This window comes from Chelon labrosus (genome assembly GCF_963514085.1).
Source record: "Chelon labrosus genome assembly, chromosome: 7".
In the NCBI taxonomy this organism is placed as follows: Eukaryota; Metazoa; Chordata; class Actinopteri; order Mugiliformes; family Mugilidae; genus Chelon; species Chelon labrosus.
Genome location: NC_140343.1, coordinates 13,845,776 through 13,987,316, shown reverse-complemented (window position 1 = coordinate 13,987,316; position 141,541 = coordinate 13,845,776). Strand labels below are relative to the sequence as shown.

Below are 141,541 nucleotides of genomic sequence, written 5' to 3'. Positions count from 1 at the left end.
GCCTTCCACATTCTCGCTTAACGGCGGTATTTAGGCTTGGGGACGCTTCCGGATTGTGGACACTTCCGACTTGTAAGGGCAGAAGTTGGAAGCCTTCAACGTTCTCGCTTAACGGCGGTATTTAGACTTGGGGCAGCTTCCGGATTCTGGACACTTCCAACTTGGAAGGGCGGTAAGTGAGAAGGCTTCCGTCTTCTCACTTACTGTCAGTGTTAGACTTGGGGCAGCTTCCGGATTCTGGATGATTCCATCCTTCCACGTTCTCGCTTAACGGCGGTATTTAGGCTTGGGGCAGCTTCCGGATTCTGGACACTTCCAACTTGGAAGGGCGGTAAGTGAGACCGTGGCATCCCCCGCGGCCAGCACGAACAGCAGCGCCGAGCAAGCCACCCGGGTGGTGCATCCCGACTCATCCGGACAGCCGGTCCAACCACCTACCCCTCTCAAGAGTACATGGCATGTCAGCCTGGAGAAAGAGGACATGGAGGAGGAAGAAGAGGAGGCCATGGTGTTGGCGAAGAAAGAAGAAGAAGAAGGCGAAGACATGGCAGTAGTGGAGGAGGAGGTGGCAGTAGTGGAGGAGGAGGAGATAGTGGAGGAAGAGGTGGAGGAGGAGGAGGCGGCCACAGCAGCGGCGGAGGAGGGGGCCACAGCAGCGGCGGAGGAGGAGCAGGAGCATGGTCCGACGACTTCGGCTCCGCCGTTCAGCCCGTCCAGTTGCCAGCTTTACAGTTCCCAGACGAAGGACAGGAATAAGAGTAACCCGTCATCCTGCTGCAACTGTAAATGTCTTGAATTGCTGAAGCGGGTGGAAGCGCTAGAAGCCGCCTTGAAGAAGATGTCAAAGGAAGCTCCAGCAGCGGCTAGGACTCCCATGTCGTCAGCTACGACATCCTCTGACATCCAGTCGACGACAGCTGAAAAGCGCATGCGGCGGGACACGCTTCAAAAGACCCCCGATTCTGCCCTCAAAGGAGAGCAAGTGCTGAAAGGCGGGGTGAAGGGGATGCTGTATAGTAAGTGTGCCTTTGATTGTTGGTCTGTCAGACTTAGGTCAGCTTCCAGATTCTGGACGATTCCACCCTTCCACCTTCTCGCTTACCGTCGGATTAGGCTTAGGGCAGCGTCCAGCCTTTGGACAGTTCCGACGTGGAAGTGCAGAATCTGGAAGCCTTCCACATTCCCGCTTATTACTACAAGAATTGGAAGTGCAAGATTTGAAAAAACGTTCTTTGTCTGTCCTGTCCTGTGCTGTGCCCCCCCCTCACAGAAAAGGCCATCGATGACCTGCGGGAGTTCAAATTGTCAGGCCAGAAGAGCCGGAAAGCAATCGACAATGCAAAGCAGGTCGCTACTCATTGCTTCCGGTTCTGTTATTACATGGTGGGTAGCCTGCCTTAAAGCGCCACAAAGCAGGACTTGCGATTTCTTGCCCGGATGGACAAGCTCAGGAAGTAAGTGTGTGTCTGTGTGTGATCAGCCAGGCAAGGGCAAAAGCCCAGCTTCACTCCCTCCGTCCAGGGTGAGGGATCCCTCCTCTTTTGGATGTTTTCATGTCATGATGCTGCATAAAGCCCTTTGAGACAAACTGTCTGTGAAAACGGGCTATACAAATAAAACTGCCTGTCGGTCGCACCTCTCTTGCGCTCTCTTCCACAGATACCCAAATTACCTGAAGAACAAGGGATATATGCCAACCACGATTCGGAACATGATGTTAAATGTCGTCAGCCTCTACAATCATGTCAAAAATGTTTTCTTGGAAGAGAGCAGACTGAAGGTGGAAGACATTGACCGTGTACTGTATGAGCTGACCAGGCTCCAAGCTGAGATTAGAAGGGATGTTGTCGTCCAGCAACAGCGGGTCAAGCGGCAAAAGACCAGTTAGTTCTTTTATCAAGTGTTGACATTCCACATTCCCTTCTCGCGGGGGGCTAACGCTCTCTCATCTCTCTTCTCTTCTCTTCTCCACAGACAACCAACTTGATTCGGAGCAGGAACTAAGCTTCCTTTATGCCGCCAAGAGACGGATCCCCAAACTGATGGGTAAGACGCCTGTCCGTCCTGGGTTAGGGATCTCTCTGTTGCTCTCGTGACAAGCTGTTTGTGAAAACGGGCTACACAAAATAAAGTTGCCTTGCCTTTTTAGATGCCATAGACAAAGATGGATTTGAAAGGAACGAACACTCTACTCTCATGGGCTACTTGATGGGTTACCTATGTATAATCAGTGGCCACCGGTCAGTGGTGCTGACAAGCATGACAAAGGAGCATGTGGCCAATGCGGATCAGTGGAATAATGGCACAAGATTCCAGGTCTTGGTGAGTAGTGCCTCTTCCTTCAGTGTTCACGCTTACTTAGCCATGGTGTTAGACTTGGGGTAGCTTCCAGATTCTGGACAGTTCTGACTTCGGTTGGAAGGGGCGGAATCTGGAAGGCTTCCGCCTTCTCACTTACCGCCAGCGTTAGACTCGGGGAAGCTTCCGGATTCTGGATGATTCTATCCTTCCACGTTCTCGCTTAATGGCGGTATTTACGCTTGGGGCAACTTCCGGATTCTGGACACTTCCAACTTGGAAGGGCGGAATCTGGAAGGCTTCCGCCTTCTCACTTACCGTCAGTGTTAGACTCGGGGCAGCTTCCAGATTCTGGAAGATTCCACATTCCATATTGTGGACAGTTCTGATATGGAAGTGCAGAATTTGGAAGTTGGAAGCATAGGCAGTTTTTGGAAGCATAGGCAGTGTTTGGAAGCATAGGCAGTATTTGGAAGTACATGATTTGGAAGTGCAGGATTTGGAAGCCTAGGTAGAATTTGGAAGCCTTCCACATTCTCGCTTACCATCAGGTTAGGGTTGGGGCAGCTTCCAGATTGTGGAAGATTCCACATTCCATATTGTGGACAGTTCTGATATGGAAGTGCAGAATTTGGAAGCCTTCCACATTCTCGCTTAACGGCGGTATTTAGGCTTGGGGCAACTTCCGGATTCTGGACACTTTCAACTTGGAAGGGCAGTAAGTCCTTCCACGTTCTCGCTTAACGGCGGTATTTAGGCTTGGGGCAGCTTCCGGATTCTGGACACTTCCAACTTGGAAGGGCGGTAAGTGAGAAGGCCTTCTGAAAGCCTTCTCACTTACCGTCAGTGTTAGACTCGGGGCAGCTTCCGGATTCTGGATGATTCCATCCTTCCACATTCTCGCTTAACGGTGGTATTTAGGCTTGGGGCAACTTCCGGATTCTGGACACTTCCAACTTGGAAGGGCGGAATCTGGAAGGCTTCCGCCTTCTCGCTTACCGTCAGTGTTAGACTCGGCCGGGGCAGCTTCCGGATTCTGGATGATTCCATCCTTCCACGTTCTCGCTTAACGGCGGTATTTAGGCTTGGGGCAACTTCCGGATTCTGGACACTTCCAACTTGGAAGGGAGGAATATGGAAGGCTTCCGCCTTCTCACTTACCGTCAGTGTTAGACTCGGGGCAGCTTCCAGATTCTGGAAGATTCCACATTCCATATTGTGGACAGTTCTGATATGGAAGTGCAGAATTTGGAAGTTGGAAGCATAGGCAGTTTTTGGAAGCATAGGCAGTGTTTGGAAGCATAGGCAGTATTTGGAAGTACATGATTTGGAAGTGCAGGATTTGGAAGCCTAGGCAGAATTTGGAAGCCTTCCACATTCTCGCTTACCATCAGGTTAGGTTAGGGTTGGGGCAGCTTCCAGATTGTGGAAGATTCCACATTCCATATTGTGGACAGTTCCGATATGGAAGTGCGGAATTTGGAAGCCTTCCACATTCTCGCTTAACAGCGGTATTTAGGCTTAGGGCAACTTCCGGATTCTGGACACTTCCAACTTGGAAGGGCGGAATCTGGAAGGCTTCCGCCTTCTCACTTACCGTCAGTGTTAGACTCGGGGCAGCTTCCAGATTCTGGAAGATTCCACATTCCATATTGTGGACAGTTCTGATATGGAAGTGCAGAATTTGGAAGTTGGAAGCATAGGCAGTTTTTGGAAGCATAGGCAGTATTTGGAAGTACATGATTTGGAAGTGCAGGATTTGGAAGCCTAGGCAGAATTTGGAAGCCTTCCACATTCTCGCTTACCATCAGGTTAGGTTAGGTTAAGAAAAAGTCGCAGTGCTCCAGATGAGCACTGCGGAGGGCACTGGCACAGGGGAATAAAATGTATAAAATACCTTATTATTGTCTCCTCTGAATAAACTTGGTTCAGTTAAAAAGTAAAATCAAATAAAATAAAGAAAAAAATAAAAAAAGATAAAATTAATAAAAGAAATAAAATTACTGTAGAAGATCGTTGTAAAACAAATAAAATGAAATAAAATAAGCTAAAGTCAATAAAAATAAAATAAATTGAAAAATTAAAATAAATTAAAATAAAGGAATACTGGATCATGCCTGCTCAAGTGCGGGCGCGGGAGCTTCAATTTTATCAACATACCTCCCGTCCCCCAGGATTAGGGTTGGGGCAGCTTCCAGATTGTGGAAGATTCCACATTCCATATTGTGGACAGTTCTGATATGGAAGTGCAGAATTTGGAAGCCTTCCACATTCTCGCTTAACAGCGGTATTTAGGCTTAGGGCAACTTCCGGATTCTGGACACTTCCAACTTCGAAGGGCGGAATCTGGAAGGCTTCCGCCTTCTCGCTTACCGTCAGTGTTAGACTCGGGGCAGCTTCCGGATTCTGGACGATTCCATCCTTCCACGTTCTCACTTAACGGCGGTATTTAGGCTTGGGGCAGCTTCCGGATTCTGGACACTTCCAACTTGGAAGGGCGGAATCTGGAAGGCTTCCGCCTTCTCACTTACCGTCAGTGTTAGACTCGGGGCAGCTTCCGGATTCTGGATGATTCCATCCTTCCACGTTCTTGCTTAACGGCGGTATTTAGGCTTGTAGCAGCTTCCAGATTCTGGACAGTTCTGACTTGGAAGGGCACAATTTGGAAGCCATCAATTTTTTCGCTCACTAGTACACAAATTTGAAACGTATCATTTGGAAGCATACCAAATTACAACTCTTTCCTCTCTCTCTCACTGACAGGTGGATGAGCACAAGTCCGTCAGGACTTTTGGACAGGCGTCACTGGTGCTCAATTGCGTGGAATCCAGCTGGCTTCGCTGGTTCCACGACGGAAAATGCTTCCCCAGAGGAAAGGACAGTGCCAATATCTTTCACACGTTCCAGGGGTGCAGATTAACCAAACCATCAAACTTCCTCCATCTTGCATGGACTGACGCCGGGCTCAAGGGCCCTGTCAGTTTTAACTTGATCCACAGCAGCGTGGCCACTCAGGCTGAGCGGCACTTGTCGGAGACGGAGAGGAGGAAGGTAGCGCGGGCAATGTGTCATGACCCCACCACTGCAGAAAAGTTTTATGTGGTGCTCCCCACCAGAGAGTCGGCTTATGAAAATCGCAGGCTACGGATGAAGGCCCTCATGTGTTTTGACCAGCTATCCAGCTATGCACTGCTGCTGATGGATGAAATCCTGTAGCATATTGTGGCCTTGACAAACCTGCATGGAGATGCTCAATCACAGACCAGCAGGATCTGGACACAGAGGAACTGCAGGCTCGCATGGGGCTGCTCACTGTGGGTGGTGTTTACAGGTCAAAAACTGGAATCAACACTCAGGCTCTGAGGTGAGCAATCAGGATGGAGCATTTTCCGGGCTATGATGTCCCACAAGAGGTTTCACCACATTTGCCGAACACTGCGGTTCGACGACAAGCTTTCCTGACCCTGACACTGTAATGACAAGCTGGCTGCCTGCTGCAAAGTCTGAGATATGTGGATGCACTCCCTGCTGATGCCGTTAAGCCCAGACGGGGACATCTACGTGGATGAACAGTTCATCCCATCCTGAGGCAGGTGAGGCTTCAGGCATTACATGCCAAAAAAGGCGGCGAAATATGGAATAAAGATTTAGGCAACCTGTAATCTCAAACTGACCTATGTCTTGAGACTGCAGGCAAATATTTTCTTTTTTATATGTGAATCAAGACTTCACTCTCCTGTTTGATGATGAGGTATCCACCAGGCTGCTTCAGAAATGGGATCCAAAGCTGGACTTGTTGTTTGCAGTTCAATGGAGGAAGACATGACAGTCTTTTGTCTTGATATACTTCTGTTTAAAGATGACTTTTTTTTTTATTGACACACAAGCTACTTACAGAGAACTGAACATCACCATGTGTTCAAAATATTACCAACCGAAGAAAGGTGTGTAATGAAAATAACTGAAATGTCACAAACTGTTTGATATTTAAAGCTCATATGGTACTGCAGATGAAAATGTATATATTCATAAAATAATGCATTTCTTCATGTTAAGATTTCATTGTGGACTACTAGCTTTCAATTAAACATTTTATAGTTATGCCAGATTGTGCTACTATTTCCTCTTTCAATGCATGCAGCTAAATCTCACACTTTTTACGATTTTCTGCAAGGGTGCCTTGCTACTGAAATGTGTGTGTGGGTGTGTGTGGGTGTGGGTGTGTGCAGACTAGAGGTGAAATTAAAGAGGGGATTGGAAGAAGAGATGGAAGGATATACAGCAAAAAAAGAAGGATAAGGTTGAGAAAGCAGAGAGATAAAGTACCCTGTTGAGGAGAGAGTGGGGCTAAGCCAGGACCTGCAGAGAGACGGGTATTAGAGTCTAATGAAAATATGCCTGCAGGTATTCATTGTATCAGGCATATCATTTCACGAGCAAGAGAGGAACGCTGAAGTGTCCGTGGCATTTGTTTTCAGCACATTAGATACCCGTGGCTGTTTTAAAGCACTTTTAAGGAAGGCAAGTTGAAGAGCTTGAATATGATATTAATCTTTTAACCACATCTGAACTGAAGACATTTCTGTTAACGCTAAGAATATGGCATACGGCGAATGCTGTGTAATACTTTTAATCATGCTTTGCTTTGCAATTCATAGTGAAGCCCTGTGAACAAGCTTGAAATTTCATAATGATCTGTTCTGAATGGAAAAACAACTATCAATGACCCACAGGCTACTTTATGAATGTTAGAAGAAGTAGTTAGATCACTACAGAGACCCAGATAGTGTTTTTGTTGCAAACAAAACCATTTCTGTCATCTTGTGTTAATAATGCACATTCATTTTAAAGTCGTTTTTTTAAACTCAACGCAACACATTCTGTTATTATGACCTCAAACTGCAGTTTGGGAAATCGGAAAGTGACCAAAGCAGCTGTAAGGCTGTGGAAAGCAAGCGGAATCTGAAGTACTGTTGTAGTAAAGAATCTCATCCTGCAGAGGGCAGTAATACGCACAGTAATGTCAAAACGGCAAAAAATCCCAAAAGACAAAGAAAAAGAAAGCAAACTGCAGAAATGGATTCTTCAGATAGTTCTCTTGACAAGACCAGAGTTATCTGCATTTACTGTTGACGTGAACTGAGTTATGAACTGAGCGGTAAGCTTTTTCAGCAGCTGAGATGTTTGATAAGAGTAATACAAACTTGGAAAATGTCCCTTCAAGGTACAATTAAAACGTATATATATCCAGCACTATCTTTATTTACTAAAAACCTGTTGCATCTGAACATAATTCTCTTAAAAATTATATTTGACATTCCTATATAACTGAAAACTATTTCTTACCTAAATTAGCTGTATCTTCCATTTTTGTTTTGTGCCTCAACCTTTATTTCATTTTACCATGTTATTTAGTTCATTTGTATTTAATCATAAAATGCTGCCTTTCACTGTATTGTATACTTCTTCTTTGGGCTATATCTTCTATACATACATTTTCAAAATATTCATAATATTATTGTTCATTACATCTTTGCACAGGGTTTCAGTGTCACAGGGTTTAATTATTTTGTATAGTGTATGCCTTTGTATTTTGTGATTAAAGTAGAAAAGAGTTCTTGGCCGAGGTTATTATGATAATTGAACTAAATTACTTTTCTCTCATCCCCATGATGATTGGGTTGGGGTCAGTTAGGGGTGCTGAACACCTCTCCACTACAGCGTTGGACTCCATTGCCAGTGGAGGCCCAGTTGTCTGCATCACTGAGATCAGACCTTGGTTCATTCTCAGTTAATGTCGACATGGACCAACATCAAGTCCACTGACAGGGAGTCACGGGCTGGATCTCACCTCTTGGTCACCTGGGATAAAACAGAACGGAATAGAAGCTGAATAACCCACAAAAGAGAAAACATACCGAACTGATGAACAAAAGCACAGGGCACAAGTCTAACACCAAGAGGAGTTGGTACATTCATACTGATGAAAAGGACTAGTAGCACACTAGACTTGAGGAATAATTCACAGACAGATGAAACATTTCAAGTTAATCGGCGCTGCAGACGGTAAATCTTTCACCGGCAGCATGGTGCTGCCATCTTCAGAGCTGCTACAATTTGTTGGTGAGCTGATCTTGATTTATATCACCTGCCATCACTTATTTGGTTGAATACTGCTGCATATTTTATCGGCCCCTGTAGCTACGGCGCTTGTTTTTCCATTTTGCAATTCACTCATATGTTACGATATGAGCAGATCCCTGAAATAGGAGTCCATTTGGACTGCCTCTAACTTCTCAGACTTTGGAGGTACTTTTAATGCCCAAATGTTTTGTGAATTGCTAGGAGAAGGAGAGACGGGGAGAGAATAACAAGAAATGTCAGTGCAGGGAGTATTAGCAAATGGCAGAAAAAAGGTAAGACAGTGCAGCCGTCAGGGTGACAAGAGGACACCATGACTATCAGACGAAATCATCTGAAATGTCAAGCAAATGAAAGCCACAGTAAAGAAGAAGTTCTCACTCTGAAGTCCAAACATAAATCCATTCAGATCAATAATAAAATATCCTAAGAAAACCCGCAGGTTTCATTATGAGATAGTGGCAGAGGAAAGTGAAGCTTAACGTTGAATATCATTGCAACAGTTTAATCATTCCTCAGTTTAGCATTTTATTTCATAAGAGAGAACAACGGGTGAATAAAATGGTGTGAAAAACATGATTATTAAAGGCAGCAGTATAAAGTGAGGCTTGCATCAACGGAGGGGAAGGAGGGGGGGTTATCTCAGATGCTGAAACACAATTTGGTAATATACTCTTAAACTAATTTTGAAGACTTGAATCAGCTTTGCGAGGGTGCCACTAAGTGTGACCTTTTAAAGCTGGTTATTGCACACCATGAAAACAATTTGGAGGAGCTGCTCCTGTTAAAAAGGAGAAAAAAAAAAAAAAGAAGAAATTAAAAATGAAAAACCCAAATGAAGTGCAGCTCATTATCTCCGTTACTTGGCTGCTGCGGTCTTTATTAATGGTACTTGTAGCTGTGGAAGACACTGCACATCACTATGTTATATATTATGCATCGCCTTTAAACCTGTGAAAAAGCTGCTGTGCTATGGCGCAGTGTGGGTGCTAAAGCAGAGTAAAAGTGACAGATTTATTATGCCAGGTTGCAAAAGAAATCCATAGTCAGTTGTGTGTCTGCCTTGTGGGAGCACATGGCCGTCAGCTCTGCAGAGAAAAGTCAAACCAAATCTGCAGCTAATCCTCTCATCGCTCTCCTAAATCTGCACCCAAAGACCATGTAGTCAGGTGAGGTGGGAGAGAGAGAGGGGGTGAGGAGAGGAGGAAAACGAGGGTATGAAGATAAAGGAGGAGGCTACTGATATGAAATCACTGGTGTCTGGACACTTTATAAATCTCAGTGTGTTGATCGTAAAGGAGCAGTTAGTTCACTTTCTAGCGAGGGGCTTGATGAAAAGATCAATGCCACTCTTGTGTCTTTAAGGTTAAATATAAATGTTATAGTCGGGAACTTGTGAGCTTAGCTTAGCATGAAGCCTGGAAACACCCCGACACACAATACATAGGTCACAACCACTGATTTATGGAGCAAACAAATGAGCCAGATAGACATTAGAGTCGTATCGAGGTCTTATTTGACCTGTACTTAACAAAATGTACATTGTAAATATTACAGTAAAACATTTCACAGTCAGCAATGATTAGAAGAACTTGCGTCATTATTTAGGCACATGGGAAGATTAACACTAATTCACCAAGTCCCGAGAAGACAGATGAACCCAGACTGTGCGGCCATTTGTCTCTGCATGTGCTCATGATTTTTGGGGCTTTTTGTGGTTTAACGCCAAACCATGTCTTCTCAAGTCGTTAAGAGGGCAATTAGGTTTCCAACTATTTCTCATGTCTCTGTGGTTCCTTCTTTCCTTTGAGCTTGCTTAACGCTGCCTGGTGTGACAAGGGCACATGGCAATTTAACAGCAACAGACAATCAGACCACCTGAGAACAGGCACTAAAACCCGGAATAAATATGTTCAGTCGGAAATAGAGACACTGAGTGATTTGCTCAGTAACTGATAAGACAGAAAGGGAAAGACCTGGAAGAACCTGGGATCGCCGGTGTCATAAAAATAAACGCAGTGTATCACAAAACATGAAACAGAGTGTTGAGCTATTGCAATCAGAAAGGAGAAATTAGACACAGTGAGCTGAAACTATTATCGCTATCACCACCATCTCATTCAATCCCCAAATGCAGCTGGAGGTCTGATTCCTATCTGTGTCTCGCACAGCTCTGTCATCGATCAATACCTTTAAGCCCCTGTGCCCGATGCGAATGAACAAATATACTCGGAGCAAGAAGGCTGCTCATTTTTCCTCCTAAAAGTCGTGAAATTGCCCCAGCTGGAAAAAGTAGACATGGTAGATTTATCTGTGTATCAGGACCCAGTCTTTTATGGGTATTCTGAACTACGGCTTGGATTCAAGTTGATTATATTCTTTAGTTCATCAAAAGACTCCAGCTAATATCCAGCAAATATGCCCCTAACACCTCTGCTTAGTGTCTTCCAGATCTTTCCTCTCACTTACACTTTAATGTCTCCAAACTCACAATGTAGTTGTTCCCTTTAGATATAGTTCCTTTTGTCTGTGTGTATGAACTCCTTACTGAATGCAAAGATATTCATCCATTTTGTATGACATTATCGGACAATTATGGATATGTAGTTGCTGAAGTTTGCATATACCGCAGATTACATCCGTAGCTAGGTGCAACAACCTGTTTTTCCTGTTAATTAGGAGGTGGGGGTTAGGGTTAGGGTTATTTATTTTTTTCCAATTCATTAACAAAAACAGTGCCTTAACTGATGCAAATAAGTTGACTAGAAGAAAGGACATGAGGGAAATGGATGGAGGGATGAGGTGGGTCAAAGGGGATGAAGGGGGATGGATGAGAAGGGTCGAGGGGGATGGGATGAACTCAGATAGAGAAGGGGTTAGGACACACCTTTATAGGTAAGCATGGGAAATAGAATGATATGGGATGGGATCTTGTATTAACTATAATTTCTTCATTATTTAAATAACTGTTTACTCTATAAAAATATTCACATGAATTATTGGCAACATTAAAACCGCTTAAGTGGATAACACTAATTATCTTGTTACAGTAGCATGGACAAAGGAGTGGGCAGCAAATGAACAATCAGTCGATGTGTTGGGAGCGGGAAAGGTGGGCTGTAAGTATGTGAATGACTTTGTCAACAGCCAAACTGTAATCGCAGTGACTACACTCAGGCCTGACTTGGTTCTTGTGTCAGAATCATCGAGGCAGGTGGTCCTGCTGGAGCTGACTGTGCCCTGGGAAGAGCGGATGGAGGAGGCTTTTGAGCGTAAACGGGCCAAGTATGAGGAGCTGGCAGGCGAGTGCCGAAGCAATGGGTGGAAGACCTGATGCAGCCCTATCGAGGTTGGATGCAGAGGGTTCGCTGGCCAGTCACTCTGCAGGGCTCTCAAGCTGTTGGGCATAAGAGGACTGCACAGCAAGAAAGCCATCAAGAACATCCCTGACGCCGCTGAGAAGGCGTCAAGATGGCTGTGGATCAAGAGGGGTGATCCGTGGACCATACAAGCTACCTAGACACAAGCCGGGGACTGATCACCCCTGGCTGGGTCACCTGGGCAAGTGGGTATGACGTTGAAAGACCCGAAACACCCGATGACCCCAGGTTACATCACTGATGATGTGTCTAGGTTGGCATCGCAAGGTGTGTATTGAACCTAATGACTACAACTGGGTTCGAGCAACTCCAAAACATCAGGCCTTGCTCCTGTTCTACAGAGTAAAAAGGTTCCAAAGAAAAAATGACTGGGGCACTTGAGTCAAGGTTCAGGGAGACAAAGCTGTTATATGTGGGGGAGTGGAGGCTGGTGTGTTTGTTCTGATCCCACAGAAGAGCTACTGTAGCGTAAATTGCTGTAATCCTTAATATTAGCAATGACAGAAAAGTGTCAGAACCAAGCAGCAACCTCAAGCATGGAAATTTTAAACCAAGGCAGAGGAGTTTAAGTCATGCATCATTTGGGTGTGGCTGCTTTGAGTGACTGGTGGTTGTGGTCCTTGTAGCTCGCTAGGTGCCGCTGCCGGTAAGTGGCGTCAGGCAGCGCGAAGATGGCGCTGGCCGGTGCCATAAACACTGAGCTTCAAAAGAATATCATCCAAATAATTCATCAATACTAACATAAACATGAAAAGCTAAACTACACTACAAGAAGCTCAATGTGAAATAAAAACTGAAAACTATACAAGTTGGTTGAAAATATAAATTCCATGTTTTTTTTTCATGAACAAAAATGGAAGCAAACTCCAGAGACAGTCCGGAAGAGCGAGCGTGTCCTCCGCTCTGTAATTTTGAAGACAAAGATGTATCAATAAAGAGCAGTCCACCCTAATCACAGCTCGCTCAGTGATTACCAGTGGCTGTAATGGGCTCAAAAGAAACTTCCTCCACTTCCTGTGAAGTTACCATGACATGCACACTTTAGGAACACCCAGACAGCGGTGGTAGTAATTGAATCCTACTGACAGAAACCACAATGAATATGGAGGAGAGACTTTCATCCTCTTGACAGGTACCCATTGTGCAATGTGAAAGGCTTTTGAAATTCCCTTCAGAAACCTACAGGTGACGTCACGGACATTACATCCGCGTTGTTGTACGAGAGTTTGAACAGCTAGACGGCAAACTCTCAAATTATGAAAGATCACTTTTAATGCATATATCTGTCCAGAACTGGTGCAACTAACGGTGCACGTTTTCTGGTAATTCAGAAAACCATGTCACAGATCTCGGGAGATGCTTCCAATGATTATCAGTGTGGTTTCAGCAGCAGTCAGGTAAAGGTGACACAAAAGACCAAAAACAGCTTAACAGATTTGAGCAAGAGTTTTGAGTTTGAAGGCTTATTTGACAGGATTGTTTGTAATACCAACAGTCAGGGTAACTAATGTGGTGTTTATGTGGTGATTAGGGGTTGTGCTGACTAGTCAACTTTACTGCTGTGGAAATTACAAACTACTTATTGAAGTCATTAAGCTTCAATAAGCAGCTGTGACGTGGTGTCTTTTGTCCCCAATGAGCTTTCACCACTTTCACTTTTACCTAACTCTTGGAAAATGTGGCCCCTACGTGGAGAATACTTTTGCAAGTCTTCTTGCATTGTTCCTCAGTTTCCTGTGAACTGTTCTCATTAAAACACTACTCTGCGTAAAAGGAACTCCTTCATAGGTAATGGGTTCCCAGTGTTAATTGAGTCAGACTTTGTTTTTTCAACCTCTGTCTGGTCACCAAAGACGGCAATAAATTTAACATCACAATGAGTCATTTGCGTCTCATGGACTGTTAATGACAAACAAATCATAAAAAGGAAAAATAGATCAATAATCCTCTGAGGGTTTACTACTGTAGATGGTATCCAAAAAGGCATCTGGACTTGTAGAGATTTGAGAAGACGTTTCATCCGAGTAGCTCCTTCAGTTCTTCAGATACTGTACCATGATCTGGATGACTGAGAACCTTCATAGACATACTGTAGATAATGTCATGTGATCTAAGGTATTTCACAGGATCATGTATGATTGTGTTACTGTGTTTGGTCCTAAACCTATTATGAGAAAGAACATTGCAGGGATTTTACTTAAGCAGCCTTTATAAGTGAATGCATGCTCCTGATACGAATAATCTGATCTGGAAGCAACTCCCATCTGTCAATAGAGGAGTGGTGTTTGGTTACCTACTGCATCCTTCTTATTACAACTCAGAGACGACATGTGTCCAGGGAAGAGACTGCCAGAAAACTGTCCCAGCTGGTTTGTTCACCCTTTGTTTCTATGTCACACGGTGCAAACTTTATCATCCCCAAACACAGTATCTCTGTACGGCCTACACTTTAAGCCTAACCAAACCAGTGATTTTAAGGACATTGACGCTTGTGTTCACTCTCATGAATGTGTCATACATCATGTGTATTAGCGGCAGATGATGGAGGTATAGCAGATTTTCTGAAGGATCTATTCACTATTGTTCCGTCCATCAGAGGCTTTGTTGTGGTAATCACGACATCGGGGCTTAGCATTATCGTCACTGGGCCTAATTCAGCTGCAACACTTCATCAGCTTTTCTTAGCTCTCTTCAGTCTCGTCCCAAGAGTACATGCACATGCTGTACCAATGCAGAGGAGCAAGGTGCGGCCTTTTTTAATCACTGTCAAATGAGATGCTGTATTATGGAATCAGACAGTTATTGTACGTTGCTGTCTCCCTCACAGTCACAGTTGATCTCTAAATGAAGAACTCACGATGTCATGTTATTTTGGTCACAAACATGCTAACTACATGGCTTGCTATACTGACTTAGATAGGAATCTGTAAATCGTGTTTACGAAAGTCCATATGAACGGCCCCTTCTTTCGGTACTTGCGACCTCTAAATCTGCTAAAATCGTGAAATAGACTGTATATATATGTAGGCTACAGACTGTAAAAAAAGGCCTGTTTCCAACCTGAAGGATTGTTGCAGAGATTTTAAGTCCAATTTAGCAGTCACACTATGTCAAAATTCTCTTGGGTTGACTAGTGGAAGTGCGGGCAGGACATTGACATCGTAACACACAAGATACCCATATTCTTGGATATGTGGTTTCAGTTTGGCCAAGAAGGGAGCTTTCTTATAAATTTTCAAATATCCATGAAAAAATTGTTGATATTGTTTCACTTCCAACATTAAACATGGCTGAATATTTTTCCGATTCTGAGGTTGTGGACGAACCTCAGAATCGGAAAAATATTCAGGGTTCTGTAGGTCAATCTACATATCCCGGATGATGATAACAGGACTCAACGGGGAACAGCACTAGCGTACGATAACAAAATATTGGTGAAAAGAACGAGTTTTGCGGCAGATAATGCGTTATTTAGAGGCTGCGTTTCGGTGCCGTAGTCACTCCCACTATATGGATATACACAGATCTAATTATCTCCGACTGACTACAAATTACACAAAAGTTATATGGCTGAGTAAACGACCGTATTTTATTCCAGAAATAAGGTCCAGGTTGTAAAAAACAGTAGTTCCCCTTTCAGTTACCCGGTCGTTGGCATACTAAACTATAATCCTCCGGCTCTTTTGTCTGGCACAGTTGTTCTCACGACTCTCAGCTGATTTTAATACTTGAACGGCAAGCATTTTCTGTACACGACTTTCTATGTTGTTCCCACAGACTCACAAGATTCATTTGATGGCAGCATTTGTTTGTTGACCTGTGTCAGGGTTTTCAGGGTGAGGTGGGACCCAATTGCAGGATACCAGGAGGTGAGGCAGGAGTTGGTAAAGATGAATTTAATCAAACAAAGAGAAACACAAAGCGCTGCTAAACGGCAGGATAATCCAGAAACGAAAACTCAAAACAAGATGAACGTCTGAACACGACAAGATCAAAACTTGACATAACACATGGCAGGGAAACCGTAACTCTAACACCTGACGAGGCAAGGAGACATGGAAACAAAAAACAACAAAAACAGTATGACGTGACAGAGGACAAAGGGAAAGGCAGGACTATATATAGAAGGGCAGAGGAGACACAGGTGAAAACAATCAGGGCGGGGCAGAGAATTACACAGGTGGGAAATCACAGGACAGGAAGAAGGCAAGATAGCGAACAAGGAAAAACTAAAAATAAAACAGGAAACTCAAAAACATTAAACATGAAGAAAACTCAAAACATGAACACAGGGAATCATAACGCAGAGCCATCTGACAATTTATGATTGGACTGGCTGGAGTATTGAAGTTTAATGGACACAAAAACAATATTAGCCAGAGACTCTAACATATTACACTCCTCACATTGTTTTACTCATGTTTTGGATTTCAGAAGGCTAAAAAATAAAAGACACAGCCCTCCAAAGCCAAGGTGCCAATAGCAGATGTACAAACAATACTTGAACGACTAACTTTTTAAGATGACCTGATCGTAGTCAGTATCGTCACTAAACGAATCCATAACTTCTGTTGCACTTTCAGTCACACTCTCTTGTGACTTAGAGTAACGTTATCACTTCATTCCATATGCAGAGTTTGTTCCTTTTTTGTTTTTAAAGAAATTTAAAATCCTCACGAGCAGCATAATCAGTTAACTCAGTCCTAAATAACAGGTTACTGTTTTGGAGATCGTAGAGCGTAGAGTGGACATACTTACTGAACTGAGCATCAGTGTGTCTTTGGATGGTAGATGTACGTACTGGAAGTGATTCATCACTGCTACCTCTACTCTTTTAAATGTTATTTAAAATTAACAATAGAATAGCAGAGTTAAAAAAACAGACATTTGTGTTTTTCCATAGTACAGTGTGTTACAGGTATGTCTATTATCTTTCCCACTCGCTCCAGTCCACAAGCTAGTTTTCACAGTCTGTATCCTTGAACTCTGCTAACGTCAATAACGTGCACAGCCACACCCGACCACACAGAACAATGACAGCACACACACAGTAAAGTCAATTAGTTAAGCGTTTCCTAGAAATGAATGTGGACACGGCGTGGAGTAGGAAAAACACACAAAGAAGGAATATATTTGTGCACCTGACGACTGCGAGGCTGCATTTACGACAGCAGATTGCATTCAGTGGGAGACTGATAAAATCGTCTTTTACACAAAGTGCTGTTTCCTGTTCCTTCCATTATAACTTGGCGGTAATAAGTGACTGAAAACACATCAGATGCCTGGCACAATGAATGCCCGTGCTTTGTTTGTCTGTTTTAATGAGTTTGTTTTGACTGCTCACTTTGAATGAACATGATTAAACTAGGGTTTAAACAAGGAGATAATGTCTACTTATAATCAAGTACAGTTTCTATTCGGATGATTTCTATTCACATAAACCCACAGAACTACAAAAATTAATGTTTGTTTTACGTGTACAAATTAAAAGGCTACTTAGCTCTGTTTGCTTTCTGCCAGTGTGTTTTTCCCACATGTTATTTTTAGAATACTCTCTCTGTGAGGTGAGCCAGGATGTAGCTCCTAAAACATCAAGATGTCACACTAACATAATCGCACGTGTGCCTTGAAACTTCTCAGATAATGAAATGCTGAATTTAAAACCACGAACATGTTTCATAAAAGCACTTCAGGTTTTTAGACGTCCACATTTACATACATAAAAAAAAAAAACGCTAGAATTAAAAAATCTCTTTTAAGATAAATCATTGCTTGCAGTTTGCAGCTATCTACTTTGACTGGAACACAGACTCTCTTAACAATAAGAACCTTTCAGAGTTTCTAAGAGAAACCTTCTCTGCAGCAGCTTTCATGTCAATTTAAAAACCCTCCGTTACTTGCTCATTAAAAGAGGTGACAGGCAGAATAAGGGGCACCAATCTGACATTTCCTGCAACCACCAGTAATTAATAAGGCAATAATGTAAAAATATAGGACAATTAGTTGTTTGCTGGCATATAAATCCAGAAACTCACTTCATATTTGCTCCCTGTTGCTTGTCAAATTTGTGAGGGTAATAAAGACACTTAGAGTTAAAGAAAAATAAACTGTTGCTGGTTTAGACCTTCCCAGAGCTCACACTGAATCAGAGGATGTTAGGTCATGTTCTGGCAAATCCACCTGTGGGCAAGGTCATTAAATGCTAACAACAATGCTGATGAATAATTTATCAGACACGGATAGTGCGGCAGACGTTGGTGTGGTATTCCGAGTCTCAGCAACGCCGCGAAGAATGGTGACAGTCACCGTTTCCTGTAGCTGCTTTGAGCAATTGAGAGCTTTAAGTGTGAGTGATGAAGGAGAGAAATTTGTAAAGCTCGGGGATCAAAGAGAGGATCAGCAGGACTGAGAATTAAATGAATAAATGAGCAATTCATGACATGAGTCATGAGGGAAAATAAGAAAGCGAAACAATGAAAGAAATTCCACAAAATGGCAATGTGCATTAACTCATCAGCGGGGACGAAACTGTGCCTCACATGAACGAGAGGGATATAAATGAGGCATTTTCAGAGGTTTAACGGCATCTCTGTTATCCTTCCTTAATAGGCGCAGTTACTCAGGAGTCAAAGGCATTATTAAAGCATCTGAAACAGAATCTTCTTGATCTAAGTCAGGATCAGGTTAAGGCGAGGTAAAGAAAGACAGCATTTTAATAAGAAAGTAAAACTTAACAAAAAAATAAATAAATGCATTCAGGAGCTGCACTGAAAATCATTTTTATGAAAACTTTTGAAAATGATTATAAAGATGCCATTATTTTCTAACCTGTATAAAAAACTGTATAAATGAATTCACATTCATCAATTTATTTAAAGGGGAATTACTGTTTTTTACAACCTGGACCTTATTTCTGGCATAAAATATGATCGTTTACTCACCCATATATCTTTTGTGTAATTTGTAATGGTTCAGGAGATATTTAGATCTGCGTATATCAATATAGTGGGAGTGACTGGGGCACCGAAACGCAGCCTCTAAATAACGCATTATCTGCTGCGAAACTCGTTCATTTCACCAATATTTTGTTATGATACGCTAGTGCTATTCCCCGTTGAGTCCGGAGTTACGTATTGTCATCATCCGGGGTTTGTAGATTGACCTACAGACCCCGGATGATGTCTTCTGACCTGGATGATGTCATCTCTGAGCACCGCACGCACCCGCGACAGTCGGCTTGTTTACCTGTAATTTGCTACTGCTATGGTTCGTCCACAACCTCAGAATCGGAAGAATATTCAGCCAAACCTAGCAGTACAGATAACAGGTAACTCCAGACTCAACAGGGAATAGCACTAGCGTACGATAACAAAATATTGGTGAAGTTTTGCGACAGATAATTTAGAGGTTGCATTTCGGTGCCCCAGTCACTCCCACTATATGGATATACGCTGATGTAAATATCGTCCGAACGACTACAAATTACACAAAAGTTATATGGGTGAGTAAACGATTGTATTTTATGCCAGAAATAAGGTCCAGGTTGTAAAAAAGAGTAGCTCCCCTTTAATGAGTATTTGCTGAATATCCTGTCTACAGATTTTTATACAATCATGCAGTGAAGTTCAACTGTTTTAAATGATTGATTAATGAATTAACAGGACATACAAAAATATTTTTAAAAAAGCACATTTTAGGCTTTTTTCAAGTTTTCTCCAAATTATGTGGAGGCTGTTCAGATGAATCGTTCTCAAAGGAGTAAATAAAGTAAGGTAGGAAGGTGGTAAGGTTAGGTATAAAATAACGTTTTGATCTGTTTGACGACACCTCTACTTCAATATAATGCAACGGAGCCCTGTCTAACACTGATGAGCGGTAGCTGAAAGCACACCAGAGATCCTGCCTCTTGTGTCGTTTGCTCTGGATCACCAGAGTGAATAAAACAGATGTGGTTTAGCCAAAAATGATCAAGATGAAAAGAAAATTAAAAACAAATCCTGCTTGGGAAGCAGCGAGGACCGCATTTCATTTAAAATCAACCTGAGACGCTAAATGTAAAACCCCCTCTCACACATTCATTCCCCTCTTCCTCACTCCCTCACTCGCAGCGTCTCTATCTGACACCTGTTCATTTGAAAGCTAATTCTCTTTGATTTTATGGAAGCAGCGCGTTGTTAAAGGGCCGGGATAACGCGCTGAATTGCTTGGCCGTCCTGCTCTTTCCCTGCGTCTCTAATTAAGATCCTGGTGCTGCAGCGCTAATGTTAATTCACAGGTGTCTGCTGCCTGGCAGTCACCATGGCAACCTCAAGGTATGCCATGTAATCCGCAACACACGCGCGCACACACACACACACACACACACACACACACACGATATTTTATTCCCCTCCTCTTATCAGAACTGATTAATCTGGACAACAAACAATGCTTGTGGCGGTGTGGGCAACCTGCCGCTGATTTCTCGTGAACAGGAAATTGAGGCTGTCTGGTAAAAGTCAGATCTTAAAGTGCATTCTGGATAGTAAACAAACTGTGAAGGTTTGTTCATGAAAGAGCACTAAAGCCTTTAAGCTGCCTAACTCCCCTGGACGTTTACTCAGGCCATGAAGAGCATACATAAATGTAAGCATCCGTGCTCAATCTCAAGATGAGCAGCTATACATATATATATATATATATATATATGTATTGCTTAAAAACTTGCTCATGTTAGACTGATGAATGCAGGGCTAAATTATGACATTCATTCATTCATTCATTTTCTGTGGCCGCTTGTCCTCTGGAGCCTATCCCAGCTGTCACTGGGCGAGAGGCGGGGTACACCCTGGACAGGTCACCAGTCTATCGCAGGGCTAACACAGAGAAACAAACAACCATTCACACTCACACCTACGGCCAATTTAGAATCACCAATTAACCTAACAAACATGTCTTTGGACGGTGGGAGGACGCTGGAGTACCTGGAGAGAACACACATAGACACAGGGAGAACATGCAAAATCCACACAGCAAGGCCCCAATTGGCCGATATATTCATCTGGCCAGACCCAAAGTCTGGCACACAACTTGGAATAGCAAAACGGCATCAAGAATAAAGGGTGAAAACTCTTAGGAGACAAGCAAGATATTACTTAGTTATCTTATATTACTACAGTCACATGTGGATGTGACCCTCTGGACAGGAGGATCAGTGTAAGTGTGTGTATTTTCCACCAGAGGCTGGTGGGAGCAGAGAGTAATGAACCTGTACCGGCGTTCATCATCACTTTCATTTGTTAACATTTGGTTTTGTTTAAGACTTTCACTGTGATTCAGATGCTTAACTCAGCCCATGAAAACATTTATACTTGTACGCTGGTGTGTCAGCATCGTTCTCTAATTACGCCGCTAAAAGGTTTTTGTGTTGAAATTCATTCATGTCCAGTTTCGCCGGATCAGGCGATTTCATGCCCTGCTGGGCGGTGTTGAAAATTTATATTGTATTTAGTCTTTCCCAGATTGTGCATGTCTGAACACGGCCTTTGCTGCTTTTTAAAGAGTAAGGGAGCTCCGTCGGACTGCAGGAGATGCATGTCAGGCTACAGGGCAGGGTACAAAGCCACACTGTACCTAAGGCTTCAAGTCTACTAGCATAGCCAACACTCATTTATATTTTAATTAGTTTAATTAGTCTTCCTGGCCAGAATCTGTGGTTTGCTGTACTGACAGGTTAGTGGTAAAGCAAATAAACATAGTTCCCAAAATGCTGAACACTTCTTTGAAATTATTATTCAGTTTTCTACATGTTTTATGAAATTTGTTGAAGATATTCATACTTTTTCCTTAAAAATGTAAACTTGTGCAATGAGGTGAAGTCAGTGTGCTCTGTCAGATACATTTTTATGCTGATTGAACCATTTGGTCTGTGCAGCAGCTATTGTCTTTGAGCATCCTGTGCAATCAAACCCGCACAAAGAACCTCTTTCATCTTAGCTTGTACGGAAATGCAGACGGCCCCTAGTCAAGACAAAGTGTCAATCACAAAGCCATACGTGATGTTGATTTATACCTTCGAAGCTCTGACAAGGAGAGATGGGCGTTTAAAGAGGGACACGCAGGTAGATGGTGAGAACAAGGGATCCTTGCACAGACGAAATCCATGTCATGTGCTTTTGTTGATAAGGACATCATGTCAGGATGTTGTCACCTTGTTGGACGACATGAATAATTTGCCGCCTTGTGAGAGAACAAACAGTACGGTACTTCCCCCAATATCATCCTAATGCGACGAGAGACTGGGGAGGGAAATAGTCCTCGCCTCGTCTGCAGGGTGTTGATGACTAGTTAATGTAAGTGCTTTCATTTCCTTTCAGTCAGTTTATTGTTTTTGTCTTTGGAAAAGAGAAAGGAGTGGCAATTTTATTTCCATAATAAAAATCAACCTGGGTGCGACAGAGGTAGACGTTTCCTGTCTTTTATTTCCCAGCGACAAATAAAGGAGGACACGTGCGTTCATGGTTTTCCATTACTGCACCTCTTCTATCACTGTGGCATGTTTTGGTAAATAAACGGTCATAGATCAGCGCTTAGTCTTCACCGACAAAACTGATTAAATCTTAAAATTTTGTGAGTCAACACTTCAGCGTGAACAGTAAATATCTGTTTATTTAAGCTCTTCTAGAGGAGCAACGGTTCCTCAATTAACTTAGTTATTCAACAGGAAATGTATTGAATAATAACGTTGAAAATGCCATCGCTGAAGTCTCTTAAATCTGATTTTTACATTGGTATATTCAGTCCCCCGCGACCCTTAACAGGAATAAGCGGGTACAGAAGATGAATGAATGAATGAATGAATATTCAGTCCCTTGTCAGTTCATAGGTACACTAGTGAAAATGAATACATTCTAATATAACAGTCCTGCACTAAGTCTTAGCTTCATGAAGGTTATGACAATCAGTATTAGTTTAAAATAACTCGGTTGATTCAGCTGTGTTGTCACGTTAGAGGCTGTGGGTTGTAGTACTACTGACATGTGTTGTGTTGTACTGACATATTTTTACAGCCCTATTTTACTCAGTGAGCGAGACTAGATAATATTATTTATTTATTTGTTATTATACATTTAAAAAATGTTAGTTATAATAATACACTAATATAAATTCATACACTTTTGTATTTACTTCAGTACAGTTTAACAGCAGCACAAACTACATCCTCCAAAATTATCATACAGCTGAAACAAACACCGTTTTCTCTTCTGTTTCACCTTAAACTGAACATTGTAACTGTCATGAAGCTAAGCTTTAGTGCAGCGGGTTCTGTTAAAATGATACAGATCACATAGTTCAATCAATAGTCAAGTTATTCATGATTAGTCGTAGTTTCAAGAAGCAAATAAGATGGCTTAATTACTCAAATTTCAGCATGCCCCATCTGACACTGACCACGTGACATTAAAAAAAAAAAAAAGACTTTCGTTTCCCCCTCACCTGTGACAAATGTCCTCTGGGTTGTTATGGTAACACTGACACGGTGGGCTGGTGCGACAGCGCAGCTGGCTCCGGTTTTCACACACCGTCACAGAGTTTAGAGCTGAAGTGTCTCCTGTGATCACGGCGATTGAGCCACAGCGCTGGTGCACGAGGGTCTTCCATCTCGCAGGTCAGGGTCAGCGTGGAGAGGATGTTGACCGGGTCACCGGAGGCCTCGGCAGCATGGGAGCAGCAGCTGATCATTAATGGTGCTGGCTGCCGGGGGATAAACACAGCAGGAGTGCTCCTCGGGGATACCCTGCATTTGACTTTGATAAGATAGATAATCTGAAAATTGATGACAAACCCCAGGTGACCTAAGACTTAGTTAAAATTATATTTTGGGGGATTTTAAAACATATTCAGTGCGGCACAGAGAGATCATATGATGCCAAAAACATCCTCACCACTATGGATATACAGGGGCATCCATAGTGGTGTAAACTTTAAGTCAAACCAAAAACATTTTTACAAATTTATGTCTAAAATTACACGAACAATACTTCTATTAAACATTCCTGAAAGCCAGGTCAGTTTTCCAACACATAATTAATTACAATTGTGCTTTCAGTGTTTTGACATTTGACATTGACAAAATGTTGATTTAAAAAAAATTCCTCCTCTAATAAGGAGAGCGTCACTCTGAACCGTATGGTAGCGCTGTCACCCTCACTTCCCAGTGGGTGTGCCAGGCCTTCACTTAATGGTAAGTCTCCAGTGTCAGCTCCTCAGCATGATTGACCCGACGTGTCTGGTTACGGTTGCTAAGCTGTAACTGGACAATCAGTGATGAGTAAAGGGTCATTGAAGAAGACAGACTGTCCACATACCTCCAAACATTACAGCTAATCAGAACAAACCAGGGTTGTGCAATTGACTCGAGGCACGGTTATATTTATCATACAGTTTAACGTGAGTTTAGCCACAATGAAGGCGGCACGTCTAGAGCGATGTAAAGGCCATTAGCAACTGACAGCCTGTCGGCTATATTTGTAGACAAGAGTCAGCGCCAGCTCAGACAAAGGTGAGCACAATCAAGGTGAACTTATAAGATATTCGGAGCAACAATCAGTAACACTTCATAAAGACTGTGATTTACAGTGTGATTTCATAGCATGAATCAGTAGGCTACTCACAGCTTCCTCCTGGCACTTAAATGTAGGTTTAGAGGAAGAAAACAAGAGTTTTGATGAAGAAGGAAAAACAAATGGGCAGTTGAGAGAAAATTAGGACATAAATTACTGTAATTTAACAGAGCGTATGGTAATGGAAACAATACAGATGTTTGGGTGAAACAGTTACTGACACTGACGTTCTACAGAAACTGGAAGTATAATATCGGCTAAAAGTAGAAACAGTATGTTGGAGCTAATATAAAGTTATGACTGTTCCCTTCTTTTTACTCTTTAATTACACTTTGAGGACTCCATGTCCGTGGCTGTTGTTGTATATGTGTACATACGTACAAGGAACAAATAAATAAAGCTGATTTGATTGGAGAATCTGTCTCTCGTCTGTTAGATTATAGACGGTTGTGCAATAACCTCCATATTTATTCCCTGGTCCACCGAAATGCAATAGGCACATTTGCATTATAGTTTAATGTATGTCGTCTTAAAATGCTGCTACCAATTACATTCATTTGTGTGCTACTGTGTTAAGAGGCGAGTTGTCCTTGGTCTGGGTTCTTTCCTTCAAGTTGTCCACAACACTACTGTGTACTTTTATTATATATATATATTATTGTGTATAGCTGCTATAGTTTTTTATCTCTATGCTGCTATAGAGCTTCGGGCGTCACGTGACTTTTTTTGTTGATACTGCCATATTGGCAGGAAAACTGAATGGCGCCAGCTCTGATTTTAGGCCGTCAGAGTTTACTGCACACTTTAAACAGATAGAAATTGACCAGTACAAGGCAAAACCCAACAGATTATATATCACGGACCCCAGGTGTGCTTTCCTCTTGAGCATTGAAACAGCCGGCGCAGACATTGATCCTGACCTGCAGTATCCAGATTATCCGTATCCGTATAAATTCTTGAGTATTTATTGCAGTAATCCACATCTGTCGTCTTGCGGGATCTTTGGGAATTCTATAAAACGATTTTACCCTTTTGCTTGTCCCTGACTATTCTGGCGTCCTGAGGCACAATAGCTGTCAACCATTTCTGGATGTAACTGGTACAAGGACAAGTTATTCAGTTGCTCGCAGTTGTCAACCGAGTAGTAATTCAAAAAGCGTGCTTTCTGCCAATATGGCCGTGTGGTGATTGCCGGTGCAGGATGACTACAGAACCAAAGAGATGTATTTCGTTGTTTTTCACTGGACAGTGACAATAAAACGTCTTATTTTTCTTAATTACAGATGTATATGTTTTTATTTATTATCTTGTAAATAAATGTTTTTGAATATAAAAGGTGGTGTGAATATAATTTGTTGCTGCTCATTGCGGAATAGCGTAGAACCGTGAATAATCAAGGTTTAATACTCCTGCCATCAGTTTGACCTTAGAAGGCTCTGTATGTTGTACCGGGAAAAAGAACACGGCCTACTGAGAGGATGCAGCTTGTTGCTCATCATTATATGAAACTGCACACACTCGCACAATTACTGCAAACATTTTTGATTATAACTGCACTCGAGAAGAACCTGCTGCCAAGGCAAGGGCAGAAGAAGATAATAACTGGTGGCCCAGCCCGTGCACGTATCTGAGTGAAGAGGACTACTCCTGATGATGAAAACAGAGAAATATGTTGGAGGGCCCGAAGGTCGGGGATCTTCTCTGATGCACAGGGTTAGAGACCACAGTTGTGTGGCTACTTCTCATGCAACACATTGTTTAACTTGAGACCGTCCAAACTACTTACTATTGATTGGTAATTTTGATTATAGTTATAATTTAACCAGATTTCCAAATGAATAGTTAAGAATATACTTTGAGACTGAACTTGCTGTTACTGGTCTCTGTTGCCGGGGTGGTGACCAACGATTATTAGGATATTAATAATATAATAACAGGATTTACTCTTATAAAGCCCAAAAAATACTGATACTCCCAATGACCTCATCCTTTCATTATGCCTTTACATTTCCGAAGTTATGTTACCTGATTGTTAGTGTTAGCCTCGTGTCTTGTAGATGCCAACAGTTGCCTAGCAGCTATGTCATGACTTACAGCCCATTGTTAGATTAAAATTAGAATAATAAGAGTTAATTGTAAGCGTTTACAGTTCCTACAATCCTTAGCAAAAAGCATGTAGGCCAGTAAGGCTCGACGGTGAACCAGCACGCATCATTAATATTCCCGAGCTTTTCTTACAAGTCAAAATATCAGCAGTGAAAGTAGTCGGTCTATGTAACTTAATTAAACACCCGTAGAAACAACATCTGCTCTCTCTGTGAATATGTTGACCTTCATGGCACAAGGAGCGCGAGAGTAACAAACGACATTAATCATTGCTTTGTTCCAGCTTTCTGCAGCAGTGGAGCGCGGCCATTAGTTACACCTGTGTTTGATTGATTGAGTGAAAATGCTCACGGTGCAACAGGTCTATAAACAGAACAGCTAACATACACTATATTACCAAAAGTATTCGCTCACCTGCCTTTACTCATTCTATGAACTGAAGTGCCATCCCATTCCTAACTCATAGAATTCAATATGATGTCGGTCCACCTTTTGCAGCTATTACAGCTTCAACTCTTCTGGGAAGACTGTCCACAAGGTTGAGGAGAGTGTTTATAGGAATTTTTGACCATTCTTCCAAAAGCGCATTGGTGAGGTCACACACTGATGTTGGTCGAGAAGGCCTGGCTCTCAGTCTCCGCTCTAATTCATCCCAAAGGTGTTCTATCGGGTTCAGGTCAGGACTCTGTGCAGGCCAGTCAAGTTCATCCACACCAGACTCTGTCATCCACGTCTTTATGGACCTTGCTTTGTGCACTGGTGCACAGTCATGTTGGAAGAGGAAGGGGCCCGCTCCAAACTGTTCCCACAAGGTTGGGAGCATGGAATTGTCCAAAATGTTTTGGTATCCTGAAGCATTCAATGTTCCTTTCACTGGAACTAAGGGGCCAAGCCCAGCTCCTGAAAAACAACCCCATACCATAATTCCTCCTCCACCAAATTTCACAGTTGGCACAATGCAATCTGAAATGTACCGTTCTCCTGGCAACCTCCAAACCCAGACTCGTCCATCAGATTGCCAGATGGAAAAGCGTGATTCATCACTCCAGAGAACGCGTCTCCACTGCTCTAGAGGCCAGTGGCGGCGTGCTTTACACCATTGCATCCGACGCCTTGCATTGCACTTGGTGATGTGTGGCTTGGCTGCAGCTGCTCGGCCATGGAAACCCATTCCATGAAGCTCTCTGCGTACTGTACTTGGGCTAATCTGAAGGTCACATGAAGTTTGTAGCTCTGTAGCAATTGACTGTGCAGAAAGTCGGCGACCTCTTTGCACTATGCGCTTCAGCATCCGCTGACCCCTCTCCGTCACTTTACGTGGCCTACCACTTCGTGGCTGAGTTGCTGTTTTTCCCAAACGCTTCCATTTTGTTATAATAGAGCTGACAGTTGACTGTGGAATATTTAGGAGCGAGGAAATTTCACGACTGGATTTGTTGCACAAGTGGCATCCTATGACAGTTCCACGCTGGAATTCACTGAGCTCCTGAGAGCGGCCCATTCTTTCACAAATGTCTTGTTTCACAGTCTGCATGCCTGAGTGCTTGAATTTATACACCTGGGGCCAGGCCAAGTGATTAGAACACCTGATTCTGATCATTTGAATGGGTGAGCGAATACTTTTGGTAATATAGTGTACTAGGGAGGACTACACCACTGCATGCATACTTTGGTCTGTGCTGTTTGGATCTACGTTTGTAATGATTGGTATAGTGGCACTGACAGTGTGCTGTAACGTGACTGGACCGCATGCACCGCAAACATTGTGAGGCATTGCGAGTAGTCCTCAACCCCCCACACGCTATCTCTCTCCCCCCCGTCTCGTGTCATTCCTTCACTCGGAGAGCACTCTCCTCTTTGGTTGCCATAGTAATCCCAAAGCCAATAACAGCCCTAAACCCTTTCTCCCTCAAGTCAAGGAAGCCGGGGATGCGACTTCCCCGAATCAAATTTGCCCCAGTGTTGTATGGTTTTATTGCTGCCACCACATTTCACCCAGAAGCCCGCGCCCATTCCCAAACCCCCAGCCTCCACTCTGTTTCTACCGTCCTCCCCAACTCGGGAGAAGAGAGCATTATAAATCAATTTACAAGCTGCGAGAGACATTCGGCACAGGATGGAAATGAACAATGGCAGATGAAGGATATTGGAAAACATTTTCTTTCCCGTCACAGCGAGCGGGTGAATGCAGCGGCCCCGGCATCTCGTGTGCAGCTGGCAAAGGGAACCTAATAGTGATTTTGCGTGTGCATAAGCGCGTGGGTGATAAATTAGAGACGGTGGGGATAAGGAGTGAGGAAGGTTTGTGGATTGTGCAACTCTTGTTTGTTGTTGGCATCCTGAAAAACAAAACCTGATAGGTGAAGATGTTTGGTGTAACTCGGGTGTCAGAAAACCTGCCTCAATTATGTGATAATTAATCTCACTCTTAATTAATTCTCAAAGATGACTGTGGCATCTACTGGGCAGCGATTAGGCAGCACAGCTTGTACGGTTGGCAGTGATGCCAGATACAGCTGATGGTTTCCAGCCCAAAATCTATTCAAAAACTGCCAAAATGCACATAAAACCACCCAAAATATAAGACTGATACTTTGTTTAGTGCATCTGGATTGGTTCCTCGACAGCAGCCTATCATAAAAAACAGTGCAGTTGAAGCTCTACTCACATTTGGCTACCTCAAAGCAGTTTGATGTCACTGAAAGTAGTGGAGCACTTCTCTACTTTTAGGAAATGGCAGCACAAACAACTGTAGCAAACACTGCAGTGTGTGGTGTTTCAAATCAGCATCAAAAAGCAATTAGAAAAAAACCCTATTATTTATCCACAAAATGAAATTTAAAACCAAACAGTCTGTCAGCACTGATCGCTGGATGCATCATGTAACCCGCATGTCCTGAAAACTGAGGTTAGTACAGCCTTTGATGAGAAACTGACATCGTTAACACTAAACGCAACAATAAGCACACAGTACAACATGTATATTCTGTATTACCAGTGAGATTGAAGAATATGACTGCACATCAAAAAATGCACACTATAGCCAACTCATTTTATTTGGAAATGAATGGAGTTTCATTTTTGAAAAACACTGAGTCGCTTTCAGAGTTACTTTCAACCAGACATTAAACGTTTCCTATTAGGAGAGCCATCAAAGGTAGAGGGAGGAGGAGGAGGAGGAGGGTCAGAGGCACCAAATCTGCCGCTTCCTCTGCTGAAATATATATTTACTCTGGGTGACATTAACTTGGCCCGCAGTGCTAAAATGAGGAACTTTTTTAAGACCAGGATATGTCCCTTACCTCACACCTAACAGACGTCTCCAGGGCTGCCTTCTTTGACCTTCTCTGTGCTCTATTGTCAGAGTAAGAAAGGCTGTGCCTCAAAGTGATGCTGAAACTCTGGTTGCATGCATTTGCTATTTCTATGCCAGCTGCAACTGAACAGGTCCTTCCATATGAGCTGGGTTCTTCTAGTTAAAGGGGAGTTTTTTCTCATTGTTTTAGGCTTAAGGCACTGTAAAATGTGAAAAAACAAGACTTTATTACTCATGATGATATACATATACACTGAATTGAATTTGCAAAGGATATGTCAAACCTCAGCGTCACCTTTAGTGTCTCAGATATTGTTTCATATGAGATCTACAGACAGAGATGACTAAAATAGCAGCTACCTAGGATGAGGTTCTCACTGGCTGTGTTTTGTTGACCCAAGGTTGGACTCTGTTGACTCAGCAGAGCTGCAAATGTTAGTAGTCTCTGCTCTTTTACAGAGATTGCTTATAACAGGTAACGTTAGCGTGTGAAAAGTGAAGCACCGAGTGCAGAACGTCAGTCCACACACAACGAGGTCAAGAACACTGATTTGTTTTTCCACAGTAATAACCAAGAAATGTCACTGGACCAATACACTGGTTTAAATCCTGAGATGAAGACTGGCCACTGGTGCTGGTTAACATTTATCAGTAGATCGATGGCAGTCAATAAGGCAAATATCAGCCGATTCCATCCCTAATATTTCACAGAAATCACAGCAGTGGTCTTACCGTGGTGGTTAGTTGCTCAAACTAAAACTTAGAATAAACTAGTAACACATCTTTGAGCCCTGACATGCAGGATATATTTCTGTCTGCTTCAAAGACACTGTTAGATAATTACTTTGGAGACGCCTTTTCACAAATAAAATAGGTTAATTTAGCAAAGACAAGAGACCAGTTTAAGAAACAATGACACCTGTTAGATGATGAGTCCTTGTTTTAAATAAATGAATTATATGGTTTTCATTACTGTGTTTGGGTTTAGACCATTCATTCATTCATCTTCTGTAACCGCTTGTCCTGTGAAGGGTTGTGGAGTCTGCTGGAGCCTATCCCAGCTGTCATTGGGCGAGAGGCGGGGTACACGACAGCTCGCCAGCCTATCGCAGGGCTAACACAGAGACAGACAACCATTCACACTCACATTCACACCTACGGCCAATTTAAAATCTGGGTTTAGACCAGTGATTTGCATTATATTTTCTTTTTTTCTTCCTTGATCACGTTCATATTTTAACAACTTCTGGAAGAATTTCAATGAGATTCAGTCATTTATAGTCCCCGGAGAATAAATCTTACTTTTTGTCTACAGCTTTCAAGTGTTAAAGCTTCCATCCACAAAACAGTGAGGATCTAAGCTTTAAAATTTCAATACAAAACATTAAACTGAAAGGCAGAGATGAAGGGAACTGAAGATTTGTGTGATAATTACCTTTGGGCCAGGGCCAACCTCAAAAAGCGTCCATTTAACTGAATAAATCTGAGCTTGTTAATTTAAAATCCTTTCTTAATGCTCTAAACTTGTTTTTTTTAAAAAAAATAAAGTAAAAAATAAGGATGCACAGGAAGAGAAATATGACAGTGGCAGCAGTCATTACCGGTGTGCGTAACAGCTCTTGTCTCCTCCCGCCTCCCACACACTTCCTCTCCACACAGGCAGCTCCGAGACGGACTCCTCCCCGAGGCTAATGGAGATGGTGCAGTATTTTTACCCTGCCAATTACAGACAGCGTGGCAGAGATGAGACGTTTAATGTCTCTATTTGTGTGTACTGTTAATGCTCGTTCTGGGGAGAAGGGGGACATGGGGCTGAGACGGACAACTCCTTCGAATGTGAGATTTTAAGTGGAAGAACGTCGTTAACAAGATCTGGGTTCAGTCAGAGGGAGCAAGAGCGTCACACTACTGCTGCGCATCAAGTAATTAGAAAGGATCGCGCAGGCAGACGTGAGGGAAGGATGGAGGGTGTTATGGAGATGGAGATGCTCTCCTGCTTAGCAATGTTGAGAATTAACTCAAAGTCAAGCTTTGAGGGCCATTTTGAATATCTTTTATTCAAAGTCACAAAGCATGGAGATGAAATGTCTATATAAAAATGCTAGACCTCTAAAAAATGTCTTTACCTTTTAGTAAAAGTGTGTTTTTATTGGTCAGGACCCAAAGCCCATATAAAATCTTGTAATACCGCTTAACACCTAAAATAACAATAACAATAAATGGCAAATCAATAACAACATAGCCAGATATTCCATTGAATATTACCTTTAATGAAATTATTTCACACCCATCAACACAGAAACCAGAAGACAGCTGTCAGCGGTCGAAGCATCACAGTATAAATTTATCTACCTCCACAGGCCGGAAACACAACAAGAACAGCAAACACAGATGGAAACCAGCTTCCATCGTCTACCTGGAGAGAAACTTAAGAATCGGTGTCAAGTAACGGACCGACACTTTTTTTTAGCTTTTCAGAGCGAACCTGTCGAGACAGGAAGACTTGAGAAAACACCAGCATATTTATATACAGGATATTTAAAGACAGGTATTTACGAAATAAAGTCGGTGTCAGTAAAACACAATATCCGACTAACAGACTGTCTCCGTCTCTCGCACAGACACACACACAAACACTCGCAGGTATTGACGCTTCCCTCGGTTCTCGTTTTAAACGCTATCAGTCAAGCCTCTCTGCTCCGTATCTAATTAAAGAGCTATTGAGTGCAGGAATATACAGACTGATTTCGACCACAACAGCAGACCGGATAATGGGAAAGTTAATTGTGGCGAGTTAATTCTGGTAATTCCTCTGCGGATCGAATAAAGGTTAGCCTTCAAAATCGCCGGCCTTGTTTTTGGCCTCGCAAGTGCACTGACTCTGGGGATTCAAAATGAGTGTCATTAAATGAAATGACATCTCCTGCATACTATACAATCACTGTCCTCAGAGGGAGTGTGGCTGCGGTTTAAAGGAATAGCTGGAGGTCTTTGGAGATAACTTTCACTGCACAGGTCACACAGAATCAGTGACCCGTCATCCTGAGCCACACTTTATTATAGATCATACTGTACCATAGCATGCTAACATGCTAGAGGTTGCAACACACTGAGCCCCAGTATAAATTTCATCTAACTGTGCATAGGCTATCCCGAAATGTCTACTACACACGCTACGCTGTTTCTGTGGTTGTACCTGGATGTTGTGCATTTTCTCATAGTTAAAAATAACCAGCAGGCAGGAAGAGACAGTCTCAGTTGTTTTCAAGAGGGCTTTATTCATCACCACTGACTACGTTTGGCCAGTATATTTTTGTTATAGAGAAGCAGTAAACCTCCAGCTTAGCACAGAATCTACCACGACAGCAGCAACAAGTGAACAAAACAATCGAATAAATCCCTTTGGTATTGCAGTGAAAGCTGATGCAACCTCTTGCCTACGATGAAGCCACCCAGCAGGATAAACTGTTTCAGATATCTCCTTCCCTAAATTGTGACTTTGATATTATCTCCTATCGAGATGAAAGTAAAAACATTAACTGGTTTGGGGTTTTCCACCATTTGTGGAATGTGAACTTGTGAAGGGGCTGCAGGCTGACTGAGGACAGCGTTGTCTGTCCAGACAGGAGCAGTTGTTTTTGCAACTGAACGCTATTAAATGATAAGCCACGTGAAAACAGTCAGAACAATTAGTCATGACAGTCGCATTATTATAAACATTTGAGTCTGCAGCAAATCCTCATGTACAATCAGAGCACAGGGGGACCGACGACTGCACGATAAGAATCCACTGAAGTTTAGTACTGACACTGCTGAAATATATTAGCCATGCAAGAAGAGCCCCCCTGAACGGGGTTCGGTAACAACTGGGGGTTGAGTACAATTTAGGAAGTTTGAGTAAAAAATACAATACAAGCAGGCACTGATATGTTTGCACACGGGTATGCAGAAGGTTTACAATAGATCAGCAACTCTCACACCAAAACAAACTGTATATAAATGATATAGAACACATCAATAACGGTGCTACAAGTGAGCTACGAACACCAGGTGAGAGTAATTCTTGCAGGATCAAGCTCACGCTTTGAGGCATCGTGTTAGGAAACCTCAGTAATTTGCATCGCTCTGATGTCTCTGACTTCTTTTTCTGTCTGAACTTCTCCCGCGCAGGGCACTCGAACCTGCAATCACACGCAGCTTTCTTCTAATCCCTCAGACGAACAGAAATGTACACCGAAAGAGGAGAGGGCATAAGATCGTTTTCCTCCTTGTGGTCGCATGTTTTCCATATTTCTCTTCTTGGCATCTTCCTCCCTTGTAAAGTTGAAACGACACAACTGAAACGTCTCTCATCGGCGAGTGTCCCTCGCTGGTGCATATTTAACGTTTCACTGACAAATGTAGAAACCACTACATACATCTATGTAGTTATATATATATATATATATACAGTACAAATCTAACATCATTTCAATCCATTTTTTTACAAAATACGACAGGTTGTACATAGAAAACTAAACACTCTGAACAAAATCATGCTAATCAAAACCCACTCACACTCTTTGACTCACTCTCTCACACGCACAAAGTAAGGCTTTAGGGTTTCATAAAATTTGGAGCATGTCATGCAAACACCAGTGCTGTGTTCATGCCATGCTACTGGTAGTCACAACGAATCTCGTCATGTGAGACATTTAATACATGTACATGCACACAACAGTTTGTCTACGGCCAATACTGTGACTAAGGCGAAAGCCAGGTTGCATAAACTGACAGTTAAATTCCGCTTATGTGTGTTTGATTTGAAAAGTGTGACCTGTAATGACTCTGTTTGTCGTCACCCTGCAAACAACATAACTAAAAGGTAATTAAATCAGCAGTTAAAATTGTCAGGTGCAGAGCTTCTGCAGAGACGGCGCCGTGAAATGATATCCTTCTGGTGCCACTTTGAGAAAAAAAAAAAAAAAAAAAGGATTTTATAAGTTTGACTGAGGTGTCTTTTTTTTTTTTTTCTTTTAAAATTTCTGTTGGGATTTGAGGTTCATAACATGTCCTCTAGAAGGCTCCAACGTAATTCTCGTTGTGGAGGATCTGTGCAGAAAAAGGTATCACCAACTGGCCTGAATACAGAGCCAAGCTATACGTATCTGGTGAGAGCCTGTTGCTTAGCTGCGCAAGATTTAATCAAGGTGCCCAGACTGGATGAGGTAAGGTGACAAGCGGCAGTTCTAGCGTCTGCACAGTTCCTTCACGAGGCTGAAGAGATTTCATCAACCGAATAAATATGTATATTGAATATATGAAGGAATATGTTCTCATCTGCACCGCAAACATTTTCCCCCTGTAGCTCCGCATTCATTAACTCCGAGCTGGGTTTTCTTGCCGGCAAACTGGAGGCTATTAAAGACACTAAAATCGAAAATGTACCCCATGCTGCATAAAATCTCATCTTATCAAGTAATTTCTGTCTATAAATGAGCCCTCGGAACCTTTTTAAGTGAAGAAATCTGCAGTGCAGTAGGAACATTCAAGATTACCAGAAATGCACTTTCTCTCAGAGTAATTCACTTCCGCACTCGAATAAGTGTAGAATATTTTTGTTTTTGAAAATGTGTTTAAAGGAAAATAAAACTTAAAGGAGCCCTGTGGATGTTTTGACCACTAGTAGTGCTATAGAGCAATGTTTTTACTGTCCATGATTAAATTTACTGGTGGTTTACTGACACCAGCAAACTTAATAATGCACCAAAAAGGCATGGATGAAGAGATGTGTGTAAATGCTAAATACAGTGGAGCTTGGTGACATTCAACACCCAGCATGCAGATAAGTTTTGGTGCTTTAGAATAAAGTTCCTTGGAGCAACCTTAAGTATTAAATACCAAACAGGAAACTTTTTTGCCATACATACCAGATATGTTCTATTAATTGTCATCGTGAATCAGATTATGGCAATCACGTTACTCCTACTTACATTATCAATCAAATTATTGTTGTTTTTTGTTTGATGTGCATGTAAATGTGGCAAACATGTAAATGTTTGTCCCTCCCTGTAGGAGGTGGGCCATGGCAACTGGGATCAAAGGGTCTTTGCACATCAGGATGTAGTGCCACTTCAAAGCTCACACTGATTCACAAAAGCATCTCTGTGCCCGGCACATGGTGGAGCTGACTTAGAATCACATCCTGCACTGCCGTGGACTTCTCTCACGTTAAAAAATAATAATAATAATAACGCCTGCACGGTGCAGGCAAGGACACGGAGACAGGCTGAAGCACAGGTGTCATCCAACCTTTGAACCAGACCTGGCTGAGGAAGCTGGCTGGAAGAGAAAAACCTTTCATCTGTCAAATTCATCTGTTGCTGTCAAGCCCAGCTTGGTTTAATGAGCATTCATTATTGGGAGAAGGGTCCAGGCAAACCTTGACCACCATAAATCCTTCATCTGTCCATAACACTTTCTAATCTTGGTGTTTATTCAGATCCCAGATGAAAGGGATTTACTCTTTGAAATTTTTCCTCTCCCTTTGCCTTCATATTAACTGTTTTGGGTGAGCAGAATTAATAGAGTAGTGCAAACATCTAATTTAAGTTTCAGTGAGTATCCTTGGATTTGGCCTCCTTTAACCTCCACGTCCCGCGGCTTTAAAGCCCTGCGAGCAGCTTTGTCAGAGGCACCTCTCGCTCTCCCAGCAGCGTGTCTCTCTTAAGACTGGTGCCTTTATTTACCACCTTGAACTTCACAGACAGGCTCTTTACTTGAGTCGAGCTTATCGAGTCAAAGAAGAAGTCCTCGTTGAAGACCGGATTGCGGCTGTTCTTGATGATGTTGCTCCTTTGCTTCTGCAGCTTGCCGGGATTCAGGTAGACGGACACGCAGCAGTTGATGCTCTTGATGTCGAAGTGCTTGTCATAAAGACTCTCCGCTGCCAGGACGCGGATGAGCAGGCGGGAGGTGCTGGAGTCGTAGTTGGCGCTGATCCTCACCGTCCCGCCCTTGTGCAGGTTGATGGTGTGCTCCCGATGGAGGCTGTGCTCAGACGCTCCGGCGCTGCCGTGGAAGGAGGGGACGTTGAGCCGCCGCTGGATGTTAGGGCTGGGCTCGGCGGAGCTGCATTCGTCGGTGGAGAGGGAGCTGTGGCGAGCGAACGTCCGCTTGGCCTTCACGACTTTGGCCTGTGTCTCATTTGTGAAGATCTTGAGCAGGGATGCAGAGCGGGAGAGCAGAGGGGAGCTGAAGGGAGAGGACTCGGCTGAGGAGCAGGTGTCACTTTCTCCACCGCTGAAGTATCGGTAAGGATTAATGTGGGAGGTGTTGTAGTCAGCTGGATTCAAGTGGTTTCCCCCGTCGCTGCTTTTACCTGGAGTCTTCCTCTGCGTGTTTGGGGAAGTGATGGGACTTGTAAGCTCGCAGTGGAACAGCGACTCCTTACGGCGAGTGTGGGGGCTCTCCTTCAAGGTGGCAAAGCCATAAGACGTCTGGGTCTTGGGAACATAAGGCAAGGACATTGCTGTCTGCGATTGTGGGTCTGCATTGGTGTCTCCGGTCACAACATCATCTGCACTTTCTATCTGTATGATGTGGCGGTTTGCTGCTCTCAGCAAGTTCTTTGTGTCTCCTGCAATCTTGGCTACCAGACGTGGGCTTCTTGGGCTGCTGATCTTCCTCCCGCTGCCAATGATCTGCTCAGAAGTGGATGGCTGCAGCGTCTCTTTGGGTTTCACATTAGGAATTTCAGGCTCCGCCGGGCAGCTGACCAGCTTTGGAGGAATGAAAAAGTCTGGAATCTTGTCAGGGGTGAGGACGTTGCTGTAAGCCGGGGCAGCACCTTTCTTGTCTCCATTCTCCCCCTGCCGCAGCACATTGGTCTCCACAGAGCCGCGGATCTTATCCAGAACCCACATGGTCCCGCCAGACGGTATGATGTGTGGAGTCGGTGCAGTCAGGTGTGTCTGCAATTAATAACACACATGGGTGAGGAGGGTGGGTGAATGATCAGAGGAGAGTCACTCCACGGGGAGAAGTGCGATAAAAATACCACCTGAGAGCTGCAGCGTTGAAACGGTCTGTGATTAAACCTCAGGTATTTACAGGATTAAGACTGAGTACACAGGAAATATTACAGTTCTGAACTGTCTGAATCGGAGCTTAACTTTCAGAGCTACAGACGACAGATAAAAGGAACAAAATCTCTCACAGCTCTCTTCAGCGTCTTCAAAATGGCTTTCTTTGAAGAGCTACAGTTCATTTAAGGCAACTTAGTAAGCGGCCATATGAAACCAAATGACAAATGACTCTAAATCAATCAGAATCAGAAACTACATTAAATTAAATACAGTCCTAATTGTTTTTTAATGAGTAGCTTCATTGATTTTTAAATGCAGAGTCAATCTGGGAGTAGATAAACAACCACAAAGGCTCGGCTTCTTTGTTTCATCTTCATTCTTTCATTATTAAAGTGCTTAATTTGAATTTTTTGTGTTACCTTTATTCAACAAAGATACAAAATAGTCTTGAGATTACAAGAGATCTGTTTTACTTTCTGCTTGACATTCACCAGAAGCATGATTAGCAGTTGATGTGCATTTTATTTTTAAGACATAAATATAAATCAAATTATTTTCTGGCTGTTAGCTCCAATAAGATGGGGCTAAAAAGATATGCTACAGGGTATATATTGTACAGTTGTTTTCACTCTAATAATGTTCCCCAAATACATTACTGCATATTTTTAGTTTAGTTTTTTGTTTCTTAAAAACATGTCAATTTTATTTGAAGCGAAAAAGTTACAAACGACATTTCCGTTCAACGGGTTCGAGACAGTTTTCCTCCTTTTACGCACGAGTCCGTCCCCAAAAACCTCCACAATTTAATTTCGCCTTGAAATCTGCGACAACACGTTTCTTCAAACAGATATATATTAATAACATACTCACAGAACTAAAGAGAAACGGACGCAGTGCTCGGTTTTCACTCCTTCACATCTGCTCCGTCAGTAACAGGTGTTTGGTCGGATGAGTCTGTGCGCTCCGCGGCGCTGCTCTGCGCCCTCAGACGGTCTCAGCTCCACACAGACGCTGCTGTACGTTATATAGACAGAACAGAGCTGCAGCTGACCAATAAGATCGAACTGTGCGTTTCCGTGTTTCCCAGCAGAACCAGTTAGACCACACTGGTTGTATCTGAGAGACAGAGGAATCTTTCTGGTTGGTTTGACATGTCTCCTCAGCAGACACTGGCATTAGGCTACTTGCAAATCTTGTTTTTGGGGAATATTTGTGCTGTTTTCAATACAAGAGCTTGGAAAAACAGTTTTACACGTTGCAAATACAGTTTTATTCTTTTTATTTCCCCCGAGAACAATAAATGTGTTTTCACTCAGTTGCATCTTGATCATTCAGTACAAGACTATCTATAAACTGTCTATAAACAACTAAGGACATGAACATCATTAAAATCAGAGAGAGATGCAACACTTTGTTCATCAGCTCAAGCCCCATTGGTCCAAATTCTTGTCTTGGCACACAGTACAGAGGTGTTTTGTGCCAGCGAATTATTACATATAAAACTGAGCCTATTTGGCCAGGAAAAGCACATGCAGTTGAGAAGACAATGCACTGTGGAGCATATGCACCTGTGTGCTGCATGATCCAATTCAGTCTGCAGACAGAACCTTTTCATTATTCCTCTTCCCTTGTTTTTGTCTGTCTGTCTGTCTGTCTTCGGGTTTAAACCAACTGACTGGTTTCCCTGGAAACTTTGCTATGGCAACAAATACATTTGTCTAAAATAGGATGGGCCCCACTGACTTCATTGATCTGCAGGACAAAAAAGCACTTTATTTGTCCAAATTGCCTGGTTTTGAGTCAAGTGCTGTGTAACCCGTGGACTGAGAGGGGTGCGGTCAGTGCTCTATCGGAGATCAGTCACATAAAGCCAGGAAAAGCACTGCATTGACTTGGCAGGGAGGAACATTAGCAGTTTTTCAGCTGCTGGGAATATCTCTTGACAGGGACAAACAGCTTTGCAACAAGTGATTACCCTTCGTAGAGTATACTGTGAATAGTCCTGGAATAGGTGTCAGCCCTGCCTGTCTCAGCCTCACTCAAGACAGAAAACAAGCTTAACTCTTGTGGATTGTGTTGCCCTTTTTGTCACAGCTAAAGATCGAATCGCCTTTACAGTAAATGAGCAGCTGGGTTTAACTTCAATTATCAGATTGGGGCTCAGTTTGCAGGATTAATGGGGATATATTAGCAGAAATGGAATATAAAAGCCACAATTACGTTTTCATTGCCTGTAGCTATAAATCACTTTGTTTTCATCAGCTTAGCTTTAATATCTAAACAGGGAGCAGGTCCCCTTCCACAAAGCCTGCCATGTTTGTACAGTAGCACAGAGCAGACACACACTGAATAAAACATGCTAAAATTTCTAAATATATATAAAAAATAAACGTGTCATTTTACATTATAATCAACCTGATGACCACCGTAGGGTCTCCTTTATGCCTGGAAAGGGAGGGGGCATTCATTTGGTTGCAACCTGCAACATCACCACTAGATGTCACTAATTTCCACACACTGGTCCTTTAATGTATCTCAAGTAACGTTAACCAGGTTTACCATCAGTTTACTGACTTAGCACGCTAATATTTACAGAATAGTTGAGGATGTTGAGCATGACATTAGTTCAGTATCAATATTAGAACTTACAATGAAACTCCCTAAAAGTTATGGGATCAAATATATTTAAATACGCCCTGATGCAGACATCGACATCCAAGCCAAATCTTGTGCAAGCACATTAAATATTTCGTCCTCAAATATTAAACTAATGGTGCTGACATGGCTGGAAATCCACTTTAGTACTTTGCACTACTTACACAACATACTGTCTGTATTCATTTTTTCACATACTTAGTATTAGCATCCCAAATCTTATCAAATCTGTGTCATCAGGAGTGTGTGGGTTCTGTAGGGTGGACTCTTCTGGACTCGGGCAGCATAAACTGAGTCCAGATCAAATTTGACTGACTGTGGCCTGGCTCTGTGTAGGTCTTTTTTATTCAAATGTTTCTAAATGCCTTTAGTCACCTTTTCTACCTGGGCCCTTCACACTTTAAACCAGCATAAAAGCAGTCATGTGAAATAAACAAAACTTTTCAAACATTACAAACTTGTATTTGTGGGGAAACTCTTATATCACAATGAAGGAATATTTGAAAGTTAAGTTTGTAGCAATGTACCATAGAAATATGAACATACATTCAAATGTCTGGATACATGCCCTGAAATAAAATATCTATAATATATAAGGAGCTTGTGAGTATACAGTCCATGTCTGTTTAAGCCTGTGTGTGAACATGTGCTTCCAGAGAGGAAGATAACGTTGTCACGTACCCGGACGTCTGTCATCTGAAGCCGGCAGTCAGAGCTTTCAGCACCCCACAGACACTCAACATGTTCCACTCTTTAAGCAAAACAAGAGACAGACTGACCAGACTTGTCAGTTTAGTAACTGTACAACATTATTTCCTTGTATTTGACAAAGAGTTATTGTTCTTTTACTCACAAGGTTCCAAGAAATAGGGAGTGTAAGTTGACATCTTCTGTTTTAGTTTGGTCTAAACTAAAAATAACATTGATATTAAACTGAAAAGTATATCGGCGGATACGAACATTGTATGTCTCTGAGATGTCCTTCCTATTTTGACTCAGCTTATAATGAATATGAAAATAGGTATTTAATTAATCAGTCTGCGTATGGTAACCAAAAGTATATTAAAAAAAAATATTCACAAAACAATGCTGGAGAAAAGAAGCTGAAACCAATAAGTGTTTTAATCATATTGTTAAGCTATTTAAATTATTAAACGGAAATTTCATCAACTACATTTTTTAACATTAGTTTACAAATAATAATAATTAAAAAAAACTGAAAAATGCAGCACAAATCCTATGAAATGAAACAGTATATTAACATTAAAGCCACATACTTGACTGGAAAATACTTGAATGTCACATCGCTCCGTGCACAACTCCTGACTCGCACTGTTAACAGCTCCTTCTACAAAATAATGAGATCAATACAAAATCTTCTGAGAAAAGGTTAATGTGTCTGTTCTGCTCTCATTAAGGGGCCGGACCCTACACTCTGTCTCCCCGAAGCTGTTACAGACCTGAGAGAGCGCCTCCTCATTGAATCATACAGATCTGAGTCAATGTGCTTCTCTGCGTGTACAAACCGATGTCAGCTGCACACAGGTGGCGAGTGGTGCAATGGCATGTGGGGTTAAAATTAAATTTAAAAAAAAAAAAAAAAATCACTATAAGGACAAAGGTTTCAACAATGTGACGCAGACTCTTCCCCGCTGGCTTCTTCTTCTAAGAAAGGCGCCGCACAAAAGGTGAGCAGGAGGTCCAGCGTACCATCAGGTGTGCTCACTTGCTTCCTTTGTGTACGTGCGCGTTTATTCTTATGTTATGTATGGTCAGTGATAAAAAAAATAAATAAAACGAGGCCTGACACGTCATAAGGTCCATTTATACCTCAGTCCGTCCTTATTGTTGCCATCCATCTTTCTTCTTTCCTGCTAACCCTTCCCACAACTTCTGTTGCCGTGGAGACATCTCATACGCTGACATATGGATCAATCCCCCCCCCCCGGCTCTCTACCCCCCCCCCCCCACTCATCTCACATTTCTTCACCTCTCCGGTCTGTTACAGTTCACCCAGCTCGCTCCTTCCTAGGTGCCGTCCAGCTTTCGACAGGTCGCAGAGGTCCCTGACTCAGTTGCCTTCCTGTCACTGGGAGCCTGCAGATTGCCGCCAAGCTGACAGTTGCAAGCGGAGGGACGAAGCAGCACATGGTCACAGAGTTGATACCACAGAGAGAGGAGGACCCAGGTTGTAACATCTGGCTCCGATCCAGCAGCCGGCTTTACGGGCTGCAGTTAAAGCGGCAGCGCGATATCCTTTCAGACAAAGAACACTGTGCAAAGTATGAAGGAAACCACAGAGGGAGAAGACATTCTGTAAATGCCAGAACCATTTGTGTGTGTCTTGGTTTTTCTAGTCCACTGAACTGGCACTTGGATTGCACACACGCAGGGCAAAAGGTCAGACTTGTCGCCATAGGAAACGAATTTGATGGATTCCACAGCGAAGATGGGTTGATTGGATCGCACAGGAGCTTGGGAGAATTGATAAAAGGATGAAACATAAACATGAAAGAGTGATCTAAGGAACAGTGGACACAGGAGAGAACATCTCCTGTGTGCACTCAAAGCTGGCCTCAAACACCAGCATATGGTATACTGATCTACATTTATTCCACCAGCATATCAGATGGATGTTTTTCATTACCAAGTGTCAACTTCACAACAACTTCACACTGCATATAGGGGCTGCATATAAAGGCTCAGCATGTGTGCTGTGTATACATTTCTATATTACAGGAGGACAGCAACCCCAACAAAGACATGAGAAACATTATGTTGATTGGAGAATCACAGAGTTCAGAAAACAAGAGACACTTTAGTAGATAATTGAAAATACAAATTACAAATTATATTTATGCGAGTTGTTTTTATACTCTCTACTCTGCTGAATTTGTGGCTGCTCTGGTTTAACCCGACCACTGGCAAAGAAAACAGGCAGTTGCTGCCATCTAGAGGCATAAAGCAGAATTAAACTGAATGAATTCATGAAGGGAAAATGCCTGGCCAAAAAAAATGTCGCCACCAAAAACAAAAAAATGCTTGATGCATGCCAATGATTTGACCCTTCTCAAACAGACTAACGTCTTTTCCACGACCACAGGATGTGTCTTTAGACATGGTTGTTTAAGAAATGAGAAGCTACTCATTGCATCAGTTGGGGTTAAATAACTTGTTACCAGCTGAAAGATAATCACCCATGCAGTAATTATCCAATAGGAGGCTTGTACCTATTTGCTTAGTTAAATCCAGGTGGTGACTTTTTTTTTTTTTTTTTTTGGCCAGGCAGTGGTGAAGACACACAAATCTCATCGCATACCCTCCTCATTCAGTTTGAACACACCAAACCATGAAAGAAAACCTATGCAGGCTTAAAAAGTTCCTGACGATTATTTGTTAGGTCAAACAATTAATAGGACTGTATTTTACCCTGAGGGCAGACATATCACATATCACAGCTAATTTGTCTCAGAAACTAAACGTTATCGTGCTCATTATTCATACTTGTTCCTGAATACACCTGCTAAAAAATAATATCTGGGACCCATTTATACTGTTTTGAAAATGGCCATTAACCAGGATTTACCACAAATAACTGTCTACAAATGAAACTAACCCTTCTTTTCCATCTCCTGTAAAGCTTCACAGACAGAGACAGTGTCTCTCATGCATCTAACAAACATCTCATTTTGTTTGTATCAGTGATTTGGTTTTGGTTCTACCCACTGACTGTCTTATGTTTTCCCTTTTCTTAGATAAAAGAACATGTTCACCAGCGGCCGAGGGCACTCTCACCAGTGTAAGGGAAAGAACATCTCATGTTCCCGGCCTTCACGGCAGACATCTTGACATTTTGCAGCAGGGAAAGGCACAGGTGTTTTAATGATGGCTGCATTCCACCTGCTTTTGTGCGTTCTGCCTCACTGTCATGGGAAACTTGATGGGATGGAGACTTGGTTAATACACCTGTGCTGCTGTCCCTGCTACTATGACAGGTCAAGATGTCTGCCATTGAAAATGTTCTATTCAATGCAATGTTTTAAATTCATTTGACATTTTCAAAAGCTTCTTTTTGCTGCATTTTGTTGATGTCGTTTCTTCAGTCATTGTGCTAGGATTATGTTATGTTTGTTAACCAAACACACACTTGTCCCCAGTTTAGGATACAATTGGATATACACTATATTGACAAAAGTATTCACTCACCCATCCAAATAACTGAATTCAGGCCAGGAGCTGGGCTTGGCCCCTTAGTTCCAGTGAAAGGAACTTTGAATGCTTCAGCATAACAAGAGATTTTGGACAAGTCCATGCTCCCAACTTTGTCGGAGCAGTTTGGGGATGGCCCCTTCCTGTTCCAACATGACTGAGCACCAGTGCACAAAGCAAGGTCCATTAAGACATGGATGAGCGAGTTTGGTGTTGAAGAACTTGACTGTCCTGACCTCAACCCGATAGAACACCTTTGGGATGAATTAGAGCAAAGACTGCGAGCCCATAAACACACTCCTAAACCTTGTAGAAAGCCTTCCCAGAAGAGTTGAAGCTCTTGTAGCTGCAAAGGGCAGGCCGACGTCATATTAAACCCTATGGATTAAGAATGGGATGTCACTTAAGTTCATATGCGTGTAAAGGCAGATACGTGAATACTTTTGGCAATACAGTGCACCGTTCATCACACCTGAATCTCTTTCTCTTAACAGAAAATTAACCGCTACAATTCACTCATCAGCGATAACACATGGCCACCTGCCAAACATTGGACAGATCTTATCTGCAAAAATAGCCCTGACCCATTGAGGAACAGACTGTGAAGGTGTGCTGTGGTATCTGATCTCCAATTTCTATCGAGCCCTGAGACGATAAGGTAGATGTAGAGACGGTTCTTTTGGATAAGAAGTTGCTAATAAAAAAAAGATTATGTTGTCTAGTTGAAATGAAAGTGGAGGTAAGCAGATATGAGGAAATTACTCCAGGAAAGGTATAAAAGGTATAAGTCTGGGTTGTATCTTTATCCTAAATAAAAGCTGAAACAAAGGCAAGTGGACATGTTAAAGGCCAGAAACTCTGGACTCGAGGTATAAACCGGGGTGAGACCTTTTGGGGACAGATGTTACAGGGACTGTGTTTTGGCTGGTAAGTGGTGTCCACGTCCACCTCCCCTGTGCAAAGAGGGATTTTCCAATTTTCACAGATGGCTTTGTTCACTCCTCTATCAAACCGTGTCTTCTTCTCTGGCTCAAATGTTTCATCAAAAGTGTGCCACTCGTCCTGCAGGTGTAGGTGGCCAGCTGAGCCATAATGCAGTTGCTGTAGATCCTAATCAGTGTGAGTTTCATGTGGGCATCATCCACATAAGTTCTCAATAAAAAAAACTAAACTCCCCACCAGTCATTTAAAGTTACTTGGCGAGTGGGGAAACGTCTTCACAGACCTTGTGTCTTTAATTAAACCCCCTCTTGTCTGGTAAACAGCCAAATCTACGAGACTTTTTACGCTGAGAAACATTGAGAAAAGCAGATGGTGAAGACAGAACTAGAAAGTGCCCATCACATTTGCTTGATAAAACACCCAAAGAACTGTTTAATCATTACCAATCATAAATTCAAGCTTTTAAAATCATTTGTGCAGTCCTGTTTCATGTGATGCATTAAAGCTTAACGTCATTTGTGCCATTTTTGAAGAAAATGCAGCAGAGAAATGATTTGCATTAATTTCATGCAAAGCAGAGCTAACTTAGTGGAGACCAGTCTTACCTCTGTTCCCTCCGAGAGTCATCGTTCCTGGAGTGCAGAAGGAAACAGAAGACAAGAAAAAACAAACAAACAAAAAAGAAAACATGTCCATTTAGAACAAGTTTTTCCTTGAACTCTGCACTTCAACAGATAAAACATAGAAAGCATCAGGAAATCCTTTAAAGTCTCCACCACCCCGAGTCTCGCAGGGTGACTGCAGTGTACAGATCTCATCTCATGCTTTCCTCACACCGTTAAAATGTTTTTTTAAAAAAAACATAAGGTGAAAAAGGAAGGACACAAGTCTTACCTCTCAGAGCAAACCCTGAGTCCCATTCAAATGTCATTCACTCATCCCATGTCTGTAAGAGAACAGAGAATGCAAAAACCAATGAGACCTCTGAATCTCAGCAACAGAGCAAATAAACTACCAATAAAAGCACAAGTGAAAACCAACCGATATCTAATAAAGAGCTTTATTTCAGATTTTAAATAGATTTACAAACCATAAGAAAAAAGAAAATATAAACAAGGAAAAAAAAACATCAAGTGATCGTCAAAATATCCACATGTGCATATCAAGGTAGAGATTGTAAACAGTCCTTTGAAGCCGAAAAGCGAGACTCCCCAGGGTCAGGTTCACTCAGTTGAAAAATGTTTTGTTTGTTTGTTGGTTGTTGTTGTTGTTGTTTTTTTCTTTTTTCCTGAGGTTCTTGTTGTTTTGCTGGGTTTTTTCCCCTCAGTGATGCTGCCACCAATCAGAGCTCAGAGAACTGATGGGGGGAGGAGACGATAAAACAGTAGTCTGATAAAAAGATGAAATCCCATTCTTCCAAAACATTAAAACATAGAAGGGGGAGGATCATTCAGAGGTCATGTAATAGATATCAGTCAGTTACTCAGTATTGATAAGTCGCTGTGGACCAGTCGGAGCTAATTAATATTTACTGTGTGGTGTAACGTCAATTTCTTTACAACTTTTCTGGTGTTTTAGTTTTGTGTAACTGGTTGGTACACTTATTTGTTAATCCGTGAACCCAGGGCTTTTAACAATCAATATTCTTAATACATATAAGATAGAAAGCTTCGCAGCTCACACCACATTTTGGAAAGGAAAATCTTACATCAAAACAGTAAAGAAGCCCGGAAAAAAAAAAACCCCTCAGCCCATTCACAATGCAACAGTTTTAGATAAAATTGAGGACCTTTTTCCTTGGACATAATCCCAACCCTTATAGCAGATCTAAAACCACAAACACGTCATAACAGCATGCTAGTGAAGAACCACATTCTCCTGTTCATGCTCAAAGATAAACCCTATCCCAGTACCTTCCCACTTTGCGCTTCTTCTCCACACTTTCCAGCACATCTCATGAACGATCGGCGAAATATTCACACACACAACGGAAACATGGTTACAGCAATGTTGAGGATTTCATTGCAAAATACTGTTGGATGGTGGTCACGTGTGCTACAGAGCACTCCAGGCAGTTAGGATAGGGTCATTTTCATTGTTCCGAGTCACTCACGCCGCTACTTGATCTCCAGGTAGCAGGGTTCATTGATTCAGGTGAGTCAAGATGGCTGCAGCTCAGTTGAGGGTCTCAAAAAAACAAAAAACAAAAAGAAGAAGCCTGTACACACAGCCACCAGTAGGGGGCGAGCTCTGTGAAGGCTTGAGTACAACGCAACTCTTCTGCTCTGGAGACTTGTGCTACTCTGAATATGAACCGAAAGCCTCAGACAAAATCAAATACAGACACAACTACACATGCCCACCTCTAACCAAGGACGCAGTCACTCACAGATACATAGCTGGCTTGTGAAACTCAAGCTTGAGTTCAGGTCAGACTGTTGCAAGGCTCAGCTTTACTGCCACATTAAAGCACTGCATATTAAGTAAGTTCAAGCACTGACTGCATAGGTATTTTTTTTTTCGAATACAGTACATTGGATTTCATGAGCAGCAGTGGGCTCAGCTAGCTGTTTCTTAATGCATCCAGGCCACTAGTAGCACGTGCTTGTACGATGAAGGCTGTGTGGCAGTCGCTAGAGGACGTCTGTGGGATTCTGGTCTACATTCCATTCTTTAGTTCAGCTGTTGGATCTTACCTTTCTCACTCACACCCGAGTCAAATCTGACAGGTGCTGCCATAAATAGGTTAAAACTTGTTCCATCAGCAGGGTGCAGCTTGCCCAGTGTTTCCACCTGAGACGTGAAGGTGGAAGTGGAACTGTGAGCCTAAATCTCTCCCTCTGCCACCTTCGTTTGTCTGGCTGGTAGGGGTTTGCCTCGACCGGGTGGCCCTGTGTGAGTCATTCATATTTGGATTATCAGGAAGTGAGGGAAGGCACAAGGGAGTGTGAACGTTTTTTTTAAGAAACGGATAACTTCCCTGTTTGGAGCAGCACAAGCCCTGGGGCTTAAAAGGTCAGAGGTGAAGCATGGCAGGGCCAACTAACTGGAGGTCACACACATGGCTCAGAGGTGGAAATGACTCAGCTTTCTGAAACACACACACAGTATGCCAGTTTTCCTAAATTAGCTTCCTTTGCAAGCGCGCTTCCTTGTCTTCCTTCGATCTGATCTGACGTGTGACGTTTCATTCCTGCCTGCTGATGAAGTCAAGAAAATACTTGACCTTTCTTGATCTAAAGTTCTTCCAAAGAAACTTGGCTGTCACATACACGAGGAAGTCAAAACTCAAACTTTAAATTATCCTGCTGCGTGTGTGTGTAACCTCTACTCAGACGACAAATGGAAAAATAAAAAACAAACAAAAGCAACTCTGTAGCTTCTTTTCTTCAATGCAACAAGTGTGCATACTGTGACTGCACATGTGAACAGGGGGTCCGTGCTAAATGAGGACTCGAGGGGAAGGGAGGAGGGGAAAGGAATTAAAGTTCAGTCCATGACAGAAGAGGGAGGCAAGTGTGTGTGCGTGTGTGTGTGTGTGTGTGTGTGTGTAGGAGGGGTGAGAACTAGTCGGTGGTCGGGGAGAGGAGGTGGTGGTGGTGGTGGTGGTGGTGGTGGTGGGCGAGGTCAGGAGTCCTCTGTGCCCGAGTCATCCTCGTCATAGCAACAGTCTTCGTTGTCGTCCTCGTCGTCGTCCTCCAGCTCCTCGTCGTCGTAGTAGTCATCATATAAGAGGTTTGAGCCGTCGTCTGTGGGTGGGACTTGGGTGCGGACACAGTATTCATCCAACGTAATGGGGACCTTCACACCGTCCCGATCAGCGTCAGCTTTGGTAGCCAGCACCTGTTTTCTGTGAGAAGAACAGAAGATAGAAAATACATAAAAAGCTGGAAGTCTGTGTCTGTGCTCTACCGACAAGCTCACGTTTAAAATATGAAGAGTGCTTGTTTGTGCGTTTATCCGCTCTGTACCTGATGATCTCGATGTATTCTCTGTCTTTGCCCTTGCTGTCTCTCCACTTGCGGTACATGACGGATGCGTCCACATTGGCTGGGGAGAATGTGTTGGGTTCGTTCAGCAGCGAGATCACACTGAGCAAGATGGTCCTGAGGGAAAGAGGAGGGGAGATTAAAATAGAGGCAAGCAATACAGGATGAGGAGAAGCGAATGGAGAGAGAGGGAAGCAAAGATGGAGGTAAGATGAGACAGGAGACATTGAGAGTGTAGGACAAAGAGGTCTACGCATGGACAAAGGGACAGAAGGTGGAAGGGAGGTGAACATTAGGGTCACCAGTACAAATCAGGATGAGGATGAACTCCTTCGTACTTGAGAGAATTGAGCAGCAGGACTGACCAAGAGATTGATCATCATACAGAGGGAGAGTGTTGTACAGTACATGCTGTCCCTTGCAAGTTTTACAAGCCCTGTCCTCTTGAGGGTTTTTTTTTTTTTTTTCATCTGTTGCTGCCGTCGTTATCAGCTCGAGGGCTACAGAGGCCCCATTATTGAGGCCACACTTTTATTCAGCTATGGGAGATTCTGTCTAAGCTAAGGAGACAGACAGGCAGACAGAGAGACAGACAGAGAGACAGAGTGAGAGAATGGGAAAGCAGGAGGGGTGGAATAATTCAATCTGTGTCAAGTAACTATCTGAAATAAAGGAGTATGAATTATGCATCATGTTTGCAAGACTGCTCTGTTTAAACTGCAGCAAGTTGGCTGCCAGTTGAGAAAAGGGCCCCAAACAAACAATTGTCTTGTTTTCGTAGTATGTGATCTCCCACCAGCTCTCTCAACAGCACTTCTCTTCCCCTGGGCCGAAATGTGGGACTGTTTTTGTTTTTGTGATAATCAGCTCGAGGGCTACAGAGGGCCCATTATTGTGGACACACTTATATCCAGCTATCAGTTTGTGTGTGTGTGTGTGTGCGCATAACGCATAAAAGGGAAAGCTAAGGAGAGGGAGGGGGAGAGAGAGAGGTGGGGGGGGGTGGAAAGCTGCAGAGGTTGGATATAAGAAGGTCCCGATATAACACGATGATCCCAAACACACCAGGTTTTGCTGGAAAGTCAGTCACCAGTCCAAAAACGAGAATGTAATCTAAAAATATCTGTTGAGCTGCATAAAACCTTGCAGGTTATGTTAAGCTGTTTGCTTCTTTTGACTGGTGGAAGCCGTGGGGAAAATGGAGACAGTGGAAAGTCTGAAGTCATGTGCACACTCAGGAGCAAAGCATCAATGGAGAGTAAACAGACCAGTCAAAGATTTATTTTGTTTTGTTTCAGCTCGTTGTCAGGTCAAAATACTGATATATGGACGATGACAAAAGGGGAAAAATATATATTATTTTACAACGTGACAGATTGTTTGACAGATTATTCAAGGACCTGACACGTACCTGACGTTCTGCGTGGGGTTCCACCTCTCTGAAGGCAGCTCACCGCTCTGTGGGTCATCCACTGGTGGGTGCAGGATAGAGATACACACATCCCCATTCTAGAGACACGAGAGAATACAACACAATGTTCAGACAAAGTTACTACGGTGAGTCAGACCTGGTCCTAAACAGGCTTCTAAAAATATTTCAATACACAAGTTCCTCCTCACACATATCACATGAACATTCACGCATTTATTTTGGTCAGAATTACCTCATAGATGTTGGGGTGCCACATCTTGGTGAGGAAGCGGAAAGCAGGTGGAGAGTACGGATAGTCGACGGGAAACTTGATCCGAGCCTGAGGACGGAGAGAAGACGCATATTAACGACACGGCAGGAAGTTTACGACCGCACCTCCTAACTCTACCAAGAACCATTTCCAGACCAACAGAGAAAAGATGATTTCTTGAGTCACACTTAGGCAGATGCATTTAATTAAAGCCCACTCTTTCTGTCATTTCTTCACAGTGTGTAGTGGATCTTCACGTAGCTTAAACTGCTAAGCTGGCGGGCACGGTACAATGCTGCAGTGGAAACACACACAAACATGCGCCTGTATGGTTATTCATGGGTTTCATCAGGTCCCTTTCCACAGGTGTTTTAATCAAGCACCATGCAGTCTACATTCATAATCTAGGTGCTTGATTTTAAACACCTGTGGAAAGGGACCTGGTGAAACCCATGAATATACGCTGGACGACGCACACACAGCTTACTCCAACTATAACCACTGCAATTAAAATGCTTAACCCCAACATCTGCCCCAACTTAAACCTGATTCTCAGTCTAAAGGGCAATGTAGCGACAAGAGACCATCTAAAGTCAATGGCTGTGGTGATTAACAGGACGCAAGGTGAGAGTTTTTGCAAGAATTTAGCGTAAAGTAACAACATCGAAGGCTGTGGTTTCTATCAACCAAATTCTCCGTGCTGATGGTGGGTGGACCCAGCTAGAGCAGCACTGATGTTACTTCCTTTTCTACTAGACAGCGGTGACAGCAAGAAGACCGAGCTCAGTCTGTGCACCAGCAACATTTGGGGTTTCAAATGTACACAATACTTAGAAACCAGAGTTTGAACCAACTAGTGACCAGCTACAAAACAAAGGGTGCTGAACAAGTGTTCCCCGTTAACAGTCCTGTTGAGTAGAAGCCAAACTCTCAAGGTCTACAGCTCAAACCGATCCCCACAAAGACAACCACACAAGTACACACATGAAGAGAGAGACAGCTTCACTCCGAGAGCTTCCTTACCTACTGAATGAAGCCCTCCACAATAAACACTTATCAGCTTCAACAGTGATTGAAAGAAAACCTATAAATAGAAGCTGTAGAGTCACTGCAGACCCTACTGAGGTGGCTGAACATGGAGGAACTAATGACGGTGTAATGTAATATGGTGTGGAGGAAGGGAGGGATGGAAGCTTTGCAGTGCGTTCAGCTGCAGAGTGTGTGTGTGTGTGTGTGTGTGGAGCTTTCAGACACACCGGTGGCTGCAGGGGAGGGTGCTAGCATAAAGACATTGTGTTTGTCCTCTCCAGCTGTCACTGCAACCAAGACAATCCACCACTCACACCCGTGCTCTGCTGTTATACGTCCTCGCACACTGAAAACCACACCCACACCCGTTGCATTGTGTAAATCCTGCATGTGGAGGACCCCTCCTCGTTTTCCACAAGGCGTGCCATGGGAGAGAGCGCACACACACACACCGACTGGACTGATTACACACACACGCACATCACTCACAGCATGAAACCTTCTGCTGATCCCCCTGTCAAACACAAACACACACACACACACGCACTTGCTCGCATTTGCTGATTCGGCATGGTCAGCTGGTCCTCGCCACGGTGAACCCACGAGCGGGAGGGAGGTGGTGGAGGGTGTAGAGGGCCTTCTCTTGGAATAAAGGAGGCTGGGCTCTATACAATATCATAAGCTTTAAGCCCTCTTTGACTTAAACCGAGCGCATGCGACCCGAAACATCAACGCTGAGAACATTAAACACACAACCCACTAATAGTCACGTGATCTGTTGTCGTGTGAATTCCACATCTGTCGTATAAATGAATCCAGATCTGCCATCAACCAAACCTGCTCTCGCCATAAACCCGAGCAGAAGGGAAACACTGACACAACACTGGGAAACCAGGGGAAAAACTAAATCCCTGGAATGACCGTCGCTGCCAGAAAAGCTGGCAACGCGTCAGAGTGCAGGGTTCAGGCCGATGGTGAACATATTACAGGCTGGCAACGGTGCAACACACAGCAGCCAGCCAGGTGGGGTTGGGGAGGCCAAGCAGCGGCGAGGGCTTGGTTTTGCCGTCATAGCAATTTGAAGATTGAAGATTTTGGCCCCTAGATCTGCCCTTCCTTCCACATCATGTCCACAGACTTGTTAAATGTCTGTTTTAATTCACAGCGCCCTGCTTTCTATAGAGGGCAATAAATGAGATGAACTTCTAACATTTGCCAGAGAGTGCGTATCATGTAACCAAACTAGCGCTCATGAGCAGCCGTTCATCCTTGCTTTCAGAGAACATCTGGCCCAAGACGAAAGAGCATGAAAGTGTTTCAACACGTCCAGTGGGTAAAGTGGTTTCAGTCCGTTTGTTCTGGTGGACAATCAGACAAAAGTCTTCAACAAGCTTCGCAAAGCTCTGTATGTCTTTACTTCACAGGACAGGTCATGGATTAAAAGACGTCTAACGCCCAAAATCTGAAAGCACCATCTAATTTCACCACTCCTTTTGCTCTTTGTCCAACAACTTTCATCCAAATCTATTCCCAATTATTAACAATAACTGAGAAATTATGGCTGGGAAAAAAAAAAGGAAAACTTTCTGAAATCAACCTTCATTTCAAAGATCTGATAATGATTCATAAAATCATTGCATTTGCATTTCCTGCACCTCCTCGTTAGAAATCTCGCTGAAACCTTGCGAGACTCATTTCGCATGAGCAGTTGAGCAAGACTGCGTAACGAGATTAGTCCACATGTGAGAGAGATCCGAAACGTGGCCGAAAGCTACGACGCTGAAACCCCCCGTGACCCCAGAGAGCTGAGGAGGGGCAGCGTTTTGGATTCAAAAAGTATTGAGACAGAAAAGAGCTGGACAAAAGCAAGATGCTCCAACTAGAGGTCAAATATTATGTAAATATCACGAATGTATGAAACCAGTGACGCCATCAGATTTGCAAAAATTCAAGTTGTGAATCGGAATCGAATCAATTCAGGACATTTGTAGTGATATCCTAGCCTGGCTCCGCCTGCCTACCTACTTCCGCTGATTTACATTCCCTACAGTACTCCGTCTGGAATAGCTTGATCCGCTTACGTTTACTCCGGCCAACTGGTTGGCGAACCAATCAGCGAACAGAGGGCGGGTCTGAGAGCGATTACGTTTCAGTTGCGCGCCGAGTTTGAAATGTTTACACGACGAACATTTGCGACAGAGCCGTGTCGACCGAAGCGGCGTTGTTGTCCAAAACTAATCCTAATTTTGCAAGTTGACTGAAGGTATTCAGCTCTTTGTCCTTACTGTCGAATATTTGTTTGGAATGACCCATTACACCATGGACGCGAAGGTTTGATGCACATAATCGACATAAGTCATTAACAGCCATCGTGACTCTTGCTATTCCAATTTCGCGTCCTGAATTGTAACGGGGGATGGTAGAGGAGCGATTTGTTTACTTGTTGCGTTCTTGAAAGCCGAAGTACGAGGCAGCAGAGCCCGAAGGCTCCGGCGCATAACATACGTCATTACCAAACGTTAGTGATTGGTTAAAGGAACTCCGATGATTTTAAACCTCAAACTGTGCCCTCCCACCAGGAAATAAACGTTTGCCAATGGATCTAGGCCAGACTCTATGCGAAGTCAGAGAGTCTGGTATCCAGGCTAGTGATATCCAGCCCTACAAGAGATTATAAAACACTTTGTCCAACTGTGGAAGGTTAACCGGAGCTGCCCAACACAATGGTGATAAAACTGGTGAAAAACTTCTCCCATATTTAATTTTTAGCCTATTGCCGGGAACCTGCTTTAATACGTATCATAAAACAGCTTCATTCATCACAATGTTGTCACTAAAGCAGGAAGGTGGACAAACGCATTAAGGGTGAGCATGAGCACTGATCCTCACGAGAAGGTAAGAGCACGATTTCACAATACAGCTGACCAGACGGCCTCAAACCGTTCTCCTGTGGTAACCCTGTTTCATATTTCAGTAGCAGCCCCCAACAGCAATTTTAAAAAGCAGGAGGAGCACCGAGGCCGTTGACCACTCACAAAAATGTGGATGGAGAGATGGACGGAGGACGGAGGAGGGAGAGGATGAATGAATCGGGTAAATGAGTGGGACAGAGTTGGTCGGCTCATTTGCTCTGGAGCAGTGAGCAGCTTGTTTTACTAGCTCATTAGCATCAAGCTGACAGAAGATGAGAAACAGAAGAAGGAGAAGGTTGAACCAGTGGAGTCTTAGAAGACCAGCATATTTCTTTTTTTGAGTTTCTTGTATACGGTAAGTATTTGACCCTCAATCTCTCTCTCCATCTCTTCAGCTCAAACACGATCTCTGGCCGCCACAAAGTGCTAGCCTTAGTGCGTTTGTAGCAACGTGCAGCTGCTGGCTTGCACGTCATTCGTCATAATAAGTGAATTGAGCATAGAATTAACTGCATCTGTGGTCAAAAGGTGATTCTCTCTGAAAACCTGAGCAGCAGATATGAAGTGCAGCCAATCTCCTGCCAAGCATGATGCCAAAAAACCTCTTCTGAGAGACTTCTCTCGTTACAGTGAACACAGAATGCAGGATTACTTTCCTCTTTCTATGAAAACGGCTCTTGGATTGTGACCTAAAAAGCTGCCTTGAAGAGAGAGCACATGCCCACCCTGTAGAAAATGACAGCAAGGCGAAGTAAACCAGGTCAATGCAATGACCCTGAACAGAACAAATCATTCTGTTCTCCCCGAGCACCTCTTGTCTCTACGGACCTTGTCCTCACGCGCACATCCCCACACCAGACGTACACACTTACTTGGAGAGATCCTTGTGTGGAGGAAATGCCACAGCCTACAGCACACACACAGGTGGGCCTTGATAATCACGTTAATAACGTTGCCTCATTCTCTTGGCTCGCCCACCAACCACCAGGAGGACACGGAGGAGAAAGAGAAGGATCAAAAACTGAGTCATGTCTCTAACCCGATTCTCAGGTGATTGCACCACATGGACACTTCAAACAAACAGCCCACAGAGCCGCGTCTCAGAGGTTTGATTGCCACACTAGTAGCCAAAACAGGAAAAGGGAAAACAACACTCTGCCAGGGCTTCAGGGGACGGTCATAACAGCCTAGTTGGGCCTCGCATTCACTAGGATCTGCTTTCAAAGGGGTGCCACAGCAAGGAAGGGCTCTGCCGGCTCTTGATCTGGTCGTTTCAGTATTCCCTCTTTTTTTTTTTTCCTCTGGCCTGCTCTGGTTTCTCTAAGACACAGCCAGAGGGGGAAACATGATTCCGGCAGCTCAGCGAGGCCCGGCCCAGCCCCTGTGCAGCCGGGTTGGGTCCTCTTGCCTGTACCCTCCCCTCCCCTCCACTGCAACTGCAAGACTAACACAGAGCCTGTATAAAAATTTGCATAAAACCCAAGAAGGAGGGAAGGCAGGCACAAATACAGAGTCAGCTTCTTAACAGAACAGTGTGTGTGTCGACTGGTTGTCAAAAGCTAAAATAGATCGACGGGGCCCAGGCTGAAACCTAGAGGCAGCACCCCTCTCTCACACCGGCTGTGAAAACGTGGTCCGTCAGTTAACTTGCCGAGGATATGCACGGTATTTTATTTCATTGTCTGTGTTGCATAAACTGCGCTTCACATTACAACTTCATGCAACAAATACGACACAGCTGTCCATCCAAAGTCCTTCCACAGCAGTGCAGGCCGCCGTCACTAAACACACAGCGTAATTCCTGCTGTACGTCAACACGAGAACTCTCTCCGCGAAGCACAACACATGACCTCAGGACTGTGGATGTATAGTCCTGACAGAAAAACATAGCAGCAGGAGGAGTTCATATCTTGCAAACGTGAACTGACAGGCTCTGGGGGTCACAGAGAAAGCAAGGCCACAGTTCACCCGGTCGAGTTCATGGACGAAGCACAAGACGTTATGGACGTCCTTGTTGTTTATTAGCAGAGATTAGCTAATTAGAGAAAAGTGGTGCTTGGTGTAGTTATTCCACCGTACAATAACAGCAATATATCCACTAAATACACTGATTAAAAAAAGCAGAAACACACAAATGGCATGAATACTGAGAAACTAAAGATTATTGTCGGTGTCGCTAGTGTTTATGGAGTTTTGTATAGAATTAATTCACACAAGAGCAGCAGGAACAACCTAATCTCAGCGTCAAACACACTAATAGAAGTACATTTGTACACTTTAGCCTATTAGTTGCATCTGTTGGGGTAGGGACACTTGCTGGGTCTATGTGGAGAGAACAGAAATTACTTATGGCTTATTGAGGAGTGACTTGATCTGAACTGGGGTTACAACACAACAGTTCTTGATTACATTGTTATGAGCAGAAAATTTGACTGTGATTCACTATTATTCTTCCATGTTGATTATTTTAATTTTAGATAATTCTGTGACAAACTGTGAAAGCAGTTTCTTGACTGTCAAATCCATGAAGGGACTGACTGGAGATCCAGGGCTCCACAGCAAATTAATTTATGAGAGTACCCAAATAATAAAAAAAATCTAACTATATTGTAGCAAGGGATTACGGTTCTAATAGTTGTCTTCATGTGAAATGTTAAATGCTGACAAGTAAGCCATTAGAGCTGTAGAGTGTTGTCAGCTGGAGCGTGTCACTTCAGGCACAAAGACAAATGTAGAGGTACACGTAAAAAAATACACAATAAAATGTCCACAGCAACGTTTTCATATTAAAGACAGACTAATTTATATTCAATAACACCAATGTAAGATGTTGTTGAAACGATTTAAGTCTCTATTTCCGTAGCCAACTCAGCTGCTCTGCTTCCCCACACATGTCCCCGAGACTATAGCCGGCTATGGAACGAACGGGACCCCTGCCAGTAATCACCAGACACTCAGAGCCTGGAACGACACTTCACATGACAAAGCAGAAGACCTACGCAGCGTGGAAATGAAATGAAATGAATGAATATCACCACCAGGGAGCACATGGAAAACCCACAGGTCAAAGGTCAGTGTTTGTGGAGATAAAGTACGCACTGTGGATTTAGGGCTGTTATCAGTCTCATATGAATAACATTTTAATATCTTTCAGTCCAGCGTGAGCCTGAAGCCATGACGACATGACAAGTTCATCACGGTGTGACTCTTCGAATACAACACCCATGTGACGATAATAGCTGACTCAGCCAGGGTTTTTTTTTTTACATGTGACGTCTGCATGCGTCTTGTTTCAGGTGAATAGGGAGCTGCAACAGTCATAGATGCTTGTTTGTTTAGGCAAGGTGGTCAAAAAGGTGTGTGGTTTTTCCTTCTTTTTTTTGTTGGAATATGAAAACTGGTTGGATGGAAACCCGGCACAGAACAATGAGTCACAACCATGCGGTGGATTTCACAGGCAGGCTGTGCATTCCTGGCCCGACAAAGGAATCCTGAACACAGCACCCACACGGATACTCGTGAAATCTACGGTAGCACTGGTCGGGGTCCTTTGCTTGCGTTCGTGGGCTTGAAAAACTGTACAGTGAAAATGAACATACGCCTGAACATAACGGGAATTATAAAAACACCCTATAGCTCAACTTGTGGTATACAAACAGGATACAATGCAAGATTTAGATTCATGAGTCCACGAAAACAAGCTGTTCCGGTTGTTATTTTTGCTCACTACTACTTTAAATCTTATTTTATGGCCTTGACCTATATACTTGTTGTTTTTTTTTTTCCTTCCCCCCAGACAGGGCCTATTATGTCAGTAAAGTTTCATTATCTTTTATTTGATAGTCAAGTTTGAATCTGAGCTACTGAGGTTTCTCAGACTTTGCCAGACAAAGCAATTAATCAAAGTGCTCTACGGGATGAATAACCACATGAGCACAGCACTTCAAAAACAATCCCCCCCTCCTAGTGTTTTGCAACATCTAAAAGTTGATGTATCTAGGTTAGAGACTAAACAATAGTTGGCCGTCTGCTATGACAACAAATGCAAGACTCCTCTATATTTGCACTGTAGGTGTGTAGCTTCTAAAGTGAGTCAGATACTGTAGGGCAAGAACAGCACTGACAATCAGCAATTAGCAGGTCAAGGGCCGGAGCTTTAGTAAAATTTACAATGAGGTCTACAGTAAAAAAATTGGGAAGTTATTAAGTTGCAGGAGGTTGCGGAAACTTGTCAGCCCCCATTTGGAAAGCAAAAATAGTCATAAACAGGAACAACCCATCTGTGAAAGTAACCAGCTTTGCTCTCAAGGGAGGAAGTACGAGAGAAAACAAATTAACAAGATCATGGGGGTTTACTGAAACTGACAAGCCAAGAACTGGGTCCATCTACATTTAAAAAAAAAGCAGAGCTAGCATGCATTTATGGATCGGCTCCCTTTTGAGTATAATTCTGAATATACAAACAAAAACGCCTATTCAGCACGGCGGGCTGTTGATGTGTAATGACGAGCACAAAAGGAAATGATTGAATTAGTTAGCTAGATGATGAGCTTGTCTGTTCAGAGTGGTGCTAGTAGAGAGGGAGTCGTGCTAACAACCTTTTGTTTCGTGTTAACATTAAAGTAACTCTGTCAAAGGCGGTCATGCGCTGGCTGACACTGCGAGGGGCCTCAATGTATGAGCATTATAAAGAAAAATACGCCATAGCTTTAAAAAAAAAAAAAGAAAAAGAAAGTGTCGGTTTTTACTAGCTTGTAACACTGAGACTGGTTAAATTCAGACTAAGTATTTAAAGTTGAACAAAGAGCTGTAGCTGAGCAACGTTAAACAGGGAACAACTGCCAATTAGCCAAGTTAACGTTGTTAACTGTCACACACTGTTGTTGAAAACGGTTACACGAAGGCTGAGGCTAACCGCTGCTCTGCCTTTTACGAGTAAATTACTGAAATGTAGGCTAAACTAACCAGCTAAAGAACAATAGGTCGACTGCTAGCTAACATTAGCCACTCACCTTAAAATAACCACCCTCGTAGTGTGTGTTAGGGGGTCCGAATATCGCTACTTCCCAGTTGTACATGTCCGACTCGTCCACCAAAGTTATTTTGAATCCTTCCACCGGCTCGTCTTGGAGACTTTTCATCTCCAGCATTAGTGCTTTTTGGGAACTGGCTACATGATGTCCATGCTGAGCCATATTCCACAACGATTTGTGTAAATATATATGTCGGCAAACCCACCACAGCTGAGACTGCGAAGGACAAAGCTAGCTTCGGCACAAACAACAGCTTTCAGCGGACGAACGGAGCCCTTCGCACAGGAACGCGTTAACGTTGGTTTCCGTTTGTCTGGTTCCAAAACAGGATCTCAAATCTGGGCTTTATTTAGTCAGAGCTGGTGCGCCTTCCTCTGTTGTTGTGAGCAATCCCGGGGAGCCCCAGTTATTAACCATCATGTAAACCCACTGTTATCAAGAAAAGCCTTAATTTTTCTATATTTCCGGTTACAACCTTCGAAATAGAGGTCCGGCTTATCTGTGTGAACTCTCATTTTCATCCCATATTCAACAGCTCCTAAACTTTACGGTATATTTATTTAATTGTTTCTAGTGCTTTATTCACTGTAATTGAGGCAGTTTTTTCTTTTTTGTCCGTTAGCTCTGAACTAACCGCATATATTGACCGTTTGATCCAACTGCAGCCTCCTACCCCAGTTAATACAGCTACAGTAATCCTGTTTTCAATATATATGAAATTCCTAAATTAATGTTATTTATTTGAGCAGATTAGAGCAAAATGTCGCGTCTTAAACCCTTTAACCGCGACTTTGAGGAGAAAATACATTTAATTTTTCGAGTGGGTATTTTATTTTGAAAACCCACACCGGAAAATGACCTTCGTTCAAGTTGGCTTGGCAACAAAAGCTTAGCCTGGTTTTTGTGTGTTGCTATCAAACATACAGCGGCGTCGGCCGAGCGACATTTCTGTTCAGACTAAGTACTAACAAACAAACTGAAATAATACAATTAACGAATGAAAATAAACTTTTCTCGACTCAGCTGCTCGCTGTCAGTCAGTAGAGGTCTCCATTACTTTTACAGCCAAGCAAAGCTTTCTGGGAGTTGAAGTTCAGAGCTGCATCGTTCAAATGTCCATTTTATTTTATTTTGTTTTAGTTATTAACGTCCTCTGCATACACCAATCACTCAGTTAATTGTCACCTTATTCATAAACACAGAAAATATAACAATTTGGCATATGTGGGTGTTTATTGGTTCAATGTAACACACACACACACAAAAAAAAGACTACACCTGCTTCTTACAGCCTTTATTTTTTATATTTTGGGTGGATTTTTTTTTTCTTTTTAAAGGGAATGTAGATCATTTATATTGTCCCCTTTAAAACATGACATTGTACAGCTTGATAACTGAATGCGGAGAAATAAAAAGACAGGACCTTTGGAAAAATCTGTCACAAGAGTATATTTAAATGTCACAAGCCAAACCGGGTAAAATAACTCACTACAACTGAACCGACAGAATTAAGACAGAGCCAGTTGCCTCTCAGTACGCTGCTTCAAGTGACCTGTTCTGCTCAACTTATTACACCGAGCCCCACGTCCTCAAGAGTCATGACACCAAACAGAACCCCCCCACCCCCACACACACTCACTCCCCTTTCCTTCCAGTTGTGTTTAATAATTTAAAACATTCAATGATATCACTTCTTTTAATTGTCTGAACTTATAGAACAGATAAAAACACAATACCATCAAAAGCAGAGAATGATCAAGTAAAGTCTCATAAAAAAAAAAAAATAATAATAATCATAAAGAAAGGACAAAATGGAATGACAAGTTTTTGTGTAAGCATGTCCATGGAACAGAAAGAAATGGAAATAAAAAGTGTACATTCCTAATCATGCAATATACAAATTTTTATCTAATATTATGCACATAATGATCCGAATTAGGACAAAGTGGGATGAGGGGAGGCGTATCTCTCATATCGGTTATTTTCAGGAACAGGAAATACATATATTATTATTATTATTATTATTATTTTCTATTGAGATTCCTGAAAGACAGCTGATCACCTCTGTACTTTACTACCGGACTGAGAGACATAGTGGAATGGCTGACCTGACATTCAAGTCACAGACATCATTATCATAAATTGTTATTTACAATAGCAGACAAATATGAAAGGGGCCTTACCAGTATATATGAACAGAGACGCTACCAAGTCAGTTTTTATCTTGCTACTACAAGGTTAAAGTTGTGCTGGACGGGGTAGTGACGTAAAACATGAATGAAAAACATCAAGTACCTCTGAGAGATTTCTAATAGGAGGCATTTATTTAAAAAAAACAAAAAAAAAAATGTTTCTGTTCCTCTTAACACATTAATGCACAAAAAAGTGGCAAGGCAGTTTCTGAAGGGAAAATCAGGGATTTATCTGGGTACACGATGGCTGCAGCATGGGTGGAACTACTGTGATGCAAACGCCAAAGTGGCACAGGCGCTTCGCATGATTTTCACATGATTTCACACCAAGACAGACAAAACTGCATTCTGCCCTTTGACGGAGCGGATGCTTCCTTAGCCACGTCAACTAATACTGATTCAGAGAGAGTCTGAAGCCACTGACCAGCTCACAGTGTCTGCTTACGGAGAAAACAATTTTAGCGACCTGATATGCAGACCAGCTGGTTTTAAAAATGGAGACAGGTTGGTAGTGTAACTATGGTGTCGGTTAGCTTCACACGGGATGTCCTTTTTTTTTTTTTTTTTTCTTTCCCTAGAGAAAGCAGGCAGAACAGTGACATAGCATAGGTAGCTCCTTTTGTGCCACATTATACGTCATTATTCTGCAGTGACATAAATGAGGGCTTTCAGTACCACAGTGGCTTCATAGAAAATAATCCTTCTGTGTATTACAACAATACAGCATCTTCTGTACAACGAACAAAACCCTCTGAGAGCTGAAGATGAGGTGAATAAAGGGGATTTCTGACAAATCTGTCCTCTGGTTAAATAAAAATTTCATATTACACTATACACTTCTACTCTGCTGCCAGATTTTCATTCGTTCTATTACTCATAAATTCTCCTATGATTCCAGATATGTCCGAGGGGAGTAAATCTGCAGCTTAACACAGTTAGATCAGATATGCTAAGGAGAAAAGGGTGATCTACAGCTCCTATGAAGTGCTAGAGTAGGTCAGACTGCAGGGCTAAGGCACAGAGCACAACCACTGTACAAATCACCCGTAGTGTCACACGAAGGATTCTGTTAAACTAAAACCAGCAGATCTGCTCTGAGCCTCGCAAAAAGCAAGTAGGGCAACGGCCCCCCCGATACAAGTTTAAAATTCATGCCTTATATGTAGCTTTGGTTTCATCTCTGCTCTGTTATCACTGCAGTCGCCCAGTGTCGTATGGCCTTCTCCAGGCCGACGGGTCAGCTGAGATCAGTCTACAAAGAGTCACGTGGTTTGTCCAGTACTACACACACGAGCAGCACACTGATGTTTAGTGCGCTGAAAGACGGAGGGGTGGGGGGGGTGGGATGAAGGCGCAGACAGGCTTCAGACAAGAAGAAAAAAAAGAGAGACAAAACGACAAACAAAAACAAACCAAAGACAAAAACGTAAAACTTCAAAAACATTAAAAATACAATTCGACCATCAACAGCAAAAAGTCCAGTTGTCAACATTACATTACATGACTGTCATAGACTGAATTGCCGACAGAGCGGAGGGCGGAAAGGTACGCAGGAAAGAGCAGAGAACGCCGGGCATCCAGAAACAGGAGCTCAGTACGAAGTCAAGAGACAGTGAGGCTGTTCAAAAACCAAAAAAGCAAAAAATGAAAAGAGCACTGCAGAGAAGATGGAGAATGTACACGGTGAGTCTGTAAAACAACATCAAGTGTGAAGGAGTGACCACAGAGCTCAGAGTGCAGAGGGACAACAGAGTACGGGGGGCGCTGAAGTAGAAGGTAAAGAAATCTTGCGAATCTGAGGACTAATAAATAGGGCAATACTGGAAGTACCAGCCGCAGTGTTTCATAACATGATTATGTTGCGTTTCAGTGAGGGAAGGGGGTGGCTGGAGGGGTCGTGGGCACCCTGGGGTCATCGTACACAATCAGCACTGAGAGAAGGTCTGCTTGATCTCATCCAGCACATTCCCAAGCAGCGTCGGCTCGTCACATTTAGCGTCAATGGACACCGTCTGAGCCGACTGGGAGGGAGAAGAGAGGGACAAAGTTACTATCTGAAAACACATAGTTTAATATCTCAACCCACTGGAGGAAGAAAAGAGAAGGAATTTCAGCGGTACACTTACAGTTTTGACCAACAGACAGACATGGTGACCCTGGATAGACCTGCTGTACATAGAGGCACAGGAGTCGATCCTCTCCACAACTATGACACAAAAAACACAAGCAAAGTCAGATGAATGCATGAGATATTATGATTCAGGTCTTTCCCTGTAAATTAGTATATGTATAACTATTAGATGAATGTAGGAACTGTGTGTCCTGACGTACCGGAGAAGTGGTGGTGGAAGCAGATCCTGGCCAGTAGGTGGTGGAAGGGCATGTTGACTCCCTCCAGTCTGACAGAGCTGCACTTCAGGTCTCCCGACTCCAGCAGCTTTGCAAACGCATCACTGAGAGAGAACACACAAACAAACAAAATCAGTTTGCACTAGTTAAAACAGCATGAAAACAAACACCACTTCAGCAATGTGGAACTTTTTATTGTTTCCAGAGGGTGATTTGTAATATCTGCAGTCATTTTGATGATCCTCTGGCTTCTCTTCTCCTCTCATCCCAACATCACATTGCAAATTTTACACAAAATAGCCAATGAATGCTCAAACTACCATTTAAGTCACTGGGTATATCTATGCTCCCAGGAGGATAAACCATTTTCTTTTGGATGTTTCTACAAACTAGAGCCATCCATAAGCCAAAAAGTCAAAAACTCATGACTCAGGGTCAACAAAAAATAAATAAATACATAAATAAGACTCACTGATACTTGGAGAGAAAATAAAATCACCAACCTGTAACAAGGGGTAGTGATTAAGTAGGAGGTGCAGGTAAAGTGCAGTTTGAAGTCCAGTTTTTCATGAGTGGAGGAGTCCTCATTCTGTGGGAACGCAGCACAATGCCACATGAACAAGAAAGAAAGATGACATCTAACCAATACTGTGTTAGCCACTAACCCACAAAAAGGTTTGATCAAATGTTAACTTATCAAACAGTATCCAGACGTAGTAAAAATCTGACGACCACTCTGCTATCTCACAGACAGGCAAGTTTTGTTTTACACAAAAGAAATTGACACAAAAAGTCAAGGAGCCCTCTTCTGACCACGTCTGACCCAGACTTATTATCAGCCTGTGACATTTATCATGCGCTATCTGACACAGTGGACGGGGAAGCAGCAAATAAATGAGAGGAAAACATTTCACGAGCCGTTTGGTTTGAACTATAGTAATGAAACACCCAGAATCAGCTGTAGATTATTGCTCGTCATTTTCATTTTCCCACAAACATACCTGTACCTCAGTTTCATTCGTAGTATAAATGTTTTTGTGTGTTTTCCTACTAACCTTAACTATGAAGGTGAGGGTTCCTTTCAGTTTCTGTGGCATTACAATGCTCTGCACAGTGAAGACAAACCGTGCCTCATTGGACACTCCTACACACAAGAAAGAAGATCACTGGTAATCAGTAATCAGACAATTTCCAATGTCAGCATCAGTAATAAATAAATGTGTATGTTATCACTGTTTTGATAACAACCTACGAAATTAAAATCCTGCATTCTGCAGATAATCACTGACCAGGAGGAAGTTGGAAGGGGACAGTGAGGCCGTCGTGTGGCCCCGAGCCTTCTGGCCTCTGCAGCTTGGAGTTCAGAGAGTCCAGCACGTTGAACTCCATTGATTTGAGGAAGCTGTCACACTTGTTTTCAAATATTACAGACACCACCACCTGACTGCCATCCTGCAGGTTTCCCTGGATGTCGTACACCTTATTGGGGGAGGGGATAAAAAAAAAAAAGGGTTAAATAAATAATTTAGCACTGGGATTTACTGTTCAAATTAAAGCAGTCTTTTCTGTAAAGACGGAGCAACAATTATTTAAAGAAGGCACACAGTAAACACAGCAGATCTGATTGATTACCCAAGCATCAAAGCACACATGATTGTTTCCAAAAACCACTCGGAGCACAAGAAGATTATCACGAGAGATTAACAGAATTGTTCTCAGAAACTGAAGCAACACTACAGAAACACCAAGTCTGTGAAGAGCAACAAGAGCACAGGGAAACAAGTCTAGGAAAGAGGCTGTCACAGAATCTTAACCAATACCTCATCAGCATCCTCCTTCATCTTCGAAAAGAGGGAGAGAGAAGGAGAAATATATGTATGTTGTTCTTTTTACGTCTACGGATTACCAAGAGCTGGATTTAGATAACAGAGGCGATTAAGAGCAAACATCATGTCATCAAGGTGATCACAATGTTCATTAACCAAATAAAAGTGTGTGCCGTCATCTAGCATCTAACTCTTTGATGATATTATAAAGCAAATGAGAAAACGTAACACGATTAAATCAGACAGAAGAAGAACACGACCTGATTATATTTGACTAATTCATCTGGTGCTTTGTCATTATAGTGAGAGTGGTCCTTTTGGAGAAGCAGGCTTTAGATATCAGAAAATAAATGAGGGAATTAAAATTATATTAAACCAAAATGAGACCAAATCATTGACAAAACCATCTGTGAAAAACTGAATTGAGCCTCGTTGCTCTCTCCTTTGGCAGCATCGCCATCACCCTAACTCACCATCTTGATGTAGGAGTTCTCAGCCAGCAGGCAGTAATTGGACATGGGCTGAAAGGAGAGAAGAGCTCAGGTCAGATTAGGCGTTCTCTGTCACTCAGTATGCTAACTAGGCAACAGGAGCTCCTTCTACCAAGCTGATGCAGAATGAGCAAGGCTGTGTGTGTGTGTGTGTGTTGGTAGCAGTCAGTGGGTTTAAACAATGGGGCTAGGAAGAATGATTAAATGATACCGTCTGCAAACAGCATTGAGGTATTTGTGGCTTTGAGAGGAAAGCTCAGAATGATGCCAGGATGCCACGTTTTACTACTTATGAAACCCATTAGACAGTCAGAAAACAAACGCATCTTTATGTGTTATTAATGTACAACATTAAAATAATGAAAGGCTACACTCTCTGTTTCTGCTGGACGCTTACCGGCAGAGGCTCTTCTTCCTCGACAGTGCCGTTCTGCACAGACTCTTCTCCACCTCCATCACTGTGGTGGCGATGGTGATGATGCTTCTTCTTCTTTTTCTTTTCCTTCTCTTCCTTCTCCTTTTTCTGCTTCTTCTTCTTGTGTTTAGAAGACTTCTTACCATAGAAAACCCGCAAAGGAAAACGGATGCAAACTATTAGAAAGTCTTGTGCAACGAATGTTATGAAATTAGACAATCACGGACGGATTCAAAACTGAAGTTGTACAGCAAAATGGCAGCTGGTGGAAATATTCCCCCAGAGACTACAGAAACTGGCGTGTCTACGGTACATCATTTACACAAACTTGTGAGAATGAGAGCTGCCAGTGTGGCGCATGCTGCAGGGCATTGTGAACTGGAACAGTGAGAACTGCTGCCAAACTTTGTGCTTCGCAATAATGGCATCATCATCATCAGTGGTGACTCACAGTCTCCTCCATCTCCGTGTCTTTGGGCTCATCAGGTTCAGAGTCTGGCGCCGCGCCAGAAGGTGCCTCGGTGACAGGGGCGGCTTCTGCTGCTGCTGCTGCTGCTGCTGCTACTGTTGCTGCTTCCTGTTCAAACACACACACACACACACACCAAATAACACATTAGCACAAGGAACCACAGCTTACTTCACAACCAGTGGTGTTTGCCACTTCTCTTCGATAGAGGTAAGTGAAATTAGTTTCCCCCAGCTATCATTAAAAAAAAAAAAAAAAAGTCCAATGATTGGTCCAAAAGTCCAATCATTAAAAAAAAAGTCCATTAATGATCAGCTGTAAGTAACGGAGCTCTGTGGCAGCACAAACATTAATGAGATTTTGTTAAACCAAGCTGTCCGTATGTACCTGCACATATGTAGTAACTCTGTTCTGGGATTGCTGCCTCCACTGCACTAACCTAACTACAACAGCTGTTGCTTTAAAATAAAAATAGCTGATTTACAGGATCCTACTGACAGCCGACATATACATACATTTGTTTCTATAAGAGCCGTGATGCTAGTGTGACAGCCAATTCAAAAACAAGTCTTCCACATAAACATGTTGAGGCATGTTTCTAGGTCAGCTTTGACTCTGGGGCTGACAGCTGAAATGATTAAACACAGAAAAGCCACAAAACCAAAGTTAAAGTGCGTGACAGAGCTGGTTTTACAGAACATTTCTACAGATAAGAGGGTACAAAAGGTGCAAAACAAAGTCTAACATCTGCTTTCAAAGTCAAAAGCTCTTATAGTTAAAGGAAAACTGACTTCATTTCCCCCCCACTAATTGCTGACAGTTTAGATGAGGAGATTGAATATCTGGCTGGGCTCAGACCACAGGAGTTTTAAAATCCAACTTGACTTTGAAACTTCAGATATTCTTCTCTCAAATCTCACACTTACACACATTACATGATTTAAAAATAACACAAAACATGACATTATTTAAATTGGTGTGTCAGATCAGAGAGCATTTAATACACCACCCCATTTGATCTGATGAGGAAGTGGATGTAAATAAAGCAGGGACAGGAAGTTACAACTTAATGATTCACTGAGTAAACGAGTCTGGTGGTCAACACAAGTTGACTACTATTCAGCGAGAACTCATTTTTAAGCTACGTTACCTACAAAGGCTAGAATGTTTACCGCTGCTGGAAATCACTGTCAGCTTGTGTAGACTCATTTATCTTAATAATTGTTGCGACAGTACTGACATAACTGTGTTTATTTAAAATCCTAAATATCAAACTATCTTGATATTCATCCGACAGCCCAGATGAGACCTCACATTACCAGATGATCTAAAGGCCAGCTTTCTCCAGCGACTGAGGAGGAAACAAAGGCCCCGTTTACACGAAGGGAAGATTTTCCATGCGGTTTGGCCTCTCATTTACACGAAAACCCCGTTTTTATCACAGAAAACGATTATTTCTAAAAACTCCGGCCAAAGTGGAGATTTCTGATAACGCCGGTTATGTGTTGCCGTGTCAACTGGGAGAAACGGAGTTTTAGGTTCTCAAACGTCACATTATGCGCCAGAAAATGCTTAACGTCATGTGACCTCGCGCCACGTTTGCTGTTTTGAAAGGAACAGGAAGTCGCTCGTGTTATTCGTTGGTGTCGATTCTGAGGATTTTGATTGGCTTGCATGGCTTTATTCTTTTCCCTATACCGTCGCCCATAGGTTTGGCATAGTTATTAAGGCGCTCGACGGCGTATTTATGCGGGTTGATGTAAATGACAAGTTTTTTGATATTATTATTGATGTTATTATTGAAAACGGAGGGGAGGAAATATTCGTTTCTCTAAATACCCGGTTATGTGTAAATGTGGCCTAAATCTGGCAATAAACCAACCCAAACCTTTAACCTTGTAGCATCAAGCATCAAATATTTGATCTCAAACAATCAACATAGGGAATTTATTAATTTTAATGGCCATTTTATATTTTCATAATTATGTCCTTTTGTATTATTATCACAGGAATAAGAGATACGAGGAAAGACTCCTGGCTATTGATATACATGTTTGTATTCATCTCCAGCAGCTAGCATTCTTATCCTGTATGTATGCATGCACAGGACCCACTTATATAGACATTGCCCCAGAGCTGCCAAAAACACCATTACAAATCTTTCACTAGAAGCTACCTCTAGGAACTGCTTTTAGAGTTTTTGAACACAGTCGAGGAGCCAGACAGAGTCAACATGTGCTGGTGAGGTGGTGACTGGAAGCAGAGGAACGGACTCCAGGGACCTGGTGACCTCTGCTCACTTGTCACCACCTCCAACATAAACAACAACATTCACTTTGACCTCGACACCAACCACTGGCACAGTGAGACATACATATCGTGTATACACACACACATGCTAGAGAACAGACGGGGCTTGATAATGGGAGAGCATAGAGTTATGTGACCTGTGAGACAGAGGAAAGGCGTGTGAAGACGAGGATAAAGTAACTGACACAAACTGAGGAGCAAGAGACAGACTGTTTAGGCAAACCAACGTAAATCAACGAAAGAGGAAACGGAGGAAATGAAGGGGTAGGATCGAGAGAGAGAGAGAGGGGGACGACTCAACCTTGGTGTTAGTGGGCACTGGAGCGTTTGAGAGCCAGAAATCCAGGTCCGAAACCTAGAAGAGGAAGGGAGGGAGAGGAGTTCGAGGAGGTGAGAGGGTTGAGGGGCAAACAGGTTCTGTACCTTAGTACTATTCATGAAAACGGATACAGAGATTACACTGTTCTATTTCATGAATAAATCAAGTATTTGGCAAGAGACTGCACGGTCAGCTACAAGGAAACTGATACTTGATCACTATAGCTGATTGAAAGAGAGGTTGGGAAGAAGCAATGGAAGTGCTGAGTCAATGAAAATGATCAAACATATCCATTTGCATGTAACATTTTAACATAAATTATAGACTAGGTGTAATGGTGTTCTTAATGCATTTTTGATCCCGAATCTGATATAATTTGATCATGTTTAGGAGTCAAACAGAATCTGTGTTGCAAGGTAGGAAAAAGCTTTGCTTCAACATGTTATAAATGCATACCTCAGCACTGGTGGAAGTGGGCGGTGCTGCCACCTCACTGGTTTCCTGTGATTGGACCACAGGCTCATCCTCCTGACCACCGAGAAGATCCTCCTCCTTTTCTTCATGTTTGTGTTTTTTCTTCTTCTTCTCGTCTTTGCTCTTCTGCAAAAACAGAATGAATTCAGTTCTGTGTCTGTCGGGCTGAAAAGCACAACCACTCATCACAGTGTTTCAGAGCTTGTTGTTCTTCTTCTTTCACTCAAACCGCATCATAAATCTGATTTAGTGGTTGTAATGAGCAGTTTCTTTAGTTAGACAGTAAGAAGCACAAACAGAATGGGCATTTTTATCTCACCTTCCTCTCTCTTTCTTTATCCTTCTTCTTCTCCTTCTTTTCTTTGCTGCCCTTCTTCTTGGGCTCCTGTGGGGCAGCGTTCTCCATCTCTCCATCTTCTGCTGGGCTTTTTGGAGCCTCTGCTGCACGGTGTGACCTGACTGGTAGCTTCTCACTGTCTGCAAGTGGCCTGGGATGAATAAAAATGTTCACATTTAGACTTTGCTTAGACGAGGACTCAGGAGGTGGTTCTGGTCCACCTGGACTTGGTGCCATCATTTGAAAAATGGTTCCAATATTCCTGCATTCTTTAATTGACTATCAGTTTATTAAAACAGGAGAACAAGGCACAAAAGGTGCAGCAACCCACCACACTCAAGCACATATTCTGCACTGTTCAGCAGCTTTCATTCAAAGCACTGAGCGAAATCATTTCTCCGACAGAGCACAAAGCATTAGATGTTCCCAGGCAGCTAGAAACTACTCCAATAAATTTCTCCATATTGAACTAATTGAGCTGTGGGGTGTTTTTCCTTAAAGCCTGGGCCTCTGAAGTGGTGACGTGCACTAATGCCCCCTGCTGGTTATTATCCATAATGAGAAATATGCTTATTGAACCATTTTTCCAGTTTAACTTTAGTTGGTTTTCAAGATGCGTTGGATTTTTGCGTCTCATTCTAGTTTAGAATTATAAGCCATATGAATTAAAGACTTAAAAATGTGTTTTTGTACTGTAGGAAGAATGGTGATTTGCTATTTTTGAACTTCATGTCAATGAAAAAAGGGACTTTCTCAACGTGTATCCTTACATAAATTATAATGGCGTCTAACAAACATCAATTTCGGGCAGTGTTTTAAGTTTGATTGTCTATTCACAATACGTCAGACGCCGTCTCATCCTATGCTATTAAAATGATCTACACTCAAGAATTGTTTTCTTTTCTTTTCCCACCGAGGGCAGACAATGCGAGAATCTGGAGGCATGCCACGTCACCAAACTTAGCTGAGGAGAACCTGGTAAGCATGAGCAAAAAATAATTATAGTATCTAACCCCTGGGATAAGTTCACTAAAAGCCTGTTGATGCTGATAATCTTTTTTGAAGAAAAACAAGTGCCAAAATGCTTTTAGGAGCCTATTCCGGGAGGACAGGTGGGGTAAGATTAAGTCCCGAGAATATCAGCATGAGGCTGTTAAAAAGGGATTTTTCTTTTGAATTTTGTTTGAAGGAAAGCCTTCTTCTTTTTAAAATGACAGATGAATCATAGAACAGCCTGCTCAGAAACAGATGCAGATATTGTCAAGCTTAGGAAAAAAGGGGAAGCAGGGTAAGAGAAAGGGGATACGAAAGCTGTAGTAAGTCAAAAGCTACAATAACAGATCAGATACTGAAGAAACAAAGGAACAAGAGCAAAAAGAGGAAGCACTGCAAGCTCCAAATGAGTAAAGAAAAGAGTTATACTAGTGAAAGGTGCAAGGCGGGCTCTTTAGAGAGAGACAAAGAGAAACACACATAGGCAACCCAAGTAGGTAAGGCCAGAGCCCAGGTCCTGCGGCTGGGGTGCTACTCACCTACGCCCAGCCATCTCCATCAAGCTGCCCACACAAAGAGGCAGTGATGGGTGTGTGTAAGCAGAGAAAAGGGGAAGCAGAAAGCACAATGCCATGAAAATGAGTGAAAGGAGGGAAATTTTTAAGTCTCATTGACTCAAGATACAATCAGGTATAAACGCTGAACAATGTCAAATCAAAAGCCACTGAGATTAAAGACAAGCTTCAGTGTCCCTCCGCCCAGACTGTGAGCTCAACATTTAAATCACTGGTAGATTGGTTTAGTTGGATGAGTTTAGCAACTTTCAAAGTGTGGACTCACTTGTCCAGGTCGATGTCCAGGGCTTTGTGGGGGTCATTGGGGTCTTTGTCATCATCATCACTGGGTAAGGCATTCTGAAACAATCGACACAGAGACTGAATAATATGCTCAATAAAGCTTTTAACACAACAAGACATTTGTATAGGTATTGAGTTCCAGTCTTGGTTTCCCCAAAGCTGAGAAACTAATGAACTGAGCAATGATTGCGGTATTTAATTTTGACAGGGATACATGTTCACAGGCAAATAGTGAAACAGTGAGGGGGATTTTTTTTTTGCTTGGACAAACCCTCAGGTCAAAGTAACCGTCGATCAAAACTCAACTTGCCAATAACAAGAAAAACAGAACTGGGTGGAGGATTGCAATGTCATTTTTTCTCTGTCTCAATAAACCATGTAATGATGCATCACAATACCACAAATGTATATTAGTGTGTTTCAGTTAGTTGTAAAGCCTAGTCTGTAGCGTACATGTTGAGTTATTCAGTGCAGTGAAGGGCACTTAACTAGACTCAAACCAAGTATATTCTACATATGGGCCATGATGCCAGTCAGTCAGTCAGTCAGGCAGTCCTACCTCTGGCATTTCCTCTGTTACAATGTCAACCATGTGCGCAGGCGTGATGTCCTCCTCACTCTCTGGGCCCGAATCATGTTTCTTCCCTCGTCCACTACGCTTTTCTTTCCTCTTCTTCTTCTCCTTCTTCTTCTTCTCTGCTCTCTCTTTCTGTCGACGCTCCTCCTCCAACTTCACGTACTGGTCAGACATAGGCAGACCTGTGGGACAATGATTTAAAAAGAAAGGTTTTGTATCACAGTTTAGTATTTAGTTAAATATAAAAAAGTAAGGAAAGATAATTGAGTTGTTTGTGGTAAAGACAGTGTGTCCCACCTGGGACTTTAAGAGGCACACTGAGGTCAATCTGAACGACGGGAATGTGCTCCACTCCAGTAGATTCCTGATACACCTGCAAGGAAAAGACAGTTCATCTAAAACATGAACAGCACCCAAAATAGACTGTTCTCCATATATCTGTATACATGAGCATAACTAAATGTATTCAACAGAAAAAAAAATAACTAATATGAAATGTGAAATCAGGTAGACATGCCTTCTGCGAGGACGGCGAGGCCTTGATGTAGAATGGGTTGTTGGCTTGCTCTTGCTTTCTAGCTTCTCTCCTCTGGGGTGAAGAAAAACAGCAACATGAATTAATCAATGAGGATCATCCTACCTCAGTTATAGCATGAACAGGAATCCACACGGGAAGTCAGATTCACTCACAGCAGAACTCTGAGAAGGTCAACATTGCTTGTTGAAACAATAACTACATGATTGTGACATAGTCTTGTCTTCTGTTATACCTGTTTGTTTATATCTTTACTATTTACCCTGAAAGTGGCATTAGGTGCTCATATTTATTTCCACATACAGTGTAAAGTGTAAACCATTGTTCTGTTCACTTTGTGTTACAATCATCGAGCAGCGTACCCTTGCCAGTTCTTTTTCGTCCACCTCTGTGTGACGGGGGCGGGAGTGTTTGGGCTCCTCCTTGGCAAAAATAGCCTTAGGCTGCTCATCCTCAGACTCGCTTTCAGATGGAGGCTCATTGATCCAAGCATCCAGATCCAGGCTACACAAACAAACATGGTTGCAGACGTAGGGTGTGAATGCTGTGTCAGTTACTCCTGCCGGTACACCAGAATGGTAAAAACAAATACTTTTCTACAACAAACGTTCCCTCTTGCACTGAGCAAACTCACCCTTCAGGAACAGGCACTTTCTTCTGTGCCTTGGGGGCTACAGGGTTGAGTTCACCAGCAAACAGAGCACTGACTTCTTCTGCTACTTCTATGTCCTTCTGCTGCAGTTTCTGAATATACTTGACCAGCTGAAGAATGCAAGATGCCTGAGCACAGAAGAAAAGGCAGTGTGTTATTTATTGGATTTGTATGTAGGGGATAAACTTGTGATCTGCAAGTTAAAGGTCAACATCTCAACTGGGAGGGCTTCGGGGGGGGAGTAAAAAAAAGAAAAACGACGACTCCATTGCTCATCCTCATGTATCTTACCCTCTCCTGCACCTCAAGGTTGGCGCTCTGGACAAACAAGGGCAGCCTGTCTATCATCAGCTGGCTGGTTTCCTGTGCTGCCGTGGTGTCCGTGTTCCCCTCCTGGCTCTTCAGCACAGTGGCAAACAGCTTGGCTGCGTTCTGCACATAAACCGCCTGGATGTGGCCTGGCAAGGTGGCCACCTTGGGCCGCAGCATGGCCTCCAGCGTCTGCATCGGGTTCTCCAGGTGTCTGAGAAGACAAGGAGTGGTTTTTATCATCACTGGTTGGTTACACTTTCCTCTCAGGAAGGTCACAAACGTGTACAGTATTCGGGCAACACTTTTGGATTGCTGTAGATGAAAGCTAAAAGTGGCAATGGTACAATCTAATGTAGCAAGTGTTACACACAGGGTGGAAAATGTCTCATCAACTAAAAGCAGCGTGACATACAGTATTTTATCACGACCCACAATCCTACTATTGTTTATGATTTTTAACAGGTAAAAAAAATTATTTATAAGACACAATGAGTCTATTTGGGCTAGGCTGCCAGGTCTGGGCTAACAGAGTATTTGAATTCATTCCTCTGTGGATTTAATGTTAAGCAGCTCAGGACAAAGGAAATTAAATGAAGGATTATCTTATCTTAATACACTCTGTCTTTATATTTAACTTTTATACCAGATCTTTTCAAGTACTTCGAAATTATTTTTTTTTTACTACCGGTCTACACTCGGTCTACACTTAGATCAAAAACGGTTATAAAAAAAATATATATAACTTAATGTTTTATTAATTGGACATCTGCTAATTTAAAATGTGGTTTAGGGGCTGATACTCAGACTGAACCGTCCTGCAAACAAAAAGTAGTATAACTGACTTTAAAACGCAAACCATTCTCCTCTGCTGAAGGGTTGTAGGGCTTTGACCACATCTTTTCACTGCATTTACCCAGCCCTGCCTTATTTGATGCTCACCGAGAGACTTGTGCTAAAGTTACAGAAGTTAGAGAAACTAACAACACAAGAGAAAATTCTCACATTTCAATTGTGTTGTCGACTTTCAAACTTTTAACAACAGAGTGTCTAGAGTATTAGAAAGAGAAGCAAAAGAGTAAACAGACCACGTGAATAACTCAGTAAGGGATCATTGCATAATGAACCAATGTATTTTAACAAAATGGATCCAGCTATCAGAACCCCTCCCTAATTGATAAACCACAATGGGAAAAATCTGCGTACTCTGAGAACTCTCCACAGATCCAGGCTGCAGCATACAACACTTCACAGATGCCGTTTCGCTGCATGTTGCCTGTCAGCAGGTGGGCATTGTCCAGCAGAGTGGCCATCTGGGCGACGGCAAAGACTCGGATGGCTTTGACCCGAATGGCCACATCAAGCATCTGAGAGGCAATGAGGTGGCCGTGCCGTGTGCCCTCTAGTCGGGTCAGCTCCACCAGGATACTGATGTACCTGTCGGGGCAGGTATGGAGAGGAGTAGTTCAAAGAGTGAGAAATGTCATCGCAAACATATTTCAGAGTGAACTCAAAGTGGACTCAAACAGACCATTCAAAGTTGGTGATGTACTGGTAGTTGCTCTGGCTGCAGATGTCGATGATCTTGGTGAGCAGTTCATCTCTGTAGGTGGTTCCTTCTGCTTTGTCTACGTGTAGCATTAGCTTCTTTACAATCTCCATCAAGTTCTTCTTGGATACCTGGAGAAAGCAGAGACCAGTTCCAAAGTATGAACGAAAACTGCACAATTTAGTTTAGACAATTCGTAATCATATTCATACATACATAGTAGATTTCATAACTTATTTAATGTACTACGGAATGATCCCTGTCACACAACTTCTGATGTGTTATGGTAAAAACACATGTATTCTGGGTGGCAGTGACTGGTTGGGTTCAACTATTTTACTTGGCTGCCCGGCAATTTATTTTACAGAACAGAACGAATCAACATCGAATCAAAGATAATCTAACTCTAAAAAGCGTGAACAGTGCTTTCACTGAACAGTAACTAAAACACATCTGTAGTGATGTTAAAGTCAACATTGTTTTGCTCCATACCATGCCATAGAGCAGGTCCAGGGCTCTGAGACGGATGGATTCATCCTTGTCATCCAGACATTGGAGGATGAGGTCCTTATGAGACTGCACTGACTTGGGGTGGGTCTTCAGGATCTTTGACATGGCCAGCAGGCCCAGGTACTTCACTACACAAATTAATAAACACACATGGCTTCAGCGTACTTAACAACAGAGTTACAAGCAGCCCCTCGATCTCCAAACCTGAGATTCTAATCCTGAGATTAATTCATAAACCTGACTGTGCTTACTTGATTGTGACTTCACTTAAAACAACTGGCACAATTAATTTGTTTTTAAACCAAGAGCTTTTTAGATATCAGTGGTTTCCAGTGGACACAGAAAATATGTCACCACACCTAGTCGAGTGTATATAAAAAATGTTCATGACTAAATAATAATAATAATATAAATTTATTAATCGTATTCTAATCTTCACTGCACTAGCCTCTATAACTCTCTCAAATCTCTAATACACAAACTAAATATCAAGAAGGAAAGAAACACAAAACACAGAACGATGGAAAGGACACACAAACACATACACGGGACAACACATAATGGATTTTGTTTTGCTTTATCCTTTGTCTCTGGCAGCTCACCAAAACGTTTTAAAAAAAGAATTTAAAAATCTGCTGAATCACTGTGCTCTGTCCATCATCTAATCTGGCAAAGACTAATGCCTCTCAGGTTCCTGAATCAATGAAGGTGTGTGGTAGTGACCTTGGGGTGAGGCGTGCTGATCGTTGCAGTGAAAACAGAAATACTTTCCTGGGATGTGGCCTCAGTGCAACCGCAGAAGATGTTGACGGACACTACCAACTTGTTTTCCTTTGGTCTTTTGTGCATTTATTGGATAGTCAGCCATATGTAGAAAGGGGAAGTTTAGCAGTGGAGAAGTAAGAATGGCTGTTCAGTGGTATGTTGTGGAAAAAGACTGGACTGTGTGCAACAAGCATGCGTATCAACAATTGTTTTCTACATGCTGCCTTCAACTAAAGTCTTCCCAGCATCTAGTGTTTCCATTCACACACATAACCCGTCTAAACCACTGACACAAGGTTCCTATCTTAGCAACGTGCCGTACATCTAATACCTTATATATATGATACTACAAGTCTGTCACTGATTTTATTCAACAATTTCAATTCATTTTTAATGAGTGAAATTAATTTATGTGGGGGAGAGCGTAAACTATGTTTAAACAATGATGGACTTCAAGCGTGGGTTCCTCCTGTGACCTTTTGCTCCCAAAGGTGCTTATCTAACCACTGCACCACAGCTCCCCCTCACTGAACGTGTTCTTCACATTTTAAACACCAAAAAAAAAACAAAAAAAAAAAACGACTCTTAGCTGGAATGATGGCTCAAGAGTAGCTGTCTGGCTGCAGTGAGGTACTAGACAGAAGATCAGAATAAACTAGCAGGAGCTTCAATGACAAAACCAGTGTTCAAACAGGAGAGAGGAAAGTGGAGACGAATACAAATGTACGTATACCGTTACATTATCCCGGGGCTATATGCTGACTCTCTAACCGCTGGACAAGAAAGAAGTTTGAACCAACTCTGAACCGGCAAGTTGATGAAAAAGGAGTATTTATCCATCTGTCTATCTATCTAGACAGCGAACAAGAGGAGCTGTGAAAGGATAAACAAAACCTTAAACCACAGATTCACAAACTGCTCTATTAAGACCAGACATCTACATTCTACTCAACAGACACAGCTATCTATGTATGGAGGTCCAGATAACTCGAATTGCTGGATGTAGACACCTAAATTCCAACTGAGTGTGTGGGAGATTGTATTTACAGAGCCAAGCTCTGTAAGCCTGCTGGCTAAGTGGAGCAACAAAGTGGAATATCCACTGTGTAGGTTGTGAGTTTTCTCAGTCATGCATGATTTGTTTTTTTGTGGTAATGGTGGATATGACTTAAGTGCAATGGTATTCCAAGCAGGCCATCGGCTTGAGGATGAAAAGGTAATAATGTTCGAGTTATCCAGAGTCAGGGGCTCTAAATTATTGTCGTCTAAAAGGGTGGACTGTTCCACAGTCAGAAACACGCAGACAATGAGAAAATGACACACTGCAGGCATTGACAGAGGGCTCACAGTTCTGGTCCGAGTCTTCTATCAGGATTCGCAGTTTCTGCACACAGAGCTGTGGGAGAGGGACAGAGAGAGAGAGCAGGACAGAGACAGAGCTGTTAACATCATTGTAAACCTTTCCACACCAGTTTCAGCCTTGTCATACAAGCACATTTCAAGGAACATGAATGAGGCAAACTGAAATGACATTAGATGGTGAAAATATCTTTTTCATGCATTACTGACGGTCACTAGGACTGAAAGCTTTTCTTTTCTTTGCAGCCCATCTCAAAATTGATGCGTTTCTACTGAACATATGTTTGATCAGACAGACTAGTGAAAGCATGCACTGCAATTAAACTGGAGTGGAAAGGGTTAAAATGTGCTTCTAACCACATGAAAGAACAGATGGAGGATGGGACATTAGAGGCTTACCTGGATACTAGCACTGTGGTTAGGCATCCCGGAGGACAAAGAAATCAACACTGCAGGGAAGGACAAAGAGGCAGTTAGATGTGAATGTGAACGTAATATTTTGAGATAGGAAAAAACTAAGAGAGACAACTAGGATTTGTACACAAGGAGAAAGACTTATTAAACATCCAAACAAATCTGCAAGAGGTTTAATGATCAGCTAAAAATTTAACTAATTCTATTTAACTGAGTAAAGCAATGGTTCTCGCATTTAGCAGGACTGATTAAGTATTTTGCTATATACTCCTGCTTTTATGTGTAGGAGCAATATTATTATTATTTCTTGATGTGGAGACAATAAAATGCACAATGAAAAAGTATACATGCCATAAAAGTATAAAATAAAATACATAAGAGCTTTTATGCAAACTTTAAATCATTAGTAACCTTCATAATTTCGGTGTTAACTACAATACCAAACGCAGGCTATGCCGAGTGGGACCTCAGCGCTGCCCACAGAACACCAGTACTGACCTGCAATTACAGTGTTGACACATTCATACAGCAGAGACATGGCAGAGGTACTGTGTGAGAGAAAGAGAGAGAGCGAGAGAGAGGAGGACAGGGGAAGAAATGGAGAGGAAGTTTAAATTATTGATGTATTCATGACTTTTTTTACCATCTACAGACGAGATTATAATTTGATTTTACCTGTGGATTAGGTTAGTCAAAGGTTCGATCAGCTTCTTCCCCAGCCGTGGTTCCAGAGGTGTGAGAGCGCCGAACTGCGAAAGAAAAAGACAGAAAAAAAGGCAGTTATTGTTTTTTTTCTAAAAGTCAACTACTATAAATACTGTTCTACCTTTTAAACATTATAGAAGTTCCTCAATGTATCACATTAGTAATTTAGAGATGCTGTGTGATAATTTACTAAGTAATTCTCCTTGTGACGACTGCAAGACGGAGAACATGATCAATGAAATAAGGAGAGATTTCTATACAATGCAGCTGGTTTTAAGTTCTATTTCATGAAGGATTCATCCCTTTATGTTTGGTCCAGTGCTGTCAAACAAGTTCAGTACCTCAATATATTTGTATTTATTTATGCTCAGAGAAGATACATATAAATAACAGAACAACTAGAACAATATATACACGAGAATAAAATCAGGGATTACATTAGTAAATGAATTTGGCCCCTTTTTAAGGTAGTTCCTTGCTGACTTACCAGCTTGATGATCTTAATGAGAACCCAGTTGTTAGTAGAGGAGGTCATGAGTTTGAAGAAAAGTGGGGCCAGAGACAGGTAGTTCTTGGGATTTCTCCGAGCCAGCTCACAGATAACATTTACTGCTGCTGACTGGACGCCTAAAGGAGGAGGAAATGGGTTAGACAGCAACAAACAGTACCGGGAAACAACAAGTAATGTGAAAATAAAAGGGCAAAACATAATTTACTTATATAAAATTGAAAAATGTATGCATGTCAACGTGCAATGACGGAATATAAAACAGACAAAAATTGCATGTTATCATAAATAAAGTTGAGAAAGAGTATATTTATTTTAACTTATATCACACTGGAACTAGTAAAAGATATCTTACTGACATAAATTAGTATGAGATCACTGGCACAGTCCAAGTCACATGTACCGCAAGATAATTTTGTCCGTGCAACAATATTGCCACACAGCCCTATCAGTATCACAACTCAGCCTCCCTTAATCTCATATTCTTCGTTGCTGAATAATTCATGGGGTTCAGGTGACAGAGAACGCTTGTCCCCAGTAGTTCCAGCTCTGTTCATGATTTAACTTGAATTAGAAAAAGTACACATGGCCAAAAATAAAGCCACAAGAAAAAAACAAAAAAAAATATTTTTCTCTTTTCATGACAGTAAATTGAGGGGCTGTGTTACAAACTGGATGTAGCGTGTTTCCTGATACCTGGATCTGGGTCTTCCAGTTTCTCCTTGAGCCTGGGAAAAGCTGGGCGCAGGGACTCTGGGTACTTTAGAAACACCTTGTACATGATCAACACAGCTTTCTTCCTGATGTAAGGTTTAGTGTGGGACATCTAAGGAGAAAAATTTTTAACTGTTAAAATGAAAAACACATTTTTTTTTGACTGTAAGATTCAGTATATATTATGAAGAGCAAAAGAGGATCTGAAGCGCAAAAGAGGATAAGTTCTGCCGGAAAAGCTCTCCATGACTCACCAGTGTCATGATGTCATTGGCCAGGTCCCGGGCAAGATCAGGGGTTACAAAACAAGACAGCCCAGTGAGGGCAACGCCTGTGTCGTACTGGTTGGGACTGCTGAGATCCTGGAAGAGAAAGGGTAAAATATAGAAAGAAAAAAGTTAATAAGATGGAAAAGGTTGTCTGGTAAAAGTTGATACTCACAGGGTGAACAAAACAAGCGCATCACTGACCTTTCGAATCTGATTGGTTGTCAGCATGATGACATCTGTGCTCTCGTGAAAGCACTGCGAGGCCGCCAGGTAGCCAATCCTCTGTAGAGGGGGAAGCAAACAAAAATAAAAAAAAACATATTCTGATTACTTTACATTATTACAGGAATTCATCAGCTCCACGGGAATTTACAGCACCGTCTGTACTATTTTTGAATAAATATCTATGTGGATACCTAACATAAGCTTGTTACATACTCTGCGAGAAGCAAGAAATTTGTTCTCTCGCTAAGGCCTGCGAGAAGTTTGTTTTGGCCAGGTAATTTATACTTCACGAGAAACTCTAGTGCCGAACTCCGGGGGAAGTCCACACATGCTAAGCATTGTGGGAGATGCGGGAGATGGATGATGAGAGGCACTTTTCTTATCGTTATTGGAAGTCGGCCAGTCGTTTTGACGGCCGTGTCCGTCGGATCACGCTGTTCATTCAGCATGCACCCACCCACACACAGTATGCCGATCTCTATCCAGGAGGTATTAGCGGTCACACTGTGAATATTAGCACCTGGTAACCACGCCCACTCCCACTTCTGACCAATCACAGAATTGTTGCCGGACATGACACGAGAAAAAAGTTCTTCCTGGATTATGTGTTGAGAACAAGCTGCGAGAACTCCCAAACGAAGACTACGAGAACAAAATGACGTAATTTTGTTCTCGCAGGCCAAGGAGCAAGAACAAACTTCTCGCCGAGTATGTAACAGCCAGAATTAAACTTCTTCAGAAGAACAACTCAGGCATCTCAACAACGTCTCTGGCCCGTCTATACTTTCCAAGATATTCCAGTTGTACCTTGTATGTGAACTTGGAGGAACTCATGACTTCAACGATGTTGAAAGCGGCCCAGCTGACATCGTAGCCCAGCATCTGAAGCTGTTACACAGAGGAAACAAGAGATAGATGGTGAATAAAAGCAGGAGCTGTTCCTTTGGCGCACAGAGAGACAAACTGAATTGTGCTGGAAGCTCTCAAAGTGAGCGCAGATGCCAAGTAAATCAAGACATATAAACCTAAATGTGTACGTCAACTAAAAATAGAAAGAGCGATGCCATTTAAAACAGGAATTGTGTACAGCGTTGGTTGCTAGATATCTGGCTGTATAGTGACTAATCTCTGGCTATAGCACATGCAGCCTTGTAGCCGTTACGTAAAACGTAATCATGTACCTAACAGGTTACTTCTATTTGACCCTGATGAAGGCTTTGATTCAGCGTGATCCTCTCTTATCTTTGATAAAACATAAAGACTGATGTCGATGTGTAGTTTTCTTTTTCAATAATCGCTGCCAGACAAATTTTTCCATTGTGTGCATGTTAATATAATATGCCACACGAGTTTATGATAGTAGATGGTTCCCTACTGGCCTAAATTTCTTAAATTACTTATTCTGAAGACAATATATGAAATATTTAGTGTATATATATATTGGGACATGTTTCAAACCGCATTATTATGTGTTGCTTACAGATAAAGTCAATCTTGGGTGTGGAATATTAAATTGACGGCCATGCTTTGTATTAATACACTGGCATCATGAACAAAATCTAAACCTTTCCACATCTACACTAAGAAACAGAGCTGAGCTTATATTGACAGTGAAACACACTGCGCCATCTGTAAGTGCATCAGGGTCTATGTATAGAGCAGATGTAACAGACAGGAGGCCGTCAGCGTATCCATGGAGAGTGCGAGATCTTACGTAGGTGAGCTTGCACACGGCATTGGCTTTGACGGCGATGTTGTCCTGCTTGAGCTCCTGCTTGATCTCGTCGATGCACGTGGAGATGTACTTGGCCTGAGGGCAGACAAAGGAGGAGGACAAACAATTGACACCAGATCAGATTAGGTGGAGTGACATCCAGAGAGGGATGCTGCCTGCTAAACAGCCACCGGGAAACCGTGGTCCTTTTGTTGTTGCCATCTAAGATGCTCGTTAACACAGCAGGGGTGGAGCTCGAGGATTTCTTTTCCAAAGCAACGACTCCTCTTCTTCCTCGCCTCTCTATAGCTTAGTGGTTCCAGCATTAGCCACTTTTCTTACACTCAGAGAGGGCATTACATCTTTCAGGTCAGAAAATATAGTTGTCTAAACAGTAGGCTTGGGTATCGAGTATCGAGAATCGATTGGAACCGGGACTAGCTTTGCGATTTTCCCGGAATCTTTCAAAAGTTTAATGTTTGATTCCTAGTTTCGATTCCCAGTCCGCCGACCGGAAGAAGGAACCGCTGAACACCAACGAAGAAGCGTCCACCGGAAGTGTTGGCTTAACCGAATGTCTATGGTCGAACATGGTCGTCGGAGGTCGAAAGTGTGGATTCACTTTTCTAAACAGAACGAAATCTCGGCAAAATGCAACATTTGCGACAAGATTGTTTCGTGCATAGGAGGGTGCACGTCGAACATGATAAAACACCTCCGAATTCATGGAGTAGAAATAAATGTGTGCCCCGTCTTTGACGTGCTGCGCCGACCGTCCTCCGCTGCATCCGGCAGCGGACTGCATCCACTGCGGGCTGCCGGCTGCCGGCAGCGGATGCAGTCCGAATCCGGTAAGTAAAACAATACATATACATTAAATAATATGTCTTGCGCCAACATTGAGGCAGCTAACAAATTAGCCCACGTATAGAGTTCATAAAAAGGAAAAAGTTCATAGAATTAAAATTGATGGAGAAGGTCAGACTATTTCCTTCAGAAAGACCGTTGGCTAGCTAGCTCATTTAAAATATCCTCAACTTTTTTTTGACCCTGCCTCTTAAAAGAATCGGAATCGAGAATCGTTAGGAACCGGAATCGAAACAAGGAATCGAAATCGGAATCGGAATCGTTCAAATTCAAACGATACCCAACCCTACTAAACAGTCCATCCACTGATGGTCATTAGTGACACATAATGAATGGCACCACTCAATTGTGAGATCATAGTACACGGCCTGATAGCTGGAACGCACTTGAATACATGAACTGACCATGCTCTTAGACCAAAACATACAAATCAAGATCATAAGCAAAGGAGTGCATTAGTCCAACTGCACAGTCGTGAAATACAAGTTGTTTAATGCAAGGTTATGGGTGACTTAGCGGCTCTCCAGTCCATGAAAAACATCTAACAAATTAGTGTACCGAGGAATATCATGCCTGACTGAATGAGCTTTTATGAGCAAGGCTTTAATTCAACAGATTTCCTAAAATAGTGAGAGCAGTGTACATTTCATTCAACGGTGGAGAAACAAACAGAGCTAGACGTTTAAATGCAAGCAATCAGCAAACCATTGTTGAGAGGGGCAACCTTGCAAAACAAACACATATAGCTCTGTAGAGCGGTAGAGTGTGTGCCAGTCATGTGTGTGCGGTCATGAGACAGCACAGTGACAGGAGGAGGAGGAGGAGGAGGAGGAGGAGGAGGTGGTGGCGGGTGGGGGGGGATTTCTGCTGCTCCTGGAGAAACTATGGCTAGCAGAGCTGGAGGGCAGACAGGGAGGGTTTAACACACCATCACCAGACACACAGTGCTTCTCCGTCAACCTCTTCTACAATCACCAATTCTGACCTCAGTGAAATAACTGGAATAGTTGACACGAAGCTAACCCACGGTCAACATTTCCCCATACACTGGAGATTAACCGGAAGGCCTTCACTTTCCAAGCAAAAGAAGGCACAGTGTTAGCCGATGCTAACTGGTGTCACAGCTTTCTTTTTTTTTTTTTTTTTTTATCATTAAACAACAACAAATATGCCCAAAAAATAAATTCACACTGGCAACCTCCACTGAGTTACACTGAAGGCACCCTAACACCTTTCCTCGGTATGTCTGCTGTTCCAGTGGCGCGGGAGGGAGAGCGAATGAATGAAGAACGCAAAGACTCGGCACACACATGTGAAAAACAAACATGGGGAAACTGTGGGCTGGCCAGGAAAATGTTGACACAGACTCAGGAGTACACACACACACACACACACACACAGACAGAGTATTAATATTTCAGCAAACCGTCCACTGTTGACTGGGCAACCACCACCTTATCTCGACTGCACGGGGTTAGGTTACCACCGGCCAACAGGTAAGACCATACACTGAATCAAGGGATCAAGCCCTGATGGGTAACACTGATCTACATGCTCGACTCCCAACGCAGATGACTGGATTTAGGCCTTAACAGAGGTGACAAAAAACACCCAAGTAAAATGTGTTTATAGCCGACAAGTTCATGGTTGCAAACTGTTTTCCTGATGATGTGGTAAGCAAGTGTCACTCTCAGGTTAGACACGCTACCTCGACATTTCACACTTCACCTACAGCTTGTGGCAGGTGTACAGCATCCCTGCACACCTTTCCAGCTACCTGAAAAGACCCTTTACTGCATCATAAAGATTAGACACCAAAAACACGGGACAGGTTGATGTGAGAGAGGACTGCCCCCCCCAAAACAGTGCTCCCTAAAGGCCCCTAACACCCACCCCACTCAGGTCTGAAGCCGAGACCATCACCCACAGAGCTATCACGGGGATGACATCACCAACCACGGGTGGGATATTCATCACGAGCTGCTAACTGACTTAATCCAAGTTTAATATAATACGCATCCAGGATGATTATAACCCAAATTTATCTATTAAAGCATCCCACCGCCCATTCAGAGCCACGTTATTGTTGGTGTACTCTTCTCAAACAGCATCGCTGGACAGCAAAATAAATCAGCCACGAAGGCCACTATGTGACAAATTTAGCATTAGTGTCCTAGGCCATTATCCTCTAGTTTGATGTCAGTTGTCCGAAGACTAATCTCCTGATATATTGCGATAATCTAGCGGTCAGCTTCCTCTTAACTATTAGCTGTTAGCTAGGTTAGCTAAGTTAGCTAGCTGTCAGTTGCAACCCTAAAACGCACACTGTTGCTTAAAACGTGACAGGCAATGTTTTTTACAAAATTAGTAACGATATGCATTTAATAAAAACGTCAAAATGATGTCCTGTCAGCTGCATTTGTCTCTATAAACGAGTGTTTTGCTAAGAGCTAGCTAGCGGCTGAAATGACTGAGCTGACGCTAATGTTAGCTGACCAGCCAACCCAGCGTTAACTTAACCAGCGTTAGCTTTTAACGTTTGCTAGCTAGTAAGCGATAACGGTACCGACACTGTGTGTGTGTGTGGACTTAAAAAACATTAAAGAACAAGCGCTTTAAAATGCGCCAGGTGACAGCGTTTGCTTTGTTGGTGGTTTTACCTCATCTTCCTTGTGATTCCTAATGCCACGTACTAAATCCTGGAGGTTTTTATCGAACATCCGATCGATGCTCCCTTTGACAATCTTCAAAGCCATGTCTGGTCCGTGACTTGCGCCGCTTCCGTCCCGCGGGTCCGAGCTCCGTGCCGAGGTCTAGTGGGTGCCGACCGACCCGCTAAGACTGTCTCTCATCCACCCGGGTACCGGGTAGTGTGCTGCAGGGTCCGCCGCTGTTTACCGAGCCCGGGCAGGGGAAGCTGAGGCCAGACGGGGCGTCCTGTGCTGTGCAGAGACGCTGGCAATGGATCAGTGTAGGAAATGGCTGACAAAATGGCGTCTGAAGTCAGCTGACTGGAGTATTATGCGAGATTCTCATATGGGAACCAGTGGAATTAAAGGTCTAGTCCCCCAGTTACTGTTTGACACTCTTTGCTTGATGATAGCACACTTGTTAAATTACACAAACATAACACAGTCACACTCACGGCTTCTTCTATAATTGCTCTAAATCCTGACATTTAAAAGAAATGTTAATCAGCCAACAGAAGCATTCACAGTTACTAATGAAGTATGTAAGAGCAACGCTGCTTTGATTACTGTGCCACTTTCAAATGCAGTTTAAAACACCAAAAAACACCAGAAAAGAATAGAAACAAAACCATGCTGAGATTTTTATTCAAGTCTCAACTAAACGATAGAAATGCTTTACCAATTTACATAGCACTAAAAACACCTGTATGCACATGACAGGAAAAATGTCCAAATAGGCTGCAGCTACAGGAGATCTCAATAGCTTTTGAGGGCAGTTTTCGATCTGTATGGTTATACACCACTTATTATGCATGTTACTGAAAGCAGACACTAGGGGAGAGGAGAGTGCATGTTGTTTAACTCCACATCAATTGTTATTTTAGACAAAACTGGAACTATATGAAAAGAAGGTTATAAAAAAAGTAGGTGGACCGCAGTGAAAAAACAGTTTTAAGTGACATTTCATACTAGAGTAACTGGATCAAGACCTCATAATTAAAAAAAGTACGTAACATAAGACTCACAAATAGTACTTTACCACTCTCACAGTGCCATACACACAGACAAGAGGCATTTGTGATGTTTTGCAGGCTTTATAAAATGAAACCAACAGATGTTAGGGCTGCACAAAATCTTCAAAGCAAGAAATTAACAGCATTGCTTCCGTGATTCCCTGCAAGAATCGTTAAAGTTTCATCTCACACTACCCCAGGATAACGTCCAGTTGGAGGTGCTAAAAACATATCATTCAATGTGCATTAGGTATGAACAAACAAAATAAGAGTTCATATTGTACAAACGAACGAAGTAGCCATGAGCAGGGGTGTTTGTTGGAGGTGACGATCCAGGACGGGCCAAGTGTCGTATAAAAGGAACATTTCAGAAATAAAAAAAGAGGTCTGCGCAGTGCCACAAACTATAACACTAGTAAGCTTTCCTTTTTGCTGTGATAAATAATGGACCAAAAGGTGTGAACAAAAAAGGACTATCTGGTTTGATATCATCGTAGTACCAAATGTCCAGAACATCTACATTGACAGTTACTGTAGGAAATGCTGGGCGAGTGTTTCCATGTTGTAGGGCCAGGAGCACTGTATGACGTCAAACAGAGGCCACCATCTTTTAGCACTTGGTCCACTCCAGTGGTCGTTAAGGGTCCTTTAGCTTTCTATGGCAGGTGGTTCCATCTCTGCGGCGATGGAGTTGTCTGCTTCTTCATACGCGTGTGTCGGTTGATCAGCTGGGCTGTCAGGGCTCCGTCTGAAGAGGAAGCACACGATCAGTAACAGTGACGGCTTGGCTTAAAATCACACTTACATGTGTGTTTAAACAGAAAAGATGTTTTATAATGTTTTAAAATGGGTTGGTTCTTTCACATGGGCTCTCAATCAACATGTATTAGGTCTCTAAATAAAAACCTGAATGAAAAAAATCCCTGTCTTGTTCGTTTACCACATGTCATAACCGAAAGCTGAGCAAAGGCGCTATACATTGCTTTACTTCACCTGTTTGGACTTGAAGAAGCGTCGTCATTGTTCTCCTCCAGTGCAGGTGATTTTGGTTTTTCCTCAACCTCAGTATCATTTTTTTTCTGCTCTGATTCCCCATTCACTGGAGTGGAATCTGCAAAAGCCAACGTAGTTTTACATAAGAAACTACAACAAGTACACCAAGCTACAACACAGACCGCATAAAACTAAGGAATACAAAATGTGTTCTTTTACCTGTGTCATGTGTCTCCTTCTCGCCATCCTCCTCATCCTCCTCTTTGCCCTCTGTTTTAGGTTTAGCTGCCATCTCTGCCTTGCCCACGAAGCGAAGTTTCAACTTGTTGTAGACATCAGTAGCTTTCTCCATGACAGCAACGCTGGCTTTATACCGCCGAATCTAAAAAGTCAATGACAAGAATGATGAACTTCCACATTTGAGTGACTAAATAAAACTTATAAAGTAAAATATCTACATTTCTACATGGAACAGCATTAAGCAGCAGATCATCCAACAATCATAAAAACTCTGGGTCTAATTTTCCTTACATGCAACCTTTGGAAAGTGACTAGATTAAAAACACAGTAGGAACTTTACCCAGGAACTAGGATCCTTCAGATCTACTTCAGCACATTTCTACCGCAGGAAGGAGGGACTAAGTTAAGTTTCAAGGAAAATAATTTACCACCCAAAAAGTCCCTCCTTGGAAGATTGTAACTTTCAGATGTACAACTTGCAGCTTTTAAGTCAATAACCCTCAGCAATCACTTTGAGTCTCACATTTCATGCTCTTTGAATATATTTTGCTACTACTGCCCTGTTTTCCAGCATTGACTCGATGAAACAATTTGCAAAGCAGTAAATTACAATCAACAGCAGCGTGGCTTAATTGCTTACTGTTGCTGCAGTGTTGCAGCTTTATACATCATCGTTTGAGTTGAGAAGGTTGTTTTGTAGTTGCACGCGAATATGAATTTTACAAAACAACTGCTTTTTCACATGCAGTTTCTGAATCTTTGCCGAACTTTAAACCGCGGTGGAAATGCAAACAACTAGCAATGTGAAGGAACCCTCCAGTTCTTTGAAAAACAATAAGTTACTGTGGCAAAAGGCTGGGTGTTCTAGGTGTAAATGTGTCTTTATGTGATACATAATATAACAAAATTATATATTAAAAGAAAACTGTGTCCATTATGTTAACTAACTGATATCTTAACTCTTCCAGTCATGCAATAAACAAAAGAAAAAGCACCTTTTTTAGTGTGGCAATAACTTCAGCATTTTTATGGAGGATCTGGCTGGTGACGGGTACAGCCTCGAGCTCTGCCAGTGCTTGTAAACATCGTTCTATGTCCTAAAAAACACAATAATTTTAATTTACACTGCTGGCAGAATAACACAGAATTAAAGAAAACCATATGAAACTCAAATTATAAATTTAACTTACAGGGTTGTCCACTTTAAGTGCAAACTTTATATCTGTATGGAGTTTCTGTAGCCTTTCTTCTGGTGATGGCTCTGTTTATGGACAGACAAAGAACAGAATTAGAGCTTTCCTCCTTATAAAAACAGTTCAGCGGACTTGTTTAGGTGTTGCACAGTTTCAATTTGTTTACATCTGATGCAATGCATGTGAAGCAATGCATACGTTTAATCAGAATAATAGAACAAAACAAAACAATGCCTCGTGTGACCATCTCCAACCGAATATATTTAGAAAGGTGGTGCGAACCAAGACGATCAGAATAAATACATCCTTCCTGCGCATGTTTCCTGCACGTGGGGTAAACATCCAGTGACATGAGGAACAGAAACATGTGGGTAGCATGAAGGTGAGATGTGCTACCGCCAAATGTAGAAAATGAAGCTAGAATCTGTGAGGGCAGTTCTGATAATTATGTTTGTCTGTCTTTATCGTGTTACCCTTACAATATATTCAATGTTGTCGATAAAGTTGGAAGAAAATTCTTCTTCAGTTTTGAGGCATGTTAGACATCGTTTTGGATCATTTTATTTAGTGTCCAAACAGTTGAAACTTGTGATTAAATAAGACAGAAATATTGTCAATGCAAATGTAGCCATCGAGTGTGACTGACCCTTTTTCTTTTCCACTTTCTTCTCTGGCACCCTCTCTGGTTTGCGTCTGGGTTTTTCAGGCTTAGACCTAAGAGAAAGGGGACTCACAGGTGATCTGTGCGTATCAATGTTTAATGAAGTTCTTCTAATGAGGTCTACATACTGACGTCTGTTCCCATTGTGCACTCACCTCGCTCTGGACCTCTCCTCTGACTGTCTAGCTTTCTTCTCTTTCAGCTCTTTCTCCTTTCTTTCTTTTCTCTCCTTCTCTTTCTTTCCTCTGGCCTTCTTCTGGTTGTCTAACTTCTTGGATGGTTTCTTCACCTTTAATTGGACAAGTGTTGACGGGACATGTGTCAACTTGATCAACTTGCAAACCTGTACTTTTAAACAAAGCAAAAATGTTTTCTTTTAAAAATGAAAAGTTTACCTCAGTTGGTGCAGGAGAATCAGAGTCTGAGGGTGCAGGAATTGGGGGTGGAGGCGGCTTCTTGGACTTCTTCAAAGGGTGATCGTCTATACCTTCATCCGAGCTACTGCTGCTGTCACTGTCGCTCCCTTTTTTGGCCTTATCCTTTTCCTTATCTTTGTCTTTTTTCTTTTTCTCGTCCTCCTCCTTCTCTCTCTCGCGTAGCTGGCGGAGCTCCTCTGCCTCCTCCTTTTTCCGGCGCTCCTCCAGCTCTCGCCTGCGTTCCTCGTCTCGTTTCTTCCATTCGCTGATGCGGTCGGGTTCACTGTCACTGTGTCAAAAAAACAGGGCAGCTGTCATGTTAAGTCAATGTGTACAGCAGAATTAACCTGTGCTGCATGAATGAGAAAAAAGAAAGCTTTAGAGCAACCTGACCTGTCACTGTCGGAGGATGATGAAGGTGCTCGCTTTGCCGGGGCAGGTTTGGGTTTTCGTGCGCGAGGCTTTGGGGCCGGCTTCTCTGTAAATGGGGGAAAAAACAAGCACAAAGCATGAAAACTGACCACTGCAGTGCCATTAGCAAAGACGTTCTCCAGAAGAATCTCTTTTTGGTTAAAGCTGTAATTAATAAAAAGACTCAACCTGCACCTTTCTTGCGAGCCTGTGGGCCCTTCCGAGGAGGTGGATCTGAATCTGACTCCGACTTTGAGCCGGACTGGGATTCTGAGCCGGAAAGAGCTGGTCGAGGTTTCTCATCCTCAGAGTCGCTGTCTACTACTTTCTTCTCTGACCCCGATCTCGAGTCTGAATCCGAGTCAGACGAGGCCTTCTGTAACATTTCAGAGTAAGAGGGATGAAGCTGACCTTGCAGGGAGAAGTTTTAAAAGAAATACCCAAATCACACAACATGTGAGAGAACTGATCATTCACCTTTTTCTTCCCTCTGCCTCCTGCTTTCTTTCCACCTCCTCGTCCACCAGCTTTCTTCTCTGGAGTAAAATCCTGTGGGAAAAAAAGAGATAAATGTCAAACATACAGCATATGATTCACAGGCATCATGCGATCACGATATGCTCCTGAGTGTTATTACCTGGTCGCTGTTTTTGCCGGAGTCAGACTCTGAAGGCGTGGGTTCTGATTCAGACGGGGATCCGCTCTCCTCTTCGTTGCGGTCACTGGATGAGCCTCGAGCTTTTTTGGGAGGAGGAGGCCGCTAAAACAGAAAAAGGATGCAAAAAACACAAATTATTTGAGATACTCAAAGCTCACGGATGAGTTCCATTAATGATTGCACATTACGCTTTTGTCAATGGTATGACAAGTATGGATGAAAAGAAAGAAGGTGCTGGGAATTATGTCCTGTAGTCATTCTTATATAAGCAGACAAATTCTCTGTAAGCATTCGTGCATGATAAGTGCTTAGGGTAACATTGGCTCTCCTGATAGACGTGGATTGTGGTAAGAGTATCCTCATTGCAGCCATAGCTGTAAACATGGCTCCCATTTTTCATTTGACTCAATAACATAATGACAGGAGTCAGTTGTAATCTTAATCACTGAGCAGTTTCATAAGTGATATATCTGCAGTGACAATGAAACTGAACGTCTGTATAATTACCTTAGGAGCCTGTGGCTTTCGCTTCACGCCTCCTCCTCCTCCTCCTCCTCCTCCCCCTCCCCTGCCTCGGTCTTCACTCCCAGAATCTGAATCAACCTCACTTCCTGAGTCGGCTTTCTGAGGAATGGGAGCTTCCTCATCTTCATCCTCCTCATCGCTGCCTCCTCCGGCATTGTTGCCCTCACTGTCTGATGAGCTCGCCGGCTGCAGACAATGCGCAACAACAAGATTAATATGCACTCTCTCCAAAATGCACAACAGTCTACAAAGCCTTTCAAGAAAAAAAACTGATAATAGTAAATAATTTAGATTTCACACTGAATTACGGATGCTTCAGGATTTTCGATATCAAAGGGGGACTTACTACAGGTGGAGCGCTGTAGGAGGCATGTGGATTGTTCTGGATCTCCCATAAACCTTCATTGAATCCCTTTCGTTTGTTGGGCTTCCCGTAGCGTTCTCTGTACTTCTCATATGCAAAAAGGTCCTTTGGTGCGAGGAATGCTCTGTGAAATATAAAAGTAAGAAAAAAAATGTCCACTGAAAATAAAACTATGACATAAGTTTCCATTAAGTAACAGGACGTTTCCACTGGTGCTAGTGTAGGTTTAACTGTTGGGGCTTCAGGACAGTACATCATCCCACCTAGTGGTGGGATGATGTACTGCACGTGCTATCTTGTCACACAGATGGTGTGTTGTCGGATCAAACATGTCAACAAATCTCTGAGAAACATACTGAACGCTGAAACCAGAAGGAGTTAACAGTGAATTGTCAGTGAATTCAGAGGCTGAGAGGGAGATCCATCTCCCATCGTTCCTCTAGCAAAGAGGACATCAGGCCTGAAACAGGTGAGCCAATTCAACCATGCGTGATACGAATGCAAATGCACCATTTAATGAATTACCGCCAGTGTTATGATCCGATTCACTCCTTTCAAACAGATAAACACAAACAACTGCAGTAATCCAAACTTAAACATATCTACAATTACATTTTATGACTGAGTGACTGATGTACTCACGTCTCATGTGTCCCGAAGAAGAAAATGGGGATTTTATTGGGAGGTGGTTTCACTGCTCCATCAGCCACGTCTTCAATCTGTTAACAAGCAGGATTTTCAAACGGACAAATAGAAAACACGTCACACATTAAGAAGGACATTTGTGCCGCATTATCTTTGTACAACATTCTTTAAAGTTTTATAAATATATTTTGCACTACAGGGATCTGAAATATTGCCGCCAGGCATTGCACAACCATTATACAATTAAATTTTTTCTTCTTACAGATCCTGTACATTAACAGCGGTCACTCATTACACGGTTAAATCTTGTAATTATAACTGTACGCTTCAATAACAGTGTGCATTCACTATAACGTTTAAGTTTCCACTTCCCTGGTATACCTCCCGTTTATACATTCTTCTAAGTATTCAGTGCTATAATATATTTTAGTAGCAGTAGTTAGAGTAGTAAAAGTAGCTTTAAAGCAGCTGTATAAGTAGTTACTGTCTGCGTCATGTCGGCATACATACTGACTTGCCGCTTCATTAGGTACACTAGTGAAAACAATTACAGTCTACTGTTCAATTGTGTTTTCTTTTTGGGGGCTGTGGTTTCTATTATTTTGACAAACCCAGGCATAACAACAGAAACTCTTTTGTGTTTAATACAACAGCACCACAAACTACTTCCTCCAACATGACCATACAGTCGAATTGCCACCTTTCCGACACCGCTGTTAACCGTTTTCCGTCCACGAAGTGCAAGGCCGTTATATTAAAATGCATTTGTTTTAACCAGTGTACCTAATGAACTGGCAAGTGAGCGTATGCAGCACTCAGAGAAAGGTATGGTTATGACCTCAACCTCGGCTCTCAGATTACCACGAGTAAGTGTCAATATAATAAACAACAGGCTGACATGAGGAGCTGTCATTCAAGGCTAGATGAAACTTTAACCTATGGGCTTTTAACTCACTGTGACTGTATTGTGTACTGATGTCTTAAAAACAAGGCCTTTAGAGCTATTTTAACTGGTTTAAGGCGAGACGTAGCAGGCAATAACACTGCTTTTTAATGCACTGGTCAATTTTGCTTACATATTGTGTATTTTTTTAATTCAGACTAGAGGTAAGCCAATGTCCAAAATACATAGTTAGGCGTTCATTTCACTTTGCTTTGTCAAATGGGAATGCATGCAAAAATAATAGACAGTTAAATATATCATTTTAGGAAACGTGTGCCCTTAAAAATATCCTAACTGGGAAAGTTTTGTGGTATTTCTTAGTGAAAATGTTCCATTACTCTCTTAAAAATACTTGGAACATACAGATATGTGGATCAAAATAGATAAGGTGTGAAGAGTTTCTTCATCTGAAGCAAAAAATAAATAATAAAAAAAAAAATCTCAAACGTCATTTCCAAAATAACAACGTTAGCTTCCCTGCTGCAGGTCTCCATGTAGATAAGGCCAAAAGCATCTCATGCAAATTATGCCGCTCTTACACTGACTGCAGGGCCCATAACGCCGCCTGCCATCTCCGCTAAAGTGAAGTTATGTATGTGTTCATTGGTATCTATTAGTTAGTGGCGGAGATACACAGAGAACCTTCTACAGAGTCCCATGCAGAGCAGCCCACCCCCTCCGCACCTCCGCCTGCTGCTGCTGCCGCTGCTGCCGCTGCTGCTGCTAACGTTACTTGCTTACCCTGGCTGGCCAGTGGGGGTATCCCTTCATTTTAGCGAAGACCAGGTCTCCGGGCTGGAAGTTGTGTGGCATTGTCCCGCTCCTCTGTGCAGCCTGGATTTTAAAAGTATTCGGATGCGTAGTCTGCCTGTGTCTCTCTTGGTTTGATGTTTTCAGGTCGACACGAAACCTGGAAACGATGGGGTTAGCTAGCAAGCTAACAGTGTACTAACGTTACCGCGAGAACAGGCAGCAACGTGAAGATAGACGGAACACACCAAACGCTTCCGGTCTGGGGTTATTGCTGTACTTCAAAATAAAAGACTTCCAACTTGATACCAAAACATTAAAATACTATCAAGGTAATTACACAATAAAGTACAGTTTGTTTTATCTAATGTCAGGTAAAACGTTGTTAAAAGCTTCAGCAATTTGTTTATCATTCTACCTCCGCTATAACTTGTAAATACATATTCCCTGTGACTACTGTTTACTGTTTACATTTGCACTTTACTTATACAGTCTGTTTACATTCTCCATGGATATTTTGGATAGTCATAACATTTATGGCATGGTAACTTGTATATACTTTGTATTTTGTATCTTGTTCTGTTTCTGTTTTTCTGCACCTTAAAATGTCTGTACTTGCACGTTAAGCTAATCACTTGTGCCTTAAATTGCCCCCCGGGGACAAATAAAGTTTTCTGAATCTGAATTTAATGTTTAGTCACAGGCCGCTGGACTTCTATATATATATATATTTAATTAAAGGTAAAGTAGTTGTCCAATTCCTTTGTTAAATCATACGAGTCAACATTTAAACCCACTCCTGGCTCAGTTTGTGTCTTACATACCTACTTCACTTAGATGCTGTAAAACTAGATCCAGATTGATAATCAATTATAACAATAAGTTGGGTCTTAATTGCCAAAAATCACATGACTAAACATTTATTTCTGAGGCATATCAGTTTCCACATGTTCCAGTTTTATTACACGCTTTACACAAATCTTGTCCGCTTAAAAAGGCATCATTTATCTTCTCGACATCTTTATTTAGTTTGTAAGAATTAACAGAAATAAATAGTTTGCACAGTTCCCCGAAAGTTACGGACATAACTTGCCATTCAAAATAAAAATGTGGCATTTGATATTCATTTTTCATTAAAAAATATATATATTTCAGTAAATACATCTGTCCCACACTATGACATATCAGTGACATGAATATAATATTTCTTGTGCGAAAGGATTGTTAAATGTATTTTTTATTTCCAAATTAAGTAAAACCGGAAACGCAGTCGTGCAATGTTGTGAAAATCTTCACTGATCCGGATGAAGCAGCTTGATCTTTTCCATTTGATACGACGACTATAGCGGAAGTCCCGCCTCCCCTACCTCACGATTGGCTGGCTTGTGATCAGTTTCCTCTTGTCCAATGACAGGTTACAATGTGGAAGGCTGCATTGACCTCCCACCGGATTCACCTCTAATGCGGAGCCATGTTTCGGTCTTTGAGAAGCGTTCGGCAGTTTAACTGCAACCTCCTGGCTTTACAAAGACTCAGCGTCAACTCCAAACTCCTCGTCTGCACCTCCAGAATGGCCAGTTCGGAGTACAGGGTTGAACGGGACACTTTTGGTGAGCTCAAGGTCCCAGCTGACAAGTACTACGGTGCGCAGACTGTCAGATCCACCATGAACTTCAAGATAGGGGGACCCAGTGAAAGAATGCCGATCCAAGTCATCAAGGCGTTTGGTATCCTGAAGAAAGCAGCTGCCGAGGTGAACAAGGAGTACGGCCTGAACCCAAAGATAGCAGATGCAATCATTCAGGCTGCAGATGAGGTTTCAGCTGGTAAGTTGGACGATCATTTCCCTCTGGTGGTGTGGCAGACTGGATCTGGAACTCAAACCAACATGAACGTCAATGAAGTGATCAGCAACAGAGCTATTGAGATCATGGGTGGTAAACTGGGCTCCAAGGATCCCGTTCACCCCAACGACCATGTCAACAAGAGCCAGAGCTCCAACGACACCTTCCCCACTGCCATGCACATCGCTGCAGCCACCGAGGTCCACCATGTCCTGCTGCCCGGCCTGCAGACGCTGCACGACGCCCTCGCTGCTAAGGCCGAAGAGTTCAAAGACATCATCAAGATCGGGCGCACACACACTCAGGATGCCGTGCCGCTCTCGCTGGGACAGGAGTTCAGCGGTTATGTGCAGCAGGTGAAGTACAGCATAGAGAGAGTGAAGGCTGCCATGCCCAGAGTGTATGAGCTGGCAGCAGGAGGCACGGCGGTAGGGACTGGACTCAACACCCGCATTGGCTTTGCCGAGAAAGTAGCTTCTACTGTTGCTTCTCTCACAGGCCTGCCATTTGTGACGGCCCCCAACAAGTTTGAAGCCCTGGCAGCACATGACGCCTTAGTAGAGCTGAGCGGGGCCCTGAACACCGTGGCTGTCAGCATGATGAAGATCGCCAACGACATTCGCTTCTTGGGGTCAGGACCCCGCTCCGGCCTGGGAGAGCTCATCTTACCAGAGAACGAACCAGGAAGCAGCATCATGCCGGGGAAAGTCAACCCCACCCAGTGTGAGGCCATGACCATGGTCGCGGCTCAGGTGATGGGAAACCACGTGGCTGTCACCATCGGAGGCAGCAACGGGCACTTTGAGCTCAACGTCTTCAAACCCATGATGGTCAAGAATGTGCTCAACTCCGCGCAGCTGATCGGCGACGCCTCCGTCTCCTTCACCAAGAACTGTGTGGTGGGCATCGAGGCCAACACGGAGAGGATCAACAAGCTAATGAACGAGTCCCTCATGCTGGTCACTGCGCTCAACCCTCACATCGGTTACGACAAGGCTGCCACCATCGCCAAGACGGCTCACAAGAAAGGATCTACGCTGAAGGCTGTGGCCGTGGAGCTGGGCTACCTGACCGAGGAGCAGTTCGACCAGTGGGTGAAGCCCAGTGAGATGCTGGGGCCCAAGTGAACTCTGACAATCGGACAAACACTACAAAACAAAGAGAATACTCCTTTCTAGTGTGAGGAGTATTTCTAATTAAAGCCGTTAAACTGTAAAAAAAAAAATGAAATCTTTTTCTGAATCCTGAACATCTGTTAATAAAATGTGTTTGAATAGTCTACTGCTGTTCAAAGCAAATTCTTATTTGTCAAACTGACATTGTGTTGTGGTGTTAAACAGCTATTATCCAACACCACATTGAACCGTGTCATTTGGGCAGGCAAGTTCTGATACTCCAACAACACCTGTATGTCTTATATTAGCTTGTTTTATTACACATGTAAGCTCAGAGGTTAAGGCTGTTGCTCAATTTCACAGTTATCTTCCATCATCAATGGATGTTTTTGTATTTGTACTTTCTGACTCCTCCGTTATTAGTCCAGATGTCAGACGTGCCATCCCAGCTGTTTCAACATGGACTACTGCACCTTGTTCGTTCTGGTTTACGGTTATGTGCCATTTACGCAATGTTCCAGCTTAATTAAATATTAAAAGAAATTCACTCTTGACTTTTTTCCTCACATTATTTACACCCACTACTATGAGGGGCCAAACTGACAAAAGAACGTAAGAAGTGGAAGACAAACAAAAAATTGTGTACTTATTTTTATTGTACACACCAGGAACTTTGACAAAAAAAGAAATTAGTTGAGAACCAATTTTTAATTGTAGATATATAAAACATCAAACATAATTCAAAAACACAAGGCATAGCAATTTTGTACAAGTGGGAAAACGGTAAAGAAAAGACTTCCTCTTCTATTTGGTCCAGCTGACTTTCGGAATATCATAATGTTCTGTCAGGTTGTCCAGATGGCGATTGAAATCCTGGTAACAGACAAAACAAATTTTTATTTTTTTATTTTTTGCTACTGCAGTGTAAATTTTAGTAGACATCAATGCATTTTTCACTTTTAAGATGACATTTACATACAAAACTCTGTATACTGAAAATTAATATATGCAAGATCTGACATGTCCTACCTCAACTCTGTGTTTGTGTGTCTTTGATGCCTTATTCAAAATCCGCTCCATTTGCTGTAAAAGGGAAGAAAACAATTAAAATATATATACATATATTTCCTGCACACTAAACTAGTGTAATACTAAACAAAGACTATGTCCAAACAAATGCTAATTTACCTGCTGTAGCTAGAAATATACTATACTGCATTAATTTATTTGGTCAGTAAAAATGCTGGTCAGTTTAGTGGAATAAAACTGTTGTTCTGGCGTTTTGGTTTGTGTTGACCTTTTTCTGTAAAGTGTAAAAACTCCAATTGGGTTAGGATTTAAACACAAACTGGGACTGCAAGTCTGCATTTGCTGAATGCATACTTTAACCAGATGCATGCAAAAATGTATCTGCTGTTCTCTTCTCTTCTGTCTCTTATCACCCTGTGTCTAGCAGATGGGTTCACCCATATAAGCTGGGTTCTTCTTTAACGTTTCCTCCTGTTAAAAGGAAGGCTTCAGGTTTTGTGGCAATTTAGATGATCACTGACGACGTGTAAATAAAACTGAATATCAGGTTGGGATTACTCTGCTGTGCTAAGATTACTGGGAACCTGTCTTGGAGGTAATACAAGCTGTGCTTTAGAGGAGTAAAGTTCAAAATACACATCAGTTAATAATCTGCTACCCAGATATTGACAATCTTGTGTTTCTGTTCTATTGTAGCCTTGCTGGTAATGGAGCAAACACTACACCGGAGTATAGAGGGGCAGAGCTCACACTCTGACAGACTAACTCAGCTCCGCTCCCACAGTGAACGCTTCAGGACTTACTATTATTTCTATGTATATAATATATATTATTCTGTCTCTATTTCTTGTACATTTGTTCATATGCTAATTCTGTAAAATTTTTGTTTATACTATTTTTATTTTACTTTTACTCTATTTTAATCTAATTTTTTATGTCTTTTTACTTGTGGTCCTTTATTATGTGCAACTAAACTACTGTGACCAAGAAATTTCCCATGTGGGTGATGAATCTAAGTCTAAACCGCGCAACCTTCATTGAACACATCCCAGTAAAGTTTCATACCCAACTGTGGCATCAAATCCAGAACAACAACTCACCCGCTTCTCTTGCATCTTGTCAAAGGCAAACTGCGCTGGTGTCCTTTTGTCAACATATGTCTTCTTTGTTTTCACCTCTTCGTCGTTTTGGCTGCTCTCGACCTGCTCCAGGCGATGTTTACTCTCTTTATTCTTCTTCTTCTTCCTACAAACAGAAGACATATACTGACCCATTCGTTCCTCTTGGCTTGCTCAGCTAAGAAGTCACGTCAACACACACAATAAGGGAAATATGCAGCTGCAGAGACTGAAGTAATCTGGATAGATGAACTAACTATCGCTTTAGTACAGACATACAGGAGTGTGAGCAGAGTCCAAAGCTGTACTACTGAATAGTTTTTATATTTGTTGTGATATATATCTTCTGTGTTTGGTTTAGTTAACTGTGCTATTGTAGCTAATGCTAACTAGCAAACAAACGTTTACTAGAACTTTCTGTAACCCCCCAGTTGCTGCTGAGGCCAGAAACGGGACCCGAGGTTTTCTGTTATACAACAATTTGTTCACAGTGAGTTTTTCCTAAATATTACATTATTACATAATCGTTTTGACATAAACATAACACGATCATCACTCTACTCATCCACACTTGCCCACAAGCTAGCAGGCTAATGTTAGCCTCGTATGCTATTATCAGCTGCGACTGGCTGTTGGACGTGTCACTTTAAACAAACTGTTTTCTATTTAAATTCTTAACAAATTCAAACGTTAAGTCTTACTTTTTCCCAGCTGACATGTCGCCGACACCCTTGAATTTCAGGGCACTCTTTTGGACGATGGCGTACTCGGACATTTTCGAGAAGCTCCTCCGACGTCTTCTTCTGTGTTGTTTTTGTGGTAACGCACAGAGATACATCGGTGCTGCCCCCTACTGGACTAAATGGAAACGACGACGTTTCCATTCAATCAAATTGCAGTGTCTCCTCCAGTCCACATGGGGGCAGTGCATTAACTCAACGCCAAACACAAGGCACATAATACGGAAGTTGAAGGAACTGTGAATGTCAAACTGTAGCATGGTGGGCAGCGTTTTTTAAGTAACCCAGAGGAAAAATGTCAGCATACAGCTTATTTCGATTAGCGCCGTTAGCAAAATGCGCAACAAACGCTACGACATTGCTGTGCAGGACGAACACGTTAAACAGAGTCCTGGCGTGTGGATATGCTAAGAAAGTTGGTGAGTAAAGAGCACATCTACCATGTACTGTAGCCTAGATGATAAATTAAGTTTGTGTACTGACTGAATATGCCAAAGGATCTTAATCTCTTGTTTAATATGTTGTTGGGTTACTTTTCTGTTTCCTGTTAAAAGCCAGTCTCTTCCAGCAGATAGTCATATTGATGCTGCTATGACTAATCTGTGTCCCTGTCTTTCAGCGGCCAAAGGAAAAGGTAAAGGTATGGTAAAAGAGGAGCTGAAAGGTCCAGAGGTGTGTAAAGACCCGGCCAAACTTACAACTTATGCAGTAGGGGCCAACATCTTTAAGCAAGGGGACGACCCCAAACTGAAGCCTCCTGAGGAATATCCCGAGTGGTGAGGGTTCATTTATTACATTAGTATCTTCCTGCTGCTGTCTACAGCCTTGTCAAAAAACATAAGTATAGCCCATGAAGCAAACATTTGACGCTCTTGTGGACAGCTACGAGGATAATAATCTCTTTATTACATTACCATTTCATCAGTAGTATCAAAAATGAAAACACCAGAAGCTTCAGAAGCCATTACTGCCATCCAGTAATCTAGTATTTATGTGTGAGCGTGCGTATCTCAAGTATATTTATTTATACACCACACCTGCCATCCACTACCAACTCTTGTATTCTTATGACCCATCATTCTAGGGTATTACAATGTGGTTATCAACATATTCAGTACAATGATCACAGTATTTATGACGGATTATGATTATGTTGCTTAAACGTATTTGCACCCCTCAGAAATCTCTACATTTCTGCATTAAAGTGACTCCAAACATCAGCAGACTTTCCCATAAGTATTAACTCAACTCAACTTTATTTATAGAGCACTTTAAAAACGACCACAGCCGAAAGTGCTGTACATGGGTAAGAATAAGAACATTCATTCATTCATTCATCTTCTGTAACCGTTTGTTCCTGTGAAGGGTCGCGGGGCGGCTGGAGCCTATCCCAGCTGTCATTGGGCGAGAGGCGGGGTACACCCTCGACACGTTGCCAGTCTATGGCAGGGCTAACACAGAGAGACAGACAACCGTTCACACTCACACGCCAATTTAGAATCACCAATTAACCTAACGAGCATGTTTTTGGACACTGGGAGGAAGCTGGAGTACCCGGAGAGAAAGAATAAGAACATAAGACAAACAATTAAAAACAATAAAACAATAATAAAAACACTGAAAGCACTAAACAAGAGCAGGGTCTCATGTTGGGTTGAAAGCCAAAGAATAAAAACAAGTTTTAAAAATGGACAGTGAGGGGGCTCGTCTGATGTGCAGTGGTAGACAAAGGGAACCCTATCAGACAAATGAAACTCAAATATTATAATCTGTTTATTCAGGAAAATACATAGCCAATATTACGTATCTGTGAGCAAATTCTAAAAGACAGGACATTGTCCATGAGCTGAACCTTAAGAGAAACTGGGGGATGCAGCAAGCAACAACTCCAAAAACACAAGTCGTTCTGCAACAGAATGGTTAAAGAAGAACAAAATGAATGTTTAGCCAAGTCAAAGTCTTGATATTAATGCAGCAGAATTGTAGTGAAAGGACCTGAAGCAAGCAGTTCATGTGAGGAAACCCTCCAACATCTCAGAATTTAAGTGGTTCTGTACCGAGGAATGGGATAAAATTGCTCCAAGCCGCTGCAGACGACTGATCAGAAGTCACCAGAGACGTTTAGTTGCCGTTATTGCTGCACAAGGGGATCACACCAGATACTGAAAACAAGGGCTCACTTACTTTCTACCCCTCACAGATACGCACAAAGAATACATTTTCTTGAATATCAAACATCAAGGCATGATTTTTCTGTTTCATATGTTTGACTGGCTCCCCGTCATCTACTTTCAGGACTTGCATGAAAATCCGCTTTGAGTCATTTTTGTGCAGAAATGTAGGAAATTCTGAGGGTGCAAATACTGCACTGCACCCACTAAATTGTAAACAGTTTTATACACCCCCACAGCACATCCTCACACAAAGAACTCACATTTGCATGTAAAACCTCCTGAAAATCCCAGTTTAGTATTATTCACATAGTGAATATACTAATAAAATTAGTATGTAGATCTGTATTCACTTGTTTTGTTTCCATGTTCTGTTGTGTTTGTGTGGATGCGCCCCAAGACATTAGAATAAGATACAAATCCAGGCTTTGTCTTTGCAATTCCCACATTTTTTGAGCCATTTGTTGGTGAATTTGTTCGTGAACTTTGGCTAATTACAATGTGAGGCAATGTGAGCCGTTAGAAGGTCCTCTTGATATGATTTAGAGCAGAATTAATAGTTGAAACCCCGAGGCAGTGAAGCAACCCTGTGTGCAATATGTGCAATCTCTTTTTAGAAACCAACAGTTACGGAGTTACCTGCAGATCCTGTGATGAAACTCTGCGGTTCTTTCCTTTAGCTGAATTTGCTGCAGGGGCCAGTCTTGGACAAAGCGTCGGTTATTTTAAAACCTACCTGTAGATGGATTTTCCTTGCAACAGAATTTTAAATGATCCGATATCCATAGCATCCACACAGTTTAATAGCAAAGGACCAGCAGACCATACATGACAGAGGTTTAAATAAGAGAGGCTCCACTTGTAACTCCCTAATGATGTTCCACACATAATCTGGATCTCTTGATTCTCCCTGAATACATTTGAAGGCGTAATAAATATAAAGATGAACTCAAAATTGCTTTTAAATTCTGGAAATGGCTACAAAATATACATTTGACATCTGTTTGAGTTCATAAATGCCCTATTTAAGTCAGTTCAAGTCAACAGTTTCTATGGTTTCTACTTACTTTTTCATGTTTTTGCCTGATGCCCATATGGCTTCCTGTGACAGAAAAAACGGATGTTCTCATCATTTGAGCCTTTTAGTTGTCAAATGCTTTGTCTTTCACTCTTACTGCTATGTTCACCTGCACGTAAACGCAGTCCATGTTTCAGTAAATGGTAGCTATTCGTGCAGGAAACGGTTAGAAGAAGGAGGCTAGAGAAACATGTTCAGTAGAGAAGAAATATCCCACAGCTTCTGGTTTTATTTCACTTGAGAATGTGACGGAGACAAATTGAGCCAGAGTTTAACAGAGGTACTACAGAGTTTTAATATTTTCAGCGCATATCACGTGTCTTCAACTTCCTGACTCCTGCTTTCTTTCATCCCTCGCTAAGGTTGTTCCAGTTGAACCTGGGAGAGCCCCAGAAGCTGCACGAGCTGGAATCAGACACCTGGGAGTACTGGAAGCGCCTGAGGAAGGAAAACATTTGGCGTCACAACAGGCTACATAAAGGGAAGAAGTTCTAGGCCTTCTCTGGATTCACAGAAGGCTTCTTCCTGCACTTTGGGGACTGACTCTCTGGACTGAATTGATGTGACATGATGCAGAGCTGGCGTCAACAGACTTTTAGTTCAGCTCTTTCTCACTTGCCATTCTTCCTTTTGGTTATCTGAAATCATACAGCATGTTGAGCGGCAGTGCTCCATGGTAACTTTCCAATACAGTATATGTTTTCAGGAAACTCAACACTGATTGGACAGATGGCCCTTTGTGTTCGACATGTGAGGTGGAATCCAGTGTGTCACCAGGAAGCCAATCGAAATAATACAACTGAGGCATCTTAATGGAACTTCAGGCTGAGCCTCGGAAACAGGAACTGACAAAACCATAGTAGCCTACTAAATTTAGTCTGTTTAGTAGTTTTTCTTGAGCTTTATACATATTACACAATCTTCCTGAGGAAATCAAGTTAGCCAGAGTTAGCTCTAGAGCAGTTTCTAAAATAGACTTTGTGGTCAGAGAAAATGTTTAACCACGTTACAATGGATTTTTCACACTTTGATTGTTTGTTTCTCTGTTGACTTCTTATAAATAAATATGAATCAACATCCAAGTGTTTCCTCTGTGTGACAACTTAAATGCCTATAATGAGTATACACTGCCTTGCCAGTTCATTAGGTGCACTAGTAGTTTAAACCTAATGAACTGGTCAGTGAGTGTAAGCCTGGCGTGACTTAATAATGCATTTATGAACTGTTACTATAGTAGCTTTATTAATGCTTAATAAATGACATTTAGATCAGTCCAAATCACACATTTAAAGTTTGGCTGCTTTTTTTAGCCTTCCAATTGGTGCACCGATCAGTCATAACATTATGGCCACCTTCCTAATATTGTGTAGGTCTCCCTTGTGCCTCCAAAACAGTTGTGACTCATCAGAGAATGGACATGGGTCTTCTGAGGGTGTCCTGTGGTGTCTGGTAAAAAGATGTTGTTAGTGGGGGCCTTTGGGTCCTATGGGTTGAAGGGAGGGGCCTCTGTGGATCATCCCACAGATACCTGATCAGTTTGGGATCTAGTGAATTTGGAGGCCAGGTCAACACCTTGTGCTGTTTTTTAAGTTGTTCCTAAACTGTTTTTGTGGGGGTCTGTGTCAGGCTGCATCCTGCTGGGGATGGCTGCTGCCATCAAGGAGTGTCATTGCTATGGGGTGGGGGTACCTGGTCTGGTCTAGGTGGGTGGTACATGTCTAAGTAACATCCACATGAATGCCAGGTCCAAACGTTTCCCAGCAGCAACATTCAGAAGATGGTCAATGTCATCTACTTCACCTGTCAGTGGTTTTAATGTTGTGGCGGATCGGTTTATCTTTACATTTAGTTTTCAGCAGTGAATCATGTTGCCACGACAACGCTTTATGCAAATGATAGTGCGTACTGGGGATGCCAAAAGAAAAATGAGGAACCGAAATGTGAAGAAAATCAGGTGGGGACAAAATCATGTAAGATTGGAAGAATGATTGGGTAAAAAAAAAAAAAAAAAAAAAGCATCTCTTAAAAGTAAAAGGCACTCGTTCCTCTTTCTCCGGTATAGCTGAGATTTGATCACCGGCTCGCACTTTGTATAAACTCGGTAAGTCCAACTTTGTTTTTTCTTTGTAGTAAATTATTCACGTTGATGGCGGAAGCGACAAGTGGAAGCGCAGCTATCAATCGACGTCGTGATGTTTAGTTTTGGTCTCAAATCAAGGGATTGTTTCATTTTCTGTTTTCGCTGTTGGGTGACTTCTTTTGTTCGGCAGGGTTAAGTGTCCTCTGCTGTGCGTGTCTGTGTACAGTTGCAGGCGGATTTTTTATTTTTTTTATTTTCCCACTGCGCATTTTCATAAAAACTAAACGCGAGGCTGCGTTTACAACCTGTGGTTCAGTGGTCGACCAGCCAGCCCAGCAGGCGAAACCGTGTGCCATTCATTCAGCAATCAAACATCTGTTGTAGGTCGCCGCTGTCAGTCAGTCAGTCACACGCTGGGGAAAATCATTTAGGCTACTGACTCAGTGCTGCGTGGTGGTGGAGTCTCCTGCCAGTTTTTGGCGTAAAGTTTCACTTGATCTACCCAGGGGACCTCCCGATTTGTTCTTGGTTACAAATACGAAGATGGAGGAGTTGAAAGTGAGCGTCGCTACTCTCGGTGAAGACGTCTTAATCAGACTGTCAAAGATGTTGGACAACTCCACCTGCGGATGGAGGCAGTTGGCCAGCGCGACGTCCGAGCATCCGAATTTCCGCTGCAGGTGAGACATTGAAGGCGTCACGTGAGCTCTGCACTTTAATCAAGTAAATTCAAGCTGTTTCCAAAACTTTTTTCCACACATACACCAACAGAATAGGATGTTTGAAGTCTTGCACGAGTATTAAACAGGTTTGATCCTTTATAATACTGAACATTCCTGCAGGTAAAGCCAACACCTTGTTCTGTCAACTGTCCTCACACACTCTAACTCCAGCCTATTGATGCCTGCAGTGAAAAGGACCTGACCAGCTGCTCGCTCCAGGTGCTGAGCGCCGCAGGCAGCCCGGGACGCACCCTCCTGGCTCGGCTAGCTGATCGCTCCTGCTCCCTGGAGTTTCTTCTCCACTGCCTGAGGAAGATTGACCACCAGGAAGCTCTGCAATTCCTCACCACCACACGTAAATAACAAGGGACTTGGGTGTCACCTTCGTGCAAATGTATCAAATATGTATTTTCAGGAAATAACTCTATAACCATAGAAACTGAGAAGGCTGCATGAGGTAAGATTTGTCTGTCTCTGCAGGGTTTACCGCTGCTATGAATGGCAATAGCTATTTGAGACTTCACAATCTAAGCCCATGGATGTAGCTGAATGTGTCTCAATGGAAACGTCACATTTTATGAACATTTCCTGGTCCCCTTTTCATACTCTGAATGAAAAAGGGAATGGATCTGCTGAGTATATAAGCGCTAATGTTCACAAAACAGGTTTCAGTAGTGTATTTTTGGAAAGACCGTGGCCTGTGCAGACGCAGTCTACACATGTTTCAGCCGCTGCTGCATTCCGTTTAACACAAAAGATTCAAGATGTCACTTCTGAGAAACATCATTCCAGTGCAACCAATCAGAAAACCAAGGACAGGGTTTGCAATTTGTAGGTTGGTGAGGTTTATCTGACTTGAGCTGGGAATCCAGCTGAAATCTGTCTATTCCTGTTCAAATAGACCGCACTGCCGAAACTGGCAGAGAAAAGGGGCAGGAAAATTCAAGAAGGCGTTTCACTGGAAGCAACATTAGTATCCTCCCATGAGTCATCAACATTTTAAGATCATTTTCGCATTAAAATACCGTCACTTTTTTTTCAATGTTTTAAAAACAATTGAACATCTCATTTGATTTCATTGGGACTTTAAGTGGATTAGTGTAGCGGAAAGGAATGCGTTCTAATATAGTCTCCCTCTAAATCTTAGCTTCATGAAGATTATGGTAATCAACCTTTGGTTAAAATAACAGAGAGAGCTGTTGATTCAACTGTGTTTTCATTTAGGAGGATGTACATTTTAACAGTGTAACATCACCACAAACTTCTTTCCAAACTCATATACCCATTTCATTGTGTGTGTGTGATTGTGTTTGTTTGTTTGGTAGTAACCGAGCGGATCCAGATCAAAATGCAGCCGCAGTCCCAGCAGGCCACGTTAGGGAGCAGGGTGGTGCTGACCTGCAGAGCCTCTGGTCCGCCTGGACTCAGCTACCAGTGGTTCAGAGGCAAAGAAGAGGTCATTTCAACATCTTATGATTATGTGATTATGAAAAGGGACTATAATATTTCAGGTTAAACCCTGAGGGCGTTCTGTACTTACATTACTTTTTGTTTAAATCTGTCACTGTTACTTACTGATGGCTGCGAGGTAATCTACTGATTATTTTCTTGTTTTAGATTTTGGATGAGGCAGGCAGATCGCCAGAGTTGGTTCTGTGTCCTTTAGGTCCAGCCCACCAGGGTCACTATATCTGCAGGATCAACCACGGAGAAAACTGCATCTTCTCCCAATGGGCTCATGTTCGCTTGACTCACTCTACAGGCTCTAGTCCAGGTATCCTTCCTCCTTCTATTCCCTAGTTTTTGTTTAATCCAGTGTCACGTGATGTTAATGTCTTGGTAAATTTTTTCACCTCAGGCTGCAGCAGCACTCTGTTTCCAGGCTCGGTGAGTGGGCTGAAGATCATCCGTCAGCCTCAGTCTCAGACGGCGTCTGAGGGTGACACTCTGGTCCTCCAGTGCAGTGCAGACGCCAACCCCCCCGCCCAGTATGAATGGTTCCACAACTCAGTGCCCATGCCACAACACAAGACGTGTTCGCTCAAAGTAAGTGCATTCGCAAATACCTCTAACGCTTATCTATAGTGTTGAAAACAATCTTGGATTAAAGCAGAGAACAGAGGAAAAAGCATTACAATCAAGACAATAAACATAAAACCCCGGGGAAAACGGCATCAGGAACAAATCTGAAATGTTAAAAGCAAATAAGCAGGTTTAATTTAGATTCAAAGGGGGACTCGGTCACTTTGTCAGTCTCCGAGCAGTTTAAATTTTCGACTGTAGACCGGTAAATAAAAAATTGTGTAAAGATGATCAAAGTTGACCAAAACATTTGAACGTCATCGTCCCGTTTAGTTTGGTCCCAATCTACAGTCTCACCACTGTGCTACGAAACCATGCATGCAGCTCCTTTAAGTTTTTGTGAATCATTGCATTACCATAAGTACCTCAGGATAAACCCATTCAAATGTCAGGACTTTTAAATCAGATTTGCAGTTCCTTAATAATTCTCGTTTATGGTCTAAATATCAGTATGATTTATGATGATGTTCTGTGTTCTTGTGTACCCTGTAGATCCCGTGTGTGACCACAGCACACAGAGGAGAGTACAGATGCAAGGTGTTCAATTTGTATCATGAGGTGTGGAGCGACACTGCCACAGTCTATATTGGTGAGACCCATTGATATTATATTTGTCTATAAAGAAAGAAGAACATGTTAGAATATAGACAAAGATATGAGAATTCTTTAATACACAGGATTAGATGTTACAATCCCTTGGGCCAAGATCGCAGGCAAAACACATTTAGAGGCCCTGTCCGACTGAGAAACCCTGACAAACCTACAGTCAGTCATGAGATATGACGATTAGACCTACAATCAAATTAGGCCCACAGAGCAGAAGAACATCCTGGCAGTAACAATGTTAAAGTGCTAACAACAATGTCAGGTAACTGTTATGTAGTACAACATTACTGTAAATCTGACACTGCATGTTTATATTTCCTTTTTCACACTTTTATGCAGGCCCCAGTTCCATCACGGAAGCCTCCTGGGTAGAACTTGATCGTGGTCTAGGTATTCTTTAACTTCTGGTTTACTATTTAGCAGTGCAAAAGAGGAACCACAGCAGCGTTGTGGTTCCTCTATTTTTACTTGTTAATTCCTGATTTTACATGCACATTAGTGAAAGAGTATTGCGCAGGTTTTCTTCTTCAGCTAATCTGAGGGTGGCATTGGTAGGTCGTGTGTCAAAGTGAAAGCATCAATTTGTACGGCAGTGTTGTGCCACTTCACACTAAACAAGAACTAGTTCAAAGTTCAGTTCACACAGATGAAGGTGAGCTAGTTCAAGTTCATAGTTCACATTTTTTAATTCTAAAGTTCATAGACTCCAAAATGAACAGTTCACGTTCATTTATTTATGGCTTCAAGCTATTCTTGTTCGATAGAATCTCTGACCGACCTGCCCATCCATCCCCAGCCAGTGATATTTTTCCACCAGCATCTGTACTGCTTTTTTGAATAACCATTGACTGTATATACTAGGAAATAACTCAAATGTTTTGTGTAGATCAGCTGCTTCTGCGGTGCTGGAGGCAGCTTCTTTTTCAACTGACAGCTGTCATAAAACGCCGTTCATGTACAACACTTATGTACTGTATGTGTGGTTGCCAATCTCTACTGAAATAAAAATGACACATTTTTTATGTAATCCTTCAATGTTGGTGTTGCCAGATTCACGGGAAGTCCGGAGGCCAACCTATAGATCAGGGATGCACCCGCTGCAACAGATGGCCGGTCCGCCCCCATCAGCCAAAGATTTCTATGGTGAGCTTCATGCAAGGAAATAGACACAATACAGTATTTGCATTATTACCGTATTATTTCACATTAGAGCGTCTTTCCTAATCTTCCTATCTGCAGCCACAGACAAAGTTGCTCTCCTGATTGGCAACATGAACTACCTCTACCATACTCAGCTGTCGGCTCCCATTGCCGACGTCCATGAGTTGGCCAACCTTCTTCGGCAAATGGACTTCAAGGTGGTTTCCCTGCTGGACCTCAACTGGCAGGAGATGCACAGTGCAGTCACTGAATTCCTGTTGCTACTTGACGAGGGAGTCTATGGTTGGTCTTTTGTCAACCACTGATCTTTATTACATATTCATAATTTTATATTATAGCAAGCTGTATATGTCTGTATCGTTTTATTGACCACCCTACAAGCTATTCTTCCTCTACAAAAAATATAACACTAAAAAAAAGAATAAAATAAGCTACAAACATTAAGTATCCTACAGAGTATCCATGCCACATTTTGGTTTTAATGTAATGGCCCAGTCAGATTTGTCAGCACCTCTTTGTCTTTGCTTCTGCAGGGCTGCTATATTTTGCTGGTCATGGCTATGAGAACTATGGCAACAGTTTCATGGTTCCCATTGACGCGCCATTGTCCTACACATCCGAGCACTGCGTGTGTGTTCAGAATATACTTACTAGGATGCAGGAGAAAAAGACTGGTCTCAATGTATTCCTCCTGGACATGTGCCGGAAAAGGTATGGACGTTACACTGAAATCAGCGTTGTTGAGTTTAGGTCATTCGTTCTGCATTTTGTGCTTCCCCCTTTTTTTTTTTCTTCCCTTAGGAATCTAAATGATGATATCATTGTACAACCTGGATTGCTGAAGGTGACGGCAAATATAGTGTTTGGTTATGCCACGTAAGTTGTAGATCCTCAACATTTTCAGCAGTTTTATGATTCACACTGTGTTTTTTTTTTTTTTTTTTGCTTTAAAGGGGAACTACTGTTTTTTACAACCTGGACCTTATTTCTGGCATAAAATACGATTGTTTACTCAGCCATATAACTTTGGTGTCATTTGGAGTCGTTCGGACGATATTTAGATCCGCGTATATCCATATAGTGGGAGTGACTGGGGCACCGAAACGCAGCCTCTAAATAACGCATTATCTGCCACGAAACTCGTTCGTTTCACCAATATTTAGTTATGATACGCTAGAGCTATTCCTCGTTGAGTTTGGAGTTACCTGTTATCTGCAGCGGTTTGTTGTTCTTTGGCCAGCTGTTCCTCTCTCTGCCTCTGCATCCTCCTTTCAACGAGCTCCTCATCCGCATACATCCATCATAAACAAAGTCGTCGTCCACAACCTCAGAATCGGAAAAATATTCAGCCATGTTGCAAAAAACTAGCAGTAGCAACTTACAGGTAAATAAGCCGTGCGGCGTGCGCGTGGCACTCAGAGATGACATCATCCAGGTCAGAGGTTAGTAGGTCAATCTACAGACCCCAGATGATGATAACAGGTAACTCTGGACTCAACAGGGAATAGCACGAGAGTATCATAACCAAATATTGGTGAAATGAACGAATTTTGCGGCAGATAATGTGTTATTTAGAGGCTACGTTTCGGTGCCCCAGTCACTCCCACTATATGGATATACGCGGATCTAAATATCGTCCGATCGACTCCAAATGACACCAAAGTTATATGGCTGAGTAAACAATCGTATTTTATGCCAGAAATAAGGTCCAGGTTGTAAAAAACAGTAGTTCTCCTTTAAACTCCCGTGTTATGAATGTCAATTATAGAAGAATCTTCCTAATTTAGGCTACAGTGTGTCACTCACACCTAACTTGCTGTGTTTAGATGCGTTGACGCTGAAGCATATGAGGTGAAGAGGGAAGATGTATCAAATGGCATCTTCATAAACTTTCTCAAACGGCGAGTTTGTGTGGACGAGAAGGTCACCGTCATGCTGGACAAAGTTGCTGAAGGTAGAGCACATGATACATGATGGTCTCCTCATTATCTGCTAATCTTTTGACACAAATTTTAAGACTAACTTGCTCTGACATGCATCAGCACACCTTAACCTAATTGTAATGTGTGGTTTTCTATTCTGAACGCTAGCCCGTTGACAGGGGTTGCTGACACACCTAGGCAGTACAAAGCCATCCTCAGGATCAATTCAGCCTTGTTTACCTTGCAGCGAAAAGTTTCTTCTACCAGTGTTCAACCAGTGTTTACAAGTTTAATACACCCCAGATACTTCTGCTTTGGGAGGGGGGAAATTGGACACCGAGTAAAATTTGTTAACACGCAAAAGACTATTTAAAAAAGGGCAAAAGACTCAGGTCCTGTTCAAATATTTAATTAAGTTGAGTAAGTTGAGTAGGTGGTTTGTCAGTGTGGCCAGGACACATTGCGTGTTCACACTGCTATAAGAATGTGGTCACATGCAGCTCAACCCCCTTCCAAATGTGGTCTCAGCAGCTGGATCTTAATAAATCCTCAGTGCATCATGAGTGCATCCACACCGATACCTAAAGTCATCCACTTGTGAGTGAATCACAGAAGACAGGGCCTTAGGTTCTAGCCAGATGTGCAGCTCGTTAACAGCTGGTTACTGCATACTGTATACTAAAGACTCTTTATTCTTCCCAGACATGGGTCGTTGTCAGATCACACGAGGCAGGCAGGCTCTGGAGCTCCGCAGCAACCTGTCCGAACGACGCTCTCTCACTGATCGGATACAGACCGCAGACTGCTCTGCTTCCTACTCAGCTCGAAACCTGCAGTGGGCGGTTGCTCACGGTATTACTTTGTTTGGCGTTGGTGCAAATGACAAAACATTTTCATCTTAATTCAACCTAATTCAGATGTTTTCCTTCATAGTCCTACCTGTGAGCCATTACCTCCAGTTTGACTGCGGAGTCAAGGTTCAGCTTGGGTTTGCTGCTGAATTCTCCAACATCATGGTCATCTACAGTCGCATACTAGACAAACCCAAAGAAATCGTCTCCTGTTCTGCTCAGCTTACTGATTTCCCTGCGGTGTGTTACCCACTATTTACATATTACATATATGTTTTGCTATTGTGGAGCCTCATCGCTAACACACACACAATAATAACTGAATTCAAAATGTTGCTGGGATTTATGCTGTCTTCGCGCTCCTTTGGCAGGATGTGGACATTGATCTGAAGAAGAGCAATCAGGAGACGCTGCTTGAAGCCGGCAGTTTGTTATTGATCCAGGACACTCTTCCTTCACCGGAGGAACCCAGTCTTTACACACGCATCCGCAGCCTGCAGAGACTCAGGGTCAGAGAATAGACATTGGATTAAGAAATAAGTTTTATTTATGTTCTCTGAGAAGCTAGAAGTGACATGTGCCATCTGGAAACAGTTGACTGGTGGTAGAGTCAGGAAAAGGCTGAAAGCACCATTTAGATTAATTTAAAGTTTATGTTGATATTTTACTTATATAAAAGTATTTTATTGGCTGTTACGGACAAGCTTAAAAATGCATCCCACTCTTCACTGTCTTTACAGAGCGAGCTCACTTTCACCGTCTGTCTTCATTACACCTATTCCAACATGGATGACGAAATACAAGAGAGGAAAGAAGTGAGCGTCGGCAAGCCACTGGTCTCCAAACTCAATCTCCATGAACCGCGGTCGTCTCGAGCCTGCTCTGCCTCCTCGTCATCCTTCAGTCTCGACTCCTTCAACGTTCCGGGGTGCTCCTCGTTTGCTGAGGGATGCACATCCGTGGGTTCGGCCTCAAGTACCTGGCCTTACTACGGACAAACTGGCGGCGCATTTTCCACCGTCGACTCTTCGACGGTGGAAACCAGGAGCGCCAATGTGCCAGAGGAGACTGACAGCCTGGAGTTTTTTGACACCCCTCAGCCTCTTGTTGCCAGCAAAAGCTTGCCCCACAGCCGAGTAAATGACACACAGTACAAGTTTAGTGACATGCACAATTTCAGTTCTTACTGAGCAGCATGGACATGGAGCCCACGATTCACTCTGATAAATGAGCAAATAAGAGAGCATGTAATCATGAAAGTGTCAGAACCATTTCTGTGATGCTGGCCCAGAGCCCAGTTCATTGCATAAAGTTAATCTAGCTGTTATATTTATCTTAACTATGCATTTGGGTTTGTAAGAATCTGTAATATTAACTGCACTGAAAAGTAATCACACTGCAGATTAACAAAGAGGTAAAAAAAAAAAATGTAACATGTATGTTTTTGTTGTTTTTTTGTAATGTGTGCTGTCAGATTTTTTTTAAATAATTTTTAATACAACTAGAAAACATTTGAATGTGTCTTTTCAATGTGTTTTATCAGCGCTTATAAATAATGCAGCTCTCTCCTATGCGGGTCTCTGCACTGTCACCGGACTGCGCTTGCGCGGTGACGTCAACTTGCCTCACGTCGTCCGCCATTTTGTAGTCGTTTTGCAAGCCTTGTTGCTTCCATCCGTGGTGCAGCATCAGTAAATAAAGATCTGAAAGGGACTGTTTCACGCTGAAGGGGTGTATTTGCGGACTAAAGCGATGGCTGACCCATCAGCAGACCTGGAAGTTCCGGAGGGCGCAGAGGTTCGCAAACTGTCGGAGCTGAGAGTCATCGATCTGAAGGCCGAGCTGAAGAAACGAAACCTGGACACCACGGGCGTTAAGAGCGTGCTGTCGGAGCGTCTGAAAAAGGTCCCTGTCTGCTTGTCTTGTAAATCGCTTGTGCATTGAATGTTCCGGAGTATGAAGCTAATCTTGGCCTCACAGATGCCTGAAGTCCTAGTTTTGCGAATGCATAATTTCAGTCTAACCGCCGAAGCTAACTATGCTAAGCTAACGAGGCCCGTTGATCTGAATTGACCTGTGCTAACCCCACAGCTAGCATAGCGATATCGTTTACAGCTTTTACATAATTGACCCAGAGTTTGTTTTAAACTGCTGTTGAGTTGTACAGTGGAAGTGTGCGTAGTTATGTTCGTCTCTCTTCAAACAGGCAATCGAGGACGAGGGTGGAAATCCAGACGAGATTGTTGTCGCCTCGGAGTCTACCCCTAAAAAGGCTAATGCTACAGCTAAACGAGCTGCCAAAGGTGAGCTTTGCATGGGATTTGACACCAGGTAACCCCAAACTGTAGACACGGGGTTTGTTGCGTTTTATTCTGATGTGGCTTTTAAATTTAAAGTGTTTATAAAACAGAAGGACATGTTTTATCCTCAAAAGACTGTCACCTAGTGTCACCATAGCATGTTAACGTTCAAACTGGTTGGAGACGTTAAGACATAACATTTTGGACGTGCTACTTTGAGAGTGGTCAATATCCCTCTGGTGATTATGGGTTTCCTGAGTAATATGTTTCAGATAATAATGTGTTCATTGTCCACTTGCAATAAAACAAAACAAAAAAAAGTCCTATGTTTAAAGGTTTTTCTGAGCAAGAGGGATTAAAATATGAGTTTAGATGGTTGGTAGTTAACAGCTGCATGTCAAACATTAGCTATTCTACTTTTGTTTAAGGAAAAAATGCTAACTTTTGCTCTAAATCCTCGCTCATGATGTTCAGTTTATGTTGAATGAGCGTAACAAAGATGGTAACTCGGCTGTACGACTCAGAGGATGTAGCTTGTGGTGCTGTTAAACTGGGTTGAATTAAACAAGTGTTTTTGTTGTGTAGCCCTGGATTGTGGAGGGTGGCACGGGAATCAATTGTCGCTCCCATCCCATCCCGAGCCCACAAAAATACTCCCATCATATCCCGATCACGCGACTGCCCCCCTGTCAGTCCTGTCCCTCCAAATCCCGAGAGAAAGACTCCCAAATCCGGTCCCGCTCCCTATGTTGTTGTCTAAGTTATCAGACTCTGTTGCCCAACTTGCCCCCCTGTAGTATGTTTGGTTAATCGCGGTCAAATCACTGAGGTTGCCTCGGAAATTTAGGCTACACTTAGACTATACATGCGTCATTTTTTTTAATTTAATCTCCGTCCCGCTCCCGTTGATTATTTGCTCTAACCCGTCCCTATCACGAAAAATTGTCACCCTCTACTGGATTGTCAAAATAATGAAAACACGTGTCAGTACAACCCAGTATAATTCAATAGTACTACAAACCACAACCTGAAAAATTAAAAAGAAAAATACACAGTTAAATCAACAGCTCTCTGTTATGTTAAACCAATGCTGAATACCAGAATCCATTGCAGTGGATTATTTGTGATACTCGTCTCAAATGAATACTTGGTCTAAACTAAAGCGTGTTTTCTGTAGATTCCAAGCAGGAGAATGATGGACCAGAGGACAACACTATGGAGGAAGATTCCCAAGAAGGACAGGTGAGTTTGTTGAAAAAAATGCACCGCTGCCGCAACGCAAAGCTTTTGCACAGCTCCTCTTGACGCCCTTGCTCTCTGCCTCCAGGAGGATCTGCAGGACGATCATGACGACATGCAGGACGAGCATGAGAACATGCAGGAGATGGACATCCTCGAGATGAACGTCCTGGACGACACGGAGAATGACAACGGGGTTCCGGTTGAGCACTACGAGAACGACGCGGAGAACTTTTACGCCGAGGACGATGCATTGTTAAACGAAGAGGACGATGCATTGTTAAACGAAGAGGACGACTGCAGGGCCTTTGACTCAGAAGATCGCACAAGAGGTCCAGAGGTGAGACAAAGTTGATACGAACTTTTAAGAAGATCCTCTCTGTTTACATATCAAGATTTAATGTTATGTCTGTTTGTATTTATCCCAACAGATGGACGAGTCTGAGAGGTTGGATAAGGATGAAGATGTGGCGTGTACGGTAGGTTCACTCATAAATATTTTTGATGTACGTAAAGTTTTGTAATCAATGCTAAAAGTACGTTGCTCAAACATTTTCATAAAAATCCAATTTTCTTTGTTCAAGGCTCAGGATCCAGATGTGGGTGATGTGAAAGAAGAAACAGGTACTGTAGAAAACGGCTTATCGAACTCCGTTAGCAGTGTTGAGCTTGGAAATGCAAACACTTAATCCAGTTTAGTTTCAACTAGGAGGGGAGACTGGAAGACCAAAGGGAATTGCTGGCTTTGTGTTGAAGGTTGCTTAACCACAATTAATAGTTGTTCATATGTAAATATTGGTCAAGTTACCGTCTGCTGAAACAGCTGTGGTTAACAATTTGATGCACACTGACAGCAATTGCATTTAAAAGTAAGGGAGGTTTGGTTTGAGCTGTTGCAGGTGATTGCAGTGTTTCTAGGTTCGCCACATGAAGATCAAGACAACGAAGATACCTCAAGAATTATCGTCTGTTACAACTTTTTAAAGACACTGACTCAGAAATCAGCTGGACATGAAACTGCTGGACTTGAGCTGACGATCCGGTCGATATAAATGGACACTGTAAACGTGAAGGCTAAAAGAAGATGGACTGCAGCGAGCCTTTGCTGCTACACTGCTGGTCTTGTGGCACTCTTCAGCACTGAACTCTTTGTCTGCTTTGGATCAGGTGAACAGAGTGAAGTGGTTCAGCTCGATGGCGAGCCACAGTTTCAGCCCCATTAGTTGCTTGGTTGTCCTCCAGCCTTTGGACTCTCTTCCAGTCTCTCGCTAGGGTCTAGTTCATCGCTGTAATACATAATTCTAAAAGCACAGGCCAGTGGTTCATGACGTTCCTAATCCAGGCCTTGCCAGTTCCTCGTTAACCATTGATGTGTTTCAGAAGTGATTAAACTCTGTGCCATTCTATTCCTGTTAAATCCGTAGAAAATGACAAAGTAGCCGGGTCTTGTTTATCTGAGCCACTTAACGAAGACCGCCACGAGACGAGCCCTGAAGACGAGCAAGGTGCCACCGCCGGAGGGGAAAACAATATGTCCAACAAGGCCGCCCTTGGAGATACGGACACCGACAGGGATGTTGTGGAGACTGATGCCAAAGAGGTTGGGGACACGCAGAATGTCCCAGAAGAGACATTTGACTCTGAAAACAAAAGCTCGCAGGCTGTTAGTGTAAGCGAACAAGGCGGCACGGGTGAAACTGTTGATTCAGAAATGGGGTCTAAGAAGGGGGAGGAGGATAAGAAGACAGAAGAGGAAGCTGCTGCCGATTCAGCCTCCACAGTGAAAGAGTCCTCTTCTGTAGAGGGCGATGATCAGAAAAAGAGGTTTGTTGCTTTCTGTATACTAGAAACCAAAATGGTTATCTCTGTTGCATTGGCCCCCTTTGTGCTAGCAAAATTTGGATGCTCTTTTGGAGGTAAAATCGATCTGTGCATTTGTCTGTTTTCATTTGTCATTCCTTGCACTCACGTATCCCACTTTATTATCCATTAATGAGTAATGTACTGGGATTGTCAGAAGGCATTGTTCCGTTTATTCACCGTTAAATCACTGCACTACGGTACATGATGGGTTGATCGCTGTAAGTAATGTGTTATACCAAACAACAAGCAAAACGTGTGTGCCATGAGATCGCAGATGTCCCTTACTGTTGTGTATTTAGGGTGTTTTTTTTCTTTGTCTCTAGCCCTGAGGAAAAAGATGACAAGACAGAGTCAAAAGATGAAAAGGGTGAGTGAACAAAGTGATTTGTTTTCCGGCTGTGGTCTCAGTTTCGCTGCATATATGCTCATTAACGTGTTACGAAACATGTGTGCAGCCACTGGAGGTGCTGCAGCAAGCACTAGCAGGAATCTGTGGGTCAGTGGTCTCTCCTCCACTACCAGAGCGACTGATCTGAAGGCCCTTTTCAGCAAATATGGCAAGGTACGTGTGTGGAAAACAGTCTCTCGCCAATGTCGCGTGTTATTTTTGCCCCGCCAGTTTCATATAAAAAGTAATAATGTATGGTTTTACACGATTTCGCGTTCCCTGCAGGTTGTCGGAGCTAAGGTGGTGACCAACGCCAAGAGCCCCGGGGCTCGCTGCTATGGCTTCGTCACCATGTCGAACATAGAGGAGGCCACCAAGTGTGTCAGCCACCTTCACAGGACTGAGCTGCACGGCAAGATGATCTCGGTGGAGCGGGTAAGTGTTGTAAAAAGATTTGTGCTTTGTGTGCATTCATGTGTCCTGCAGTAATTAAAGGTTTCACACAGACAGTTACAAAAGTGTGAGTTCAGTCATGTGTGATAAAATATTAGTTTTCTGTAGTTTCTTGTGGTGATGGAGTTTATTTTTAACAATTGTCATTTGATTAGATTGGATAGATACTTTATTTATCGAAATTTAGTGTCCAGTAGCTTTATCACATAAAACAGATATAAAGATATTATGCTGTTTGAAATAATATACAGTATTGGCAGCAATGACCAAAGTCCAGTTGTTTCCTCACAGGATGACCAATGAATCTTTAACATGCATGAGATTAGACTATCACCAACGAGAGAGCTTCTAACTTTTGAAATTTGAAATGTGTTTCTGTTTTACACATTGTAGGCAAAAAACGAGCCTGCAGGGAAGAAGCCAGCAGACAAGAATGACACCAAGAAGTCTGGCAGCGACAGGAGACACTCCTCTGACTCCAAGTAAGTCTGCAGGTTGCTACATGTTTGATTAAAGTCTCTCTAAAACTTACAGCCCCGTCAGGTTATCTTGGTTTGGTGTGTGTGTATGTTTTTAGCACAGATCTGCCCTGTGATAGTTGGTGTTAGAGTAAAAACCCTTCACGCTCATGTGAATGAAGAGAGGATAAGCTATCAACTCCACTATTGATGTTTAGATATTGATCTCAGACGTCTCACCGTTTTAAAACATTTTTTTTACAGATCTGATGGAAAAGATGAGAAATCTGAAGGAGAAGGAAAAGATGGCAAAGGTAAGAAATGTGGGATAATTTCCAGTTTGTACACAACCAGCTTAATAAATCTCAAACATATTCTTACATGCTTAACTTTTTGCCATTCGGCAGGACGAAATGAGAGGACTGTAGTTATGGACAAGTCCAAGGGAGAGCCTGTCATCAGCGTCAAAGCCAAAAGCAAGGACAGGGTAAGTAAATATTCCCCCTGAAACCGGGGTCTCTCTAATTTTTTAGCCATATTGTCGACTCAGATTGGCCGTTTACATCCAAGTGTCCTGACAGTATCCAGATTAGAGCCATTGCATGTAGATTGGTCGAAGATGGATTTGTATTTTATCTTCCTAAATGCTTTTCTTCTCTGCAGAGCACAAAGAGTCGCGACCGCAAGTCGTCCAGCAAAGAGGCGAAAGACATCCTGTCGTTTGACCAGATCAAGGAGCAGAGGGAGAGGGAGAGGCAGAGGCAACGAGAGAGGGAGATCAGGGAGGTCGAGAGACGCAGATTCACGTAAGGATCATGCCAACTACAATGGGCATTAATAATACACCAGTTCTTAATAAAGAGTTGTTGAGATTAATCACTCGTTTTCCTTCAGTGGCCGTGATCGTGACAACCGTCCAGACCGTGAGCGCGAGCGAATCCGTCTGTTCCGCGAGAGCGAGGAGAGGAAGCACTTAATGCGAAAGAGACATTGGCTGGAGGTACCGATGCATGAAGTAATTTTAGTGAGGACGAGCTTTCTTCCTCGCTGTCATTTTTTTCTTCCCACATTCACTCATCTTTGTTCTGTTATCAGTTCATGCTATATGCTTATGTATATGATTTATTTGCCAGTCTGAGAGGCAGCGCCTGGATGCAGACCGCATGGAGCGTCAGTTCCTGGAGCGTGAAAGGCTACGCATAGAGTACGAGAGGCGGCGCGAACAGGAAAGGATTCTCAGGGAGCGTGAGGAGCTGAGACGGCAGCAGGAGCAGTTGCGCTATGAGCAGGACCGACGCCCTCTCAAGAGGCCTTTTGACGTGGACAGCAGGTATTCAATAACGCAGCGCAGTGACATAATGATGGATCCTTAGCCAGAGGTACATTGCTGTTAAAAATTTACCAGTGACTGTGAGAGCAGTACTTCTCCGAATACCGTAGATATCAACTGTGATTGTTAATGCTCTTGTCAGGAAAGACGAGTGGCCTGAGAAACGCATGGCCATGGATGACCGATACAGCCGCTCAGACTTTGGTCGGCAGGAACGTTATCAGGACTTTGATCACAGAGATCGGGGGCGTTACCAGGACGATGTATTGATTGACCGACGGGACAACACTCGTAGTATGGGAGCTGACAGAGATGGCCAGGTAAGAGTTGTGAATCCTCCCCTGATGTATTTTAAATAAAACAAAAACTTGTCACGTGATGTTTTCATTGCTGTCACTGTGATTCTGTAATTCACAATCTTAAGTATCACAGAAGTCTAAAATGCATTACAGTAAACCCACTTAACGGGGAATTACTGTTTTTTTATAACCTGGACCTTATTTCTGGCATAAAATACGATCGTTTACTCACCCAAATAACTTTGGTATGGGTGAAATAAACGAGTTTTACGGCAGATAATGCGTTATTTAAAGGCTGCGTTTGGGTGCCCCAGTCACTCCCACTAAATGGAAATACGCGGCACTCCGCTGGATCTAAATATCTTCCGAACGACTTCAAATGACACCAATGTTATATGGGTGAGTAAACGGTCCTATTTTATGCCAGAAATAAGGTCCAGGTTGTAAAAAACGGTTATTCCTTTAAGTTAAATAGCTTCTTTTTGTTTCGACAACAGTCATTGGTGTGTGAATACCATAGATAAGCACCCATGTTTGTTGTGGTGCACAGCTCCCTAAAGAAAGTAAAATATCAATATTTGAAGCCTAACGTTTGTTGCACTTGCATGGAAACATAATGTGAGTTTTATTCATCTTGTCTTCTCTCGCAGCACTTCTCAGACAGACACGGAAGAGACTCCTGGGGCGGAGGCTACGACAAGCGTATGAATCCCAGGTAACACGCTGGCTTCAGTTCACGTCATAAAAACACTCAAAACTCTTTTTCATCGAGGAGGAAAAAGTGTGAACAATATTTTCATCTTTTTTTTTTGTTTTGTTTTTTTAAGGGAGGGTGGTCGTGACTGGGACTCTGGGAGGAAGATCGATGGAGACAGGACATGGCAAAGTAAGCCATACACCTTGAAACCACCCTCTTAATATTAATGTTAATAGAGCTGAAAGTATGGTGGTCTTAATCTGTGTGTCTGATGTTCCCTTTTCACTTCCAGGTAGAGATGGTGCTATCCCAGGCCAGAGCCACATAGCACGTGGAGGAATGGCAGGGTCAGTAGATTATGGATTACGTCTCCTCTGATGGTATATACATTTTTAACAGCATAGTTGATCATGGTGTGTATTCCTTCACCAGGCGTGGAGGCTACATGAACACGGGGACGTCGCAGTCTCTCTCAGGAGCTCTTAACAGGCAGAACCAGCTGATGCAGGGCGGTGGGCTGCAGGGAGGAGCTTTTGGTCGACGATACTGATGTCTGTCCGTTTCAAAGGGTCATTTCTTCAAGGATGTGACCATCCTTTTGTACATTTTTAAAAAAAAATCTTTTTTTTTGCCCACAATTACCATTGATACTTGATGTAAACAGTTTTTTTTTTTTTTTTGTGATTTAGTGATCTGCCATCTATTCTACCATTCACTTCTACCTTGTCTGTATAAATCAAAGGTCTTGTATGTACGAGCTGACTCGTGTGTCAGAGTCAGATCTGTGTGTAATAAATTCAGATGTTTATTAGACACCTAGGTTGATGGACCTAACCTCACAAGTCTCCTCTTTGAATCCCCTGTCGTGTTAAATAAATTTTGGTTGCAGGTTATTCTTTCAGAGCTTCAGGTTTCGTGCCGACATCGTACTTTTTAAAAACACAGATGCTTGGTGACATTTTGCTGCGGATGAAGATGTTTTTAAACTAATCTAGATAGTCTGTTCATTTCAAGAATGTCTGGTCTTGGTATTTTTTTAATTGTGTGCTTTATAAAACGTTTTGTTTTTCTTGTCCTTCAGTTGACGGTGTTTATTTTAAGACCATGCTCAGTGGAAGCTGGAGTCTTGTAAAAAAAAATTCACAGTTCAAGTACAATAAAAGGATTTTTCATCAATTTGCAGTGGTGCTACTAAAACAAACTCTCCCAGCTCATATTTTCAGCATTTTCCGAGACTCACCCTGAAAGCCCCTAAAGTTAAAATAATTATTTTACAGTTCATACTCTATTTTGTAATTAAGTCTACAAGATGGACGAAGAAATTTGGTAGTATGATTTAAATTTAGAGTTAAAAATGTGGATTGAGATTTGGAAATGCATTTGGTCTTTTAATTGAGTTGTTTTTTTGTTTTGTTTTTTTCGTATTTAGAAGCCAGTCTTCTAGATAATTACTAGGCAATATCTAAGGACGGGATGAAGTGCAGCAAAAGAAGAAATCACTTATAGCTAAAGATCTATTCATTCTGATCAGCCAAAGTGGATCAAACACATTACAGGGAATCTTCTGTTTTTTACAACCTGGACCTTATTTCCGCCATAAAATACAATAGCAATATAACTTGTGTATTTGTAGTCGTTCGGGAGATAATTAGATCTGTGTATATCCACATAGTGGGAGTGACTGGGGCACCCAAACGCAGCCTCTAAATAACGCATTATCTGCCTCAAAACTCGTTCATTTCACCAATATTTTGTTATCGGATGCTAGTGCTATTCCCCGTTGAGTCCGGATTTACCAGTTATCATCTGGGATCTGTAGGTCAATTTACAGATTTACGGAGTAGCAAATTACAGGTAAACAAGCTGACTGTCGCGGGTGCGTGCTGCACTCAGAGATGACATCATCCAGGTCAGAAGACATCATACGGGGTCTGTAGGTCAATCAACAGACCCCAGATGATGATAACAGCTAACATCGGACTCAATGGAGAATAGTATTAGCGTACAATAACAAAATATTGGTGAAATGAACGAGATTCGCAGCAGATAATGCGTTATTTCGAGGCTGCGTTTGGGTGCCCCAGTCACTCCCACTATATGGATATACGCGGCGATCCGCTGGATCTAAATATCTTCTGAACGACTCCAAATGACACCAAAGTTATATGAGTGAGTAAATGATCGTATTTTATGCCAGAAATAAGGTCCAGGTTGTATAAAACAGTAATTCCCCTTTAACATGCTACCAGTTGAAGGACATACTGTACACCTTACATTGTTCAATGTATGTAATGACATTAAAGTTTGGGACGAGTTAGTTTGTAGATGTTTTAAAGGCAGTAGAGTCAAATCTTTCCATTGATAAATGTGTTCTGCGACTCAGATTAGCGCAGGAAAAGATAAAGTAGAGTTGATGGAAGTTTGGTTACTGACCAACTGGATTCATCCACAGGATTTAAATACAAATCAAACTATCGCATGTCTGTTATGTCATCCACTACATGGCCTGATCCGTGATCTGTGCTATACATACTCATGTTGTGTCCTCTTCCCAGACTTGGCACTGCATACACTTTAACCTCTGTACTTCACACTCATAGGAGATGAGTACAGCAGCTGTCAGTGCTGGCTTAGAGATGACTTCCAGATGCAGCTCCTTCCTTCTCCAAAAGTGAAGCGGGGGAGAAAGGGAACTCTGACTTCATTTATCTATTACTAGCTCCAAAATGAAACGTGGTTCCTGTTTTTCAGCAGATACTTTCCTCTCTCAAGACTCTGCTGATCATGTGTCATTGAGGTAAATGTCAACCAGGGTGAAGGGTGATGCCATTGTACGAATATAGCGGGGAAAGAACCTGGCATCAGGCTGTTTATGGCCTCAAAGTTGAAAAACAATGTACAATACCAGCGTGAATAACATGATAGAGGTCACTGAAGTTAAGAGTTTATAGCGTACAATATTAAACCACACAATAAATGAAGTCAGAGCATTTAAAAGTTCCATTTAATTAAAACAAACACATTCTCCACGTCATGTTGCCTCCTTTACTGTCCACCACATTTGTTGGATAAATAAATTTTTCGTTTCATTTACCTGTATCCTTTTTATTTTCGCCCACTAGAGGGCAGCACATAGTTGTAAACTGAACCTCCTCCTTGTCATTTTCATTTATTGTGCATTAGGTAAACCTTATTATGGTCTTTATATGGCTGTTAGAACAACTGTAAAAATAAAAACAGCCTGAATACAGACAGATTATTTAATTTATTTGCATTTGTGCATCAGAAGTGCCCGGAAACTCCTGCGTACATGTGGATATGAGCGACAACAGGACAGGGGCATAGAGGACATAATGAGGACATGCACCTTTCAGGGCCTCCTTTACGCCCTTACTGACCACTCCTCAACTGCAAATAACCCACCAGATGTGGAGCAAACAGCTTAAATCGACACGATGTGTGCTGAGAAGAAGAAAACACCAGCTAGACCTTTGAGATGGATGAATTATGTCTAGGCAAACACCCGCTCAAACACTAGCAAGAATGCACTCACAAGTGCACGCCGCTGATCCTCAGTGTCACCCCCTCGCTGTGAGACATCATTTACCCAGATTCCTGGCCTCTGGAAAATGTTTATTTTCTGTGATGTCTGCCCTTACAAGTTTTCTAAGTGGAGTGCCCTTGGAGTCTATGTGCCTGTTGTGTCTCTCTCCTGCGTTTCCTTGTATATTTCTTTTGTACAGAAGCGAACAGGTCACTGCCTGCAGCTGCAATTATCTGAATCAGATGTTTTAGTGACTCAGCAGGATATGTAATTCAAGGTGATTAATGAAATGTTTGCTGGCCTTGATCTTTTTCACTGCAACATGAAATATTTTAGTCAGCTTGGAAATTTAGTAGATTTATTTCCTCTAAAAGTCTTACGATCACATGTCACAGAGGGGTTCCATGGCAAACTTTGGACTTTATTAAGACCAGATGGTAAAGGGCAACTTAACCGATGGATCTGATATTTGGGTCTTATCTCTTAAAACTACCCATTAGCTGCACACAGTCTTTTTTCATGCCCATAAATGGAGTTTTAATAGGTTATCTGAGATGTACAGTCGGAGCCAGAGACACGCCTCTGTCCCTACACATGAGAGAGAGTCCAACATGTTGGAATTAACATCATACCACACAGCAGGTACTCAGGGAGATCTCTTATTGCGTTGATCGGTTCTTGTCTCTGAGAAAGAATTAGTGCATGTGAGATGCTGGGGCAGGAAGGATGAAGCAGGGTTGAAGTGTAATCTAATGCCCCTCTGAAAGGCTCCAGACCTGAGACCACCACAGGTGGATCCATGAGGAGCTTCCTTGGACAACTGAGGGAAAACAAAGCTGAGACAACATGCATGTTATGTTTCAGCTGAAGTTCAGAGTGAAAGCTTAGCCTGAAAGAAAGACAGCAAGCTCTGCCGAGGCTTAGCAATCTGGGATGTAGAGAGCAGTAAAGAACAGGTAGAAACAAATTACTAGTTGCAATATACAAAAAATGTCAAGCTAAATATTACACATAGACAACAGAGCTCAAAATGAAAACACCCATTAGTTACTTTATTAAACATTGTTAGTCTCCAGTAGTTTGACACTATTCTAAGAGTATTTAAATATTTTAGAAAATAAAAATCACTGCAGCAAAACAACATAGATCTGTTTGATAAGATGGATGAACCGTCCATGACAGCACCCACAGGATTCCTGAAAATGGTTTTGAAGGTGTGGCATTGTGGTATTTCCTGACTCCTGGCTAACACAAAAAGGTTGAAAAGATGCTAGTAACCTGTGAGGGCTCCCACCTTTCATTCAGTGCAGCCATGGCCATCATGTATACATGTAAACACGTCATTTAGATGAAAAACCCCAATCATTTTCATGAATGTGTAGATTTGATAAAGAGACCAAAACCACAGAGGTTTATTGGAGCTTTTGGAGCTAGCCTCAAGTGAAGTACTGCAGTTTTTGGCACTTCCCCATTCATGTTCTCATCCTCAGATGTTGCTGCTTGGTCAAACCCATATTTACCCCTTAGTTGGACAGCTGAAAGTTCAGCCTACGTGCTTCTCAACACAAAGTGCGGGAACTTAGGACTTGTGTACTTGGTAGTACCTGCTTGACAAGTTAGACCCTGAAGTACGAACTCCATATGCTCATCTGGGACGTCTGGCTGTGCCAAGAACATGCAAGTTACCTTCCGCGTCTTTAATAAAATGGGCTGGGCAAGAACACATCTGGGCGTCGGGACTGTGTTTGGTCAGATGCAATGAATTGGAGCGTTACCAGGACAGCGACTGATGATGTTTCTGCAAGTCCACAAGAACACAAGTACAAACAAGAATGTGTATTGAGAAATGCTTTTTTCAGATTCACACATGCTGCGCCAGTGGTGGCTACATGTAGCCTCGAGGCCTTAGCAGAGATGAAGTGGCCTACAGATGCCTGAGTATACTTCAAGGCCTGTTAACTGATTGTAATGCAAAAAAACCCTTATGTTCCCTTATAAATCTACATCTAGGTGTACATCCAAAACACTTTCATCACAACGCACACACAGCTTTCCTATTTGGTATTTGGGAAAAAACAAAAAACAAAAAAAAACAGGCCAAGATATTTGATACCAAGAGACGCCAGTTCTGCTTTTGGATTCTTGATGATTCTGTTTAGTGTTGATACAACGAACAATCAGCCATGCAGAACACATGGCAGGCAGCTGGACAGTGGAATAAGAACAAAAACATCAACTTCAGACTTTACTGAAAAAAAAAAGAGAGCCCGACTGGGTTGTCAGACTCTGAGACCAAGAAGAGTGGAGGGTTAAACCTGCTGTATCCTCCTCTGAGGCTAAGACGAGGCTTCTGTTAGGAGGGAATCGGCATGAAAAATTCCTGCCAAGAGATAAAAAGCTTTAATAAATCAGCTCGCGTCCCAGTAAGTTCTGGCTAATACCTCAATAACAGTACAGCATGGAGTGAGTATACTCATTATCTAACAAAAATATACTATTGCATTCATTTTGAAGCTTAAACCCAGATGAAATCAATTTCAACATGCATCACTTAACTTTGATAAGCCTGTTTGTCTACACGGCAGCCTCATGTCACCACTGCCCCCAAGATGCTGGCATCTCCCGGAGCGAGTTATGAAACCTCTTCTCTCTGTTGAGTTGGGACATCAGTGCTTTGAGAAACTCCAGTCAGACCAGACTGCACACACACATCACCCCAGGTCTTCTTTTAACCGGTTGAATACTAGCATGACCAGCTGCCTTCATGGACGAAACACAGGACTCATTCAGGATTCTGGTCTGCTGCATTCCACTCATAACATACAGAGAAAAAAAAGGGGGCCAACAGTTCGCAAAAGAGCTTATGTAATCTACATGGATGGGATTGCAGGTTTAAGTGAGAGCATGATACAAGACAAGCGTGACCTTTTGACAGATAGTGTATGTGTGGGTTTTGGACAGAGCTCTACATGACCAGACTTACACATTTCAACAGATGTGTTTCAACAGATGCGGTTCCTGCAGTCCATTTGTTCTGCTGTGCGTTTGGTCACGTGTAATATTTTGCACATGCATGATAACTTGTGTGCACATACACGATGGCAGAAATGGATGGAGGAGCAAGTGCTCTGCAAGAGAGAAAAAAAAACACCACAGTTGGACCAAAAAATGTAAGATTTTATCTACTTTTTCTCTTGAGAAACCACTAACGGTCCATGCATAGGCCTCGATTTCACAGGAAGAAGCAAAAAGCAAGCATAGAAGTTCGTAAGGGGGGGAGCACACACCGCCGCACGCCATATAGACACCCAAACGTCCAGCTTGCACACACAGGCAAACACACACATAATTCACACATCAATTAGCTTCCTTGTTAAACTGCCGACACGAGTGTTTAACACAACCTCTTTATGTCACTCTTGAATGGAGGAATGAAATACCGCCTTCCTCTCTCACACACAAGCGCACACACACACACACACACTCCCCTCAGCTCTTTTACGACCTTATTGTGTCTTTTGTCAGAGACTCATTAAAGACTTAACTCCCCCCACTAAGGGGGCTTTCTTTCTTTCAGTCCTGCCCATCAAATCTGGCCCTACTAATTGAATGGGCAGTTACAGCTAAAATCAATCGTTGTGGTAGTTAATAAGAGCTTCCTCTTTATTTTTTAAGCCAGTAAATAAAGTGTGAAATGAGACAAGTAAGTTCGCTGAAGGTCTTTTCACCTCCTGTTACGTTTGGTCAGATATGGCAATGGAAGAGGGCGTTCAGATAAAAAAGAACACAATGTGATGAGCATCAGCAACAACAGTTAGAGAATGGCCTTGCAGGCACACCAATGTGTGCCACTGTACTATGCATACTGCATGCGCACACACTCTTATTTTGCTCAGAGAGATAAGGATAGGTTGCGAGAGATAGCAAGAAGATGACGGACACAAAAATAAATGTGCAAGGGGAATGAAAGAAGGAAAAGGGAATGCAGTTCCAGGAGAAGATGAACATTCATTGGTATTGAAACTTAGCATAAAACTAACTGCATAATCATCAGTCACTTCTACTGTCTGCAGACTCTGGATGTAACAGACGCTTTAGTGTGGAAGCCACATACTGTACACACATGGTGTAGCCTCCCTGCGACACAAGGGGCCTCCGCAAATTTGCCAAGAATATTTATGTTGCATCGGGCAGTGAAACCAAATCCTCCTTTTCCGTTTTTCCTAGAATCAGCATTCTCAGTGAGTCATCAGAATGAACGTTTACACTGACGACTTAATTTGGGTTGTGTGCGAGGCCGCTTAAACACGTGTTTACACGCACACGTTTCACTTTCAGGGGCTTTGAAGAAGCTGACTGTGTTGTTATTATTAGGACTTGAGGTGACCTGTAACTACACCTGCAGAGTGTGAGTTTTGCTACAGTTCACTTTTAATAGTTGAGTCGTGTGTAAACACTGGAGGCAGGAGAGAAAGAAACACGGCCGATAAGGAAACAGATGGGAAGTATTTATCCCTAATTTAAATATTTGAAATTAGTTCTGAAAGACCAGGCAGACCTGAAACGTCCAGCAGATTCATGAAGCGGTCTGCAAGGCTCGATGCTATAACAGCACCTCAGATGTGGAAACAGGGGAATGTGAACCAAATGTGCAGTCTTCAGGTTTGCATAAGATGAAAAAGCAACAACAGGAAAGTGAAGGAATTCCTCCTCAGCAGGAAATCTATATTCTCCCTGCAGTGATCTTTTAATTTCCTCAGCAGCTCACAGGGTTGGAGCCAAAACTAATTGGAACGTCAGACAGAGAATGACATTAAACTGCGACATGTTACGTCTGTACACAAGATAAAAGAAAACCACTGGGAATATGTGTGTTGTACTTTTGTTTGCCTCTAATCAGCAGCTCTGCTCAGAAGTGCTGAGAAAGCGCTTCCGCGAAGCTAAACATCAGTTCAACAACGCTGAGCGGGTGTGCCTCAGGCAGGATATTTATTCGTATCTGCCCTGTCGTTTATCATGACTGGTCTCCGTCTGGGTGAAGCACGCTCACCGCAGCAGGAGCGCAGATTGAGACGGAGATGAGAGGCTGAGGGATGGGCGTGGCGCCGTTGTCTAATCGCTGGGTTGAGCCTGCTTGGTCAGGCCTTAAGCATCACCTTCCTGACAATCACATGCACACACACACAACACAACACCTAAACATACATGGACATGTACGTATACTTGAAATGCAGATAAAAGACACTGGAGGCTATGTTTAGACAAAGCAAAAATAGAGTCGTTACTGAGGATATGAGTTCAGTTGCACAGAAAACTTGTTATTTATCCATGTAATTCACTCTTTATGTCTTACAATTAAATATGAGCCTCAAATAAACACAATGAAAATGGAAATTTCTCTTTCAAGGGCAGTCAAAGTGTAATTAGAGGGACTGTGATGAACATATTGCTTAGGACTGGTGCTATTAATGGTACATAAAGATGGATCAGCTGATAGAGTTCCTGAAGAGCAGTGTTGAAGCTCAGTGTCACGGCTCAAGCAGTCGCCATCTTGGTTTTGACTAGCTCTCATCTGATTCAAGAATGCGCAAAGCGGTGGTGCATGAATGGACTATTTACCAATAAAAAGGCTGTAAACATGTTTCTTTCTGCTATAAAGTTGGACATTTTTACATGGAGGTCTGTAGGGGTTGATTTTGGAGCCAGCTTCGAGTTGGTCGTATGAGGAGATGCATTTTTTTTTCTAGCACTTTTTTTTTTCTGTTTCTGTAGATTAAACAACATGGCGGGTGGTGAAGTTTCTCACGGAGAGCGTACTCTCTGAAGGACAGAGTGTATCACACGTGAAAACAGCGCTAATCCCATCTTTAATATCAAACACGCCATGCCACTGGGCTATCTGACAGCAGAGAGGATGTCATACAATAATATTTTGGTGGTACATTATCTAGGCCATAAGTCATTCTGTGTTTGCTTGCCTTGGCGGAGGTGTTCTCACGCAGGTGTTGTGGCCAGAGAATCATCGTAAAACTCAAACACGTTTCTCTCATGCCTGCTCGTAACCTCCATGTGTCTTTGATTTGTCTGCCGTTCCTGAGCTTCTTCGGTGCCCCACGGGCCACAAAGGGGTGTAACTACCACAGCTAAGTATGCACTTTGTGTCTTAGCATCTTGAATTGATTTATTTATGACATAATATGAAGGGGGAAATGTGCTTTCCGTTCTTTTTATTTATTTTTCCAGCTATCGGGGGGCATGGGACAAGACAGTTGTGCTTTGTCATTGTTTCGGAGTGGCAGCAGTGGTCAGGGTGCAATGGGAGAGAGGGCTTTGTAACACACCCAGACTTCTCAGATCCGTCGCCAATATCTTGCATGCGTGGATTATCACAGTGGGTCCCCAAGCGTGAGCACGTAGCAGACAACCAACCCCACACCAACAACACCCTCCAAAGAGAGTGATGTTTTTATTGTTATAAATCTCTGTTTAAAATGAGTTTAGGGTCATTTTGTACATCTTTGAATTAAGCTGTGTGATCTCTATTTGCTGTTAGTTACCTCTCGCTGTCATTTCCTCTTTCTTGCCATTGTATCTCTCAAGGACAGCAACAAAGAGGGAGGCCACACGCAGAGATAAGCATCAAAACAGTTTATTTAAATCAATCAAAATGATGGTACTAAGAAAATTAGTGTAAATCAGAAGAGTCATGCGTAAGTATGGGGAGGATGCAGTAGGCCTGGCTGAGAGAGAGCGAGACGCTGAGAAGGGCCGTCTTTTATGCCCTCCTACCAACCAAGCCCCACATGGGCAGGTGCACGCAGCAGACCGTCCCAGCTCTGCCTGAGAGCCAGCATCAAACGAAGGAAGAGAGTGGGATGGGTCGTCGCACGCTGCAGCTGAATTTTAGAATGTAATCGACGCACGAGATGAAGACCAGCTGCCACCACAAGGCCTGGCACAAAAATATCACATTACATACAAAATAAAATATTGTTTTGCCACAGGGATCACTTGTAGACTCCATCATTAACACATAGTAAACTCAGATTTATTAGTGAAAGTGATATTAAGAAAAACTGAAAGAGGAACGGAATCTGACCTTGTGACTGGGAATATTTTTCGAGAACCCAGGACTGTCTGGAAAGAAGTGGTGATAGTCTACCAGACTAACCTCGATATAAAGGAAATTAATTTTAACTCAATAGAACTGGAGCAAATTTTTGGTATTTTCAGAGCAGGAAAGACATTTGTATTTTACAGCTTAGAGGAAAATACTGCACTACTTGACACACTGTCGTTTGACGGCCATAGTTATCTGTTAATTCAAAACTTACTTAAGTAAGTAAGTAAATAAAGTGCTTTATTTGTCATTATACAACATTGTACAGCGAAATTGCATGGTCAGATGGAGGGTTAGTCCTGACCCGCTGCAACCAAGCGCACTGCCAGTGTGGGCCAGCCTGACCTAGCGCCTAGTAGCTACCTGTGTTTTTTGATGATGGTGGGAGGAAACCCAGGCAAACACAGAGAGAACATGCAAACTCCACACAGAAAGACCAAAGACCTTCTTGCTGTAAAACTACTAAATGTAAACTACTAAATGTAAACTAGTACTAAATGTAAAACTACTTACATTTATATTATAAATTCACATTTCGTTGACTCAATATAAGTCAAACAAGACTTTCCATTTCAATATAAACGTGAAATTCAGGTGTCAGACAACTTTCCAGTTATTCATCCTCTTCTGTCAACTTGATTGATAGCAGATAGCTGACACTCATGACACGGTGTAAGTGAAACCTTACGCCGAGCTGCAGCTCACTACAGAAAAAGGTTGTCAATGACCCAACCACCCACTCCACCCCCCCCCCCCCCCCAAGTTATTCAGGGCTCGGACAAAGTTTAATCTCCGCCCTCGGAACCTCCAGCCAATCACGTTTGGTTATTCAAATGAGCCACCCATAAAGATGACCTGGAGCGGCAACTGTGACAGACCATTAGAAACTTCACTCTTAAACCGCAACTCCTGCAACACTGCGTTGTGACCGGTGTTTTAAAATACTCGAGTGGATATACAGACGATCTCCAGAGAACTTGATTTTAATTTTTTATCCGGGACGTTTTAGGGGAAAAAGAAATACATATAATATGGGAAAAGGAAATTTTTGCTTTTTGATAGTTTGGATAATTTTGGGACAAATCTGTGCAACTTTTTCTTCGGACCCTGAACCCACCGCCAGTTCTGTATTCGGTAAGATATTTATATATATATATATATTTTTTATATATGTTTTGCTCTGAGATGCCTTGGTTTAGATAGCTTTGCTAGTGATGGAGCTCTGATGAAGTAAACATATTCGGAAGTAAGTTAATTAATGCAGCATGCCCCGAGTTGACCGAGAATAACCCCGTGCAGAGATTTCAGGTCTGCATCCCATTTCATAGCATTCAAGTCATGCGTGCATGAGGAAAATCACAGCTCCAAGTCTATTGTCTCAAGAAAGACAAGTTAAAAAAAAAAAAAAGAAAGAAAGAAAAAAAAAGGACTTTTTAATTATCATTAATTTATTTGCGAAACTCAAGCATAAAACAGTTCAGTATTTCCAGATTAATTCGAAATATATAACGTCTTATTAATTACTTTCCTACTCTTTAAAGCATTTTCCTAAACGTTTTAATGACTAACTCGTCAAAAGATCTGGATTCGTGCTTTTATTTTTCTTTAAACATAATTTTAATAAACCCCACACAATTTTATTTCTGGGGAATCCTTGCATTAGTAAACAATATAATTAGGACATTTGTGCTGGTAGAAATTCAGATTAGACAAAAGGGGGCGACACTGTCATGCTTTATACGGGTTCACTGCTGAGAATAGCTCTCACTTAATTCTCAAAAAAGCAGCAAGGTATTTGTAAAAGTATGTTGTTCTTTAAAATCAGGTCAGTTTCAGTGGGATCATTTTGTTGCATGCACCAGCATTGAAGTTTGGAACTGTTATTTGTGGTACATTTGCATTTCAGTAAATTATATGTATGTTTTTCCTGATCAGACTCTCACCTGACCCAGTCCTGTTTCTGTCATACCACAGTGGTCGTATAACCTTCTGTCTGTCTGTTTGTGTGTGTGTGTGTGTTGTTACAGTAAACACCACAGTCACTACTGCTACTCCCCTGGAATCCACTACTGAATGGATCACTGACTATAATGATATCTTGTCCAAGTTCTCCCTACGCACTGTGGACACCCCAGATGATGACATGTGCTACATTGTGGCCGGCAGGCCCGAAACCATCCAAGAGTGTGAATTCAATCGGGAAACACAGACCTTTATTGTGATACATGGCTGGACGGTACGTCAGACTGAACTTAAGTCATGTAAACTGATTAGCAGCATGCAATGCTGTAGAAAATTAGATTAAAATCTGAAGATTTAAGTGTATCTGAACAGCTGAATCTAATAGATGCTTTACTATCTGAATAGTAAAGATTTATTTGTGAATGCTGGTAATGTGCACAGTTATGTTTTGGTTTTCTGAAATTACCGCGCAAATAGCATCTGAAAAGAAAGCTCTTGATTTACATGTTCGATAAACTTTAAGTACTGGTATTGCAGTGTTGAAACAACAAACTACATCATCTTGAATGTTAGGAGAAGTTTAAACGGATAAGCCGCAATACAGTCTTGTGAAAAGTCAATAAAACACCTCTAAGAGAAAACATGCAGAGAAGTGAGAGTCCGCAGGGCAAACAGGCCATGCATCTTCTCCTATAATGTGATTTAGAGGCAGTCATGCACCAGAATGTGAACCTGATGATGCCTTGGCTGCCCTCCAACAACAGGACGCAGAGTGAGGGTTAATGCCCGAATAAATCACGGCATACTGCTGCTGACCTCAGGCATGTGTGTGACCTGTTTGTGTGTGTGTGCTAATACAGGTAACGGGGATGTTCGAGAGCTGGGTGCCCAAGCTGGTGTCTGCTCTGTACGAGCGCGAGCCCAGCGGTAATGTGATCGTGGTGGACTGGCTGACCCGTGCCAACCAGCACTACCCGACCTCGGCAGCCTACACCAAACTCGTGGGTCGTGACGTCGCCAAGTTTGTCACCTGGATACAAGTGAGTATTTTCACTGCTTGACAGCTGGATAACAGCATAGTTGCATGTTTTACATTCTCTTTGTGAACAAGTGGATTTGGCTTTTAGATGACTAAATTATCACAGCAACGACTTGTTAACGCGCTGGCAAGTAAATTAGAGCAACCTGTTAAATTGGTTTCTCCTGATGTCATGTTTCGTACCCAGCGGTGCTGCTGCGGATATGTTTTCCTACCGGTCATGACTTTAAACACCAATAAAGTAGTTTTATGGCCTCGTCTGTGGCTCGAAGCAGCCTCTCATTGCAAGGCTCAGTATTTAGCGGAGCACAGCTTTTGTTTGTACAACTTCAAGGCAAAATGGGGGCATTGACATGAGTAATGCTCCGAATTGTTTGTCCTCTGTTTACGTGACTTTCAAGTTGAAAGCTTGCAAAGATTTGGCAAACCATAAAATTACACAAGATAATCCTTGTTTTGGATAATGTCCCAGACTCTGTTAAGACTTGGAACAGGTACAGAATCCTTCCATTATGTCTGCAGGATTTTCTTTAAGCCCTTTTAAGGCATGTCGCCATGTTCTTCTGACACATCTCACACATCTCTCGCTTTCAGAAAGAGCTGCAGTTGCCCTGGGAGAGGCTCCATCTGCTGGGTTACAGTCTGGGAGCGCATGTGGCTGGAATTGCCGGCGGCCTCACTGGCAATAAAATCAGCAGGATTACAGGTGACAGCGTTGACTTGACCAATGGATCTGCTTTCGTTGTAGATGTAATTTCACAATAGGTCATTGTCGAACTCAGCTGTGTGTGCATGCAGCCAGTCAGTACCAGTCAGTCAGTCCAAACCCCCTTAATTGTCTCTGTGAAGTTTATCCAGCTTTGAAATCTCTCTGACCTGCTCAGAATAATGGTGTGCTTACTCTGATCTTGGAGCCGCAACCCATTAAGAGCCCACTGCTCCACATTGTTTGGTTGTGCAGAGCTGTAGAAGGCAGAAAGAGGCCAAACCGAGTAAACACTCGAAAGTTTGAGCGTACAGTTGCGCCTTCATCCACACACGTTTTGCGTGGCTACAGTGTTTTAAACAATTTGTTTCTTTCCACTCAGGTATGGATCCTGCAGGTCCCACCTTTGAGCACGCCGACGAGCAGAGCACTCTGTCCCGGGGCGATGCGCAGTTTGTGGACGTTCTGCATACCAACACCAGGGGTTCCCCCGGCCGCAGCATTGGCATCCAGAGACCAGTGGGTCACATCGACATTTACCCCAACGGAGGCGCCTTCCAGCCGGGGTGCGACATCCAGAACACCTTGATGGGGATTGCGTTGGAAGGGATCAAGGGCCTCCAAAGTAATTACAAGCACTACTTTTTCTTTTGCACTGAACTGACTTTGTTTAGGATTTGAATGCAGTAGATGCTGTTATGTTAGTCCACACTAAGTGTACACTTTAAAGTGAAGGATCTGTAACAACCATGCTATAAATCTTCAAAGATACATTTATAGGGCATCAATAGACACACTATATTAAAGCTTTCATGTTTGCCCGCTATCATAACATGCACATCTACAGGCTCACAGTGTGTCACAGAGATTAAAGCCGAGCTTGATGTTTTGCTGCTTCTCTCTCTCCGCTACCACATTCAGCTATGTTTAACAAAGCAAAGCAGAACTAAGTGAGAAATGTCCTTTCGGTCAGCGCTCAGTTATCACACGAGGGAGTAATTTTCACGGTTTGCTTGACGTCATCTTTTAGAGAAGTTTCACTGTTTGCTCTCTCTGTGCGTTGCAGACATGGACCAGATTGTGAAGTGTTCCCACGAGCGCTCCATTCACTTGTTCATCGACTCTCTGCTGAACACCCAGCAGCAGAGCATGGCCTACCGGTGCAACTCCAAAGAGGCCTTCAACAAGGGAATGTGCCTCAGCTGCAGGAAAAACCGCTGCAACAAGCTCGGCTACAACATCAACAAGATCCGCACGGCCCGTAGCGCCAAGATGTACCTTAAGACTCGTGACATGATGCCTTACAAAGGTAAACACCAGCAAACAGGGCGCGTTTCTTAAAGAAATATGGTATGGAGAAAATTGCAGGTGCTATAACAATCATGCAATCCCCAACAGGAAATTAAATACAAACTAGCACAGAAAAATCTGACTGGATTTACAGGGATTACTCAGAGTTAATTTATGCACATTCCTTAATTAAAGTAATCATCAAATACACAATTTGTCTGCAGGGAAACACTTCATGGATGTATGTGCACTCAGGAGGTCAAGAAAAAAGGAGGTCATTGGTATTTTGGTGATGGGCGGCAGGGGTGGGGGATGGGGGGTACGCTAGCGTAATGCGACGCCTCTGCACGTGATACGCTTGCGGTGGAAAAATTTGAGATTTACAGTTTGGCACATGTTTAGAGATGCAAAGGTGTGCTGAAAGCTAACCACGTTTAGCAGTGTGACGTGAGTGTGAGGGCGAGAGAATGAACACAGCAAGGGTTTTGCACAAATCTGCTCTTAAAAGCAGCACCGTGGCAGTCACATGGAGACAGAGAAAGATCAAGGTTACATAAAGTCCTTAGGTTGTGGTATCTGAGCTCTTGGGAATGCATGAATCTGAAAGTTTTCCTCCCCTCTCCTCCAGTTTACCACTACCAAGTGAAGGCTCATTTCTTCAGCCAGGCCCAGCTGAGCTTCACGGAGCAGCCAATGAAGATATCGCTGTATGGAACCCACGGAGAGAAGGAGGACATTTCTTTTGTTCTGTAAGTATTTTTTGAAGTGTACAATTTATTTTACATGAATGCAATCATTCAGACTTGCACATGTAGACTATAAATAAAGAGAAGGACGTCTAAATAAGGCACTCATGTTCCATACGTCACACTTCTGCGAACATGCACATGCCAAGGATGCCTTTACGACTTCAGTGCTGAGGACAGTCTTATCTGAGCCGCTGAACTTTAAACGCATTTCTCCCTTTAATCCTGCAGGCCTGTGCTGAACGGCAACTCCACTCTGTCCTTCCTCATCACCACCGACGTGGACATCGGAGACCTGATGATCGTGAAGCTGCGCTGGGAGAAGGATGCAATCATCAGCTGGTCAGACTGGTGGGGCAGCAGCAAGTTCCACATCCGAAAGCTTCGCATCAAGTCCGGCGAGACTCAGTCCAAGTAAGTTCTTATTCGCCACAACGGAGGCACAGAACAGACCTGGTGACGATGATGTACTCCCGTCATTAGATTGTAAAAGCCTGATGATATCTGTGTGATTTCAGGGTGATTTTCAGTGCAAAGGACGGAGAATTTGCCTATCTCACAAGGGGAGGAGATGATGCAGTCTTTGTCAAGATGAAAGAGGTCACCATGAACCGCAAAGAGAGATTGTAAGTTTCAGTCAGACACATTTTCTGATATGAATAAAATCCATCAGTGTTGATTGGATTGTCCAAATGTGGACTTGAGTTAGTGAATGTGTTGACTCGATAGAGAGACTGGGGATAGATCTGTAGGAGGAAGATGGATGAAATAAATAGATCTCAACTATGGAAACACAACAACCAACATACAAGGGATGCCTTTAAATTTAAATCTGTTGCTCAAATTGTATTTACATTTTCTTTATCTAAACTAGAATGTCTGTCTTCTTCTCTCCAGGATGCACAAGCTGAAAATGCAGGGCAGTCTCTTCGGGCAGAGCGACGAGTGAAGTTGTACTTGAACACTATGCGCATCATCCATCTCACCATATACAGTACATAGCCAAAGATGGACAGCCGCAG

At 42.6% G+C, this 141,541-nt stretch overlaps 10 protein-coding genes across 18 annotated transcripts in view; 5 read left to right on the top strand and 5 right to left on the bottom strand.

The window, feature by feature from the left end:
• Nucleotides 1-32,114: 32,114 nt before the first annotated feature.
• On the bottom strand, nucleotides 32,115-38,930 carry LOC311490490 (C2 calcium-dependent domain-containing protein 4C). Its single transcript, XM_084547987.1, has 2 exons — nucleotides 38,780-38,930; nucleotides 32,115-37,795 (listed from the first exon to the last, which is right to left on the bottom strand). The coding sequence occupies exon 2, from the start codon at nucleotides 37,745-37,747 to the stop codon at nucleotides 36,488-36,490; it is 1,260 nt and encodes a 419-aa protein (XP_084404113.1). The 5' UTR covers nucleotides 37,748-37,795; nucleotides 38,780-38,930; the 3' UTR covers nucleotides 32,115-36,487.
• Nucleotides 38,931-46,759: 7,829 nt separating this feature from the next.
• Nucleotides 46,760-60,881, bottom strand: cdc34a (cell division cycle 34 homolog a). The gene is made up of 5 exons (XM_084548777.1): nucleotides 60,340-60,881; nucleotides 51,369-51,455; nucleotides 51,116-51,213; nucleotides 49,687-49,821; nucleotides 46,760-49,565 (listed from the first exon to the last, which is right to left on the bottom strand). The coding sequence occupies exons 1-5, from the start codon at nucleotides 60,520-60,522 to the stop codon at nucleotides 49,343-49,345; spliced, it is 726 nt and encodes a 241-aa protein (XP_084404903.1). The 5' UTR covers nucleotides 60,523-60,881; the 3' UTR covers nucleotides 46,760-49,342.
• Nucleotides 60,882-61,988: 1,107 nt separating this feature from the next.
• ap3d1 (adaptor related protein complex 3 subunit delta 1) lies at nucleotides 61,989-88,270 on the bottom strand. 5 transcript variants are annotated; one of them, XM_084548378.1, is made up of 34 exons: nucleotides 87,725-88,270; nucleotides 84,198-84,293; nucleotides 83,291-83,371; nucleotides 82,460-82,540; nucleotides 82,244-82,351; nucleotides 81,972-82,101; nucleotides 81,255-81,394; nucleotides 80,738-80,811; nucleotides 80,561-80,610; nucleotides 80,048-80,097; nucleotides 79,637-79,685; nucleotides 77,507-77,652; nucleotides 76,997-77,145; nucleotides 76,672-76,902; nucleotides 75,448-75,679; nucleotides 75,139-75,284; nucleotides 74,867-75,008; nucleotides 74,487-74,558; nucleotides 74,267-74,342; nucleotides 73,952-74,151; nucleotides 73,376-73,449; nucleotides 71,525-71,693; nucleotides 71,188-71,331; nucleotides 70,714-70,767; nucleotides 68,085-68,210; nucleotides 67,616-67,771; nucleotides 67,201-67,248; nucleotides 66,722-66,742; nucleotides 66,191-66,380; nucleotides 65,957-66,045; nucleotides 65,405-65,490; nucleotides 64,884-65,005; nucleotides 64,679-64,758; nucleotides 61,989-64,573 (listed from the first exon to the last, which is right to left on the bottom strand). In XM_084548378.1, the coding sequence occupies exons 1-34, from the start codon at nucleotides 87,818-87,820 to the stop codon at nucleotides 64,478-64,480; spliced, it is 3,804 nt and encodes a 1,267-aa protein (XP_084404504.1). In that variant the 5' UTR covers nucleotides 87,821-88,270; the 3' UTR covers nucleotides 61,989-64,477. The 5 variants fall into 5 exon arrangements, with proteins under 5 accessions (XP_084404504.1, XP_084404505.1, XP_084404506.1 ...); XM_084548379.1 differs by having other exon boundaries at nucleotides 67,616-67,768; XM_084548380.1 differs by lacking the exon at nucleotides 66,722-66,742.
• Nucleotides 88,271-88,382: 112 nt separating this feature from the next.
• Nucleotides 88,383-96,870, bottom strand: hdgfl2 (HDGF like 2). The gene is made up of 16 exons (XM_084548383.1): nucleotides 96,558-96,870; nucleotides 94,871-94,947; nucleotides 94,211-94,352; nucleotides 93,847-94,050; nucleotides 93,319-93,441; nucleotides 93,159-93,230; nucleotides 92,877-93,057; nucleotides 92,664-92,748; nucleotides 92,250-92,559; nucleotides 92,010-92,143; nucleotides 91,840-91,907; nucleotides 91,191-91,261; nucleotides 90,996-91,097; nucleotides 89,980-90,142; nucleotides 89,761-89,878; nucleotides 88,383-89,515 (listed from the first exon to the last, which is right to left on the bottom strand). Exons 1-16 carry the CDS (start codon nucleotides 96,627-96,629, stop codon nucleotides 89,416-89,418), a joined length of 2,022 nt encoding a protein of 673 aa, XP_084404509.1. The 5' UTR covers nucleotides 96,630-96,870; the 3' UTR covers nucleotides 88,383-89,415.
• A 1,152-nt stretch (nucleotides 96,871-98,022) lies between these two features.
• fh (fumarate hydratase) lies at nucleotides 98,023-100,096 on the top strand. The gene has a single exon (XM_084547915.1). It carries the CDS (start codon nucleotides 98,038-98,040, stop codon nucleotides 99,535-99,537), a length of 1,500 nt encoding a protein of 499 aa, XP_084404041.1. The 5' UTR covers nucleotides 98,023-98,037; the 3' UTR covers nucleotides 99,538-100,096.
• Nucleotides 100,097-100,214: 118 nt separating this feature from the next.
• Nucleotides 100,215-102,510, bottom strand: fam32a (family with sequence similarity 32 member A; the record flags this gene model as incomplete). The annotated part of the gene is made up of 4 exons (XM_084547917.1): nucleotides 100,215-100,398; nucleotides 100,555-100,608; nucleotides 101,655-101,799; nucleotides 102,374-102,510. 4 exons carry the CDS (start codon nucleotides 102,508-102,510, stop codon nucleotides 100,330-100,332), a joined length of 405 nt encoding a protein of 134 aa, XP_084404043.1. The 3' UTR covers nucleotides 100,215-100,329.
• A 116-nt stretch (nucleotides 102,511-102,626) lies between these two features.
• mrpl54 (mitochondrial ribosomal protein L54) lies at nucleotides 102,627-106,885 on the top strand. The gene is made up of 3 exons (XM_084547916.1): nucleotides 102,627-102,831; nucleotides 103,032-103,188; nucleotides 106,024-106,885. Exons 1-3 carry the CDS (start codon nucleotides 102,708-102,710, stop codon nucleotides 106,154-106,156), a joined length of 414 nt encoding a protein of 137 aa, XP_084404042.1. The 5' UTR covers nucleotides 102,627-102,707; the 3' UTR covers nucleotides 106,157-106,885.
• A 770-nt stretch (nucleotides 106,886-107,655) lies between these two features.
• Nucleotides 107,656-116,275, top strand: malt2 (MALT paracaspase 2; the record flags this gene model as incomplete). Of its 3 annotated transcripts, XM_084547561.1 has the most annotated exons (17): nucleotides 107,656-107,762; nucleotides 108,248-108,421; nucleotides 108,652-108,818; nucleotides 109,789-109,919; nucleotides 110,081-110,237; nucleotides 110,322-110,509; nucleotides 111,038-111,134; nucleotides 111,491-111,541; nucleotides 112,202-112,294; nucleotides 112,391-112,594; nucleotides 112,846-113,023; nucleotides 113,114-113,188; nucleotides 114,139-114,266; nucleotides 114,937-115,086; nucleotides 115,168-115,325; nucleotides 115,457-115,594; nucleotides 115,826-116,275. In XM_084547561.1, exons 2-17 carry the CDS (start codon nucleotides 108,285-108,287, stop codon nucleotides 116,273-116,275), a joined length of 2,502 nt encoding a protein of 833 aa, XP_084403687.1. In that variant the 5' UTR covers nucleotides 107,656-107,762; nucleotides 108,248-108,284. The 3 variants fall into 3 exon arrangements, with proteins under 3 accessions (XP_084403687.1, XP_084403685.1, XP_084403686.1); XM_084547559.1 differs by having other exon boundaries at nucleotides 112,846-113,188; XM_084547560.1 differs by lacking the exon at nucleotides 107,656-107,762 and having other exon boundaries at nucleotides 107,770-108,421; nucleotides 112,846-113,188.
• A 440-nt stretch (nucleotides 116,276-116,715) lies between these two features.
• safb (scaffold attachment factor B) lies at nucleotides 116,716-124,941 on the top strand. 2 transcript variants are annotated; one of them, XM_084547563.1, is made up of 21 exons: nucleotides 116,716-116,990; nucleotides 117,292-117,388; nucleotides 118,563-118,627; nucleotides 118,713-118,964; nucleotides 119,056-119,103; nucleotides 119,209-119,248; nucleotides 120,049-120,448; nucleotides 120,811-120,854; nucleotides 120,943-121,049; nucleotides 121,161-121,310; nucleotides 121,722-121,810; nucleotides 122,051-122,100; nucleotides 122,194-122,273; nucleotides 122,450-122,592; nucleotides 122,681-122,786; nucleotides 122,920-123,116; nucleotides 123,259-123,436; nucleotides 124,066-124,130; nucleotides 124,243-124,301; nucleotides 124,405-124,459; nucleotides 124,545-124,941. In XM_084547563.1, the coding sequence occupies exons 1-21, from the start codon at nucleotides 116,838-116,840 to the stop codon at nucleotides 124,660-124,662; spliced, it is 2,496 nt and encodes an 831-aa protein (XP_084403689.1). In that variant the 5' UTR covers nucleotides 116,716-116,837; the 3' UTR covers nucleotides 124,663-124,941. The 2 variants fall into 2 exon arrangements, with proteins under 2 accessions (XP_084403689.1, XP_084403688.1); XM_084547562.1 differs by having other exon boundaries at nucleotides 122,681-122,801.
• A 10,718-nt stretch (nucleotides 124,942-135,659) lies between these two features.
• Nucleotides 135,660-141,541, top strand: part of lpla (lipoprotein lipase a) — a 7,086-nt gene continuing 1,204 nt past the window's right edge. The window contains exons 1-10 of one of the 2 annotated variants that reach the window (XM_084548110.1): nucleotides 135,660-135,910; nucleotides 136,804-137,012; nucleotides 137,599-137,778; nucleotides 138,372-138,483; nucleotides 138,866-139,108; nucleotides 139,550-139,792; nucleotides 140,402-140,522; nucleotides 140,751-140,933; nucleotides 141,038-141,145; nucleotides 141,417-141,541. The exon at nucleotides 141,417-141,541 is cut by the window's right edge and continues 1,204 nt beyond it. In XM_084548110.1, the coding sequence (XP_084404236.1) occupies nucleotides 135,808-135,910; nucleotides 136,804-137,012; nucleotides 137,599-137,778; nucleotides 138,372-138,483; nucleotides 138,866-139,108; nucleotides 139,550-139,792; nucleotides 140,402-140,522; nucleotides 140,751-140,933; nucleotides 141,038-141,145; nucleotides 141,417-141,468 (1,554 nt within the window). In that variant the 5' untranslated portion in view covers nucleotides 135,660-135,807 and the 3' untranslated portion in view covers nucleotides 141,469-141,541. Of the gene's footprint in view, nucleotides 135,911-136,509; nucleotides 137,013-137,598; nucleotides 137,779-138,371; nucleotides 138,484-138,865; nucleotides 139,109-139,549; nucleotides 139,793-140,401; nucleotides 140,523-140,750; nucleotides 140,934-141,037; nucleotides 141,146-141,416 lie in introns of those variants that run through there. The other variant, XM_084548109.1, reaches the window with a different exon arrangement.

Coding starts and splice junctions, on each gene's coding strand:
- LOC311490490 (XM_084547987.1), bottom strand. CDS start 37,747: ATGTGGGTTCTGGATAAGATCCGCGGCTCTGTGGAGACCAATGTGCTG.
- cdc34a (XM_084548777.1), bottom strand. CDS start 60,522: ATGGCTCAGCATGGACATCATGTAGCCAGTTCCCAAAAAGCACTAATG. Junction 51,456..60,339: donor ACGAGGGTGGTTATTTTAAG/GTGAGTGGCTAA, acceptor CTCCGTCCTCAG/GCTCGGATCAAGTTTCCCGT. Junction 49,566..49,686: donor GAATACATCGAGATCATCAG/GTACAGAGCGGA, acceptor TTCTTCTCACAG/AAAACAGGTGCTGGCTACCA.
- ap3d1 (XM_084548378.1), bottom strand. CDS start 87,820: ATGGCTTTGAAGATTGTCAAAGGGAGCATCGATCGGATGTTCGATAAA. Junction 82,102..82,243: donor CCAATGACATCATGACACTG/GTGAGTCATGGA, acceptor TTTTCTCCTTAG/ATGTCCCACACTAAACCTTA. Junction 68,211..70,713: donor CAGTGCCCACTAACACCAAG/GTTGAGTCGTCC, acceptor GTGTTTGAACAG/GAAGCAGCAACAGTAGCAGC.
- hdgfl2 (XM_084548383.1), bottom strand. CDS start 96,629: ATGCCACACAACTTCCAGCCCGGAGACCTGGTCTTCGCTAAAATGAAG. Junction 94,353..94,870: donor TTCTTCGGGACACATGAGAC/GTGAGTACATCA, acceptor TATATTTCACAG/AGCATTCCTCGCACCAAAGG. Junction 93,442..93,846: donor GAAAGCCACAGGCTCCTAAG/GTAATTATACAG, acceptor TTTCTGTTTTAG/CGGCCTCCTCCTCCCAAAAA.
- fh (XM_084547915.1), top strand. CDS start 98,038: ATGTTTCGGTCTTTGAGAAGCGTTCGGCAGTTTAACTGCAACCTCCTG.
- mrpl54 (XM_084547916.1), top strand. CDS start 102,708: ATGTCAGCATACAGCTTATTTCGATTAGCGCCGTTAGCAAAATGCGCA. Junction 102,832..103,031: donor TGGATATGCTAAGAAAGTTG/GTGAGTAAAGAG, acceptor CCTGTCTTTCAG/CGGCCAAAGGAAAAGGTAAA. Junction 103,189..106,023: donor CCTGAGGAATATCCCGAGTG/GTGAGGGTTCAT, acceptor TCCCTCGCTAAG/GTTGTTCCAGTTGAACCTGG.
- safb (XM_084547562.1), top strand. CDS start 116,838: ATGGCTGACCCATCAGCAGACCTGGAAGTTCCGGAGGGCGCAGAGGTT. Junction 118,965..119,055: donor ATCGCACAAGAGGTCCAGAG/GTGAGACAAAGT, acceptor TTATCCCAACAG/ATGGACGAGTCTGAGAGGTT. Junction 122,274..122,449: donor AAGCCAAAAGCAAGGACAGG/GTAAGTAAATAT, acceptor TCTTCTCTGCAG/AGCACAAAGAGTCGCGACCG.